General features: G+C 42.1%; 1 protein-coding gene and 1 long non-coding RNA gene across 4 annotated transcripts; one reads left to right on the top strand and one right to left on the bottom strand.

Annotated features, from left to right (window-relative positions):
- Positions 1 to 53445: 53445 nt before the first annotated feature.
- On the bottom strand, positions 53446 to 58546 carry LOC140199010 (uncharacterized). Of its 2 annotated transcripts, none has more exons than XR_011886311.1 (3): positions 58298 to 58546; positions 55371 to 55462; positions 53446 to 54681 (listed from the first exon to the last, which is right to left on the bottom strand). It is a non-coding gene; the product is annotated as an uncharacterized lncRNA (long non-coding RNA). The 2 variants fall into 2 exon arrangements; XR_011886310.1 differs by having other exon boundaries at positions 53446 to 54677.
- On the top strand, positions 58408 to 115607 carry LOC140199008 (immunoglobulin superfamily member 3-like). 2 transcript variants are annotated; one of them, XM_072260382.1, is made up of 9 exons: positions 58408 to 59146; positions 88702 to 89079; positions 93494 to 93901; positions 96339 to 96719; positions 98884 to 99288; positions 100844 to 101245; positions 103584 to 103994; positions 104679 to 105092; positions 111949 to 115607. In XM_072260382.1, the coding sequence occupies exons 1-9, from the start codon at positions 59077 to 59079 to the stop codon at positions 112164 to 112166; spliced, it is 3087 nt and encodes a 1028-aa protein (XP_072116483.1). In that variant the 5' UTR covers positions 58408 to 59076; the 3' UTR covers positions 112167 to 115607. The 2 variants fall into 2 exon arrangements, with proteins under 2 accessions (XP_072116483.1, XP_072116484.1); XM_072260383.1 differs by lacking the exon at positions 58408 to 59146 and adding an exon at positions 85389 to 85425.
- The last annotated feature ends 28572 nt before the right edge of the window (positions 115608 to 144179 follow it).

The raw sequence follows: 144179 nt of genomic DNA, 5'->3' as shown, positions 1-144179 counted from the left end.
GGTCTATAATTTCCTGGGCTATCTCTACTCCCTTTCTTGAATAATGGAACAACATCCGCAACCCTCCAATCCTCCGGAACCTCTCCCGTCCCCATTGATGATTCAAAGATCATCGCCAGAGGCTCAGCAATCTCCTCCCTCGCCTCCCACAGTAGCCTGGGATACATCTCATCTGGTCCCGGCGACTTATCCAACTTGATGCTTTCCAAAAGCTCTAGCACATCCTCTTTCTTAATATCTACATGCTCAAGCTTTTCAGTCTGCTGCATGTCATTACTACAATCACCAAGATCCTTTTCCATAGTGAATACTGAAGTAAAATATTCATTATTTACCTCTGCTATTTCCTCCAGTTCCATACACACTTTCCCACTGTCACACTTGATAGCTCCTATTCTTTCACGTCTTATCCTCTTGCTCTTCACATACTTGTAGAATGCCTTGGGGTTTTCCCTAATCCTGCCCGCCAAGGCCTTCTCATGGCCCCTTCTGGCTCTCCTATTTTCCTTTTTAAGCTCCTTCTTGTTAACCTTATAATCTTCTAGATCTCCAACATTATCTAGCTCTCTGAACCTTCTGTAAGCTTTTTTTTTCTTCTTGACTAGAATTATTACAGCCTTTGTACACCACGGTTCCTGTACCCTACCGTAACTTCCCTGTCTCATTGGAACATACCCATGCAGAACTCCACATAAATATCCCTTGAACATTTGCCACGTTTCTTCCATACTTTTCCCTGAGAACATCTGTTCCCAGTTTAAGCTTCCAGTTTCCTGCCTGATAGCCTCATAATTCCCCTTACTCCAATTGAAGGCTTCTCTAACTTGCCTGCTCCTATCTCTCTCCAATGCTATAGTAAAGGAGATAGAATTATGATCATTATCTCCAAAATGCTCTCCCACTGAGAGATCTGACACCTGACCAGGTTCATTTCCTAATACCAAATCAAGTATAGTCTCTCCTCTTGTAGGCTTATCTACATATTGTGTTAAGAAACCTTCCTGGACACACCTAACGAACTGCACCCCATCTAAACCCCTTGCGCTAGGGAGATGCCAATCAATATTTGGGAAATTAAAATCTCCCATCACGACAACCCTGTCATTATTAGACCTTTCCAGGATCTGTTTCCTTAGCTGCTCCTCAATAACCCTGTTACTGTTGGGTTGCACCCAGTAAATTTGTTGACCCCTTCCTGTTCCTAACCTCCGCCCACAGAGACTCCATAGACTAGGGGTTGCCAACCCGTCGATCCCGATTGACTGGTCGATCTTTGAGACTTTCTCAGTAGATCCCAAAGAAAAATCAAAAATAAATACACAAATACTGTTGTAATGTGAGCATTATAAAAGTAAGTAATACTAATTAGGATAATGGTAATATAGCAATATTTTCACTAAAAAGCTGTTTGTAAAGAGAGATTGCTTCCGGGTTGTGGGGGTTTAGTTCCGTTCTTTCTGCCCAGTATGTATGTGTGTAGTTCCCCCACCATGCACTGCGTTTTCAGTGTAGCCTGTGCTGCATCAAAGTGACCAATTAGATTAGGTAAGAGTACAGACTGTCGCAAACATCAGTATACGGCAGTGTCCCCAACATCCAGGCCGCGGAGCATCCAGGGGTGCAGCGGTAGTCGAGATGCACACAGCACATCTTTAAGAAAAAAAGCCGAAATAAACAAGCTAACTTATTAGGTGCAGCCCGACTCGTAAATGTCGACTCAGATCAGAGGCGACGCAATCAGCAATCGCTCGTGATATCCTGATAGCATAGTGGAGGCTCCACGAAAGAAGGCGAAAACATACAAATTCCATCCAGAATGGGAAGAGGAATTTCTGTTTACCTTGGTGAAAGATAAGTGTGTTTGTATGTTGTGCCACCAAACACAAGCACTGACTAAAAGAGAGAAACTGGAGCGGCACCGCAACACCAACCACCAGGAATTTAAAGACACCTACCCCGCAAAGAACGCAATTCATGCCTGGAAGGTTGAGCTGAAATTGGGGTTGAAGGCCCGGCAATCGTTTTCTACAAAACATGCTGCTCAAAATAAGGCAGCTATTGAAGCATCATTTCATGTAAGTCACTTTTTGGCTGAACACAAGAAGCCTTTTACGGATGGCGATTTATTCAAGGAAGCAATGGTCATTACCGCAGAGACTGTTGTTAATGACTTTAAAAACAAAAACGGCATCACAACCGCAATATGTATATACTGCTTGGCCCTGCAACAGTGACACGGAGGGTACAGTCACCATCAGAAGACGTGAATATCTTTCACTACAGTTCAATGAATCCCTGGATGTAATGCAAACAGCTCAGCTTGTTGTATTTGTCGGAATGGCTTTCCAGGATTCTACAACAAAGGAGGACTTCCTCACTCTTTTGCAATTAAAGGAAAGAACGAGAGGCGAGGATATTTACAATGGGTTAAAAAAAATGTCCGTGAAAATAACATCCCCATTCATAAACTGGTGGCAATTACTACTGATGGGACCCAGCAATGCGCAGTGTGTGTATTAGTCTTATAGCACTAAAGGTCAGTGCCTACTTCAGGTCAACTTATCTACGTGAAATTGCATTTTCACAGATGAAAATTATTAAATCTAAGTACAGGAGCTGACTTACTGATAGACACCTCACTCCCAAATAAGGGACAAAAGTAGCAGTCAAATCCTGGGACATTTGTGTTTACCCTGAGAAAGACTGCCATGACCATGAAGCTTTGTGCGAGCACATGTGTGCGCATGTGCGTACCTGCCGATTTTTTTACCCCACAAATCAGTTTTGGCTTAATTTTCATTATTTCTACTTTATATAGGCTGTGTATTTATCATATCATTCCTGCTTTTACTATATGTTAGAGTTATTTTAGGTTTTATGTGTTATTTGGTATGCTTTGGTAGGTTTTCTTTTGGGTCTGGGAACGCTCAAAATTTTTTTCCATATAAATTGCTTCTACGGCATAAAGCATTTCGGCATGAAAGGTTTCATAGGAATGCTCTACCTTAGCAGGGGGAATACGGGACAGTTGGCAACCCTACACTTCACAGACTGTCTCAGGCTGGCTGTAGTTATGAGCCAAATTTCAGGGAACTAGCAGAAAGTATTCAGCCCCAGTCATCACACTGAGTGCAACAGTCAATTTTTATTCATTTATTTTTCATGTTGAAATAAAATTAAATAATGAAACTTAGAATTAAAGGTGTGAAGTATTGTAATATTCTTAAAGAAAGACAGCTATGGCCTGTCTGATATGCTAGTTACAGTGTTTTCTTGTTTGAATTAATTTGAAAGTTTGACAGAAGTATTTTGTGTAATTCAAATACAATTCGCCCAAATAAAAGGCCTCAAATTGGAAGTATAACCTGAGCTGTTTTTTTCTCTAAACGATATAGTAGGTAGATCTTGCCTTTCATTAAGTCGAGGTAGGGGATCTTGGGCTTAGAAAGGTTGGTGACCACAACCGTAGACAATCACTCCATGACATCCACCTTTTCTGCAACTGTGACACTACCTCTGATCAACAGTGCCACACCCCCACCTCTTGCCTCCCTTCCTGTTTTTTCTGAAACATCTAAAACCTGGCACTTGAAGTAACCATTCCTGTCCCTGAGCCATCCAAGTCTCTGTAATGGCCACCACATCATAGCTCCAAGTACAGGTAAGATTTACAGAATGGAACTAGGAACAGAATACTAGATATGTAGAATAATTGGAGAGCTGGGGTTATCCTGTAGAGAGAAAATGTGATTGGGAATAAGTTATTACAACTTTGTGAGAGTAGAAATGTCAATAACCACAAGACAAAATTTAAGATGAATATCAAAAGAGCCAGAGGTGATCTGAAAATAAAAGTTGCTTGAAATTTTATGTCCTGGAACATCATGACAGAAAGAGAAGTGGGAACTTAGTTATTTTAAAGAGAAATTAAATAGAGAGAAAGTTTTCTGTGCAACAGGAAAAGAGCAGGTAAAAGGGAAATTAGATAGTTCTTTCAAACAGTCAGCATGGGCATAGTTGTGGACCGTGCTTGGTTGAACAGTGATTAATTGCCATCCAGATGACGTGGTTAACGTGTTCAAACCCATTACCCTAGGTGCAGCTCCTTTCTGTGAGTTCAGTGGGATGGGTCCACTGACCTTATGAAGTCAGTTCAGTTGGCAAATATATTGCTGAATCTCTGAATAAGAGTTCACCTTTGCACCTCCCTTGAATTTGGTAAGCGAACATAAATGGAATATCACATTGTAGCTGTGTGATTCAGTACCTATTGAAAGTAAAACACTTAAAGCAACAACTGACATTAAGAAGCATTTTAAGGATGAGAATTTGTAACAGATGAGAAAACTCATGACACACTCACATAAAACATCAGAAAGTAGTAATGTGTGAACTCATCACTATTTTGTTAGCCAACTTTGAAAGCACACAGTACATACAAAATGAGTTAATAAGTAAAATGAGGAAGGCAAACACAGATACAAATGAGAAAGCTGAAGAGCCAGTGCCCCTTGTGGTTGATTTTTGAGAATGTATTTCAGATAGTTTCAGCATCTCTTTAAACTTGTGTTCATCTGTCTGTCTTGAGTTCTGACATTAAGGAGTGGTGACTTTGAGTAGGATTGCATTAGTCAGCTGTCACTGTCTTCTGGATTACAGATTATCTACTGAGCCAATGCAAACTCCACAATGTGATACTGTATTTAAGTCTGCGTTCAATTACATACCTTCTGGTTTATAAATTAAGGCATTTCCTTTACCTCCACGCCCACCATAAAAAGTAAACTTGGTATTTTAATCTCTGGTAACATTTGAAATTGGTGTTACCAGAGGAATTTATCCTTATTATTCATTAGAACTGGCAGCAGGGCCAGTATTCATTGCCCATCCTAATCTCTCCTTTGAATTGCTGCATGCTATCTGTGTTAGTGCCTTTGGGCAGGGAGTTCTGGAGTTGAGCTGAAGCACCAGAGAATGAATGATAACATACATCCAGTTCAAGATGTTGGGCACTTTGCCAAGAAGTTTGCAGGTGAGGCTGCTCCCTTGTCCCTGCAGATTTTTATAATCTACTTGGTATAGCATGGGAATTTGGGAGGTGCTGCTGAAGAAACCTTAAGGTAGTGTACCTTGTTGGTAGTAAGCAATTGTGACACAACGTAGCTATGAGCATGTGAAGAAGGAATGAATGTTAAGTGCGGTAAATTGAATTCTGATTGGCAACATTGACTGATTGGAATTGGCACATCGTGATCAAAGGTTTCAAAGATACATTGAATGTCAGAGAAATGTATACAATATACATCCTGAAATGTTTTTTCTTCACAGCCATCCATGAAAACAGAAGAGTGCCCCTAAGAATGAATAATAGTTAAATGTTAGAAACCCAAAGCCCCCCCAGCTCCGCCCCACCCCACGTAAGCAGCAGCAAAGCAACGATCTCCCCTCTCCCACCAGCAAAAGAGCATTGGCACCCCCCCACTGAGCACTCAAGCATGCAGCAAAGCATCAATAAAGACACAGACTTGCAATGCCCCCAAGACTACTCGTTCACCTGGTACTCGACATACCACAGGCTCTCTCTCTCTCCCTGATAAGGTAAAAAAGGTGTCCCTGTTTCACAGTGAGAGGGGAGACAAAACAATCAACTCGCTGATTTATGACATTAAGATTCTGTTGCGTCACCTTTTCTGAGCTCAGTGCCCAACGAACACAGGTCTCTGGGCACACAGCCAGCAGCCAGCTTGCTGTTTTTGATCTTCCGTCTTCCATGACACAGCAATTCCTTGCAGAGGCACCGACCTCGAATCCGCCCACCTCCAGAGCCACAGAATCCCGGAACTCCGAAGGCAAGCTAATCATCTAGGCCGCGTCCTTGGTATATCGAATAACGACCAGACGTGAAACCCCAAGAGCGGGTCCCATTCCCACAAAGAACCGTAGTCAGCATGTAGCTCCAGGCCAGGAACTTCAAAAGAACCCTGAAAGGGAAAAATAGAGATATTAAAGATAGAAATAGAGCTGTTTTCAAAGATGGAAGCAAAGGAGTCGCCATTAGGCGCCATTGTCTCCTTAGCTCCACAAGTTACTTATTATCCCTTGTATATTTCCCTAATTTCAGTGTTTTACAGAGGCCTGCTAAAATGTCATGAAATATTTGTAATAAAACTTTGAGTACAAGGCTGGCTTTGCTCCTGACTTGAGATGCTCAGCTCAGCGGTGTGGGGTAAGCAGTAATTACATTGCATCTGGTTCTCCAGCTATCCCACAGTGCAATGCCACCTTGTTTTAATCTTGTTGCTGCAACTGGTATTTTCAGATCAATTAATTGTTTGATTTAAAACAAAAATTGTTACATGGTGGGATCAGCCAAAAAGTTGCCACGTTTCCTGGTGACTAAAGCAGACGGCCTTCTACTGGACATTTGTTAATCCTCTGAGCTGGCAGAAGGAAGGCAGCCAGATCTCTGTCCTTCCTGTGGCGACCATGATATAAAAGCAATTTGCCAAGTACCTCCAACAATCTGCCTTGCAAATAAAGCTCGATGACTCAGATGGAATAGGTCATATGGTTTTTTTGAATCTGCTCTGCCACCAATTGAAATTATGGCTGATTTCTAACTATATCCATTAACACAAAAATCCAACATACCAGATTAAAATTTAGAAGTCGACCTAAAGTTAGGCCCTTTGGCCCAATTTGTCTATGCCAGCCCTGGTGCCAGGCCGCACTAATCTTAGTTTCCTGTAAGTCTCTATTACTTTCCTATCCAAGTGTCTTGTAATTTTACCGCCTCTATTACTTCCACTGGCAGCTTGTATTCACCACCTTCCCTTTGAAAAGCTTGCCCTTCAGGTCGCCTTTAAATTTCTTCACTCTCACCTTAAGTCTACGTCCTCTAGTTCTGGACACCCCCACCCTTGGGGGAGAGGGCTTTAACCATTGACTCTATATCTACCTCTCCTAATCTTGTAAACCTCTAAGGTCACTCCTCAGCCTCCCACATTCCAGTGAGAATAAACACTGCCCTGCCAGTTCCTCCTTATGACTATGCCCTTCATTCTGGGGAGCACTCTGATGAATCTTTTCTGCACTCTTTCTTTTACTACCACATTCTTCCTGCAGTGTGGCAATCAGAACTACATGCAATTTTCCAAGTGCCTCCTGACCCTTGTACCGAGCAGCTGCAATATGACATCCCAACTCTTGTATTCACGCTCTCCTAAGGTCTCTGCCATTTAATAACTATATAACCATATAACAATTACAGCACGGAAACAGGCCATGTCAGCCCTTCTAGTCCGTGCTGAACTCCTACTCTCAGCTAGTCCCACCGACCTGCACTCAGTCCATAACCCTCCATTCCCTTTCTGTCCATATATCTATCCAATTTAACTTTAAACGACAACATCGAACCTGCCTCAACCACTTCTGCTGGAAGCTCGTTCCCCACAGCCACAACTCACTGAGTAAAGAAGTCCCCCCTCATGTTACCCCTAAACTCTTTAACTCTCAACTCATGTCCTCTTGTTTGAATCTCCCCCACTCTCAATGGAAAATGCCTATCCACGTCAACTCTATCAATCCCCCTCATAATTTTAAACACCTCTATCAAGTCCCCTCTCAACCTTCTACGCTCCAAGGCACATCTAATGTATGTGTCCTGTTAGTATTTGATGAAAAAAATGCAAATATCATGCTTGTCTGGATTAAATACCATCTGCCAATACTCTGCCCAACTTTCCAGCTGATCTATGTCCCGAAAGGATCATCTTTACCTTGTCACCAATTTTTGTAATCAGCAATAAAAATAGGGTTATTGTGATGAGAGATATTAACTTTCCTAATATTGACCGGCATCTCCTGAGAGCAAGGGGCTCAGGAGGGTTTCCTGACGCAATGTGTAGACAAGCCAACCAGAGGAGAGGCTGTACTTGATCTGGTACTGGGAAATGAACTTGGTCAGGTGACAGATCTCTCGGTGGGAGAGTGTTTTGGAGGTAGTGACCACAACTTTATCTCCTTCACCATAGCGCTGGAGAGGAATAGGAGCAGACAATTTGGAAAAATATTTAATTGGTGTAGGGGGAAATAAGATGCTATTAGGCAGGAACGGGAGCATAAATTGAGAGCAGATATTCTAAGGGAATTGCATGGCAGATATATAGCAAATGTTCAGGGAACATTCACGTGGCCTTCTGCATAGGTATGTCCCCTTGAGGTAGGGAAAGCATTGTAGGGTAAAAGAACCATGGTGTACAAAGGATGTGGAAGCTCGAGTTAAGAAGAAAGGAAAAGCTTACGAAAAGTTCAAGAAACTAGGTACTGATAGAGTTCTAGAAAATTACAAGGTTGCCAGGAAGGAGATGTAGAATGAAATTAGGAGAGCTAGAAGGTACCATGAGAAGGCCCTGGTGAGCAGGATTAAGGAAAACCCCAAGGTATTCTACAAGTATGTGATGAGCAAGAGGATGAGCCATGTGAGGATAGGACCAGTCAGGTGTGATGGTGGAAATGTGTGCAATGAGTCAGAGGAAGTAGTGGAGGTACTTATGAATACTTTGCTTCAATATTCACCAGGGAAAAGGACCTTGGCAATTGTGGGAATGACTTCACAAGATCACAAGACAAAGGAGCAGAAGTAGACCATTTGGCCCATCGAGTCTGCTCCGCAGCTCCCCCATGAGCTAAACTATTCACCCATCTAGTTCCAATTTCTGGCTTTTTCCCCATATCCCTTGATACCCTGACTAATTAGATACCTATCAATCTCCCTAAACACCCTCAATGATCGGGCCTCCACAGCCATATGTGGCAACGAATTCCACAAATCCACGACCCTCTGGCTAAAAAAATTTCTCCTTATCTCTGTTTTCACTGGGTACCCTCTAATTCTAAGACTATGGCCTCTTGTCCTGGACTCACCCACCAAGGGAAACAACCTTTCCACATCTACTCTGTCCAACCCTTTCAACATTCGAAACTTGCAGCAGACTGAAACACTTGAGCCTATAGACATTAAGAAAGAGGATGTGCTGGAGCTTTTGAAAAACATTAAGTTAGATAAGTCGCCAGCACCAGACAGGATGTACCCCAGGCTACTGTGGGAAGCGAGGAAGGCGATTGCTGAGCCTCTGGCGATGATCCTTGCATCATCAAGAGGGACGAGAGAAGTGCTGGAGGTTTGAAGGGTTGCAAATGTTGTTCCCTTGTTCAAGAATGGGAGTAGAGATAATCCAGGAAATTATAGATCAGTGAGTCTGACTTTAGTGGTGGGCAAGTTTTTGGAGACGATCCTGAGAGGCAGGATTTATGAGATTTGAAGAGACATCATCTGATTAGGGATACTCAGCATGGGTTTGTCAAGGGTAGGTCATGCCTTAGGAGCCTGATTGAATTCTTTGATGAAGGTATTACAGTATTACAGCTGAACAAAGGGAACTGTCAGTATTACAGTTGAACAAAGGGAACTATGGTGCTATGAGGGAGGAGCTGGCCAAAGTTCAATGGAACAATACCCTAGCAGGGATGACAGTGGAACAACAATGGCAGGTACTTCTGGGAATAATGCAGAAGGTGCAGGATCAGTTCGTTCCAAAGAGGAAGAAAGATCCTAAGGCGAGGCCGTGGCTGACAAGGGAAGTAAAGGACAGTATAAAAATAAAAGAGAAGTATAACATAGCAAAGATGAGTGGGAAGCCGGAGGATTGGAAAACTTTTAAAGAGCAACAGAAGATAACTAAAAAGGTAATACACGGAAAAAAAATGAGGTACGAAGGTAAACTAGCCAAAAATACAAAGGAGGATAGTAAGAGCTTCTTTAGGTATGTGAAAAGGAAAAAAATAGTTAAGACCAAAATTGGTCCCTTGAAGACAGAAAAGGGTGAATTTATTATGGGGAACAAGGAAATGGCATTCGAGTTGAACGTGTGCTTTGGATCTGTCTTCACTAGGGAAGACACAAACAATCTCCCAGATATAATAGTGGCCAAAGGACCTAGGGTAATGGATGAGTTGAAGGAAATATATATTAGGCAGGAAATAGTGTTGGATAGACTGTTGGGTCTGAAGATTGATAAGTCCCTGGGACCTGATGGTCTGCATCCCAGGGTACTTAAGAAGGTGGCTTTAGAAATCGTGGACGCATTGGTAATCATTTTCCAATGTTCTATAGATTCAGGATCAGTCCCTGTGGATTGGAGGGTGGCTAATGTTGTCCCACTTTTCAAGAAAGGAGGGAGAGAGAAAACAGGGAATAATAGACTGGTTAGCCTGACGTTGGTGGTGGGAAAGATGCTGGAGTCAATTATAAAAGATAAAATTACGACACATTTGGATGGCAGTAACAGGGTAGGTCCGAGTCAGCATGGATTTACGAAGGAAAATTGTGCTTGACTAATCTTCTGGAATTTTTTGAGGATGTAACTATGAAAATGGACAAGGGAGTGCCAGTGGATGTAGTGTACCTGGACTTTCAGAAAACCTTTGATAAAGTCCCGCATAGGAGATTAGTGGGCAAAATTAGGGCACATGGTATTGGGGCAGAGTACTGACATGGATTAAAAATTGGCTGGCAGACAGGAAACAAAGAGTAGCGATTAACGGGTCCCTTTTGGAATGGCAGGCGGTAACCAGTGGGGTACCGCAGGGTTCAGTGCTGGGACTGCAGCTGTTTACAATATATAGTAATGATTCAGATGAAGGGATTAAAAGTAACATTAGCAAATTTGCAGATGACGCAAAGCTGGGTGGCAGTGTGAAATGTGAGGAGGATGTTATGAGAATGCAAGGTGACTTGGACAGGCTGGGTGAGTGGGCGGATGCATGGCAGATGCAGTTTAATGTGGATAAATGTGAGGTTATCCACTTTGGTGGTAAAAACAGAAAGGCAGATTATTATCTAAATGGAGTCAAGTTAGGAAAAGGGGAAGTACAATGAAATCTAGGTGTTCTTGTACATCAGTAACTGAAAGCAAGCATGCAGGTACAGCAGGCAGTGAAGAAAGCTAATGGCGTGCTGGCCTTTATAACAAGGGGAATTGTGTATAGGAGCAAAGAGGTCCTTCTGCAGCTGTACAGAGCCCTGGTGAGACCACACCTGGAGTATTGTGAGCAGTTTTGGTTTCCAAATTTGAGGAAGGAATTCTTGCTATTGAGGGAGTGCAGCGTAGGTTCACAAGGTTAATTCCTGGGATGGCAGGACTGTCATATGTTGAGAGATTGGAGCGACTGGGCTTGTATACACTGGAATTTAGAAGGATGAGAGGGGATTTGATTGAAACATATAAGATTATTAAGGGATTGGACACGCTGGAGGCAGGAAGCATGTTCCCACTGATGGGTGAGTCCAGAACCAGAGACCACAGTTTAAGAATAAGGGGTAGGCCATTTAGAATGGAGTTGAGGAAAAACTTTTTCACCTAGAGAGTGGTGGATATGTGGAATGCTCTGCCCCAGAAGGCAGTGGAGGCCAAGTCTCTGGATGCTTTCAAGAAACAGATGGATAGAGCTCTTAAAGACAGCGAAATCAAAGGTTATGGGGATAAGGCAGGAATTGGATACTGATTGTGTATAATCAGCCATGATCACAGTGAATGGCAGTGCTGGCTTGAAGGACCGAAAGGCCTACTCCTGCACCTATTGTCTATTGTAGAACAGTGGATGTGGTGTATATGGATTTTAGAAAGGCATTCGATAAGGTTCCCCATGTAAGACTCATTCAGAAAGGAAGGAGACATGTGATCCAAGGAAACCTTGCTTTTTGGATCCAGAACTGGCTTGCCCACAGAAGGCAAAAGGTGTTTGTAGATGGTTTGCATTCTGTATGAAGGATGGTGACTAGTGGTGTTCCACAGGGATCTGTTCTGGAACTCCTCCTCTTTGTGGTTTTTTATACATGACCGGGATGAGGAAGTAGAAGGGTGGGTTAGTAAGTCTGCTGATGACACAAAGGTTGGGGGTCTTGTGGATTGTCTCAGGGGTTATCAGAGGTTACAGCAGAATATTGATAAGATGCAGGACCGAGCTGAGAAGTGGCAGATGGAGTTCAACCCAGAGAAGTGTGTGGTCGCTCATTTCGGTAGGTCAAATTTGAAGACAGAATATAGTATTCATGGTAAGTCTCTTAGCTGTGTGGAGGATCAGAGAGATCTTGGGGTCCATGTCCACAGCTGCTGTGTAGGTTGACAGCGTTGTTGAGAAGGCGTATGGTGTGTAGGCATTCATCAACCATGAGACTGAGTTCAAGAGTAATCTTACAGCTATATAAGACCTTGGGCAGATTGTACTTGGAGTACTGTGTTCAGCTCTGGTCACTTGTCTACAGGAAGGATATGGATACTATAGACAGAGTGCAGAAGAGATTCACAAGGATGTTGTCTGCATTGGAGAGTGTGCTTTATGAGAATAGGTTGAGTGAGCTTGGCCTTTTGTCCTTGGAGCAACATGGGATGAGAGGTGACCTGATAGAGGTGTATAAGATGATAAGAGCCATTGATCATATGGATTGCCAGAGGTTTTTTCCCAGGGCTGAAATGTCTAAGAAGAGGAGGCATATTTATAAGGTGCTTAGAAGTAGGTACAGAGGGATGTCAGGGGTTAAGCTTTTCACACAGAGAGTGATGCGTGCATGGAATGTACTGCTGGCAGCAGTGGTGGAAATGGATACAATAGGGTCTTTTAAGAGACTTTTAGATAATAGAGGGCTATGCAGTATGGTAATTCTAGGCAGCTTCTGGAGTAGGTTAAGTGCCAGTACAACATTGTGGGCTAAAGAGCCTGTACTGTGCTGTGGATTTCTATGTTCTATGTTCTAAGTTCAAACTAACTAGTTAATCCACCCACGATTCCGTCTGAGTCATTTTTATATTTTGATAAGAACAGCAATGGTCCCAGCACTGATCCCTGTGATACACCAGTCAGAAAAGAGGAACAATCCCTCATCCATTGCCCTTTGCCTCTATCACCAAGAGAATCCTGGATCTAATTGCCAACATCTATTACACCCCACATGTCCAAACCAAATGGACCAGCTAACATGTAGGGCTTTCCTAAAAGTCCTGTTAAAGTCCTTATAAACAAATCTCTGCTTTCATCAATATTCTTGTTACTTCATCTTTAAAGAACAAAGTTCAAACCTTTCCCCTGTTTCTTACCCTCATTTCTGGAAGGCCTGGACTTAATGTTTAGGACACACCCTTGGTTGTATACATTCCTATAGTGGAAATGGCTTCCTTCGCTCTCGTCATTCAGCTCCCTTTTACGTCTTGAATTTATCAATTAAATTAAATTGCCAAAAATAAAGCTTCTGGTATAATTCAAGACCAAATGGCAAATTTACCTCTGCAAAACAAATTCAATATAGAATTCAGTATACTGACATAATCTACAGCATCAAACAAAATTCAAACTTTATTCTTTAATTTGCCCAACTTTTCAGCTGAGAGTTTAATGTTGTCCTAAATCATTAATCCTTCGTTCTTTTGCCGAAATCACAAATGGTTTGTACAATTTTTCACTTCAGAGACTGTTCACAGTTGTGATTTCAATGAGTCAATCAAAGCTATTCCAAAACAAACAAAACTATATTCTTTAAAAGAAAAACCGATGTTATAAATGGTTTCATGATAAGAAGAGGAGGGGCTGTGATACATGTTAGAGATATAAATAAGATTTGATTTTCTTTATTCATTCATGCTGCTGGTGCCATGATTGTATACTACTGTGGGAACCTAGCAAAATATCCATATATGGCAGGAAATTGGTGTTTGAAATCAAGAGCAATGGAGCTTGGAATACTCCTGAAGCAAGTCTCCACAGTAAACCAAGCAACACACATCAAAGTTGCTGGTGAACACAGCAGGCCAGGCAGCATCTGTAGGAAGAGGTGCAGTCGACGTTTCAGGCCGAGACCCTTCGTCAGGACTAACTGAAGGAAGAGTGAACCAAGCCCATTTTGCTGACTACATGACTCATTTATGGTAACTGGTAGGAGTCACCTGCTTTCCTCTGGTAAATGAAAATCAAAACTGAAAATTACCACTCATTCCAGCAATATGTTTTGTTATTTACTTCGGCTTTCCTCTAGTATTATTTCTTCTCTAGTCTATAAATAATTGCAACCTTAAATGTTTTCCATGTTTTTTCAGGAGATTGTTGCCTTTGAAGGGGTGGGGGGGGTGGTGAGCCTCCTTTCCAGACCTGTGAAGTTTCCTGGCATAGAAGTTTAGTACGTTGACTCAGGAATGCAGAAGGACTGGTGATAAATTTCTGACTCAGAATGAAGGGGGAAGTACAGGTGATGATGCTGCTGTGAGTCCACTGGTCTCGGTCTTTTGGTGGTTCAGGGGTCACTGACGTAGGAACTGCTGTTAGATTAGTCTATGCAAGGATCTGCAGTAATTCCTGTAAATGGTGCACTCACTAAGCAAAAGCCAAAGAGCTTTACCTTTTTATTCTGACAGGCACATACAAGCTTTATTCTCTCAAAATTTCACTTTTGTGGGGCTCCCACTTACCAAGTAGTACACCTTTGCCAGTAAACAACCGGTCTCAATTCACACTTGCTGATACCATCAACATTGGCCTTCTCCAGTTTAGAATCTCAATCCATGGACCAGACCTATTTTCCCCATTTTTACTTTGAAACTAATGGCATTATAATCACTAGATGCAAAATGTTCCCCTGCACAAATTTTTGTCACCTGTCCTGTTTCATTCCCTTAAAGCAGATCAAGTATCACACACACTGTTGTTGGGACTTTTACATACTGATTAAAGAAACTTTCCAGAACACATTTGACAAAACTCTATCCCATCTGGTCTTTTACAGTATGGGAACCCCAGTCAATGTGTGGAAAGTTACAATCACCTGCTATAACAACCTTAAGTTACTAGCATCAGTCTGCGATCTCTCTACAAATTTGTTCTCCTAAATCTTGCAGTCAGTTGGGTGGTCTGTAATATAGTCCCATTAATGTGATCATACCTTTCTTATTCCTTGGTTCCCCCCATAACATCTCACTAGGCGAGGTCTCCAGTCTGTCCTAATTGAGCACTGCTGTGACATTTTCCCTAACTAGTAACTCCACCCTTCCTCCTTTAAACCCTCCTGCTCTGTTGTGCCTAAAACAATGGAACCCCAGAATATTGAGCTGCCAGTCCTGACCCTCCTACAACTGAGTCTCACTAATGGCTACAATGTCATAATTCCAGGTGTTGATCCATGCCCTGAGCTCATTCACCTTTCCCACGATACTTCTTGCATTGAAATATACATAGCTTAGGACACTAGTTGCACCATGCTCAACCTTTTGATTCCTGACCTTGACTTTGACTAAGGACTAATGTCTCCACAACCTCTCTGTTATCTGTTCTGGTACTCTGCTTCCCATCCCACTGCAACTCTATTTTAATTTTCTTTCTTCTGCTTTAAAGAGTGGAGTGATATTTGCAATTTTCCTGTCCTCTGGAAACATGCTAAAGCCTAGTGATTCTTGAAAGATCATTACTAATACCTCTGCAATCTCTTCAGCTGCCTCTTTCAGAACCCTGGGACGTAGTCCATCTAGTCCAGGTGACTTACCGACCTTCAGACCTTTCAGTTTCCTAAGCACAAACAAGAGAAAATCTGCAGATACTGGAAATCCAAGCAACACACACAAAATGCTGGAAGAACTCAGCAGGCCAACCAGCATCTTCGGAAAAAAATAGTCGGCGTTTCAGCCTAAACCCTTTGGCAGGACTGGAGAAAAAAAGAGACGAATAGATTTAAAAGGGGAGAGAGGAACACAAGTTCTTAGGTGAAACTGGGAGGGGGAGAGATGAAGTAAAAAGCTGGGAAGTTGATTGGTGAAAGGGATGCAGCGCTGGGGAAGGGAAGTCTGACAGGAGAGAACAGAAAGCCATGAAAGAAAGAAAAGGGGGGTGGAGCACCAGGAGGAGGTGATGGTCTGGCAAGGAGATAAGGTGAGAGAGGGAAAAGGGGATGGGGAATGGTGAAGGAGAGGAATGGGGAAGGGAGGCCAACACCGGAAGTTTGAGAAATCAATGTTCATGCCATCAGGTTGGAGGCTAAGCAGATAGAATAAAAGGTGTTGTTCCTCCAACCTGAGTGTGGCCTCATCCTAACAGTAGAGGGTGCCATGGATGGACATATCGGAATGGAAAGTGGAATTAAAATGGGTGGCCACTGGGAGACCCCACTTCTTCTGGCTGACAGAGCGTAGGTGCTCGGTGAAATGGTCCCCCAAGCACTTTCTCCTCAGTAATAGTAATTACGCTCGCTTTTGTCCCTTGACACTCTCAAATTTCTGGCATACTGCTAGTGCCTTCTACAGCGAAAATTGATGCAAAATACTTAATACGTTTATCTGCCGTTTCTTTGTCCCTCATTACTACCCCTCCACCGTCATTTTCTAGTGGTCCAATAACCACTCTCACCTCCCTTTTACTCTTTATATATCTGAAAGAAAGTTTCGGTATCCTGTTTTATATTATTGGCTAGCTTACCTTCATACTTCATCTTTTCTTTCCTTCTGGCTTTTTTAGTTACCTTCTGTTGGTTTTTAAAAGCTTTTTACCCTTGCATTTCTTAACTCTACCCACAAAGATTCTACATCTTCTTATCCTATGACTCCTCCTTCTCAGCATTTGATTTCATTTTTTTTAACCAAAAGAGCCACCCCATCCATTTTGTCCTTTCAATTCGATGTGCATCCTCAGATGCTGTCATCCAGGTAAGTGCACGGTTTCCATCGTGGGTCGCACTTTGTAAATGGCAATGAGGATCTACAGCTTCAGAAGGTGAATCGTTCGCCAGTGTCTGACAAAGTTTTATAACTCTCCAGTTAATGGAGATCCCAGGAAATAGTTTAAAGCGGGATCCGGTGCTGATTGTGCCTTTAAATGTCAAAGGTGTTAGACCCTCTTGCTTGAATGTATTTTATTTTATTTAAGAGATACAGAACAGTCAGTGGCGTTTCCAGCTCAATGAGCCTGCGCAGTCCATTTTCACCCATGTGAGCAACTAACCTACGAACTCGTACAATGTGGGAGGAGACTGGAGCTCCCAGAGTAAACTCATGAGGTCACGGGAGAAGGTACAAACTCCTTACAGACATTGGCAGAAATTGAACCCCAGTTGCAGGTACCATAATCCACGAGGTTAACCACTGCATTACTGCGTCGCATTAATCTAAACTTTCTTCATCAGCAAACTAGATAATTAGTCCATCTACATCTTTATGCAAGTAATTTATAGATATGAAAAAATAACAATTCCTGTCCTAGCAACACAACTCAAATTTGCTGGTGAACGCAGCAGGCCAGGCAGCATCTCGAGGAAGAGGTACAGTCGACATTTCAGACCGAGACCCTTTGTCCTGACGAAGGGTCTCGGCCCAAAATGTCGACTGTACCTCTTCCTAGAGATGCTGCCTGGCGTCCTGACGAAGGGTCTCGGCCCGAAACGTCGACTCTACCTCTTCCTAGAGATGCTGCCTGGCGTCCTGACGAAGGGTCTCGGCCCGAAACGTCGACTGTACCTCTTCCTAGAGATGCTGCCTGGCCTGCTGTGTTCACCAGCAAATTTGAGTTGTGTTGCTTGAATTTCCAGCATCTGCAGAATTCCTCGTGTTTGCGTTTTTAAATTCCTGTCCTATATGATTTGTTGGATTACCAGTCAGAAATTTATCTCTTGATTGCTACCCTGTATCACTAGATCCAGTTTACCGTGTCTGAATGTTGTCAGATCTCAGTACCTGCAGCTGTGAGTTATTACATTTGATGTGGAGTTTTGAGTGGAATTATCAGCAAACATCTTCACTGTTAACCATAATCTGATCCTCAGTGGTGACTTTGTTTTGTCAGTGAACAGATGAAGCCAGCGATTCTGATGGAGGAGTCTGCCATGTTGCCTATAAGATAAAATTTGAGACTATGCTGTGTGCTTGGGATAGCTCTCCCTGTTTAGATTCCAGTCACTTTAGAGAATGATTTAGCAATGTTAGCTGGGATGGAAGTGTTACCTAGATTGATGCCAGAAGGTCTTTCCATTTTTATTCCTTTTCTGCTTGACTAGAATGGTTTGCACCACTGACTAGAGGACAGTGAAGGGCCAACCACTTCCCTACAGGTCAGGGGTCAAATAAAAACTAGACCGGATAAGGATGGCAGATTTCTGCCTCAAGGGACTTTAATGGACTCATTGGGTTTTGGTAATTCTGTGATCATCTTAAAACTGATTATTTTTCAAATTCAGGATTTCTGGGAATTAATTTCTTGTGTTTGAGGTTCTTGGTCATTATTCCCCCAGCTATCCTTTGCTGCTGTTTGGAGTACATAATGAATGCAGCGGATAGAGGGGAACAGGTGGATGTCGTATACTTGGATTTTCAGAAGACGTTCGATAAGGTGCCGCACAAGAGGCTTATAAATAAGATATGGATGCGTGGAATCGGAGGAAGTGTATTGGCATGGATAGTGGATTGGTTAACCAATAGAAGGCAGAGAGTTGGTATAAATGGGTGTTTCTCCGGTTGGCAGTCAGTGGTGAGTGGGGTGCCGCAGGGGTTGGTACTGGGCCCACAGCTGTTTACCATTTACATTGAAGATTTGGAAGAGGGGACTGAATGTAGCGTAGCAAAATTTGCTGATGACACTAAGCTGAGTGGAAAAGCAAATTGTACAGGGGATGTGGAGAGTCTGCAGAGGGATATAGATAGGTTAAGTGAATGGGCCGAGGTCTGGCAGATGGAATACAACGTTAGTAAATGCAAGATCATCCACTTTGGAAGGAATAATAGAAGAGCAGATTATTATTTAAATGTTGAAAGATTGCAGCATGCTGTTGTGCAGAGGGACTTGGGAGTGCTTGTTCATGAATCGCAAAAAGTTGGCTTGCAGGTACAACAGGTTATTGAGAAGGCAAATGGAATGTTGGCCTTCATTGCTAGAGGGATTGAATTCAAGAGCAGGGAGGTCATGCTGCAACTATACAGGGTAATGGTGAGGCTGCACCTGGAGTACTGTGTGCAGTTCTGGTCTCCATACTTGAGGAAGGATATACTGGCTTTGGAGGCAGTGCAGAGGAGGTTCACCAGGTTGATCCCAGGGATGAAGGGGTTAACCTATGAGGAGAGATTGAATCACCTGGAACTATACTCTCTGGAGTTCAGAAGAATGAGAAGGGATCTTATAGAAATATACAAAAATATTGAAAGGGATAGATAAGAAAGAAGTAGGACAGTTTGTTTCCATTGGTAGGTGTGACTAGAACTAGGGGACATTTCCTCAAGATTCAGGGGAGAAGATTTAGGATGGAGATGAGGAGAAATTGTTTTTTCCCAGAGAGTGGTGAATCTGTGGAATTCTCTGCCCAGGGAATCAGTTGAGGCTTCTTCACTAAGGGGAAAAGGAAGGTAGATGGAGCTGAGTTTACAGACAGATCAGTCATGATCTTATTGAATGGCGGGGCAGGCTCGATGGGCTGGATGGCCTACTTCTGCTCCTATTTCTTATGTTCTTATGTTGATTGTCAGCACCTTCAATTGTGTTCTCTTTGTGAAGTTGCCAAATTAGTATTAAACACTGCCTCCATAATCAATCATAAAAGTATTAATATTAGGAACCAAAACACACCATTTTCAATCTGGTCTAGGGGTTTTCAAAAGGACCATCCTATGAGTGAGAATACAAAGCTTTTGTATAGTTTGTAAAGAATATTGGAACTTTGTTTCAAAATTATCATCAATGACGTATATCTCTACAATGGGGTTGTTCCTGCTTGCTCTGCTTTTCACATGCCCCTGTGAGTTTGCAGCTGCTGAGAACTGAGGTAGGGATGCACTGCTTTGCTTCACACATTTACACACGTTTCATTGGCGGTCTATTGGATATTTTTATTCCTTAACTTTTCTTAATTCTCTCTTGGTATCTTCACCACCTTGTAACATGTCATTCTGCAAGAAGAATATGACAGTTCAGATTACTGTTGTAATGAAATATCCACTGTACTTACAAAAGAGTGTGTTGAAATAAAATAACAACGATCATATCATTGTTCTGCCTGTGGGGTAAACGCGGGTACAAGGATTATTCTCTGTGAAGTTTTTCAGCAGAATGCTATGTTAGTGCAGTATCTAACCACCAGAGGGTGCTGCGGTTGAGCTAATCAGTTTCATCTCTGCTGAAACTACTTGGCCAGTTGACAATCATTCCTTTTGTTTCTTTGTCCCATGTTTATTTGTATAGTCAGTGTAGGTCCCTGCAAGTATTTCTTCATGTGAGTGCTAATAAGCCTCCAAACTTGCTCACCAGTGAGCAAGTCCCACGTGTCTTGGCTGACCTCCACAGTTTGCACTCAGCCGGTGCACTCACTCTCTGTGTAGCCCACTGACAGCATTTACACTGGCTGTTCTCAGATCCAACTGTAGCTTTTATTTCAGATTGAGCGTTGTCCTGGTCTTGCTGTGTATTTTCATCTGAGGAACTCCTGATGGAACACCATGGGTTGTTCACTGGAAGGATTGCCTCAGTTCAAGAAGGTGGTTCTCCACCAGCTTCTCAAGAGGAGTTAGGGATGGGAAATAAATGCTATGTTTCTTTTGCCAGCAACTCCCAGATCCTGAAAAATGAACTTTTAATAAAACATTCGAGGTGAATCTATGATAGTCGTCTGGCCCACAGGGCACCTAGCAGAGTACTGAAGGCCTGTGGGGACCGACTGGCTGGAATGTTTACAGGCATCTTCAAACTCTCCCTTTGGCAGTCTGAAGTACCTGTCTGCTTCAAACAGGCATCAATCAAACAGGTGCCCAAGAAGAACGTGCCTCAATGATCAATGACCACCATCCAGTAGCAATTACATCCACTGTGATGAAGTGTCCTGAGAGGTTTATCATGAGGCATATCAACAGCCACTTAAGAAGCAACCTAGCCCCCTGCTCCAATTTGCCTTTCATTCCAGCAGGTCAACAACAGATGCCATTTCATTGGCTCTTCACTCAGCCCTGGAATATTTGGTCAGTGAAGATGCATATGTCCATAAGACCATAAGATTAAGGAGCAGAAGCAGGCCATTCGGCCCATTGAGTCTGCTCCACCATTCAATCATGGGCTGATCCACTTCATCCAGTCATCCCCACTCCCTGCTTTCACCACATACACTTTGGTGCCCTGGCTAATCAAGAACCTATCTATCTGTGCCTTAAATATGCCTAATGACTTGGTCTCCACAGCCGCACGTGGCAGGATGCTCTTCATTGACTACACTATCATCCCTTCAACTCATCACTAAGCTCCAAGACCTGGGCCTCCCTTGGAACTGGATCCTTGATTTCATCACTTGCAGGCCCCAGTCAGTATGGACTGGCAACGTCTCCTCTACACTCACCATCAGTGCAGATGCACCACAAGGATGTGTGCTTAAACCTCCTGCTTTACACACTTTATACCTATGATGGTATGACCAGACACAGCTCTGTAGGAGTCATGTATCTGTTCTCTATCTGCTTTGTGTTCTGTGTTGCGTGTTTATTAAGTTTATTATGATAACTTGTCACATGAATGGGGGCGTGGTAAAAGCAAAAGGACTAGATTGCATATTCTTGCTTATTTTGGGCCAGTTTGTAGCTTGGGACCAGCAGATGTCATATCTTTTACTAACCACTGAGATAATGCTTAATATCGCTGAATAGTGCTTAACTTACACTTGGGTATGCTTAAGTTCCATTGCTCCAAGATTGCAAATTGTTTGCAAAAATGTTTGCAAATTGTCAATAAAGGATTTGACTTTTGGAGCAATCACTGGAGCTAGGGGCAAGATGTGTAGGTATAACAACCCCATAGTGATTGCAGGCTAGAAGCAATTGTTTTGTTTTGGTTTTGCTGCTACATCCTGTCAGCAAAAGTTTTTTGACAGTATACCAAATGAACATGCATTCGGACCTGTCCGTGCAAATAGGAGCACTGCAGCCCGGAGCTGCTTGTCGCAAGTACCGACCTTCAGTTAATTCACGCTGTGTGTTTGGACTTGAAACACAACTTTGAATGGTCAGCACTGCCATGTCCATTGGGTGGCTAAAAAAGCTGAAAACTGTATTGGACTGTTTGCCTGAAGGGTTCGATCACTTGGCTCTGTTGAAAAGCTGAAGAAGTGAATTGCATCTATTGTTGAAAGCTGAATTGAATTTGCTATTATTTTGTTTGGTTTGAGCACATGGAAAACAACATGAGTCAGGCTGGAAGCAGTGATCTTGAAGACAAGACCTAGAGATAAATTAAACAAATATGCGATGTTGGTGGAGGAAATGGAAAATATTTATAAAGTCGAAGAACAGGCTGTAAGGGTGATGGGTTAGAGGATGACATACCCACTGAAGGCAGTGTGTCTAATGTGCATGCAGCCTTTCTATTGCTAGCAAAATGATTTCTGTGTCTGATACTTCATCAGCAAACATTAGAATGGAGGCTGATTTAGCTGTGTTATTCACAAGACAACAAATACTGAGGGACAAGCATGCCTTGGAAGAGGAGGCGGAGTAGCTTCGAAGAAACTAGGAAGAAAATATGGAACAGCTTCAGAGAGACAAAGAACAGCTTTGAAGAGACCAGGAGGAACAGAAGGAGGAGCTTTGGAGAAACCAGGAACAGACAGGAGCAACTTAAGAGGAAGTTGGAGCAGCTTAACTTGCAGGGAGAAATTGCAGCCAAGATGACCACAGTTAAAGTGCTGTAGGTGCTAAACGTGCTCCAGCAGAGCAGTTCTCTGATCAGAGTTCCTGTGTTGACGTGGAACAGAGAAAATCCAGCATACTCGATGTCAAGGTGAATACATTTGAGGAACAAACGTCTGAGTCATAAGTTTGAAACCCAAAGGGTAGTTCAAGGTATTTACTCTCAGCCTGCACCAAGGAGGAACTCTGAACCTGTGCCATATCCAATAGCACAAGGTGCTTCAGAGGACATTTACGGTATGGTGACACACGTGTTTCACTTGATAAAGGTCTAAATGCTGTGCTAGAGGCATAAGGATGCGAAAGAAAATAACAAGCATAGTGATGCAACAACAACGCATCACATCATGCTGAGAACAAAGATTTAAATTTTCAATGGTGATCCATTGTAGTATCATTCATTTATGAGGGCTTTCAAGAATAGCATTGAAGGCTGGACTGATAATTATGGTGACTATCTCTATTTTCTCGAACAGTTCACTGGAGGCTACCTTAGATAGCTCGGCAAAAGTTGCCACCGAGCCAGCATGGGGGAAGGATATCTGAGGGCCAAAGCTTTGCCACAGGGACATTTTGGTGATGAGCAGCCTGCATGGAAAAGGCTCATTCTTGGCCACATATCAAATCAGAAGACATGGAAGCTCTTCAAGATTACATTCTTTTTTCTTAAAGGCTGTTGTAATGCCATGGAAGATGTGCAGGACATGCGTGAGTTGAACGTACCTGCTATTGAGGACTGACATAAAAAAAACTTGCCCAATGAACTTCGGAAAGTATGGAGATCAGCGGTGTATAAACTGCAAGAAAGGCACAACCGTAAGGTTACTTTCACTGACTTAGTTGATTTTATTGAAAGGCAATTGAAGATTTCTACACACCCAGTATTTGGAAAAAAAAATACAATGCTGCATCGCTGCAGGAAGTAAAGACGTGAACAAAACTGGATCATCAACTCATTCTCAAGCTAAAGGAAGCAGCTTTGCCATTACCATGGCTACTCTGGAAAGTGAAGCTGAAACTGGGCCCAGAGCTGATGAAAAGGGTGCAGATCCGAAACAAACCATGACTGAAGCAAACAGAGCAGCAAGTACCGCCCTCGTATCTAATGGTCACACGGGGGCGGGTGATCATGATTGTAAACTTACTGTAATTCCAGTTCAGATGTAGTCTAAGAAGAGTAACAAGTCAGTGATTACTTATGCTTTCCTAGAGCAAGGAAGTACAAGAGTGTTCTGCACAGTGAGCCTCAGGGGCAAGCTCAACCTGACAGTAAAAAAGAGCACACATTTTCTTATGCACCATGGGTCAGGAGAAGGCTGTGAGTAGCTATGGCATCTCAGGATTCAAAGTGACTGGCTTAAATAGTGAAAACCATTGTGAACTGCCTAACATCTGTAGGAACGTATGCCTGTCTACAAAGGGAGTATTCCGCATCTGAGAGATCTTCAGGAATGGTCTCTCCTGAAGCATATTCTTTTGATGGAAATTGTGCTGCTGATAGGAGTGAGTGTACCTTAGGCATTGGAACCATTGCAGTGATTTGTAGTGTTAACGATGGGCCTTATGCAATCAGAACAATGCTGGGTTGGACTTTTAATGGACCACTGAAAGGACACCGTGATGATGAAAGACACTATGCCTGGTCAGAGCAGACAGTTAATGGGACTTCAGTATTGCAGTTAAATGAGCTTTGACAGCAGCAATTCAAGACAGATGTTTCTGAATGCAGTCAAGAACGACAACCTGGTTTGGCAGAAGATCACAAACCAGGATAGAGTGTTTACCAAAAGAGAACATTTGGGTAAAAATTGAGATCTCATGTCTCCTGTGTCTTGGTAGCATGTAGTCGAATTTCTCCTTCTTCTTCTTCTTGGACCCTCAGCTCCCAGTGGAGCATAGGCCATTGATGACCTCCCGTCTCCAATGTCCAAAGTCGATGGTATGGTCGGAGTTCATCAATGTTTCTGTAATCCATTATATCCACTGTATTGGGGATTGGCCTGAACAGCTTCACCGGTTGGCTGGCCTTATCTGTTTCCACCTTTCATGACGGGACATAGGGTTAGACTTTGAGAGGCGTGTAGTTGTAATTATTTCAGTAAAATAATTAGGAGGCTGGGATGTAGGAACCATGTATCTGTTCTCTATCTGCTTTGTATTTTGTGTTGTGCATTTATTATGGTAACTAGCCACATGAGTTGGGCATCGTAAAAGTGAAAGGAATAATTTACATATTCCTGGAGCAGTTTGTAGCTAGGAGCTTATGTTGGAGCAGTTTTGTAGCTTGGGATTGGTGGATGTCATACCTTTTGCTGGCTGCTGAGATGCTTAATATTGGTGAATAGAACTTAGCTTGCACTTGGGTATACTTAAGTTTCATTGCTCCAAGATTGTATGTTTGCTAATTCTTGATAAAGGATCAAATAAAGGATTTGACTTCTGGAGCAATCATTGAAGCTGGGGCCACATCATACAAGTATAATAACTCCATAGTGGCCACAGGCTAGCAGCAATTGGTTTTGTTTTGCCGCTATGAGCTCTGCCATATTTAAGTTTGCTAATGACACCACTATTATTGGCTGTATCAAATGTAGTGACATTGGATATCTGGTTGTATTGTGCTACAACAACAATCTCTCACTCAACGTCAGTAAACCAAAGAGTTGATTATCGACTACAGGCGGAAGAAGCCAGAGGTCGATGAACCAGTCCTCATTTGGGGATCTGAGGTGTAGAGGGTCAGAAGCTTTAAATTCCTTGGTGTCATCAAGGCCTAGCATGGAAATGCTGGTGCCGAGGAACAGAAAAGGCTGCAGACAGTGGTGGATACAACCCAGTCCATCACAGGCAAAGCCCTCTCCACCACTGAGTACATTCACATGGAGCGCTACAACAAAGCAGCATCCATCACTATTGTCCTCCACCATGCCCTATTCTCAGTACAGGAGGTACAGAATCCTAATGTGCCGCAGACCAGCTTCAGGATCCCTACAGTCATAAGGCTTCTGAAGCAGTGTGGATAACTTCATTCACCACTACCCTGAAATGATTCTACAATATATAAAGACTCTCAAAGACAATTTACAGCTCATGTTCTCAATATTGGTTTTATTTGCACATTTTGTCTTCTTTTGCGCACTGGTGTTTGTCAGTCTTTCCCTGTTCGTGTATAGTTTTCATAAAATTCTAGTGTATGTTTCTTGCTATAAATGTGTGCAACAAAATAAATCTCAAGGTAGCAGATGGTAACATATACATAATTGGATAATAAATTTACTTTGAACATTGAAGTTTAAAGCAATATCAAACTTTCAGACAAAGCTGAAGCAGATGACTAGATTTTTTTCCTCTGGGTAGAGAGTTGGGCTGACATAAATGCATCTCTCCAAATACCCTTACTCTCTTTTGTGCAGGGCATCACTGTACCCACTAGAGAAATATCTTCTAGATTTTAATCAAGGCTTCTGCTTTCACTCTGTGAGCAAAGAAAAAAAAACAGGCCTGAATTAGATAGATGGAAGCATGGCTGCTAAATAGTTAATTACAAATGAATTATTTTAAGAGAAAGGGGTCAATACTCATCTCTGTGAGAATTTTCCCATGCAACATCCAATACATGAACCTGAACTTTGTGTGAAAATGCCTCTGTGTTCTTACCTACAATGCCAATTCCCCATTGCAGTGTGAGCAGGTCTTACTAATAAGACAATGACAATGTTTTTTTTTTTTGCTTAGTCTTGTGATTTTAATAAGCAAATAATACAGGGCTAGGTAGACTGTATAGATCATTCATACTGCAAAATACCAATAGAACAGATTCCAGCCACTGGCATTCTGCATTACTGCAATGGCAACAGAGGATTTAAGTGAGCTCAAAGTTTCCAAAACTAAATCCAGTTGGCTGTTTTCTGGTATACAAAACTAAAATAAACTTTATACAATACTGTTTTCATTAATTTAAAAACATTACTTCCGAGAAGTGTATTATCAAATTATTTGCAACTAAAGAGTCAGGGGTCTTCATAAGAATAACTGAAGGGTCAGGTAAAATGTGGATAGTGTACAACAGCAGCGAAGGGCCCCCAGTCATCTTGCACTCCATGCCACAGGACCCTGACACCAATTTGTCAGGGACCATGGGGTGAATACCTGCACATCACCCTCCCCACATTAAACAAAGTCACACACAGGCATTTTCCATTAAGGAAATCCACTTTAATATCCTGGAAATGTGAATCCAGGATTGGCTTCTACAGCCACCTGAGGATCCACCAATAGACAACCCCTTTGGAGAACATCGTGCTTAGTGTGAGTGATCACACTACCATTAATGGACAACTGTGTTAGAAATGTTTGTGTTTTTTTAAGTTATATGGTATGTTATAGCTTTCAAATAGAATGAACTCTAAAGGGCTTTGTTCAAGTATATGAGGGGCTAGTCATTGCATATTGCTTGCAATCCTTGCTGAAAGTGGATTGCCATTTCTTGGAAGAGAAATTTTTGTTTCATGCACATGCATTATACCAGAAGTCATCCTCAGGAGTATGCACAGTTTCAAAATTTACTTACGATGTGTAAACTTACATGGCAGGAACTCTTAAAAGCAAGTATTCCCAGTAGGAACCGGCACTTCGTGTAGCTGGGTGTGTTTTGAGAGGTCAAATCTGGAGGTGGTACCCCCTTCCCTGGTCAGCAATCAGGAATCAAGATGGGTTGGTGCACTCCTAAGATGAGCATCAGAGAAGTTTAACCTCACTAAAAGACAGATGGTGGTCATACCTTGATCATGAAGGTCCACTGTGAATATTCTTTGGCTTTTCATTGTTGAATTCCACAACACTGGTCTGTGTAAAGACAACTTATTAATTTACATTCACACCTGTCTTCATGCTCCCAATAGGATAATCTTCCATGGATGAAAGACTTCCACTCATTTTGTGGACTCTGAGATAGCTAGTGAAGCCAATATGGAAAGTGCAGATCCTTCCATAGATGGGGCAGGTAGTGGTTGATGGAAAAGGTGAGTGGATGGTTAAAAAGGCAGTCTGAGCCTCCCTGTGCTCCTGATGCATGACCTTGAGGTTCTCAATATATTGCTCATTCCCTGCTTTTGAGTAGTCATGGCCAGAGTCCATAGCAGTCAATGGGGGGGGCGGTGGGGCAGGGGGGATCGCATTTCTTCAAGAAGGCTATGAGGACATTTTCAAACCAAAAACAGGGGCAGGCCAGCCTAGATGACTTCAGTGTAATTAAAGCCTCAAAACTGGAGATATTGGTCTGGGAAAAGACTGGTTTGCTTTCCTTTCATGTGGATTTGGAGAACTCTGTGGAACTTCTATTTTTCCAGGGTCTTCAGTTGACTGCACTAGGTATGCAGATCTCTGAAGTACGGTGCTAGACCATGGGAATCAGTGTTGTCCGGTAGATGGTGATCTCAGTGTAAGGTTTGAGTTTATGACCTTCAAATGCCCTTCTCAATTGATCAAAGGTTGTGCTTTGCATTGAAAGCAAAGGAAGATTGTGGTAAACATCCACACAATTTCCCAGCCTATACCCACGTTTTGTTCTTGAAATAGTGATGTTAGTTGAGGTCAGTGACTGACAGGACTGTTAGAAGCCCAGTAGCCTCCATGTGTAGGCTTATTTTGTGCATATGGGTCAGATTCAGATTAGCTGCTGCTTGGAAATAATGATGTTTATTGATTTTTCAGATATGCAAATCAATTGTTTGAGTCTCAGCTGAATAATTGTAAATAAAAATCTTAGCAAGCTTAAAACACAGAAAGGCAGACATTCAGCCCATCCTGTGTATATAATGAAAGAGCTAGGCAGCCTATTTCCACCCACCAGCAGTTCAGTCATTAGTGCAGTACACCACAGCTCTTACAATGCAGATCAAAGGACTTCACGAAAATTGCAAGAATTTCTACCTGTACCACTCTTCCAGTACTCTGGGTTTTTGACCACTACGCAATGAAGGTGTACTATGATTCTTTTATATCTTTCTATCTTTTTCAGAATCTTGGTCATCTATAATCTCTTGATGTATCCAGACCTGAAAAACAAACCTTTGTCTTGTATATTTATTCCAATTGACTTTGTGGGTGGAGCTCTATACTTATTTTGTAATAAGATTATCTCTCATTCTTCTAAACTGAGTGGATTTTCATATAAGATCTCGGACCTGAAATGCTAACTGTATTTCTTTTTCCTCAGTTTCTGTTTGACCTGCTGATTGTTTCCAGTATTTTCCCTTTTATTTTCTATTTCTGGTACCGGCAGATATATTGTTTTCAGCCTTTTTGTGTTGAGAGTACCACCTTGAAGCGCAGTTCTTCCGTTCCCTGTGGCTCCAGTTACTGAGAGAGTGCTGTTGGGTGTTGTACCCAGTGAGGCACACTGATGTTCATCATCTTTGTCACTATCCCTCATCTCATCGTCTTGCTGAAGTGTCTTTTCCTGCCGCTCCCGCGCCAATTGTTGGGAATATGGGAAAAGGGAAACTGGAGCCTTTTATGCAACTCATTAGAGATGAAACACAGGTGATTGGTTTTGTAAGATGGAACCAAATTATCTTTGATACGGCAACATACATGGGAGTGAGTTCTTCTACTGTTGATCAGAAGGCATCATTGTGATCGCATGTAGCATCTGCTCCAGTGGTCTGGGTCAATTGCTCCTCAGCCTCTCAGAGACAAGATGGTCTCCTCTTGTCTAGTGATCTGCTCCACCCCAGATGGCCCCTTTTCAAGTGACTGGCCATTCCTCTCTGCCTTAGTCTGAAAGGAGGAGACGAAGGATGTTGAGTCATTATCCTGCCTATAAAGACTTGAGCTCAATGTGGGTAGTGTAAGGGGTAGGAAGTCAAGGGAAAGGTGTGGTGTAGAACAGATGGATGTGGAGATCAGGGATAGATTAATATTTTGTGTGACTAACAATCTGTCTGTGTCTCTAAGTAAACAAGAACAAAAAAACGTGTTTCTTGTGTAAAGCTCACCTTGACATATCCTGTAAGAACATGAAATTTCTCTTGGCATTGCTCCGTTGTATGATTATTCTCACTCCTGGGTGATAGATCAATCAAAGTTCAAAGCAAATTTATTGTCAGAGTACATATACAGTACGTCACCATAGACAAACCTGAGTCATTTTCCTACAGGCATACTCAGCAATTCTATAGAAGAGTAACTACAACCATATAACAATTACAGCACGGAAACAGGCCATCTCGGCCCTTCTAGTCCATGCTGAACTCTTACTCTCACCTAGTCCCACCGACCTGCACTCAGCCCATAACCCTCCATTCCTTTCTTGTCCATATAGCTATCCAATTTAACTTTAAAACGACAACATCGAACCTGCCTCAACCACTTTTGCTGGAAGCTCATTCCACATAGCTACCACTCTGAGTAAAGAAGTCCCCCCTCATGTTACTCCTAAACTTTTGCCCTTTAACTGTCAACTCATGTCCTCTTGTTTTAATCTCCCCAACTCTCAATGGAAAAAGCCTATCCACGTCAACTCTATCAATCCCCCTCATAATTTTAAATACCTCTATCAAGTTCCCCCCTCAGCCTTCTACGCTCCAAAGAATAAAGACCCAACTCGTTCAACCTTTCTCTGTAACTGAGGAGATGAAACCCAGGTAACATTCTAGTAAATCTTCTCTGTACTCTTTCAATTTTGTTGACATCTTTCCTATAACTCGGTGACCAGAACTGTACACAATACTCCAAATTTGACCTTACCAATGCCTTGTACAATTTCAACATTACATCCCAACTCCTTAGTGAATATTGAAGAAAAGAAACTGTTCAAAATCTCCCCCATTTCTTTTGGCTCCGCACGTAGCCATCCACCCTGATTCTCTAAGGGACCAATTTTATCCCTCACTATCCTTTTGCTATTAATATAACTGTAGAAACCCTTTGGATTTATTTTCACCTTACCTGCCAAAGCAACCTCATATCTTCTTTTAGGTTGTCTAATTTCTTTCTTAAGATTCTTTTTACATTCTTTATATTCCTCGAGCACCTCATTTACTCCATGCTGCCTGTATTTATTGTAGATATCTCTCTTTTTCCGAAACAAGTTTCCAATATCCCTTGAAAACCATGGCTCTCTCAAACTTTTAGCCTTTCCTTTCAACCTAACAGGAACATAAAGATCCTGTACCCTCAAAATTTCACCTTTAAAAGACCTCCATTTCCCTATTACAACCTTCCCATAAAACAAATCGTCCCAATCCACTCCTTCTAAATCCTTTCGCATCTCTTCAAAGTTAGCCTTTCTCCAATCAAAAATCTCAACCCTGGGTCCAGTCCTATCCTTCTCCACAATTATATTGAAACTAATGTCATTGTAATCACTGGACCTGAAGTGCTCCCCAACACATACCTCCGTCACCTGACCTATCTCATTCCCTAACAGGAAATCCAACACTGCCCCTTCTCTAGTTGGTACCTCTAAGTATTGCTGCAAAACACTAACTTCACACATTTGACAAACTCATTAGGTGGTCTATAATACACCCCTATAAGCATTACTACACCTTTCCCATTCCTCAATTCCACCCAAATAGCTTCCCTAGACGAGTCCTCTAATCTATCCTGCCAGAGCACCGCTGTAATATTTTCTCTGACAAGCAACACAACACCTCCCTCTCTTGCCCCTCCGATTCTATCATACCTGAAGCAATGAAATCCAGGAATATTTAGTTGCCAATCACACCCCTCCTGCAACCATGTTTCAATAATAGCTACAACATCATATTTCCAGGTATCAATCCATGCCCTAAGCTCATCCACCTTTCTTACAATGCTCCTAGCCTTAAAATAGATGCATTTAAGAAACTCTCCACCCCTTACTCTGTTTATCCCTAATGGTGCAAACAACTTTGTTATCTTTTTCTTCGCTCTCCCCTACATCTTCAGCCTGAGTGCTCCCGTTCTCTGTCCCCTGCCTATCCTCCCTCACACAATGTCTACTAGCTTTCTCTATTTGTGAACTAACCTCCTTTCTCCTAGTCTCTTCAATTTGATTCCCACCCCACAACCATTCTAGTTTAAAGTTTCCCCACTAGCCTTCGCAAATCTCTCCACCAGGATATTGGTCCCCCTAGGATTCAAGTGCAACCTGTCCTTTTTGTACAGGTCACACCTGCGCCAAAACAGGTCCCAATGATCCAAAAACTTCAATCCCTGCCCCCTGCTCCAATCCCTCAGCCACGCATTTATCCTCCACCTCATTCCATTCCTACTCTCACTGTCGCATGGCACAGGCAGTAATCCTGAGATTACTGCCGTAACAGGATCAATGACAGATCAGCTAGAGTGAAGACAATAAACTCTGCAAATGCAAATAAACAGCAATAAATAACAAGAACATGAGGTAACAAGATAAAAAGTCCTTAAAGTGAGATCATTGGTAATTAATGATGGGCAAGTGAGTATAGTTATTCCCTTTGTTCAGGAGCCTGATGGTTGTGGGGCAGTAACAGTTCTTGAACCTGGTGTGAGTCCTGAGGTGCTTGCATCTTCTATCTGATGGCAGCAGTGAGGAAAGAGCATGGCCTGGCTGGTGGTGATCTTTGATAATGGATGCAGCTTTCCTACGACAGCATTTCATGTCAGTGTGCTCAATGGTTAGAAGGGCTTTACCAGTGATGAACTGGGCCAAATCCACCACCTTTAGTAGGATTTTCCATATAAAGGCATTGGTGTTTCCATACCAGGCCATGCTGCAGCCAGTCAATACCACTCCACCACACATCTGTAATAGTTTGTCAAAGTCATGCCACATCTCTTGACCTTGCAGTGGGTCTCCTGGGCTCTACATTTTGCAGAGGATCACTCTCTATCTATTTACTCACCAATATTTTGATAACCCCTTGCTGAAAATCTCAGATCTTTTTCCTGCAGCCGTTCTCCCTCAATGATAGATGTTATGTGTATTAAGGACAGATACCCTTCAAGATTGTTCAATGTCATTTCCTGTACACAAGTGGAAGGAGAACAAACTAATTGTTATTCGGGGTCCAATGCAACCAAAAAAAAGACAAAAGATAAAGAACACAATAATGTTACAAAACACACACAATAAATATAAATACATAAGTTAGCTTATACACATAGATTGATGGTATGTCCATAAAGTGATGATAGATTGGGGCAGTCTTTCTTTGATTCTATTATGGTTATTATTCTATCATAGATTTATTGAGTATGTCTGCAAAACAAAATATATCTTGTACTTTGATAATAAACTTACTTTCAACTGTTGAACTTTGAACGTAAGGTGATGATGGGAAATGATAAGGTAGTTTATGAGTTTATGAGTCTGATGGTCTTGGCATGGATATTACATAGCCTCCTCCCGATAGGAGTGAGACAAACAGTCCATGAGCACTGTAGGTGGGATCCTTCATGACGTTACTGCTCCTTTCTGTATATATATCCTTGACAGTGAGTAGGCTGGTGCCAGTGATGCGTTGGGCAGTTTTGACTACCCGTTGGAGAGTCTTCCTGCCTGCTGCAGTGCAGTTTCTACACCAAGCAGTGATGCGGTTTGTTAGGGTGCTCTCTGCTGCACATCTGCAGAATGGCATGAATATGGATGTGCAAGGCACAGCTCTCTTCAGCCTCCTTCAGTGGTAGTGTGTAGCAAGTTGTGCACAGCTGGAATGTTTTGGGTGTGGTCCTGTTAGGAAGCACTCAATTCCTGCTTTCAGGCACATTTCCGTGTCATAACGTTTTGCTTTTAAGAAGATATTGCTCTATTTCGCAAACTTCTGCTCAGAAAACAAATGAACACCAGTACCATATACACCACATTCTTAGCGTACCAAAAATCCCATTTTTAAGCCAATTAATATAGTTGAGTCCATTCTATTTCATCATATAAAAAAAATACAATATAAAAACACGTAAAATATACTGTTTATATAAGTAAAAAAAATGATGAAAGGTCTCCCCCCCCAAAGCATCAGTGTTTTCCCCCTTTATAGATGCTGCCTGACCTGATGAATTGCTCCAGCAATTTTGTGTGTATTGCTCTAGATTTATAGCATCTGTAGAATCTCTTCTGTTTGATAAATATCAATTCCATACAATGTTTAACTCAAGATATTTTAGCCATTTCTTTGGTTGTATAATGTAGCACAATAAAAGAAATTATGTTGCCCTTGAGCTTATATTGTACAATGATTTTGTAAGGCATAGGCTTTTTTTAATCATTGCAAATAATGTATTAGCATTCAGAACTTTCACATTCATAACTGTAGGTTACAGGTGTTTGAAGTGACCTTGATACCAACATGTACTTCTAAAATCAATAGTATATCTAACGTTAGTTAATGTAGGCTGTAAGACTGCATGCTGGCAGTATAGTTAGAGAAGAGTTAAACAGAAATTCATTCATAATAATATTGCTTCATCCTTGGCAGTTGAAATAAAATATATGGAAATACAGCTCAATTGTAAAATTATCATAGGCAAAATAATTTGAGGTTTTATCACTTGTTCATTTCAAGGTACATCTATGTAATGCTTTGAATAAAATGCCTTTATAATGCTATTAACTGATTTTATTTGTATTTTGTATTAGTTCTTTACCTCAATTTTTGGGTGGAATACCTTATCAAACATCATGGCTGCAACTAGAAGATAAAAGACTTTGACAAATTTCTTCATTTATTATGTAATCTGTATGATCTGAATCAAGAATGAAACAAAACATTTACTGCTCAATACCGCATACATCAAATTGATCTGGAAACCAAAGTGTCTTTACAAACTGGAAATGACTTTAAAATACTCTCCCACGTGAACTTTGAGTTATGCAATTTTTATGGAACTTATCTCCACCAGTTCCATTTTCCTTATCTATTATACAAATGTGTGCAAGGGAATTAAGGTGGAGAAGGTTAGTGCAGGTAAGTGGAGCCGAGGCACATGATCAACCATGAATCTATTGAAGACTGTGGCAGACGAGGCATCAAATGGTCTAACTTATCCTATATCTTATGTTATTCTGCAATATTTTCTTTCTAAATAGACTTTCTACTTATATGTACTTTGAACTTTTATCTAGACTCAATTGGGATTGCTTATTTCCTCTGGTTTTCATTTGGCTCTGCTGTGAGGTAGCTAAGTCAAAATTAACCCTTTATGTCCCTGCTTTCATTTGCCTTGATAGTTATACTTCCTGTTTGTTTCATATTAAACTTTCTCACTTTGTTTTTACTTTTCCTTACATGGTGGCATAGTGGTAAGCACCACACTTTCCAGTACCGGTGACCCAGGTTCAATTCCCGCTGCTGCCTGTAAGGAGTTTGTTCATTCTCTCCGTGACCACGTGGGTTTCCTCTGGGTGCTCTGGTCTCCTCTCACAGTCCATAGATTTACTGGTTGGAAATTGTAGGTTGTCCCAAAATCAGGCTAGGGGTAAATCAAGAGATGCTGAGTGGTGTGGCTCGAAGGCCCTGTTCTGCACCTTATCTCAATAAATAAAAAATGTTGATGCCAATAGGAACAGAGTTCAATCTGCAAGTTAGGAGATCATGGTTTCATGCAGACTGCAATCTCAAAACTTATTTATTTACTGAGAGATAGTGCATGGTAACAGGCCCTTCCAGCCCAAGGAGCCCAGGCTGTCTCATTTCAACCACACCACCAATTAACGTAGTGACCTGCAAGTCTTTGGAACGTGGGAGGGAGCTGGTGCATCCAAAAAGAACCCACACGATCACGGGGAGAACGTACAGACTCCTGACAGATAGAGGCAGAATTGAAACTGGGTTGCTGGCAGTGTAATCAGAATCAGATCTTGGTTCCTTATGGTTGTCATAGCCATGGAAGATAGTGGGAAGAAACTCCCATTACCTATTAAATGCTCTCAATAGCATGCGTCTCAAATAGCCTCTGACAACCAAGTCCAGCTCCTGGCCTTCACATGTGGCTCAGCTACCAAGCATGGTGGAACTGTCTCTGCTGGCAAGAGAAAGGGCAAAGGTGGGTTACTGGTGCCTTAAAAACAGTTGCTGTGGGCAGATAGGGCTCATCAGCCATGGTTGGCAGCTCATCCAGGAAAAGAAAAACTCTGGCCTCACACCTCCACTGCCTTGTGGATATATCCACTCATGGGTAAGGCTTTGGGAGTAAACCCCAAGGTAAAATCCAGACTTTGAGTCCCTAAGGCAGTCTTATGTTGAGTTCAGTGCTGACTGGCAACCCTTGTTATGCCACTGGTACCAAACTGTATCAGTCTCTGTCATTCCTTTTGGATTCATCAGCTGCATAGAGAGGGCGAGGCTGTTGCACAGGCAACAGCTTGTTCGCCATATCATACTGCCCTGGCCTGCGTATTTCCATATCATACTGCCCTGGCCTGCGCATTCTCCATATCATACTGCGCTGGCCTGCGCATTCTCCATATCATACTGCGCTGGCCTGCGCATTCTCCATATCATACTGCGCTGGCCTGCGCATTCTCCATATCATACTGCCCCAGCCTGCGTATTACATAAACATCTAGGATGCAATATCTATGGTCAATTCCAAGCAATGGAGGACCTCGATCAGAATCAGAATGAGGTATAATATCACCGGAACATGTTGTGAAATTTGCTGTTTTGCAGCAGCAGCACATTGCAGTACATAGTAATAAAAACTATAAATTACATACGTATACACACACAGTATATATATATATGTGTGTGTGTGTGTATAGATGTGTACTTCCGTAAATTAAGCAAATAGTGCAGAAAGAGAGGGGAAAAAATATTGCAGAAGATTTTGTTGCACTCTAATGGCTGAGGAGAAGAAGCTGTTCCTGAAACATTGAATGTGTTTCTTCAGGCTCCTGTACCACCTCCCTGATGGTAGCAGTGAGAAGAGGGCATGTCTTGGGTGATGGGGGTGCTTAATGATGGATGCCATCTTTTTGAGGCATCAGCTTTTGAAGGTGTTCTGAAGCAGGCTAACTTTACAACTTCCTGCAGCTTTTTCTGATCCTTTGCAGTGGCCGCTCCTTACCAGACAGTGGTGCAACCAGTTAGAATGCTCTCCACGGCACGTCTGTAGAACTGTTCAAGTTTCTTTGTTGACATACCAAGTCTCCTCGAACTCCTTCTGAAAAGTAGCTGCAGTTATGCCTTCTTTGTAACCGTATCAGTGTGTTGGGCCCAGGACAGATCTTCAGAGCTGTTGACACCCAGGAGCTTAAAACTGCTCATCCTTTCCACGTCTGATCCCTCGATGAGGACTGGGGTGTGTTCCCTCGACTTCTCCTTCCCGAAGTCCACAATCAACTCCTTGATCTTACCGATTTAAGTGCAAGGTTGTTTTTGCAAAACCACTCAACTAGCTGATTTATTTTGCTTCTGAATGCCTCCTTGTCACCATCTGAACTTCTGCCAACAATAGTTATATCATCAGCAAATTTATAGATGCCAGACACAGTTATGGGTGTAGAAAGATTAAAGTAGTGGGCTAAGCATACATCCTTGAGGTCAGCACTGAGGAGATGTTATTTCTCATCTGCGCTGACTGTGGTCTCCAGAGGAGGAAGTAAAGGATAATTATAAACGCGAAAAAGTCTGCAGGTGCTGGAAACCCAAAGCAACACACAAACATGCTGAAGGAACTCAGCAGGTCAGGCACATGAAAATGAATAAATAGTTAACGTTTCAGGCCAAGATCCTTCTTCAGGATTGGAAAGAAAGGGGGAAGACTTCGGAATAAAAAGACAGGGTAAGGGGAAGGAACTCGCTAGAAGGTGAAGCCGGGTGGGTTGGAATGGCAAAGGGCTGGAGAAGAAGCAATGTGATAGGGGAGCAGAGTGGACCATAGGAGAAAGGGAAGTAGGAGGAGATCAAGGGGAAGGTGATAGGCAGATGAGGAGAGTTAAAAGGCCAGAGTGGGGAGTAAAAGAGGGGAGGGGGAGGGAAAAAATTACCAGAAGGAATTATTGATATTCATGCCATCAGTTTTGGAGGCTACTCAGATAGAATATGAAGTGTTGCTCCTTCACCCTGAGGGTAGCATCATCTTGGCAGAGGAGGCAATGGACTGACGTGTCAGAACAGGAATGGGAATTAAAATGTTTGGCCACCAAGAGGTTCCACTTTTGGCGATGGAGCGGAGGTGCTCAATGAAGCAATACCCAATTTACAATAGGCCATATCAGGAGCACCAGACACAATAGGTGACCCCACAGATTCACAGGTGAAGTGCTGCCTCACCTGAAAGTACTGTTTGGGGCTCTGAATGGAGGTGAGGGAGGTGGTAAATGAGCAGATGGAGCACTTTGGCCGCTTGGAGGGAGAAATGCCGAGAGAGCTATTAGTGGGGTGGGACGAATAGACAAGGGAATCAGAGGGATTGATTCCTGCAGGATATGGGGGGTTGGTAATAACATGTTAATGGTGGGATTCCTTTGGAATGACACAAGTTCCAGAGGATGATGTGTTGGATGTAGAGTCTGATCAGGTGGTAGGTAAAGACAAGAGGAATTCTATCACTGTGAGGCCAGCTGGAAGAGGGGTTGAGCACAGATGTTCAGGAAATGGAGATGCAGGTGAGGGCAGGATCAATGGTGGAGGAAGGGAAACCTCATTTTTTAAAGAAGGACATCTCAGGTGTCCTGGGAAACAAATCTGCATCCTTCGAACAGATGTGGTGGCGGCAAAGGAACTGAGAAAAGGGAATAGCATTTTTACAGGAGATGGGGTTAAGGAGGTGTAGTCAAAATAGCCGTGGGAATCAGTATATTTATAAAAGATGTCGATTGAGAGTTTGTCTCCAAAGATCCAGAAAGGAGAGGGAGGTGTCAGAAATGGACTAAGTGAATTTAAGGGCAAGGTGGAAGTTAAAGGCAAAGCTGATGAAATTGACAAGCTCAGCATGGGTGCATGAAGCAGCACCAATGCAGTCATCAATGCAACATAGGAAGAGTTGGGGAGTATTACCAGAGAAAGCTTTGAACATAGACTGTTCTTCATAGCCAACAAAGAGGGAGGCATAGCTGGGGCCTATGCAGGTGTCCATGGCTACCCCTCAAGTCTGGGGAAAGTGGGAGGAGCCTAAGGAAAAGTTGTTGAGGGTGAGGACCAGTTCTGCCAGACAGAGGGTGGTTGTGGAAGGAAATAAGTTGGTTCTTTTGTTAAGAAAGCAGAGAGCTTTGATGTGTTCCCATGGGGAATAGTAGGTACTGAACATCCATGGTGAAAATAAAGCAGTCGGTGTGGGAATTGAAAGTTCCTGATGAGATTCAGAGCATGAGAAATGCCATGGTTGTAGGTAGGAAGGGACTGAATGGAGAGCGATAAAATGGTATTCAGGTATGAGGGCACAAGTTCAGTGGAGCAGGAGCAGACAGAGACAATAGGCTAATTTGGACAGTCAGGCTTCTAGATCTTTGGTAGAGGGTAGAAATGAACAGTGCTGGGTGATTGGTGGCAGTGGATGGGAGTTCTCCATGTCAGAGACAGATTTCTAATGGTCCAGAGTGGGGTCCTCTTCAAGGGGTAGGTATGAGGAGGTGTCTGAGAGTTGCTGCCTGGCCTCAGCAAGGTAGAGGTCAGTGTGCCAGACTACAACAGCATCTCCTTTGTCTGTGGGTTTGAAAGCAAGGTTGGGATTTGTGCATAGAGAGAGGAAGGCAGTGTGTTCAGAGGGGTAACATTCAAAGGAGAGAGGAGTGCTGAAATTGAAAGAGAGTTGATGCTTTGCCAGCAGTTCGAGATGAAGAGATCCAGAGCAGGCAGAGAACCAGAGCGGGGTGTCCAAGAAGAGGAGGAAGGTTGGAGGCAGGGGAAGGGGTCAAGGATTCAGTTGCACAGGGAAATACAGAAGCCCAGGTTTTGGAGCGTTTTGATTAGAACTGAGTTGTAATCAATAAACAGCAGCCTGATGTAGGTATTACTATTGTCCAGGTGAGCCAAGGCCAGGTGGAGACCCAGGGAGATTGCATCTGCTGTAGACCTATTGTGACGATAGGCAGATTGCAGTGGATCCGATACTTGCTTAGGTGGGAGTTGATTCTAGCCATGGCCAACCCCTCAAAGCACTTCATCACAGTAGATGTGAGTGCAACTGGACGATAGTCATTGAGGCAGCTCACCCTGCTCTTCTTGGATACTGGTATAATAGTCATAGTCATACTTTATTAATCCTGGGGGAAATTGGTTTTCATTACAGTTGCTCCATAAATAATAGAACCATAAATAGTTAAATAGTAGTATGTAAATTATGCCAGTAAATTATGAAATAAGTCCAGGACCAGCCTATTGGCTCAGGGTGTCTGACCCTCCAAGGGAGGAGTTGTAAAGTTTGATGGCCACAGGCAGGAATGACTTCCTATGACACTGTGCTGCAACTCGGTGGAATGAGTCTCTGGCTGAATGTACTCCTGTGCCCACCCAGTACAATATGTAGTGGATGGGAGACATTGACCAAGATGGCATGCAACTTAGACAGCATCCTCTTTTCAGACACCACTGTGAGAGAGTCCAGTTCCATCCCCACAACATCACTGGCCTTACGAATGAGTTTGTTGATCCTGTTGGTGTCTGCTACCCTCAGCCTGCTTCCCCAGCACACAACAGCAAACATGATAGCACTGACTACCAGACTCTTAGAACATCCTCAGCATCGTCTGGCAGATGTTAAAGGACCTCAGTCTCCTCAGGAAATAGAGACGGCTCTGACTCTTCTTGTAGACAGCCTCAGTGTTCTTTGACCAGTCCAGTTTATTGTCAATTCATATCCCCAGGTACTTGTAATCCTCCACCATGTCCACACTGACCCCCTGGCTGGAAACGGGGGTCACCGGTACCTTAGCTCTCCTCAGGTCTACCACCAACTTCTTAGTCTTTTTCATATTAAGCTGCAGATAATTCTGCTCACACCATGTGACACAAGTTTCCCACCGTAGCCTTGTACTCAACCTCATCTCCCTTGCTGATTCATCCAACTATGGCAGAGTCATCAGAAAACTTCTGAAGATGACAAGACTCTGTGCAGTAGTTGAAGTCAGAGGTGTAAATGGTGAAGAGAAAGGGAGACAAGACAGTCCCCTGTGGAGCCCCAGTGCTGCTGACCACTCTGTCGGACACACAGTGTTGCAAGCACACGTACTGTGGTCTGCCAGTCAGGTAATCAAGGATCCATGATACCGGGGAAGCATCTACGTGCATCGCTGTCAGCTTCTCCCCCAGCAGAGCAGGGCGGATGGTGTTGAACGCACTGGAGAAGTCAAAAAACATGACCCTCACAGTGCTTGCTGGCTTGTCCAGGTGGGCGTAGACACAGTCAGCAGGTAGACGATGGCATCCTCAACTCCTAGTCGGGGCTGGTAGGCGAACTAGAGGGGATCTAAGTGTGGCCTGACCATAGGCTGGAGCAGCTCCAGAACAAGTCTCTCCAGGGTCTTCATGATGTGGGAGGTCAATGCCACTAGTCTGTAGTCATTGAGGCCGCTGGGGCGCAGCGTCTTCTGCACAGGGATGAGACAGGACATCTTCCACAGTACAGGAACCCTCCGGAGCCTCCGGCTCAGGTTGAATACATGACTGTCACCCTTTTGAAGCAGGTGGGAAATTCTGATTGAAGGGACTTGCCCAAACCATCGACTGTACTCTAACACAGATGCTGCCTGGCCTGCTGAGTTCCTCCAGCATTTTCTTAATAATTTTAGAATGTTTAGTCCATTGATAGATTATCTGCTTTATCTCCCTCACAACCCGTGTCCCATCTGCATTCAAATGAGAAATCAGTGGCAATTCAGCAACAAAATAGTCCTACAAGTAGCAATTTGTATCAGTTCATTGGATTGAAAGGTTCTCCTTCATTCCTGTATCTCCAATGCTGACTGAGGCAAAATCCGTCCTCCAATTGTCAAATGCAAAGTCACACTTCCAATTGCAACATTATGACTTTCCAAAGGACACTCTTTCTATCCCTTGGTATAGCTCATTGTTGCTGTTGCTATATTATATGTCTGTCCCACCAATACATATTGCAAGAGGAACCCATTACTTACAGGCAGTATAGACAATGAATAATTCTCATAAGTACTGAAACCACAAGCCACAAGCTCCTGTTTTGTCATCTCTTCTGGACAAGCCCAGTGGTTTTCCCCTTATGTCATCTTGATAAGTCTATCCCTTTCCTGCTACCATTCATAACAATCGCATGTGCTTGTGGGTTACTTAAGAATATCCAAGTCTTTACCCACATTGTAACACTCACAACACGCTGGAGGAACTCAGCAGGTCGGGCAGCATCCGTGGAAACGATGAGTCGACATTTCGGGCCGGAACCCTTCGTCAGGACGGTAGGGGGAAGGGGGAAGGGGCAGAGGCCCTATAAAGAAGGTGGGGGGAGGGTGGGAAGGAGAAGGCTGGTAGGCTCCAGGTGAAAAACCAGTAAGAGGAAAGATAAAGGGGTGGCGGAAGGGAGGCAGGGTGGTGATAGGCAGGAAACGTGAAGAAAGAATAGGGGAAAACACAACAGGTAGTAGAAGGAGGCAGGACCATGAGGGAGGTGGTAGGCAGCTGGGGGAGGGAGCAGAGTGACATAGGGATAGGGGAAGGGAGGGGGAGGGAATTACCAGAAGTTGGAGAATTCTATGTTCATATCAAGTGGCTGGAGACTATGTAGGCGGTATATGAGGTTTTGCTCCTCCATCCTGAGTTTAGCCTCATCATGGCAGTAGAGGAGGCCATGTATGGACATATCTGAATGGGAGTAGGAAGCAGAGTTGAAGTGGGTGGCTACTGGGAGATCCTGTCTCTTTTGGCAGACGGAATGGAGGTGCTCGACGAAGTGGTCCCCCAATCTGCGTCGGGTTTCACCGATGTAGAGGAGGCTGCACCGGGAGCACCGGATGCAATAGATGACCCCAACAGACTCAGAAGTGAAGTGTTGCCTCACTTGGAAGTACTGTTTGGGGCCCTGAATGGTGGCAAGAGAGGTGGTGTAGGGACAGGTGTAGCACTTGCGCTTACAGGGATAAGTGCCGGGTGGGAGATCCGTGGGGAGGGACGTGTGGACCAGGGAGTCGCGGAGGGACCAATCCCTGTGGAAGGCGGAGAGGGGTGGAGAGGGAAAGATGTGTTTAGTTGTGGGGTCCTGTTGAAGGTGGCAGAAGTTGCAGAGTTCCGCCTTCTCCTTCCCACCCTCCCCCCACCTTCTTTATAGGGCCTCTGCCCCTTCCCCCTACCGTCCTGACGAAGGGTTCCGGCCCGAAACGTCGACTCATCATTTCCACGGATGCTGTCCGACCTGCTGAGGTCCTCCAGCGTGTTGTGAGTGTTGCTTTGACCCCAGCATCTGCAGATTATTTTGTGCTTATCCACATCGTGAAGTCTTTTCAAAAAGTAAGTTAAAGTATTTCCATGTCGGGGAATATGGGATACAACACCGACATAGAACCTTCCTTTACCATCATCATCACTACCCAATTCTCTGTTGGTTAGTGTAAGACTTCTAATATGACACAAGGGCACTTTTCCACAACTCCTTGTTTTCGTTGCTCTTCTGATATCCAATTTGGCACTCGATGTGCATCACATTGTAATAAATTTGTACCAGCCATGGCAAGCAACCAACTAGCATATGTAGCACAGACATCAAAGTTGCTGGTGAACGCAGCAGGCCAGGCAGCATCTGTAGGAAGAGGTGCAGTCGACGTTTCAGGCCGAGACCCTCCTGACAAAGGGTCTCGGCCTGAAACGTCGACTGCACCTCTTCCTACAGATGCTGCCTGGCCTGCTGCATTCACCAGCAACTTTGATGTGTGTTGCTTGAATTTCCAGCATCTGCAGAATTCCTGTTGTTTATGTAGCACAGATCTCAGTTTATGCATTCCCTTAGATATGAGATCTATGTGGTCAATTATCAAGTTCATAGTATCCTGAAGGGGCTTTAGAAATGTAACTGAATCCAGAATTACCTGTGATGCACTGCGACCAATCTTGAGTAGTCTGTATCTGATTGGGATAATTTTCTCCAGTAATATCCTGCATTTTCTGCTGAAGGGACTACATCTGGTTTCCCAACTCTCTTATATCTGAGGTATTGACCAACGCAAACCTTGATGCATACTTCCACTAATTCCATTAGTCATCTTTTCTTTCTATTTTTGACCGACTTAAACTCATTTCTCCCAGGAAAATGAGTAAATGACTGTCTCATTGTCAACAAGCACCATTATTCCAGTTAGATTAAAAATTACCTGCACTTGCTGGTACCCAGGTGCCAAATTGACAGGTTTCCCTGTATCTTCTATTACTGGTCCAACCCTTTTGTGTTACACTCCGTCTCACTATATTTAGACTCCAATGTAATTCCAGCTACCTTCCACTGGTCTGGAATGTTGGCGAGCTCCTTTATTTACATTTTCTTTTAATTCTATATCTTCCTTCTGCTCCTCAATTAAATCCATAACTTTAACCTATTGCTCCTTCTACCTTCCCACCTCCCCAATCTGCAGTTGCCAATCCTGCCCTCATAAAGCACCTTGCTTCACTAATTCAGCCTTTTTATTCCCCTCAGAGCATAATTTACATTGTGCTTTCACCTTCATGGCTCCAAATTCTTTCCCCTTTGCTTCTTCAAACATATACTGCAACAGATCAGCAGATGGGAAGGACTATTTCTTATCAGCTGAAACAAACCTTTTGCTTCCCACAGATGTAGAAGTTCTTTCAGACTCTTACAAATTACATATTATCAGAGTGTATGACAGACCTGAGCAGAAGTCATTCTTGTTTGCTTACCACATACCACAGCTACCACTTCTGCTGCCTGTGTACTCATGGTGTTGGGTAACTTTGAGGCTATACTATGCCTTTCCTGGCCATCTTCATCCTCTACACATACCATGTACTGTGCCTAGTTCTCCTCTCACCCACCTGTACTGATGAGGAGCCATCTACAAAAATTTTAAAACAGTTTTTCCTTTGTGTTTTCCCTTTGTTTTTGCTTGCGTATTGCTTTCTAATCTCCTTCCACCTCCCCCTTATTATTTTGATACAAATGGTCCCTTGGGATCATTTGCTATCATATCCTGACACCCATGCAGTTCACCAGTACAATAAAGATTATCTACAAGGAAGGTAGAAACTTTGATACCCTTTATAGCAACATCTTATCCCTGCAGTGCACCCAAGACATTTTAATTTCAAAATCCATGTCACAATGGGGTGCCGGGAACAGACCCAAATGACAGACACTGAAGTACAAGGAACAGGACTTGACTAGTGTAGGGACATGACAGGATTCAGACCTGGGGCGGGGACAAGAATGCACACTCAGGCTAGGGAAAGCAGGACCAGGACTAGAAACCATGGACTAGGAGGCAAAGCTTCGACTCTGAGCCTGAGCCTGAGACTGGACATGGACCCAGAACCTGGATCTTGCCTGAGACTGGACATGGACCCAGAACCTGGATCTTGCCTCAGGCTCAGACTCCAGAACCAGACAAAGACATGAAATGGCTTGAGGCTCGAGGCTCGGGTTCTTGGAGCTTGGCCGCGGGATCGTCGAGGCTCGGGTTCTTGGAGCTTGGCCGCGGGATCGTCGAGGCTCGGGTTCTTGGAGCTTGGCCGCGGGATCGTCGAGGCTCGGGTTCTTGGAGCTTGGCCGCGGGATCGTCGAGGCTCGGGTTCTTGGAGCTTGGCCGCGGGATCGTCGAGGCTCGGGTTCTTGGAGCTTGGCCGCGGGATCGTCGAGGCTCGGGTTCTTGGAGCTTGGCCGCGGGATCGTCGAGGCTCGGGTTCTTGGAGCTTGGCCGCGGGATCGTCGAGGCTCGGGTTCTTGGAGCTTGGCCGCGGGATCGTCGAGGCTCGGGTTCTTGGAGCTTGGCCGCGGGATCGTCGAGGCTCGGGTTCTTGGAGCTTGGCCGCGGGATCGTCGAGGCTCGGGTTCTTGGAGCTTGGCCGCGGGATCGTCGAGGCTCGGGTTCTTGGAGCTTGGCCGCGGGATCGTCGAGGCTCGGGTTCTTGGAGCTTGGCCGCGGGATCGTCGAGGCTCGGGTTCTTGGAGCTTGGCCGCGGGATCGTCGAGGCTCGGGTTCTTGGAGCTTGGCCGCGGGATCGTCGAGGCTCGGGTTCTTGGAGCTTGGCCGCGGGATCGTCGAGGCTCGGGTTCTTGGAGCTTGGCCGCGGGATCGTCGAGGCTCGGGTTCTTGGAGCTTGGCCGCGGGATCGTCGAGGCTCGGGTTCTTGGAGCTTGGCCGCGGGATCGTCGAGGCTCGGGTTCTTGGAGCTTGGCCGCGGGATCGTCGAGGCTCGGGTTCTTGGAGCTTGGCCGCGGGATCGTCGAGGCTCGGGTTCTTGGAGCTTGGCCGCGGGATCGTCGAGGCTCGGGTTCTTGGAGCTTGGCCGCGGGATCGTCGAGGCTCGGGTTCTTGGAGCTTGGCCGCGGGATCGTCGAGGCTCGGGTTCTTGGAGCTTGGCCGCGGGATCGTCGAGGCTTGGGGTCTTCATCTTGAAATACAGAGGCTGATAACTCAGAGACTGAAGCTGAGAGACAGATTAGGAAATGAACATCAACATAGAGCCAGGACTTATCCTTCGACAAGCCAGGACTCATCTTTAACACAACACAAACATGAGACAGGACAGAACATAGATATAGAGCCAGGACTTATCCTACGACAAGCCAGGACTCAACTTCATCTCTATACCAAGGTGGGACAGGTCTCTCCATCAGGTAACAGCAGGACAATTGGACTTACTCAACAGAGGCAAAGAGAAGACAGGTCCCCCCACAGGGCAAGGGCAAAATGGCCTGGCTCACCCCACAGAGACAAGGACAAGACAAGGCAGATCCCCCCGCAGGGCAACGGCAAAACAGCCTGGCTTACCCCACGGAGGCAAGGACAAGACAAGGATCCCCCTACAGGGCAACAGCAAAACAGCCTGGCTTACCCCACAGAGGCAAGGACAAAGAGAGACAAACACCAAAGAACAACAGACAGTGCCATCTCTGCTCCAGGGAAGCTCTGAGTCTCAGTTTGGCCAGAAACCTCAGCTGGCTATGGAAACAGCCAGATCCCTACCTAGCTTGAAGTGGCTGGTAGCCACTCAGCTGGCCCAGGAAACAGCCAAATCCATACCACAAAGACCACTCCAACAAGTGGCAACAAGGCTCCATGAAGCAGTGGTCCTCCAACCAGGCCTGGAGATCACAAATGGTTTCACTAGCCTTCCATCAGCAGGTTGCTCCAAGGGGGACTGACAAGACAAACCAGCAGCCCACACTCAATCCCAAGGCTACTTATATTGCAAGTCCAAAGATGGGAATCAGGTGCCTATGATTAATTCAAACAAGGGACAGCTGGAAGACCCAGAGTCCTGAGTCCACGGACCGGACCATGAACCGGAATGCGGACTTCACGGACCGGACCATGACAATCCAGTAGTAGTTGAAATATTGAAATGTTGTTTGGACCAGTCCAATATTTAAATTAAACTTACATCTGCACTTTACATAACAAAACATTGTTTGCTTCAAACCTATTTTTCCAAGGGATATCAAACTCAAAATCAATACGTCAAAAGTCTGGAGCAACATATTTTGTATTCTATAAAAAGAAGCAGTTTTTTTAGTAAAAGCAACTTATAGAATTGCTCCCCAAATATTCAAATCTTCTCAAAATGTTAAAGTCAAATGCAAAATTTAACTGTCTACCAACATGTAATTTCCATGAGTGCCCATTTCCCTTTGAAATGTGGGCATGTCATATCTGGAATAGAGATGAACAAATTTCATTCCCAACCCAGATTACACGAGGCCAGTGTGGAGTCTGTGTTCTCCTCAAACCAATTCCACAGAAAACAAAGAAACACAAACAAAACAAAACTCAAAACTCCATGCTTGCTCTGTTTTTCCTTCAAAATCTTCTGCAAGTAAATGCAAAACTTAGAACAGTTAATTGCCACCATGAAAAACTTTTATAAATTTTGCAAAGAACCAAGGTCTGTCTGTCTGTCTGTCTGTCTGTCTCTCTCTCTCTCTCTCACTCTCTCACTCACACACACTTTCAAGTGAACTCACACGTGGCCACATTTTACACAATTAAAACACACAAGCTATTTACACTTTAAACCATTCCAGAAAATCTCTTGTTCCTGAAGTTTAAAACATTTTCAAAATATTCAGTAACAATCCAATAACATTGAGGAAATGCATTACTCTAAGACTTTAAAACAAATAAATGTTGAAAGTTATTCATCATGCACAACTAAATGACATTTAACAAGTTTAAAGCATGAAATCCCCACATTAACCAAAATTCTAACATATTCTGACCCTTTTGAAACTCCATCTCTGATTTTGGTAGGATTTAAATTTAATGAACTGTCCACTGCACATTTCTTGGTTTCATGACCCATATGAGCACATCTGAAACAGCAGACCTGAGCGCCAACTGCCCTGACAACAGCTTCTCTGACTGGGCGAAGGCACATTCCAGCGCAGTGTTACTTCCCTTCTACAATCTCTCTGCTGCCTTCTGTCCTGACCCACTTTTTCCTACCCAATATCCCGTGTAATTTCTTGAAAGGGAAACATTTTATCTGCCTCTGGAGAATTCCTAAAGGTAAAACCCAGCTCCTGCACTTCCTTCTCCCATGCTCTAAACATTTTCCTAAGTATGTGTTGGGTCACTGAGATCAAACAGTTTCAACATTTTTTTAGATTTGTCGGTGCTATGAGACACTAATGTTCTTAACCATCTATTTGTGGGTTGTGGCTCTAAATGAGTGTGATCTAATATTGTTCCATACAACCCTTGGAACACCATCCACAGATGGGACGCAAATGCACCGGTGTGTTCTCCTTTCTTCTGGTAACATTTACGTAACTCATCTTTTGGGTCCTCACTGTTGTTACCCATAATTGTCAGTATCGCATTCTTTAACTACTCATTTGTTTCCCCCAGCATATTGCTTCTGGAAAAGCACAGCGTATGTTCGCATGCAAGCTCATTATACTCAATGTTTTTTGTTCAGCACCTTTTAGTCCATATATTGCTTTCTGGTAACTAATTCCTTGGAACGGTTTCCAAGGACATTCCCGGGCATATACTGTATGTCCCAATACTCTTAGCCATATCTCTAACTCACTGAACTTCGAACGGTGTAGTGTATGTTATATTCTGGTTTTAATTTCCTGCCCTGGCTCTTCCCTCTCTGATAGTAACTAGGGGAGACAGGCTCTTTTTGATTGCCCTGGGATAGAGGCTCTTTATGGCAAGATCTGGTCACCTTATTTGCTAAATCATGCCAATCAATATCTGTATATTAATGCTCCTTCCCTCTTTCAGATCCAAAAGCACATATTACTCCTTTCTCTGAAGCAACTTGGTCCTGCAACTTTGTATGATCACTAATCTTATTTCTCTTTTCGGAAACTGATTTCTGTATCACATTTATAGCTGCTTTTAAACCACCGCACTGTTTCTTTAACTCCTCCACCTGCCTCTTAGGTAAATTAGTTTCTTCTTCCCTTTTACTCATTTATTTAACCAATTTCTTGCACTTTGGCTGAAATTGGTTCATATGCACCAAATCTATACTTCTCTGTCCCTGCAAAGCAATAACTTTTCCTTTGAGTGTTTCTACCTCCTTCTCTAATCTCTCCTGCTCTACCCTAGTGTCTCGCTGATATTGGGGCATTTCCTGTTGTAATCTATCTCAATTGGCATCAGCTTTTTGCCAATATCCTTTGAAATCCTCAGTGAGGCAGGCCACTGTTACTGGCTTCAGTAGCTGCTTAAATTCCTTGTCTGACAATTTTCCTTTGGCAATTTTAAAAAGTGCTTTGCTGCCTTCACTGTTGGTGTGTCCAGCATACACCCCATATTGTGTCCATTTCCCCAACATGTACTTCCGGAGGAATTCCCTCAGATCAATCCAAGTCCTCTGGACTTGCAGAATTCCCTGAATTCCTCATCCTGCGTTTGTACTAACAAACTACCCAGCCCCTGTTTCTCACTCACGTGGTCTGACTCGAGCCTTCTGTTGATGGAGAGATTTGAACTTGAGTCCACCCAGAGTTGTCAATACTGTTACAAGTATCACTCCTTGAAATAATGATCAGAGAGGCACAGGGAGATCTGTATTTACCAATAAGTACATTTATTGTCTAAACTAACAAGTATGTGAATTCATACACTAAATATCTTGTGTGCACACCAACTAAGTTTTCCTGTCCTTCCACGAACAGTCAAAGAACAGAACAAGATATCACCAGTTAAAACGGAATTTCTGCTGCTGTCCACTTGTTTCTCCTAGTCCCGTTTTAAACTTCCATGTGTCCACGGAGCACCTCACATCTGCGATGGTTGTTCTCCTACACAGCTACCTCTGCCAGCAAAGTTGAAGAGGCTGCTTTTATATTCATTTCTTATCAATTCAAATATTGCATTCCAGTGCTGTTGGCTGTAGATCATGCGTCTGAATTTTAACAGCTTTTTATTAGCTCTGCTCTAGGCCAGCATCCATTTATTGCCTTCTTCCCAGCAAGTGACAAGTGGAAATTTATGGATCTTTGTTCTCAGCTTTAATCACACAGACCAACATTGACAAACCTGCATGTTATATCCAACCAAAGAACACCTCACAAATAACTTCTTATTTTGAAATTATCCTTAGTTTAGCAGATACCTGAGGCATCATTGTGTCTACTTTAAAACACAGATCAAGCCAAGCAATTTCATCACACAAAATGGAGGACGTAAAACAGTTCCACAAAATGGCAGCCTCCATCTCCAAGCACATAGCAGGAACAAAGACAATTGGTCTGTCTTCTTCCACTGTCCTTGATTCATTCGGATTCACCAATTTGCAGACTGCAATTCTTTCTGGCTAACATAATGGTCTGCAAATTCTGCCAGAGCCAGAGCTGGCATGCATCCAATTCCATCTCTAACCTCAATCAGAATTGATTTTTGGATCTTAAAATAGCCTTCCATAGCTTGTACCTGGACTTCTTGTATAGTTCTGCATCACTGAACTTGAATGCCACAGATCTAGCCCTCAGCAGACTATGAATCTTCTGGCTCATCCAAGGCTTTTGGTTTGGGTATGTCTGGTATGTTCTCAAAGGCACACGCTCATCTATACAGGTATTGATGAAGTCGTTGACTACTATGGTGTATTTATTCAGATTTGAAAATAAATCCCTGAATATTGTCCAGTCCACCAACTCAAAGCAGTCCGATAAGCACTCCTCCACCTCCCTTGACCATACCTTTGTCACCCTCACCACTGTGCTGCGGTCCTTAGTCTTTGCCTATATGCTGGGAGTAGGGATTCAGCAGGTGATCAAACTTTGCAAAGTCAGGGCATGGGATGGCATGGTAAGTCTTCTTGATGGTGGTATAACAGTGGTCGTGTGTTGACTCCTCATTGGTGGTAGTTGTTCAGAGACTTCTTCGAGCTGGACTAGTTCAAATCCCCCACAATGAAGGCGTAAGGGTGCACTGTTTTGTGCCTGCTTCTCCAGTGCCAGCCCAACTTTGGCTGAGGTGGACTGTACACTGCTACCAGGATGATGGTGGAAACTCCCTCAGCAGATAGATAGTATAACATTTGACTGCTAGATGTTCTAGGTCAGATGAGCAGAATTGAGACAGAACTGCTATGTCTGTGCACTACAATGAGTTAATCATGAAGTATACTCCACTTCCTCTACACTTATAATTCTAAGCTGACCTGTATTTTGCAGAGAATGGTGAAACCATTGGGTTGCAGTGCTGTATCAAAATGTGGGGGAATAGCCAAGTTTCCATGAAGCAAAGTACACAGCAGTCCCTAATATCCCTCTTGTACAGCAATCTTGTTCTGAGGGCTTCAGTTTTACATTCCTGAGACTGTACATTTGCCAGTAGGATAGTTGGGAGTGAGGGTCTAAGGCATCTGCATTTCAATCGTACCAGTAGACAAGTGTGCTGTACCCACTTTGGTTTCCTTAAAGAGAAGCTACATTCACAACCCAAATCTGATTTTGAGTATTGATAGATTTTTTTAAACATCTTAAAATGAAGTACATGCTATGACTGTGGATTTCAGCTTAGTAGTCCTAAACAGGAATATCTGATTATTCCTATTTGTGTTGGGCACGTGGCCAAGTGGTTAGGGCATTCGTCTAATGACCTGAAGGTCAATATTCAAGCCTCAGCTGAGGCAGCGTGTTTGTGTCCTTGAGCAAGGCTCTTAACCACACATTGCTCTAGTGTCTGTGCGAGGAGTGGCGCCCCACACAGACTTCCAGTCTGCACCTTGTAAGTCATGAAAATGCCCAACGCAGGCCTCCCATGGTCTGAGTCAATGTTCCTTCCCTCTCCCCATTGGAGCTGCACACAAAGTCACTACTTATCAGCACCATCTTACCATAATAGCATTATTGTAACTGCTACACTACTGTCATGCTTCTGCAGATTGTATTCTGATAATTTTCTGATCAATTGCACAAGCTGTATTGGATTTTTCCATTATTGAGACGAAAATCCAAAGTAAGCATTGAATGCAACGTACTAGATTGAGAAGAAGTGCAAATGAGTTGCTGTTTCATCAGGAAAGACTGTTTGGGTTTCTGGATAATGGGAAGGGAAAAAGGTACAAGGGTAAGTACTTCATCTCCTGTGGTTGCACAAGAAAGTGTTGCAAGAAAGGGAGTGGTTGGTGAGGAAGGATAAGTTGACCAGGCAGTCTCCTCTCCTTATCGAATTCAGATGTGTATGGTTATGGAACCTTGTTGAAAGTGGTGGAAATTATGATGGATGATCCACTAAATGCGGGGGCTGGTGGGTGGAAAGCAAGTATCAGGGAACTCCAATCTTTAACTTGGCTGTGGATAGAGGGGATAACATGCCAGACATGGTAGAGGAGAAACCGTGGTTAAGGATCAAAGAAAGCACCCTGGAGACATTTTCGCACTCATCGTTTCCCCACTTTCTTTGTAACTTAACATTAATTTGTTTTCTGACTTCCCCAGTTCTGAAAAGGGGCTTCAGTCTGAAACTTTAGCTCAGTTTTATGTTCCACAGATGTTGCCTGATCTGCTGTGTTCTTCCAGCATTTATTGTTTTCATTTCAGATTTCCGATATTTGGTGGTAAAGCCGCTACCTCAGAGCTTGAGATCCAGGGGGTCAGTGTGGACATGGTGGAGGATTACAAATACCTGGGGATATGAATTGATAATAAACTGGACTGGTCAAAGAACACTGAGGCTGTCTACAAGAAGGGTCAGAGCCATCTCTATTTGCTGAGGAGACTGAGGTCCTTTAACATCTGCCGGACGATGCTGAGGATGTTCTACGAGTCTGTGGTGGTCAGTGCTATCATGTTTGCTGTTGTGTGCTGGGGCAGCAGGCTGAGGGTAGCAGACACCAACGGAATCAACAAACTCATTCGTAAGGTCAGTGATGTTGTGGGGATGGAACTGGACTCTCTCACAGTGGTGTCTGAAAAGGGGATGCTGTCCAAGTTGCATGCCATCTTGGTCAATGTCTCCCATGTACTGCATAATGTACTGGTTGGGCACAGGAGTACATTCAGCCAGAGACTCATTCCACCGAGATGCAACACAGAGCGTCATAGGAAGTCATTCCTGCCTGTGGTCATCAAACTTTACAACTCCTCCCTTGGAGGGTCAGACACCCTGAGCCAATAGGCTGGTCCTGGACTTATTTCCTGGCATAATTTACATATTACTATTTAACTATTTATGGTTTTATTACTATTTAATTATTTATGGTGCAACTGTAACGAAAACCAATTTCCCCGGGATCAATAAAGTATGACTATCCAAGTTCAATCCTGACCTTAGGTGCTGTATGTGTGAAGTTTACACGGTCTCCATGTGACTTCACTTGGTTCCACTAGTCATCACAGTTTCCTCACACATATCAAAGCCATGCTTGCTGATACATTTACTGGTCATGGCAAATTGGCCCTAGTTATAGCTGAGTGATAGAATCTGAGGCGGAGTTGATGAAAATGTGTGGAGAAGAAAAATTTGGAATTCATGTAGGATTAGGGTAAATGGGTGGTTAATAGTTAGCACAGGCTTGGTGGATGAAGGCCTTTTATTATGCAGCATTTCTACATGACCATCAGAAGGCTCACCTCAAGATCCACCATCTCACATGGAGAAAAGAAACATACTATACCAAACAAATGTGGAGACTGCCCCAAACACTATGTAGCACAGAAGGGGAGAAAACTATCCACGAGACTACATGAACATCAGCTAGCCGTAAAAAATCCCAATCTTCTCTCACTCATCTCAGTACATAAAGATGAAGAAGGACACAAGTTCATCTGGAGCTTCAGAAATTCTGGCAGAAGCACAAAACAAGAAATCAAGAGAGTTCTTAGAACTTTGGTTCTCAACAGAAGACTCCATTAACAAGCGTATTGAACTGGACACAATTTACAAACCTATGCGTCTGTGGGATTGGGGCCAAGGGGTGAGCTGCCGACGCCTTAGAAACCAAAGCTCACAATGACCAATAGCCAGGGATACGGGCTAGTTAAGATTACCCAGCTATCTGGTTGGCTGGAACCCAGCGGTGCCAGTGCAAAAGCCAACCAATCAGAGCAATGAGTCAGACCAACATAAGCGCGAGCACTCCGCAGAAACAATACTCAGTTGTGCACTAACGATGTCACCTTGACTCGTGATGAAACGATTGTGACCCAACCTCCTGGCTTGGCGAACAAAACTACATACAAGCAGCCAATCCGAGATATTAATCTTCTCTTGCATTTCAAATTCAGGAAGCCTCTCCATAAACTCCTATCTGAATTGAAACATGATCAAGTGGTGGGAATTGAAAGTAGACACGACATCCATCGCACTGTATTTCCATCCATGTTTATACCAAACTCTTGTCCGACTTTAATTTCTGCCGACATGGGAAAATCCTGCCTTAAACAAAAGAGAACCAAATGTGAAGATTAATTACTAGCCAAAACTCTCCAGCACACAATTTTCTAACACATACGATGCAGATATAAAGTCAAGATTCAAGATTGTTTAATGTCATTTCCAGTATTCAAGTACAAAGGAGAATGAAATAATTGTCAAAAAACAGGAATTCTGCAGATGCTGGAAATTCAAGCAACACACATCAAAGTTGCTGGTGAACGCAGCAGGCCAAGCAGCATCTGTAGGAAGAGGTGCAGTCGACGTTTCAGGCCGAGACCCTTCGTCCTGACGAAGGGTCTCGGCCTGAAACGTCGACTGCACCTCTTCCTACAGATGCTGCTTGGCCTGAAATAATTGTCACTCCAGATCTGATGCTGCACAAAAAAATAAGAAAAAGAGCACAATAATAAAAAACACCCCAAATAAATACATCAATCAAGCTTATATACATACTTTAGATTGATTATATATACATAAAGTGACAGTAGCACTGTATGTAAGGTGAATGGCAGAAAATGATTAAGTAATGCTGGTGGACTAAGTTAGTAGGCCTTTGTAATCATGCCTTTATAATTTTCTAAGGTTGCCAAGCAATGACAGCTAAACTATGTAAAGATTGCAATCAAGGGAGGAAGCATATTCAATTTTTCAATCCCACTTCCTTGTTTTACCGATATTTGGGTTTTCACCTTTTGCATTCTTTCATCATTTGTTCTGGTTGTTCTGGCCCTTCACCCTAATCACCACTGGGTTTTCCTGTGGAATCTCTCTTTCTGATTTACTAGAAGGAAAAGGAGAAACAGACCATGATCAAGCAGGTCATGCAACACACTAGATGCTGTTGTGTCAGGGAATACCTTTGAACCACCTTTGTGTCGTGAACCAGCTCAAAACATGCAGTGACAGACAGCCCCTCATCAAGTCTTTTTCTTTCCCTCCCAGGAGTCCGGCAGCTTGTCAGAGATGCCCTTCTAAACCACGCTGAGGCTGTGACTTGCGTGCAATGCATATTTCAAAATACTGTGGTGGGCCACTGATAATCAGGGGAAGGCTTTCGTCCTGTAGTTCTGAAATACTCTCAACAGGAAGTGAAAGATGCACTTCCAGCACACAAATTTCTGAAGCTGCAGTAACACCTGCAGGAAAGGTGGCTGACTGTACCTACAGCTTAGACTGTTGTTTTTAAAAAATAAATTCTGGGCACAATTCAGAGCTTGACAAAAAAGTGCAACATCCCATATTGTGCTAGAAAAGCTGTTCTTGCATGTACTGACTGTGACAGCAGAACAGCTGCATGACAGTGAGGGCGAGGAGAGTCAGGTGCCTGACCTTTTGTAGTTTTTTTTTTGATAATCCACAGAGCTAATATCTTCAATACCCTCCTTGCGTCTGAGCTTTGTCTTACAAACAAAAGGAAATACTGATGAACAGGAGTTATCTGCACACGAGCCCGGCAGGCATTTAGTTTGGTTTCAACCACTGAAAGTAGATGATAGATACATTTTAAAGTCTTCATTGCCTTACTCAAAATGTACCCCATTAAAATCATATCAAACACAGGCAAAGGTACCAGAAAGGAATGGGGGAAGAGAACCAAGGTACTGTTTGCTCAAGCCAGGAGTGGGGATTGGGACAGTAACATAATGCAAAGGTACAGCTGCTGTTTCCATTGTTTGTGGCAATAGGTTTTTTATCATAAAGTTACATTTCAATCACAAGTTACTGTGGTCAGGAAGAAGGTGAACTGATCATTTTTGGGATTGTTAGCCAAATGGTCATGAGTTTTGCATATAGCTTAGCTTGCAGAAGGAGATTCCAGAGTCAGCTGTTCCATTATGTTTGCTGTAATCTTCCAACCATGTGTAAAAACATTTCACTACAGATTAGGGAAGTCTGGTTTATTATCATTTACATTAAAAAATCCCTTATCAGAACTCTTGCATAACTTGTGATAATCATATTACTGGCCTACTTTAAATGTAGAGGACAGAGAAAGACTTTAGTCCTACACTGTACAGAACAATAATCTATTTTGCCTTAAATGGGTAAATGTTGAGATAAAAATACTGCAAGCACTCATCAGCGGTGACAGTAACAGCAGAGTGGTGCTTCATGCGGTGCAACTAACTCATAACTTCAGCATCCTGATTGGATTCTGACCTCCGGTTCTCTCCGTGTGGAGTCTGCCTGCACATCCGACACAGGGAGTTTCTGGGATCCTCCCATATCAAGGACTTACGGCTGGGTAGGTTCATTGATTCCTGTAAATAATGCTCATGTACAACGGGCAGTGGGGGAGTTGGGGGTGGCTGGGATGTTAACTGATGCATGAGGGAGTGAGTTACAATCAGGTATGTGAGGGAATGAGGCTGCTCTGAGTGTCAGCAAGTACTCAACAAGTCAGATTGCCTTGTAAATCACACAGAAAGTATGGAATGAAAAGAGCTAATGTTTCAGGCTGAAATAAAAATCTTTCGTCAGAACTGCAAAAAGAAATTAGTCTAATTTTGGAGACGGTAGATTGGGTGAAATAAATGGAAGTCAGTACTTGTGTTTGGATAAGCTGTTGAAGATGTAATTTGTCGGACGGTTTAAATTTCAAAGTTCTGAAGTCATTAATTTCAGCCTCTCCCACAACCCTTGCAAGTTTGTATCTGTCCCTGATAATTGTGTGAATGTAAATTAGACGTAGATTGAATAATGTTTTAGAGCTAATTGTTGCCTCCATTTCCATTTCACATCTAAGGAAATTGATTTCCTCCCCCGTAACTTCAATGCATCTCTGGAAATCTCCCATTCCAATACTGAGACCTCCATACACAGCTCTTTGAACACTGCTCTATTCCAGGCATCCAGCCTTCTCTCTGGCTCATCACTCTCTTGATCCTTGACTTTCATTTCCACCTACATTGCCCTTTCAGCTCTCTTCTGCATCCTCCAGCCCAACAAAGTCCCTCCTGAGTTTTGTATTCCTTCGTAGCTTTTTATACATTTTTCATTCCCAAATACATTCTTCCTTCCTGTCGGGTAAGAGCTCTAATCCCCAAGTTCTGCTTTTCCCTTCCTAGACCACCCTCCTAAGACCCTTCCAACATCTCGCTTTTAGTTTTGGGATTTGCTTTATCTGATCATGTCCCTGTCAAGGACTGCGACCTTTTTCCATGTTCAAAACTTATTTATTACTTTTCTGCATTAGTAACATGAATACAGGTACTTTCCAATTGAACATTATTTTTGACAGTACTGTGCACCTATCGCTAGGATGCCGGAAGACCTTTGTACAGTACTGTAGTAATTTTATGTATTGCACTGTACTGCTGAGGGTGATGATAAGACTGATTCTGAGTTGGGTCTCTATTATAGACTGTGAGTCGGAAGGGGGCAGGGAGAGGGGAATCCTGTTTGGGAAAAGGGGAAGGGAGTGAGGGAGAAGGAGCAGAAGCACTAGAGAGACATTCTGTAATGATCAATAACCAATTGTTGACATTGTCTGCACTGGCTCTACCCAGCGCCCCCGGCATTTCTTCTCTGCTACCTGTCCACACCCTTCCCACGGCGCTCCACCCCCGCCATTCCCAACCTCCTTTGCTCCCGCCAGGTTTACAAACTTGCTCACCGTTCCATGTTGACAAATACAGTATTGTGCAAAAATCTTCCGCCTCCCAGGCTATATGCGCCTAAGACTTTCGCACAGTACTGCACATGGGCTGCAGGGGGGGGGGGGGGGAATCGTCTGTATTTCTGTTTCCATCGCCTCAAAACGCCTGTTCCTTCCCCGACACAAGCGCAGTGTTCACTCCGCCCCTCCGATCATTCACTGTTCACTTCCTCTTCTCCAGCAAACTGTACATCCCTCCATCTCACGTACACCGTTTGTGCACTCTCACGCCTCTTACACACACACTCACACAAGCATTACCCTCCCTCCCCCCACCACACACGTTACTCAATCTCCCACCGGAGGTGATTGCTCACATTAGTACTGACTTACACTCCCCGCCGTAAACCTATCAAACCAGACAGCCAACCCTATGTTATCAAATATCTAGATCCTTTGACATCTGCCCATTAGAACCACGGCCACCGTGATCACCGTGATAGTGACCTCCCCCGCCTTCAGAAGCGCTTAAGTTTTAAGGAGGACAAGTGTGACCACACAATTCACACCTCAAGGATGGTCCCCTTATTTATTTAGTACCTGATTTCTTGGGCACAACATATTTGGAGGAACTAATGAGTTCCTCGGTGAATTTCAGTACTGCGGGTCCTCGGTGGTTTTAAAATGTTTACATGGAACTACCGCTCATACTCGTGGTTAACAGACTTTGCCAGTTGTTTCTGAAACTTCCTTTGCAGCTGAGTGCGGGTCAGACAGCCGCCTGAGTTCGGAGTGCGATGGAGCAGCCCCGACTGACATTTGTGAAGATTGGAGCATTCCTTTTGTTTTATTTGATTCTCCGATTTGGTGAGTAGTGAGCTCTCTAGTTGTAACTTATTTGCCGTGTGGATTTGGTGATCCTGTTTTCCATATGGCCAAATGTCACACCGAGATTCAGCTTTGCCTGAAAATGACGACGCTGAAAGCCGCACCTTTTTGGAAGTGTTCAATTAACGATTCTAAATCAGAGAGCAGTTGCAAAAAAAAAGTAAAATCTTCTTATCATGGTAATTGTTAACATTCAGAGAAAGACGGGCTTGGATTTGCATAATGCCTTTCATGTTTCGGTATTTACACTGCATGAACTACTTCAAGGCACAATTGTACTTTATGTAATGTTTCAGCAAAAATAATTGAGATATAAATATAGGCCTCGTCACTTTTGGAAATGTTCTGTGATGCAGTACCTTGTGCTCTTTCACACGTTTCTGAGAAAGTAGAATTGCAGTTAACACTGCAGTGCCAGTCTTTAATTATGTGCTGTAGCATGGGCACTCTTCCCTCGGAGTTACACTGGCAGCAGTCGTTTGAATTATCCCACTTCATTCAAACGAGCTTCCCAGAACAAAATATGTGATAGGTGACAGTGACCATGTATCCCAGGCGCTATGTTATTAAACATTTGCTATTGCAAATAAAACCTGAAAATTGTGGAAACAATTTAGCAAGTGTGACAACAACAACCGACAGAGAAACATGGTAAAAGACCCAGCAGTTAGTCAGAATTTCTTTAGAAATGCAGTTCTAAATCTTGTTCTGAATTTCACACTAGTGCTCTGAAAAATTAGTGTGGCTCTCTCAGGCTTGCCAATCTGATCCAAAATTCACAATGTTATTGTGGTTGTGTAGACTTGGATAAATTTTAGTCTTCCTTTAACCTGGCAAAACAATATTTTCCCTACAGTGATCAGTATGTCTGTTAATTCACAACAGCTACTCTAATCACTGCAACAGATCATTTTGAATGAAATGGTTTTGAAAATGTTTGTTATCTACATCCATGACATCTAGGTATGCAGTCAAAGATCTAACAGTAATTATTTATGGATTAGGTCTCATGAATTTAAATCATTTAATTAGAAATAGAAGTTATTTGGCTCCTCATTCTGGCTCCTCTATTCAGTAACATTACGGCTAACCTTTTACTTAAGTGCCTCCTCGCTGCACTAATCCATCGATTCTCTTAATGTCCAAAAATCTATTGATCTTTGGTTTTGAATAGACTTTTGACTGAGCCGCCACAGGCTCAGAGGATTGAAATGATTCACTACCCTAGTGAAGGGTTTTTTTTTCCCTCTCAGTCCTGAATGGCGGGGCCTATATTTTGTGACAGTGACTCCTGGTTGTAGACAACAGACCCAAGGAAAACATTATCCCTGTATGTCATCTGACAACCCCTGAATATACTTTTTAACAAGATTGTCTCCCATTATTTTAAACTCAAGAGCCTATAGGCCCAGTCTGCAAAATTGCATCTAACAGAGCATCCCTCCTGATCTGATTGAAATCAGCAGATCAGGCAGCACCTGAGGGATGGTCAACATTTTTGGGTGAAGACCCTCCAGCAGGACTCTGCTCTAGTTTCCAACATTTGTAGTCTCTTGTGCTTTGTCCCATTCTGCTGAAACATTGTTGTACTTGCTCTATCGTTATTGTATTTTTCCTTTGGGTAGAACAGACTATTTCATAATATTCAGCGACATTATATTGCAGTATGATGTCTTCATCTTTGTGTTCTTATGATAAAGACTGCTTCCTTGTGGAATTTTCTTCTCCGATTGAATGCTTACATCTATTTACCTCCATGTAGCATCTGCTTCTCGATGGCATTTCAAGCTGTGAATTTAAGCAATGCATTATAGCAGATGTAATCTCAGTGCAGGTTCTTGGTCAGCAAGTTTTGTCATTGGCCCAGTATTTTGTAGTCGTTCTCATGGCATTGCTATTGAACCTAACCTTCAGCTAACTTCCCATTGGAGCAGAGTAAATCCATGGAATAAAAAGACATTGATCCTTGATTGCCAGTGCTCCAACTTTGAGTTGACTGTATTTCTTCCTATAGATGCTGCCTGGCCTGCTGTGTTCCACCAGCATTTTGCGTGTGTTGCTTGAGTCACAGTGTGCACGCTCTGCTTGGATATTCAAGTCTTGTTTACTAAGCCTGAGAAATCTCTTTAATATCTGAAAAATCTTGATGCTGTACCAACCTACCCCAAAGTACAGCTCTGTCCTCCAACAGTAAAGATTTGCAACAAATCCTGGAAAGTGTGGAAAATGCACACTTTATCTTGAGAGACAGCTCTCAACAAAAGCACACATTAATGATGAAATTTGCTGATAATGCTGCGTTGCTTCTGGTGTGTCAACACAGCGTCTGGCTATCTGAGGAAGACAATGTTTGAAGATCAGGACCTTTAACCCTAAACAAGTTTCATGGTCTATCAGGCAGTAATGACTATTGCCCTCCTCAATCCTTTTTTGACATGGACCACATAGAGTGGGTGCATCAAAACACAGGAGTGGGGGGGGGGGGCGGGTGATATTAGTAATGATGCCTGTGTAAAATCCTCCAGTGGTAGGGTAAGCAAACAAATATCAACATCCTTATAACTGTGATTAAAGTACCCCAATTAGTTCTGATTACTACACAATAGCATTTGTATAGTCAATTTGTGAAAGAGGTGTTCTACTCTGAGCTCTATCAGCAGAACGCTAGGTGGTCAGAGGAAAAGACGCGAGATGGTTCTAGGGATTTATCACAATCAGAATCAGGTTTAATATCATTCGCATAAGTTGTGAAATTTGTTGTTTTGCGGCAGCGGTACTTTGCAATACATAATAATGAAAGCTATAAATTACAGTAAGTATATATATATAATTAAATTAAATAAGTAGTGCAGAAAAAGAGGGAAAATACTGAGGTAGTAATCATGGGTTCATTGTCCATTCAGAAGTCTGATGGTGAAGGGGAAGATGCTGTTCCTGAAATGTTGAATTTGCATCTTCAGGCTCTTGTACCTTCTCTTTCATGGTAGCAATGAGAAGAGGTTATGTCCAGGGTGATGGAGGTCTTTAAAGATGGATGCCGCTTTTTTGAGTCATTGCCTTTTGAAGGTGTCCTTCAAAATGTTTTCAAGGTCATCCATCTTTAAGTCTGCAAAGGCATTAAGAACATCTTGTCTATTTATGAAAATCTGCACTATGTTCTCACCTATCCCTTCACCGAATTCTCCAACTATTTCCTTTGTGAATACAGTTGAAAAATATTGATTCAGGATCTCACCTATATCTTCTGTCCTCGTGTACAGATTGCCCCTGTTTTCTCTAATGGGCCCAATGACTTCACTGGTCATTCTTTTCCCAGTAATATTATTTTAATATTTTTTTCCTTCCAGTGCACCTGGCAATTCAACTAAAACATAGTGGTAGCAATATTTGTTTAGTAAATGGTATCTGCAAAGTTACTTCTGTCAATGCATATTTTATTATATAAAAATATACAGTATATTGTCTCTGATAAAGGTTTTCATTAGGGAACCAAACCTTACTACCGTTATCCTTTCAGCAATGAAATATAATTGTGCTTCCTTAGCTAAATGTGTTATAGTGAAATCCTACTAAATAGAAAAGACTCTACCCTGTCAAGACCCTGCGGTGTCTCATGTGTGATGGCTACTCCATATTAAATTTATTTCCCATAAATGCAGTGAAATGAAATAATAATCAAACCTGAGGGCTGTCTAAATTGATTTTAAGAGTACTAATTTCCTTCATTTGTTTTACCAAAGCAAATTCTTTCACATTTTTCTGCATTGTGTTCCATCTGTATAGCACTCACATCGACAGTGATGAAATGCTTTAAGAGGTTGGTCATGACTAGACTGAACTCCTGCCTCAGCAAGGACCTGGACCCACTGCAATTTGACTATCACCACAATTGGTCAACGGCAGGCACAATCTCAATGGCTCTTCACAGGGCCTTAGACGATCTGGACAATACAAACACCTATGTCAGGATGCTGTTCATCGACTATAGCTTGGCTTTTAACACCATAGTTCCCACAATTCTGATTGATAAGTTACAGAACCTGGACCTCTGTACCTCCCTCTGCAATTGGATCCTCAACTTCCTAACCGGGAGACCACAATCTATGCGGATTGGCGATAATATGTCCTCCTCACTGACGATCAACATTGGGGCACCTCAGGACTGTGTACTTAGCCCACTGCTCTACTGTCTGTATACCCATGACTGTGTGGCTAGGCATAACTCAAATACCATCTGTAAACTTGCTAATGATACAACCATTGCTGGTAGAATCTCAGATGGAGACAAGAGGGCGTACAGGAGTGAGATATACCAACTAGTGGAATCGTATTGCAGCAATAACCTTGCACTCAATGTCAGTAAGACGAAAGAGCTGATTGTGGACTTCAGGAAGGGTAAGATGAAGGAACACACACTAATCCTCAATAAGGAATCAGAAGTGGAGAGAGTGAGCAGCTCCAATTTCCTGGGTGTCAAGATCTCTGAGGATATAACCTGTTCCCAAAATATCAATGCAGTGATAAAGAAGGCAAGACAGTGACTATACTTCGTTAGGAGTTTGAAGAGATTTGGTATGTCAACAAAAACACCCAAAAGCTTCTATAGATGTACAGTGGAGAGTATTCTGACAGGCTACATCCTGTCTGGTATGGATGGGGTGGGGGCGGGGTGGAATGGGGCGCTACTGCACAGGACCGAAAGAAGCTGCAGAGAGTCATAAATTTAGTGGGCTACGTCCTTGGTACGAGCTCACAAAGTACCCAGGATATCTTCAAGGAACGGTGTCTCAGAAAGGCAGCGTCCATTATTAAGGACCCCCAGCACCCTGGGCATGCCCTATTCTCACTGTTACCATCAGGTAGGAGACACAGAAGCCTGAAGGTACACACTCAGCGATTCAGGAATAGCTTCTTCCCCTCTGTCATCCAATTCCTAAATGGACATTGAACCTGTGAACACTACCTCACTTTTTAAATATATATTATTTTGGTTTTTGCACAATTTTTAATCTATTCAATATACATATACTTTTATTTATTTATTTTTCTTCTGTATTATGTATTGTATTGAACTGCTGCTGCTAAGTTAACAAATTTTGTGACACATGCTGGTGATAATAAACCTGATTCTGATTCTGTTATCTAGTCACCCATTCACATAGCCTGTCAAGATCCTTCAGATCCACATTGATTTTTGTCAGTAAATCTGCATGCATTACACTAAAAAGAATCATTGAAGTTATTGATATAGATTGTGACCAACTGGGACTTCAGTTATACTGACCAATCTTCAGACTGTGCTAGTTCATTAATACTAATCTAATGTACTTTCATTTTGTTAAATAATCTCTTGAGTGATATCCTTTGGAAGGCTTTCTGAAAGTCTAAGCTATTCCATTAAATGCAACCTCAGATTATTTGTTAACTGATTGTTGAAAATTATTTACCTTTTCGTGATTTACATTAACGCTGCCTGATCGTACTTTTACCTTCAAAGAGTTGTTACAAGAATCACCTCTTGTAATAATAATCTGATGCACAGACCAAGTAACTTTTATTGTCTCAAATAAAATGCACCTGAGTTCACACACTAACTACCTGTGTGCACCCCACTGGAATCCTTGACCCCCTAATAACAGTCAATGAAGAGAAAAGATATTACCCAGGAAAGGAGTCTATGTTGACCAGGCGTTCCTCATGGTCCCGATCTCCATGTGTCCATGCAGTCCTCCTTATCCATGATGGTTGGTCTTTGGTTGCTGGAGAGTTATCGGCTCTTTGCATTCAGAGCTCCTGACCCTTAGAGTGTTCCTCATCAGTTGAACTGGTGGATCTCCTTCCCATTGGCTCAAGGTCACCTCACCTACCTGGGACACCTTCTTACTGTTTCTAGTCCAACATTGTCTCATGATTCTGCCCCTGCCCTACCTCCCTCACTGCCACCGCCCCCCCACCCCAGCCTTGTGTGTTCCAGCTCTGACTGGTTTAAACCGGTTAAACAAGGCAGCCCAGACAGAGTCTAACAAGATTACAGATTGCTTCTTTGGTAGGTCTGGTATTTTACATAATATATAGCTACTCATCTGAGAATGGTCTCTGGTTTAGCAGGTCATTACCTGCTGCTCCTTGTGTCCACATTCAGTTGCTCTGATTGGTTTATCCCAGAGCAAGAATCAGTTCAGAATCCACAAAATGGAAGGAAACAAAGGCAATTACTTTGTTTGCTTCTCCTGCCCTTGATTCATCAAATCCACCAATTTGTAGACTGCAGTTCCTTCTGGCCAACATCTCCCTCCTCTTGATCCAAGGATATTTATCCTAGGATCATTATCCTCCTCTCATTCAGTTGACTGCCTGTAGGACTGCCATGGAACCCTTACATTCTATAAATAAAACTAACATTTACTCACCAAATTCACGTACTTTATACTGACAGTCGTCTCTGCTGTTTCATAAAAATATCATCCTCTATTTTTTTCATTGTTTCAGGCTTCCACCTTTTCAGTTGGTGTACATTAAGCATTACAAGTATCAGGTTATATAAAATTAGTATTACAGCAGCATGTGATACTATTCTCACCCACGGATGTAATTGAACATTTGTTCCCCAGTTCCAAAGCTTACTCCAAAAGCCTGGGTCACTCAATATTTCATAATAACAGCTGGTGTTTTAATTTCTTTAATGTGGTTAGTCCATTGATGGATTATCTCCCTTGCCTCTTCCACAACACATGTCCAGTCTGCAGTTAAGTGAGGAATTGGTGGCAACTCTGTAACAATGTTGTCTCACAGATATTCATCTGTATCAGTGTGTTGGATCTTGAAATTCTCCGTCATTACTGTGTCTCCTGCTGTCTGAGGCAAAGTTGGTCCTCCGAAGGCCAGATCTAACATCACATTCCCTATGGCGACATTGTGACTTTCCAAAGGGCATGTTTCCATCCCTTGGTATAACCTGCGACTGCTGTTACTATATAATATGTCTGTCCCAACAATACATATTGTAAGATTGATTATTCACAAGCAAAATAGACAATGAACAATTTTCATAAGTACTGAAACCACAATTTGTAAGCTTCTGCTTTGTCATTTCTTCTGGACAAGACCAATGGTCCTCCCCCTTGATGGCATCTTATTAAATCTATCCCTTTCCCAGTACCATTCATAACAATAGCATGTGTTGGTGGGTTACTTAAGGATATCCATGATTTCTCATGGTATTTACCAATGGTGTGAACCCTTTTTAAAGGGTAGGTTGAATTATTTTCATGTCAGGGAATGTGGAATACCGCTCTGACATAAAACCTTCCTTTACCTTTATCACAGGTACCCAGTACCCTGTTGATTTTTGTAAGGCTTCTAAAATGACACAATGGTGCCCTTTCTCCAATCCATTCTTTTAGCTGCTCATCTGATACCCAATTTGGTACTTCATGTGCATGAAGTTGTAATAAATCGGTGCCAGTCATGGTAAGCAACCAACTAGCATATGTACCACAGATCTCAGTTTTATGCCTTTCATTAGACATGAAGTCAATAATCAGATTTGTTGTGTCTTGAAGGGGCTTCAGAAATTTAACTGCATCCAGAGTTACCAAGGATGCATCTCGACCAATCTGATCAGTTTGTACCTGATCTTGATAATGTTTTCCAGTAATATCCAGTGCTTTTTGCTGGAGGGGCTGTATCTGTTTTTAAAAAATTCTACTATACCTAGGGTGTTGGCCATTGCTACCCCTGAGGCATAACCTGCTCCCACTTATTCCAATATTCCTCTTTTCCTTCTATTTTTGGCTGGCTTAAAATCACTCCCTGTTTAGTTGTCTCTGAAGAAGGTGAGTAAATAATTGTTTTGTTGTAGGTGCCATTCAGGGCACCGTCATTTCAGTTAGATAAAAAAATTACCTGCACATGCTGCTACCCCTGTACAGTATGGTGTTCTGATTTTGATTTCCTCCCCGACTCCCCCCGTCCCATCTCTGATAGTAACTAGGGGCGCCATTCATGCAGACAATAGTACCGGCTCCTGTTGGGAGTGTGTCGGTGAGAGTTCCTCGGGAAATGGTGCTTCGTGACCGTACCTAGTAGCTTCATCTGATATATCATGGCTATCAATACCTTCCTCTCCTCGTTCAGATCAAAAGCACACACTGTTTCTCACTGTGCAGCAAATTGGTCCTGTAGATTTTGTATCTGCTTTTAAACACCGCATGATCGAGAGTGTTACTCTTTCTTTCCTGTGCTGATTTCCGAATCACATTCAAAGCCGTCTTTAAATCACCACACTGTTTCCTTAATCCTTCCACTTCATCGTTCAGCTGCTTCCACTTGTTTCCATTTTTTCTTTCTTCATCGTTCAGCTGCTTCCACTTTTTCTTTAAGTAATTTCTCGCACTTCAACTGAAATTGGTTTATATGAATCAAGTCCATATCTCTCCAACCCTGTAAATCAGTAACTATTTCTCTGAAGGTTTCTACCTTCTTTTGGAGCCTTTTATGTTCTCTTTCTAACCTCCTTATGTTCTCTTTTTCTGTTCGTTTTCTAACCTCTCTCCCTCGGCTTCTGCTTTTTGCTGTTATTCTACGATTTCCTGTTGTAACCTATCTCACCAAGCCCCAGCTTCTGCTTTATGCCGACATTCGTTTTCCGTTTCTCATCTGTGCCATTCTGCTTTACCACTCTGTCCTAATAGTCATAGTCATACTTTATTAATCCCAGGGGAAATTGGTTTTCGTTACAGTTGCTTCATAAATAATAAATAGTAAAAGAACCATAAATAGTTACATAGGAATATGTAAGTTATGCCAGTAAATTATGAAATAAGTCCAGGGCCAGCCTATTGGCTCAGGGTGTCTGACCCTCCAAGGGAGGGGTTGTAAAGTTTGATGGCCACAGGCAGGAATGACTTCCTATGACGCTCTGTGCTGCATCTCGGTGGAATGAGTCTCTGGCTGAATGTACTCCTGTGCCCAACCAGTGCATTATGCAGTGGATGGGAGACATTGACCAAGATGGCATGCAACTTGGACAGCATCCTCTTTTCAGACACCACTGTGAGAGAGTCCAGTTCCATCCCCACAACATCACTAGCCTTACGAATGAGTTTGTTGATTCTGTTGGTGTCTGCTACCCTCAGCCTGCTGCCCCAGCACACAACAGCAAACATAATAGCTCTGGCCACCACAGACTCGTAGAACATCCTCAGCATCGTCCGGCAGATGTTAAAGGACCTCAGTCTCCTCAGGAAATAGAGACGGCTCTGGCCCTTCTTGTAGACAGCCTCAGTGTTCTTTGACCAGTCCAGTTTATTGTCAATTCGTATCCCCAGGTATTTGTAATCCTCCATCATGTTCACACTGACCCCCTGGCTGGAAACAGGGGTCACCGGTACCTTAGCTCTCCTCAGGTCTACCACCAGCTCCTTAGTTTTTTTCACATTAAGCTGCAGATAATTCTGCTCACACCATGTGACAAAGTTTCCTACCGTAGCCCTGTACTAAGCCTCATCTCCCTTGCTGATGCATCCAACTATGACAGAGTCATCAGAAAACTTCTGAAGATGACAAGACTCTGTGCAGTAGTTGAAGTCCGAGGTGTAAATGGTGAAGAGAAAAGGAGAGAAGATAGTCCCCTGTGGGGCCCCAGTGCTGCTGATCACTCTGTCGGACACACAGTGTTGCAAGCACACGTACTGTGGTCTGCCAGTCAGGTAATCAAGAATCCATGACACCAGGGAAGCATCTTCCTGCATCGCTGTCAGCTTCTCCCCCAGCAGAGCAGGGAGGATGGTGTTGAACGCACTGGAGAAGTCAAAAAACATGACGCTCACAGTGCTCGCTGGCTTGTCCAGGTGGGTGTAGACACAGTTCAGCAGGAAGACGTAGACACAGTTCAGCAGGAAGACGATGGCATCCTCAACTCCTAGTCGGGGCTGGTAGGCGAACTGGAGGGGATCTAAGTGTGGCCTGACCATAGGCCGGAGCAGCTCCAGAACAAGTCTCTCCAGGGTCTTCATGATGTGGGAGGTCAATGCCACTGGTCTGTAGTCATTGAGGCCGCTGAATCCTATCATATCTTCAATTAAACAGCCAACTGCTACAATCACAAACAAGAGAAAATCTGCAGATGCTGGAAATCCAAGCAATTCACAAAATGTGTTGGTGGAACTCAGCAGGCCAGGTAACATCTTTGGAAAGGAGTACAGTTGACATTTAGGGCTGAGACCCTTCATCAAGACTAAAGAAATAAAAGATGAGGAGTCAGAGTTAGAAGGTGGGGGGAGGGGAGGAAGAAACACAAAGTGATGGGTGAAACTGGGAAGGGGAGGAAGGAGAGAAGGAGTGAACAGATAGGAAGTCGACTGGTGAAAGAGATAAAGTGCTGGAGGAGGGGGAATCTGATAGGAGAGGACAGAAGGCCATGGAAGCAAGAACAGGGGGAGGAGCACCAGAGGGAGGTGATGGACAGATAAGGAGATAAAGTGAGAGAGGGAAATAGGAATTGGGAATGGCGGAAAAGGTGTAGAGGCAATTACCAGAAGTTCGAGAAATCGACATTCATGCCATCAGGTTGGAGAAGATGTACTCCTTCTTCAAAGAAAAGGGGTTCTCTTCCTCCACTATCAACACTGCCATCAACTGCATCGCTTCCATTTTGTCAACATCTGCCTTTGCCCCATCCTCTCACCACCTCACCAGGGATAGGCTTCCTCTTGTCCTCGCCTACCACAACACTAGCCTCTGCATCCAGCACATAATTCTCCAGAACTTATGTCATTGCCAATGGGATCCCACCACCAAACTCATCCTTCCCTCCCTCCCCCTTCTCCGCACTTTCTGCTTTCCGCAGGGATCGCTTCCTACACAACTCCTTTGTCCATTTGTCCCTCTCCACCAATCTCCCTCCTGGCACGTATCCTTGCAAGCAGAACAAGTGCTACACCTGTCCGTGCACCTCTTCCCTCCCTACAATTCAGGGCCCCAAATAGTCTTTCCGGTTGAGGCGACACTTCACCTATGAGTCTATTTGGGTCATCTACTGTATCTGGTGCTCATGGTGTGGCCTCCTGTATATCAGTAAGACCCGATGTAGATTGGGAGACTGCATCTGCCAGAAAAAGCAGGATATCCCAGTGGCAACCCATTTTAATTCCACTTCCCATTCCCATTCCAACATGGCCTCCTCTACTGCCGCAATGAGGCCACACTCTGGTTGGAGGAACGACACCTCATATTCTATCTGGGTAGTCTCCAACCTGATGGCATGAGCATCGTTTCCTCAAACTTCCAGTAATGCACCCCCTTCACCATTCCTCATTCCCTCTCTCACTTTATCTTTTACCCGCCCATCTCCTCCCTCTGGTGCTCCTTCCCTTTCCCTTTCTTCCATGGCCTTCTGTCCTCTCCTATCAGATTTCCCCTTCTCCAGCCCTGTAACTCTTTCACCAATCAACTTCCCAGCTCTTCACTTCACCCCTCCCCCCCACCTTCTTACACTGACTCCTCATCTTTTTTCTCCAGTTCTGATGAAGGGTCTCAGCCCAGAAGGTTGACTGTACTCTTTGGCCTGCTGAGTTCCTCCTGCATTCTGTATGTGTGGCAGCAAACTGCCACTGGTGTTTGTAATAGTTTAAACTTCCAGCCTGATTACTTCCCTTGGGCAAATTTACAAGGGGCATCTCCAGCAGTTTTCCATTCACAGCCAGGGTGACCAACAAACTCCTCATATTGTGGCTGGTTCCCCAACATGTATTTCTGGAGGTATCTCCTTCAATCAAAACATCCCAAGTCCTTCGGATTTACAGAATTTCCTGAATTCCTCATCCTGGGTTAGTTCCCACTAACTACCCAGCTCCAGATCTCTCCGTACCTCACCACGTGGACCAACTCGAGTTTCCCGCTGAACAAAGAGATTTATCCTTGAGTCCCCAGCAGGGACGCCAATATTCTGTTACACAAATCACCCCTTGTAGTAATAATCAGTGAGGCACAAAAAATCTGTATTTACCACCAAATAATTTTTATTGTCACAACTAAAAAGCGCATGGGTTCACAAACTGACTACTTGCGTACACGACCACTAGAATCCCTGACCCTCCAATAGCAGTCAATGAAGATAGAAGGTATTACCCAGGAAATGAGTACACTGGCCAGGCGTTCCTTATAGTCCCGATCTCCATGTGTCCAATGTGTCCTCCTTATCTGCAAAGGTTGGTCTCTGGTTGCTGGAGGGTTGTCGCTGCTATGTATTTGGAGCTCCTGACTCCTAGAGTGTTCCTCATCTGTTGAACTGGAGGATCTCCATCCCATTGGCTCAAGGTCACCTCACCTGCCTGAGTCACCTTTCTGGTTCTAGTCCAGGGCAATAACCAACATTGTTTCATGGTTCTGCCCCACCTCCAACCTGGTGCATGTGTCTTTCAACTCTGACTGATCCAAACCAGTTAAACTAGGTGACCCAGATAGATTATAATGAGATTACAGATTGCCTCTTTAGCAGGTCTGGCATTTTACAAAAAAATAGATACTTGTCTGAGAGTGGTCTCCAGTTTAGCAGGTTACCTGATGCTCCTTGTGTCACATTCAGTTGCTCTGATTGGTTTATCCCAGAGGAAGAATCAGTTCAGAATCCACAAAATGGGGGGAAAAAAAGACAATTGGTTTGTCTGCTTCCCCTGTCCTTGGGTAATTGAATCCACTAATTTGTAGACTAGTTCCTGCTGGCCAACAGAGCCCTGCCATAATAACAGGCTATTCAGTTTACTATAGAGTCATGACTTACTAGTCTGTAGTTCTCGTTCCTCTCTCCCACCATTCCTAAATAGCCAGGTTACATTTCTTTCCTTTAAGTCTGTAGGAACTATTTCAGAATCAATCACATTTTGGAAGATAACAACCAGTTTGACTTTAAAGGTGCCACTTCAATTCCTTGGGATTATAGGTCATCTGTTGTTGCTGATGAACTGGACACTGACAACTTGCACAGGTTCCTCAATCACACTGTATTTACTTGTGCACAAGGAGAACAGTACTTCCCCTGTTACCACACTGCTCTGAAGTTTGAACAAAAGAATACAATTTTTAAACAGAAATGTATTAGTTATTTACAAATATTTATCCAATAGAAATTTTGTGCAATTCTTAAGTACCAATCATAATACATATTTTAGGTGTTAGTAACTAATTAAATCCACATATTACAGGCCAATAATACTAGAATTAATAATATAATTGTGCAATAGTAAGTGCTAGAATCCTTTATTTGCGTCTTCATCTGTCTTGGTTTGCTTAGTGATCTGGGTTCCCAGGCTTGAACAGAAAGGCTGTGTAAGAGGTCGGCTTTCAAGGGCCATATTCAGCCTGGGTACTGTCTCAGTTATCTTATCATCTTGACTTGTTGCCTTCAGAGAAAGCCTGTACAAAGTGCCTGTGCTCTGTTAGGTCTCATGCTCTTAACTCTTACTTTGCTGCAATTTCCACAATCATGCTTAACTAGGACTGCATATCCCACTAACCAGCCAGGTAGCTGCTTGCTTGATAGGCAAGCAATAGGAGTGCTATGATAATCGCAGTAGGAACCAAAATTGATTAAAGGTTCTGACATAAAAATGGAGGGCTACGTAGGAGGATAAGTTAGATTGATCTTAGAACAGGTTAAAAGGTCGGCACAACAGCTGGCTGAAGGGTCTGTACTGTGCTGTAATGTTCTGTGTTCTGTAACATGAATACTGTACAGAGAATCCATGGAGAGCAATTTCAAGGTTATGATATAATTTTGAAGTACAGACAATAGCCATCGTTCTAATAAGTTTTCTGCTTCAGGACAACTAAATTAGTATCATGACATTAGTAAAACTATGATTGGTTGGTGTTACCAAAGCAATGGTTGAAAGTAATTTCAATTATGTTATCTATGGATTTGTTGAATATATTGGACAAACAGTAACTAGTGTGTTTGTATCGGTGGTATAGTTCGTTATGGTAAATGTCAAGCTAAAAACAAGTCCATGACAGCATAACACAAGAAAATGGATCAGAAGTTCAGTGGGGTCCATGACCATCTCCTTCACTTTTTTTTAAAGTATTGAAGGCAGGTCTACATCTCTTACACTTTCTTGACAACTTGGCATTGCAAAGATTCATGGTATGCAACCAAGAATGGATGTTATTAAAACTTGCATTAGGGTAGAGGAAGGCATGCAGTCACAAAATAAGTCCTCAGCGAGTTTCAGGATCCTGACCGCTCTACTGTGGAGCCAGATCAAAGGTTGGGGTTTCTCTGCAGAATAAGTAAGGATCACTTCTATTGTTCACAGTGAGGTGTTATAAGCTCAAGGGCAGGGGCTTTGGAGTAGATTGGAGGCATGTCAGATGTCTGAGTCATCGCCTGATGTCAGAAACAGCATTGTGGTTGAAAAAGAGGTAGGCAGCATTAATTGTTCATCTTTCTTGCAACTGTCTTAAACCACAAACTATTTTGTTACTGCTGATAGAGATGTTCCATTAATCTAACTATATTTAATAATTATAAGATGATACAGTTGTGTCAATGATAAGATAGAAACTTTTACAGCCATTCTTTTCTTTTAAGGTTCAAAGTACATTTATTATCGAAGTATGTATACTATGTACAACCTTGAGATTCATTTCCTTACACGCAGCCACAAAAGAAAGAAACTCATTAAACTCCCAACATGCAGAGAAAAGAAATCATACAAACAACGAAGTAAGCAAATAACATTCAGAACTGAAATTCATGAAAGTGAATCCACAGCTGTGAAGACAGTCGTCACTGCAGCCGGTCCAGGAGCCTGTTAGTTGCAGGCCCCAGCCGCAGTTCAGTGCAGGGACGAGTACACCTCAGAGAGCAGTGAGCTGAATGACAGCCTATCCCTCTCCTCCGGCCTGATACCCTGACCTACTCAATCTGGCCTGGCACTTAAATTGGCCTTACCTCACCTCATTCCTCACTCTTGGCCTGGGCCCTGCTGCTTCAATACGCTGTTGGGCCTGGGCCCCACTGCCTCAATTCGACCCATACCACTCCTTTCCAATCTGGACGGTGCTTAATTTGTCTAAACAGCAGATCTCTCCTCGCTCTCAGGCCCAGACCTGGGCTACACCACCTCAGCTCTGCTTCATAAGGACAACAATCATGCCAGTGTCCAGTAAGAGTAGACCTTAACAACTGTAGCACTTGCAGTACATCCTTGGTGATGAAGAGCTTTGAGAGGTTGGTCATGGCTAGAATCAGTTCCTTCCTATTCAAGGACCTGGGCCCACTGCAATGTGCTTATTGCCACAATAGGTCTACAGCGGATACAATCTCATTTGCTCTTCACATGGCCTTGGATCATCTGGACAATATTAATACTTGCATCAGGCTGCTGTTTATTGACTACAGCTCAGCATTTAACCAGTCATTCCTACAAAGCTCCAAAACCTGCAGCTCTCAACCTCACTCTGCAAATGGATCCTCAGTTTCCTCACCGGAAGACCACAGTCTGGGCAGATCGGAAATAACAAATTTACCTTGCTAATAATCACACTGGTGCACCTCAAGGATGTGTGCTTGGCCCACTGTTCCACTCTCTCTACACCTATAACTGTCTGGCTAGGCACAGCTCAAATACCATCTATAAATTTGCCAGTGACACAACTATTGCTGGCAGAATTTAAGATGGTGAAGAGAAGGCATACAGGAGCATGTTAGATCAGCTGGATGAGTGTTTTTGCAGAACAACCCTGCACTCAGTGTCAGTGAGACCAAAGAATTGATTGTGGACTTCAGAAAGGGTAAGACGAGGGAACACACACCACTCCTCATCAACGGATCAGAAGTGGAAAGACTGAGAAAGATCAAGTTCTTGGGTGTCAGCATCTCTGAGGATCTCTCCTAGGCCCAACATATAGATGCAGTTACAAAGAAGGCACAGCATTAGCTATGTTTCTATAGTTTTTGGAGATTTGATATATCACTAATGACAACTGCAAATTTCTACATTTGTACTGTGGAGAGCATTCTAACTGGCAGCATCACCATCTGGTATGGGGGCGGGGTGGGAGGCACTACACAAGATTGAAATGAGCTGCAGAAAGCTGTGAACTCAATCAGCTCACCACAGCCACTAGCCTCCCTAGCACCCAGGACATCTTCAAGGAGCAATGCCACAAAAAGGCAGCATCTGTCATTAAGGACCCCCATCAGCTAGGACATGCTCTCTTCTCACTGCAACAATCAGGGAGGAGGTACAGGAGCCTGAAGGCACACGATCAATGTTTCAGGAATACCTTCTTCCCTTCTGCCATCAGATTTCTGAATTGAACCCGTGAACACTACACCACTACTTTTTTTCTCTAATTAATTTAACTTTTAAATACATTTATACACTGTAATTTTCAGTGTCTATTATTATGCATTGTGATGTACTATTGCCATATCACAACAAATTTCACAACATACGCCTGTGATATTAAACCTGGTTCTGATTCTCTGCCTCACCTTGGTTCTGTCACATTGAATCACCTCCAAGTCCACTCCAGCAATGGCCAAACGTTGGTTCGTTCTCTGCTCTCAGGCCTGGGTGCTGCTGCCTTCCTTCGGCCTGTACTTGCCACACCACAATTGTCCTGCACCTCTGAGACTTTAGTTCACACCGCGAGAAGGCCAAGTCATACGGGTGGTTGAAAGGCTCAACTCTGAAATGAAAATTACAGCCTATTGATTGCATTGATTGTATCTCAGAAAAAGTGTTGCAACGTTGTGCTCATCCTGATGACCACCTTCACATGAGGCTGTATTAGGCGATGTGTGGACCAAGGTCACTATGTGTAAAGGTCCCACCTGTCGCCTTTTTGCTGTTACCACACAATGTCCCAGTCTGAGGATATTGCTCCAATATCTGTTCTTTTGAAGAGTACTTTCAAATAAAACACCTTTGACCGCAAGTCCAACATGCAGTGGTCAGCATGGAATGCACTGCAGATATTATGGGACAGGAACACTACGGATATGGTAGAGCAATGCAGAACCAAGTGATTAACACAAAACATTATCAAAACTATCTAATGGAAGACCAACAAATTTATGAAAGTGCCAAGAGAAACCAGAAACAATCCAACACGTTACAGGATCCTGTAGTAGTTTAACTCAATCTGATGACTTACACAGGCACAATCAAGTGGCAAGCATCATTCACTAAAATGTTGCTTTAAAACACAAATTCATAAGAGACACCACACCATACAAGCCTGATCCAGATTTAGAGTCGGAGTCCAAAAATTATATTACAACTTATCCATTATTACAGATAGGACAATCCATAATAACCATCCAGATATAATATTTCAGGATAAACAAGAACTACATAATAGATAGAGCCGTTCCAAACAGACATAACATACAGAAATCAAAAAGTGAAAAACACCAGAAATATGCTGAATTAATCGAGAAAATTGAAAGACTATGGAACATGAACAAGATATACAGTACATTGTTGCAATAGTGATATCATTAACAAGGTATACATTGTCGCATAGTAATAGCATTAAGCAATTAGGCCTACATGGTAATATTTTTGTAAATAAACATTGCTATGTAGTATTGTGGCTTTCTGGAGATGTATATAAATCTCCAGAAAGCCACAATACTAAATACCACTAGAATAATCCGACACTTCCTAACAATTGAGAAATGGGTGTGCTTGGCTATGCCTGTGGCTCAGATTTTTCCAGCTTGGGCCGAGGAAAAAAAATAAAAGGTAATAATAATAAATAAGTATGGAGAACATGAGATGAAGTGTCCTTGAACTGAGTCCATAGATTGTGGGAACAGTTCAGTGATGGGGCGAGTGAAGTTATCCCCTCTGGTTTAAGAGCTTGATGGTTGAGGGGTAATAACTCGTCTGCAACCCAGTGCTGTGAGTCCTGAGGCAACTCTACCGTCCTGCTGGCAGCAGTGAGAAGACAGCATGGCCTGAATGGTGTGGGTCCTTGATGATGGATGTTGCTTTCCTGCAATAGCACTCCATGAAGATGTGCTCAGTAGTGGGGAGGGCTTTAACCAGGATGAACTGGGTTGTGTCCACTACTTTTAGTAGGATTTTCTGTTCAGGAGCATTGATGTTCCCATACCAGGCCATGATGCAACCAGTAAATGTACTCTCCATCACATATCTGTAGGGCTTGTCAAAGGTTTAGATGACATGCTGAGTCTTTGCTAACTCCTAAGACAGTAGAATTGCTGCCCTACTAGACCCAGGACAGACCCTCAGAAAGGATAAAATCCTTGAAGTTGCTAATTCCTTCCACCTCTGATCTTTCGATGAGGACTCACTCTTGGACCTCCAGTTTCCTGTTCCTGAAGCCAATAACTATCTCATTGGTCTTGATGACATTGAGTGAGAGGTTTTTGCTGTGGCACCTCTCAGCCAGATTTTCAATCTGCTTCCTATATGCTGGTTCGTCACCACCTTTTGATTCAGCCAATGGCAGCGCTATCGTCAACAAACTTAAATATGGCTTTGGAGCTGTGCTTAGCTTCACAGTCATTGCTATAATGTATGAAGAGCAAAGGGGTTAACACACAACCTTGTGATGTTGCCAGTCTGAACAGACTGGGTCTGCAAGTGAGAGTCCTGGGGATCCAGTTATACAACCAAGCATTGAGATCTTGAAGCTTATTGATTGGTTTTGAGGGGATGTTAGTATTGAATGCTGAGCAATAGTCAATGAAGAGCATCCTGATGTATGCATCTTCGCTGTCTAGATGTTCCAGGTTTGAGTGAAGAGCCAAAGACATGGTAGGCGTCTTGTTCTGTTGCTCCAGTAGGCAAATTAGAGGAGGTTCAAGTCACTTCTCCGGTGACAGTTGGTGTGTTTCATCACCAATCTCTCGAAGCACTTCATCACTGTGGATGTAAGTGCTACTGGATGATAGTCACTGAGGCAGCTTACCACATTCTTCTTAGGCACCCGTATAACCGAGGCCTCTTTTAAACAGCTACGTACCTCAGACTGATAATGTGAGTGGTTAAAGATCTCAGTGAACACTTCAGCCAGTTGATCAATACAGGCCTTAGTACTTGGCCAGGTACCCTGTCTGGGCCGGATACTTTCCGTAGGTTCACCCTCCTGAAGGATGCTCTCAGGTCAGCTTCAGAGACTGAAATCACAAGGTCATCGGGGGCTGTGGGAGTTTGCGAAAGTGACTCTGTGTTTTGACAGTCAAAGTGAACATAGAAGGCACTGAGCTCATCTGGGAGTGAAGCCCTGTTGTCGTTATCACCTATGTCACTTGGTTTCACTTTGTAGAAGGTGATAGCATTGTGCCCTACCGCAAATGTCAAGCATTCTTCAATGATTCAGGTTTGGTCAGGAATTGCCACTTCGCATGTGAGATGGCTTTCCGGTAAGTTACCTGGTCCTCTTGTATTTTGGTTGGTCACCAGGCCTGAATGCCACTGATGCATTTTTGGGGTGTGACTGGAGTCTCGCTGGGGCAGGACGTTTGCAGCATGTCTGGGCTGGAGTTGTTGGAGTGAACTTGGAGGGCTGGGGGGAATGAATGGACAAGGGGGTCGTGTAGGGAGTGATCCCAGTGAAAAGCCGGGGGGGGGGGGAAGATGTGCTTGGTGGCAGGATCCCGTTGGAGGTGGCAGAAGTTACGGAGAATTATATGTTGGACCCAGAGGCGCCCCCATCCCTTCCTACTGATCTCCCTCCCGGCACATATCCTTGTAAGTGGAACAAGTGCTCCTTATGCCCTTACACTTCCTTCCTCACCACTATTAAGGGCCCCAGACAGTCCTTCCAGGTGAGGCGACACTTCACCTGTGAGTCGACTGGGGAGATATACTGCGTCCGGTGCTCACAGTGCGGCCTTCTATATATTGGTGAGACCCGACGCAGACTGGGAGACCGTTTTGTTGAACTCCTGTGCTCTGTCCGCCAGAGAAAGCAGGATCTCCCTGTGGCCACACTTTTTTTTCCACAGCCCATTCCCATTCTGATATGTCTACCCACGGCCTCCTCTACTGTCAAGATGAGGCCACACTCAGGTTGGAGGAACAACACCTTATATTCCATCTGGGTAGCCTCCAACCTGGTGGCATGAACACTGACTTCTCTAACTTCCGTTAATGTCCCTCCTCCCCTTTTTAGCCCATCCCTTATTTATTTATTTATTTCCCTTTTTTTTCTCTCTCTCTCTTTCTCTCTCTGTCCCTCTCACAATAACTCCTTGCCTGCTCTCCATCTTCCTCTGGGTTCCCCTTCCCCTTTCTTTCTCCCTAGGCCTCCCATCCCATGATCCTCTGCCTTCTCCAGCCTTGTATCCCTTTTACCAATCAACTTTCCAGCTTTTCACTTTATCCCTCCCCCTCCTGTCTTCTCCTATCATTTCGGATCTCCCCCTCTCCCACCCTCTATCAAATCTCTTACTATCTCTTCCTTCAGTTAGTCCTGACAAAGGGTCTCAGCCCGTAACGTCGACTGTGCTTCTTCCTATAAATGTTGTCTGGCCTGCTGCGTTCCACCAACATTTTGTGTGTGTTGCTTGAATTTCCAGCATCTGCAGATTTCCTCATGTTTGCACTTTCTCATTGGCCCTGTCCCACTTGACACTCCTGAGGTAAAAGTTGAAGTGTCCCACACAGAGGGTGGATGTCCACACACTGCATGTTATCGAGTAAGCAATAGTCCAACCTGCATTGCTGAAGGTTCCTGTATTTGCATTCCAAATGCAAGCATGGAATTTACATTCGACAAATGCAAACAGGGATGTCAGTGATCATTACAAAATTCTTCGGAGCCTGACAGCAGACTGCTGCCAGTTTTCTCAGGGCTTAACAGCTAAATCAATGCCATTTAAAGAGACTGCAGGGAGCCAGCTCACTATGATGTTTATTAAAACCATTTTATTGAAGAACTGGGATTAGCAGGCTTTGAAATAAATTGGTGAGCCATTGGCAACCAACAATACTGCCCTAGGCTCAGCTAGACAATCTTCCCCCCACCCTCCCAAGGACTAGGAAGATGCCGCTGGGACCTGACAGACACAGACACCTACAGTTTGCAGGTGGTGAGCAGAGGAGCAAGATGCACCAGTTTCATGGTCTATTCATTTGGCACAGGGAGAGTGCCATCAAACCAGTACCAGTCCCACTTACCAATCACAACAGTCTCTGCACTCCCATCCACACAACCCTCCATGTATCTCTATCATCTCCTTCACATATTTTCCCAATGTTCCATAGCACATTCGACTTAGGGAGGGAACGTCAACTCAGACCATGAGGCCTGCATCGGGCACTTTCATGCCTTACAAGGTGCAGATTGAAAGTCTGTGTAGGGCGCCATTCCTCGCACAGACACTAGAGCAATGTGTGGTTAAGTGCCTTGCTCAAGGACACAAACATGCTGCCGCAGCTGAGGCTCGAACTAGCGACCTTCAGATCACTAGATGAACGCCTTAACCACTTGGCCACGTCATTTGTGGACCACGGCTTATGGTCATTTGTATTCAGTGCAAAAATCGATTCACCAGCCATCCTCAATGGCAATTGACAATTTGAAATTGAAGATTCTTTGCTGTTCTTCCCAAACAAGAGAAAATAATTAATCCTTATTCACACCATCAGAATTCCTCATGATTTTTTTTTATTATTCTCATCTTTCTACCATGTTTCCTGTAAAATTCAACCTGTGGCAGAATTCTCAAGCATGTTTTCTCTTGCAAACTTCTCTTCGGAGACAATAACATTCGAAAGACCCCAAAAAGAAACTAAGACAACTTTAATACTGTATTAAAATTTAGATGGAGCAGTTCCATAAAACTTTTTTTTATGCCAAAGTACAAATGTCAGGAAGGAATAGATCACTCACATTGAAAAGTTAAAAATTACTGGCACAATTTATAAAATTTCCATCTCAGCAAGAAGTGCTGAATGTCATATGCAATATTTCTACTAATTGTGGAAGCATTAAACTGTGCTAATCAATGTAACAGAAAGTTGCACTTACTGTATATATGTTTAATACCTAAAATGTTCCATGGTACTTTAAGAAGAAATGAAATTAGATAAAAATTTAAACAAATTCAGTTAACAATAATCCCTATGGCAGCTCTGTTTTACATTAAGAAATTTTTTTGATGCACAAGGCTACTTTTAAAAATATTTGAAGGGATAATGCCAAAGCTCCATTGAATGATCACTTTCTACAAAATTTAGAATTAGAACAACTCTATAGTTCCACACCATAGTTACTTTGATGTCAATGTACTCTGTGAAAGCTGCTTTCCAACTGTTGTAGGCTTTCCTCAACATGAAAGAGTTTGATTTATGAATTTTTGCTCAAATGCCATTCATTCTTTGAGAAGTGAGCCTTTGATTTACAGATCTATCTTTCACTATAGCAAATAATGCACCATTCTCTGCCCATGGCAATACTCTGTACCAAAATATCCCTTATGTGTTCTGTTCAGCCTTATTGATTTACAGAATTCCACTTCAGGGAACATTTTCCAGGAATGCACCGTTTAACTTGAGAAATGGCCGTACCCCATGCTATTTTGCCAGTACTTCTAGTTTGATAGTTAAGACACCTCACCTTCTGGTGCTGTGTTGCCACAGCTGAAAGCAGAGCTTGTAATAAGAGTTATGAGTGCTTATCGAGCATAAAATGATAATGTATGGATACTAACCCATCAGCCTATCGTGTTGTACTAACTCTTTCGGAGATTCTCAGTTAAGCTACATTTTCTAAATATGGTTTCATAGTTTCTGATTTCTAGAATTAAATCCATACCCTTTGGTTTTGAACACTCTGCCACTGGGAGCTATTAAGGCCTATCAAAGCTTTGAACATCAAAATTAAATTTTCCTGTAACTGGTCTCTGGTCTGTTAAGAATGCCAAAACTGCTATATGCATTTTCTAAGACTTGCCAGCCATCCTGCATTAAATATTCAGTCTTAGTGGGGGACCAGCCAAATATTTTTATAAATGCTTAACATAACTTCCTTGATTTTATATTCTGTACCAAAACTTAATGGGTGACTGGGTGGGGATGCATCTTTACCAAAGGAGGTGTAAGATTCTCCTTCCCTCCACCAGCCTGCAGCTTACCTTTGAACAAGGTGTAGCACCTGCTTAAGCCCCTCGTTCAGGATCAAGAGAAGCTTTGGAAGCAGCAGGGGATGTTTGTATGAGCAGCTGGTCATATCACGTCGTGGTTATGTGACCACTGATGCCAGGCACATTGTTTCTAAAGAGTATTGATAATGGTCGACATCGCCCATCTTGTAAAGACACCGCCCAGAAGAAGGCAATGGCAAGCCAGTTCTGTAGAAAAATTTGCCAAGAACAATCATGGTCAAGACAGCATGTAGAAAACAAATATTTAAAGAGCAAATGAGTTTTATGTCTTTGTAATTACCTCCTTCTTTTCGCCTACCATCTTCACAGTTTTGTGTGTAACATTCCAGAAGTCTCTGTTCCTGTGCCCCATTTGAAATTGTAAGGTTTGATCTACATACAGTGGCCGCTTTATTATGTACCTCCTGTACCTAATAAAGTGGCCATTGAGTGTATGTTTATTGTCTTCTGCTGCACCTCATGGCTCAATGTGTTGTACATTCAGAGATGGTCTTCTGCACACCACTGTTGTAGTTATCTGAGTTACTGTCTACTTCCTGTCAGTTTCTACCAGTCTGGCCATTCTCCTCTGACCTCTCTCATTAACAAGTCATTTTCACCCACAGAACTGCCAATCATTGGATGTTTTTAGATTTTCTGCACCATTGTCTGTAAACTCTAGAGAATGTTATGTGTGAAAATCTCAGGAGATCAGCATTTTCTGAGATACTCCAAACCTCCCTGTCTGGTGCCAATAATCATTTTACAGTAAAAGTCTCTAGATCACATTTCGTCCCCATTATGATGTTTGGTTTGAACAACAACTGAATCTTTTGACCAGGTCTACATGCTTTTGCATTGAGTTGCTGCCACATGATTGGCTGATCAGATATTTGCATTAATGAGCAGGTGTACAGGTGTACCTAATAAAGTGACACTGAGGGTATATTGCTTCTCCTTATTCTTCCTATCAAAATTGATCATGTCACATACTGTACTTCTGTATTAAACTTAATCTATAATTTCTCCTATGTTTCCATGAAATAATTTGCTATCCAACTCACTGTTGAGGAGATCTGCAGACATTGAAATTATGCTCAGGACTATGCCATTAGGTTATCAAAAGGATGTTTTAGTTGTTTGAATCTGTGTTAATGGTCAATCAGTCAGGCTGAATATTTAGAATAGGAGATTATTCTAATTGGGAGGGAGCTGGGCAAATGTCAGTGAAGACAACTTGATCCTTCAAAGATTAATGGAAAAAATATGACATATCAGTGTGGATAAACTCCCTCTACTCGTTGAACTAGTACCTGAGAAGGATTCCGGCATTTGGGTGGTGGTGCCCTTCAGTTTCCAGGTGATGCTTGATTTTATTGTTTATTCAGAAAGGATCACATTAACCAGGAAGGCAGCAAGTGGGACATTGGGGTGAAAGGTCATGGATGAGGAGCAGACTGTGGTGAATGAGATTGGCTAACAAGTGTATCAGGTACGTATGTCTTGGTGTGGGGTCGTAGTTCATGTCATTAAAATTTAAAATCCCTTCTCCCTCCTGCCTCCTGTGTCATTTTAGTGTACAACTCTTTGAAATCAAGGTGGGAAAGCAAATTGTGAGGAGAGCACAGAAGGGTACACAAAGGGATATAGGCAGGTTAAGTGGGAGGGACAAATCTAGTAAATGAGGTATAATAGTGGGGAATTTGAAGGTTATCCACGTTGGTAGAAACTATTGAGAAGCATTGTTCACTCACTGCAGCTGCACATTAGGTCTAGCTCACCTTGTACAGAAAGTTAGCAGATTACAACAATTAGGAAGGATAGGGTTACATTGGTTTTTGTTACAAGCAGAATGGAATATAAGTTTAGGGAAATCTTACTGCTACTGAGCAGCAGATTGACGAGACCACATCTCACCATTTGTTCTGTTCTCTTCGGTTAAACAGAATTTAAAGGCTGTACAGAGAAAGAGCTGTTGTACACAGAAAGGTTGAGCAGTATGGGTGTGTACTTGTCAGTTTAGAAGAATGATAGCTAATAATGAAACGTACACGATTCTGAAAGGTGCTGATGCGACAGGTACTGATTGGATGCTCCTATCATTGGTGTATTGGGAGCTCCGTTTCAAAATGAAGAGTCACCACTTAAGACAGACAAGGAGGATTTTATTTTTCTCCAAGGCTTGTGGGTCTTTGGAAACCCTTCCCTGAGAGCTGAGGTGGCAGAGTTGCTGAAATGTACTTCAAGACTGAGACTGGCAGATCTTTGAACACAGGGGAGCCAAAGATTATTAGGAACTGGCAGGAAGGTATTGCTGAAATCAGGATCTTAACAGCTATGATAGTATTAATTGGCAAAGCAGGCTAAAGGAACATATGGTTGACACATGTTCTTGTTTCTTATAGAGGTAATATTTAAGATTGCTATTCCATAATGTATAGAGTAAATTTACCAGAAAGCAGAAGAGAGAGCTCAGAGGAATGAACATCCCCCTGTAGCAAATGAACCTTATCAATCAAACATCCCAGGACTGAACTCAGAAAAAGGTGAGCAGCTGGCTCAATGAGTTCATAATGATGAGGCTCATAATAACTTAGAGTGCCAGTGGGCTCTAGACTCCAATCTGTATAACGACTGGGTTTCTAACACTGTTCATTTATTAAATATCAAAGGAGTTTATATAAATTATCCTCCTCACTCTTCATCAAATGCATTTGATACACAGCAATTCAGTTAAAATTGATAGCCTAAGATACTCCTGAAAAATTTCTGTGTTATTCAAATTGCCAGATTGGTTTTGAAAATCTTGAGATTGGCTTGGGTTCTTTCTTTTAAACATAGAGTTTTATTGCTGGTGCTTTTAGTTGTACCATTCTCCCTTCATTACACAAGGACGAAAGATGTTTATCTTCTATTGACAGTTCAGAGGAGAATGGGTGGTGAGGTCCCCTTTGAGGGTCAGCGCAGGGCACCAACCAGAATGTGCCCAAGGTTAGATGGTGGAACATCTGACCTCCCACCACCACGGGACGTGGTACTGAGGCCAGTGGTGGAGCTCTGTCATTCCAGCTGGGGCAGGGATAGGCTTTGTTTCTGGCTTCTATCTTCATGTTAGACTTGGCTGGTATGTTAACATTGACACCATTTATGTGCTTGATAAAATGTATGTAGTTTTTTTTCATTCTTTATTTAATAAACACTGTTGATTTTATATCAGCTAGATTCACTTTAATATACACATTTTAGTTTGAAAATTTTATATGCTTATTAAATTACTTAATTCTATACAATTATCTCTTGATGAGAAACAATTGAATGACAGCAATGACTGACAGAATTCAGCCTCCCAATGTGGCCTCCTCTATATCAGACCTGACATAAATTAGGGGACCGCTTTGCTGAGCACCTTTGCTCCATCCACATCAAGGAAGATTTCCCAGTGGCCAACCATCTTAATTCCAATCCCCTTTCCCATTCCAGCGTGCTGGCCCATGGCTTCATCTACTGCCACAGTGAGACCAATCTCAAGTTAGAAGAGCAACACCTTATATTCCATCTGAATAGCGTCCAATCTGATGGCATGGACACTGATTTTGCTGACTTCTGGTAGTTTCCCCCCAGCACCTCCCATTCCCCACTCTGGCTCCCCCTTACCTCTTTTCTAATTCTCATCTGCTTATCACCTCCCGCTGGTGCCTCTTCTCTGTCTCTTTCTCCCATGGTCCACTCTCCTCGCCTATTAGATTCCTTCTTCAGCCCTTTACCTTCTCTACCTCTCACCTCCCAGCTTCTCATTTCATTCCCCTCCCCCCATCCACCTGACTTCACCTATCACCACTTACCTGGTATTCCTCCCCCCTCGCCCTCCACCTTTTTATTTTGGCTTTGACCCCTTCCTTTCCAGTCCTGATGAAAGGGTCTCAGCCAAAAACACCAACTGTTTATTCCTTTCCGTGGATGATACCTGACCTGCTGAGTTCTTCCAGCCTTTTGTGTCTGTTGCTCTGGATTTCCAGTATCTGCAGAATCTCTTGTGTTAATGATTGACAGAACTTTGCTTCAATTTCTGCTAAATGTAGTTGGTGCAGTTACTCATTAAGCTGACAGTTGCTGGAGTGGGAAGTGGTTTCTAAGTGTACCACTCAAAAGACAGATCAGATGCTAAACCTCAGCTGCAAGACTTCTGCAACCTTGCCTCCACCTGAGATCAGCAGACCATTGAGGAAAGTGCAATGCTTTTTCCCCAAACCTATCAATGTCAATTTAATTCTAAATAATTCAACTTGAATTTCACTTAATAAATGCTATCATTTACCTGCATACGATGCTTCTGTGTGCGTGATGTTTATCCAGTAAATCTGTTTCAAGGAAGGAAAAATCAGGGCTATGTATGAATAAAAGTACATTTGACATTTTGCTACCATACTTTAAACGATACTGATTATTGCCAAGTTTTAATTAGTCTATCCCTGAATGTTGTGATATAATTTTCCATCAATTTCTTTATAAATTTTTGACCTCAGCAATATAACCATTTAAGACTTTTCTATCACTTCAGCCAATGAGTGTCAGCTTCTTGACAGCCACTTCCTCTCCTAAGGTTAATCAATGTGTCAGTCAGTCTGCTCTTGTGGCAGGAAATTCCAGTTTCAGCACGTTTTACACATAATAGGTCAATCAGTTGCCTCACCCCGATCTACTCAGTAAGAGTCCTTAGTAAACCCTGAATCAGCCAGCTGGCAAGTTTAGCCACAAACACAAGATGTCCTCCATATCATATCTGCAGTTTCCAACAACTGGTTGACAAAATTCCCTTCTGTGATTTTTTTTGTACATCAGTTAAAACACTTCACAAAATGCTGGAGGAACTCAACAGGCCAGTAGCATCTATAGGAAAGAGTAAACAGCTAATGTTTCAGGCTAGGCCAATTTTTAACAGCCATTGGTCAATTTTCCAATACACAAATTGAAAGATTTTGTTATCACAGCATATGATGAAATCATACGGGTGCATAGTGTAGCACAAAAGAGGTCTATTCACTTCATCAATCTGAGCAGGACTTTTGAAAAGAATCCCAAGTACTTTTGTTTCCCTTATCATTCTTATATCACCATAATTCTTAATCTATAATGTACTTGTGCAATTCCCTTTCAACAAGTACTATTGACTCATTATTCACTACCTTGTGCAGTTGATTGTAAAACCTAATCACTTGTAACGCAAGACATTTTTCCTCATGTAGTCAGTATTTCTTTTACCTGTATCCCTGTTACCACCCCTTCAATTTCTCTGTATTTTCATTATGTAAGACTTGTCCCATATTTCTCCAGTGTCTGAAACAAACTCAATTTCTCCAGTCTACTCAAATAGCAAAATTATTTGTCACCATATTCTAATGCTTGCTTAAACATAGCTGTTATGAAATAAGAATTTTTCAGTCCAGTTTAAGTTAATCTTTGCAACACACATGAGAGTTGCTGGTGAACGCAGCAGGCCAGGCAGCATCTCTAGGAAGAGGTACAGTCGAAATTTCAGGCCAAGACCCTTCGTCCTGACGAAGGGTCTCGGTCTGAAACGTCTGTCCTGACGAGGGGTCTCGGCCTGAAACGTCGACTGCACCTCTTCCTAGAGATGCTGCCTGGCCTGCTGCATTCACCAGCAACTTTGATGTGTGTTGCTTGAATTTCCAGCATCTGCAGAATTCCTGTTGTTTAAGTTAATCTTTGTTCGGTGCTCAACAATACCACTGCACAGGTGAATATTTAGTGATCAGCAATAAAATAAATTGTGCACTTACGAGAGTCTACAGATGCTGGAAATCTGGATCAAAACAGGGAAGGTGGAGGAACTCCAAACAACACACACAAAACGCTGAGGAACGCAACAGGCCAAGCAGCATCAATGGGCCGAGACGTCGACTGTGCTTTTTCCCATGGATGCTGCCTGGCCTGCTGAGTTCCTCCAGCATTTTGTGTTGCTTGGATTTCCAGCATCTGCAGATTCTCTCTTGCAGGTGGAAGAACTTGGTGTGTCAGGCAACGCCTATGGGGGGGAAATGGACAGTTGACATTTTGGGTTGAGACCCTTCATCAGGACTGGAAGCAGATAGCCAATATAAAAAGGAAGAAGGAAGGGCTGGAGCAAGAGCTGGTTGGTTGGGGGAGGGGAGTGGGGGGAGGCAATACACAAGTGAGGGGCTGGGGGTCAGAGAGGTTATTCCTGATTGTTTGGACTTGAGTTCATTTAATTGTTTCAGAACTTATTCAAAGTAACAATTATATCAAACTGTATCGGATAATTCATTCTCTTGCTTATTAGAATAAAATTCTACTTTGAAAGATTTTGTCAAATTTTGAGAAGAAATGAGCTGAGTTACCTCTCGTTTATTTCTTGGTACAGATCTGTGCACTGCTCAAAGGCTGGTGAAATTACAGGAAGGACCCCTAATTCGAGCTGAAGGACGTCACATAACGATTCAGTGCACTGTGAGCGGAACGCAGCAGTCTCAAGAGCAGAACTTTGAGTGGTCTATCACCCTTCCAAATAAACCTAAATTTCAAATCCAAATTATCAGCACTCAAGATTCCGACTACACTTATGCCTTGTACAAAGACAGAGTGGCGGCTAAGGAGATCTACATAGAGAGAATCGGAAGTGACTCTGCGCAGTTACACATAACTAATCTGCAGAAAACTGATGAAGGACAGTACGAGTGTTACACTCCCAACACCGACAGTATATACTGGGGAACCTATAGTGCATTCGTGAATTTGACAGGTGAGTTCTACTTTCTCTCCAGCTGTACTATAAATAACCATCCCATTCAGCAAGACATTTGCCGCTAATTAACTATACATCAATGTATAACTGAAATAAAAGAAATCCAAATTTTAGCACATCATAACAAATCCTATTTTAATGCAAATAATATGGGGTTATAAACATTGTTTTAAACACCAACTGCAATACACTCCATGAAATGTTCTCATGTACAGAATTTAAAAAAGCATGAAGCCCAATATTTCATAATGAAATTAAATGGTAAATGCTGAAGAACACTCAGCAGGTCAGGCATCATCTGTGAATGTGCTTATAATCTGTAAATCAGAACTTTTAAATCAGAGCTTCATAACAAGGCACAATTTACTATTATAAAAACTGTCAGCATGTTAAAGTGCAACACTGGGTAATCTATTAAATGTTTTAAATCCCACTAAGCAAGAAGCAATACATCATGTAAAATGCAGGTCAGTTGCTAATAAGGAAGTATGATTTATTTATGAGTTCTGCGGAAATGTAGGAAAAAACAAGCACATTCACTGATCACTAAATCAAATAAGTAAACATCTCAAGCAAAATAAGAATAGGATTAACCTTCATTGTTGATTGCAACTCTCCTTGTCCCAGTGAGTGATGGTAAACGCCTCAGTAGGATTAAACCCCAGGGATAATAGACTAGAAAGACCATTGCATGAGGCAACATCTACCTGCGCCTCACCATCAAACCTGCAGATAAGGGGGGTGCTGTAGTGGTCCGGCAGACTGACCTACCCCTATTCTGCTGAGGCCGGGCAACAACTGTCAGACAGCTACTTTTACTCACCCCTCGAACAGGACCCCACTAAGGAGCACCAGGCCATTGTCTCCCACACCATCACTGACCTCATTAACTCTGGTGATCTCCCATCCATTGCCACAAACCTCATAGTTCCCTCACCCCGCATCTCCGGTTTCAACCTCCTACTCAAGATGCACAAACCTGCCTGCTTGTTTCTGCCCCACCAAACTTATATCTGCGTACCTTGTCTCTGTTTTATACCCACTGGTTCAGTCCCTTCCTAGCTACAACCATGACATTTCACATGATCTTGATCTTTTCAATGATTTCAAGTCCTTTGTCCCTGGTCATCTTACATTCAATATGAATGACAAGATCCTATACACCTCCATTCCCCCATCAGGAAGGCCTCAAAGTTCTCTGTTCCTTTCTGGACATCAGACCTTCTCCAGCCCTTTAGCTCTTTCACCATTTGACTTCCCAGCTCTTTACTTCACCTGTCCCCTCTCCCAGTTTCACCTATCGCCTACTACCTTTTATTTCTTCCTCCCTTCCCCCGATCTTCTAACTCTGATTCCCCATCTTTTTTTCTCCAGTCCTGATGAAGTGTCTCGGCCCAAAACGTCGACTGTACTCTTTTCCATAGATGCTGCCTGGCCTGCTGAGTTCCTCCAGCACTTTGTGTGTGTTGCTCTGGATTTCCAGCATCTGCAGATTTTCTCTTGCTTGTGATCTACAAGCACCATTCACTTTTATTTTGTAAGTCTGAAAAATGATCAGTAATAAGGTTAGGCATGCTCTGCATTTTGGAACACTGAGTGTGGTCCTCCATGTACTGACTAAACGTTTCATGCTGACTTGGGGCCACATCAATAACGTCAATCGTCGATGACACTTCTGTAATACTTCAGCACAAATATGCACTTCATGAAGAGGCAGTTCATCATTTTTATTTTCTTTTTTCTGGATTCTGGGTGTTGTTGACAAGTTAGGAACTTATTTCCAATCCCAATTGCCCATAAGAAAATTTTGATCCTGAACCATTTCATTTCTCCTGCTGAAAGTGCTCCTACAATCCTGTTAGGGAGGAAATTAGACCCAGAAACGCTGATGGACTAGTGATATAGTTCCAAGTCCAGAGACTGGTTGAGACATACTGCACCATGGACCTTCCTCAGGGAATCAAGAAGCCAAGTATCTGGAATTTTCAAGGACAGAATCAAAATCAGGTTTAATATCACTGGTATGTGTCATGAAATTTGTTGTTTTGCAGCAGCAGTACAGTGCAATACATAAAAATAAAAACTATAAATTCAAATAAGAAATATATTTAAAAATTAAATAAGTAATTTCAAAAAAGGAGGGAAAAATAGAGTGAGGTAGTGTACATGGGTCATTCAGAAATCTGATGGTGGCGTGGAAGAAACTGTTCCTGAATCACTGAGTGTGTGCCCTCATGCTTCTGTACTTCCTCCTTGACAGCAACAATGAGAAGAGGGCATGTCCTGGGTGATGGGGATCTTTTATGATAGATGTTTACTTATTTCCCATATCCAAGGTCCATATTCCATCTTATTAATCCATCTCCCAGGTCAGGATCTTGTATGCCATTCCTAGCACCCTACTGAAATCAATGCACAAGCATTCACTGGTGTCCTCTCCAAGCATTCCTTTTTAAACTGTGACTCCTAATTAACATTGACCCTCCTCATTTATTCTACCACGTGATTCAATTCATAATTCTCCCCTTTGAATTTTATTTGCTATTTCACCAGTTTGCCCTTATCCTCATCTTTGAACAAATGTTTTGTGTTATTGATATGGAGTATAACTGCAAAATTCTACATTTTATTTACATTCATTATACCCCAGGCCAGGTCATTATAGATACCAACAAAACAATGGTTCCAACTCTGAATGCTGGGAGATCCATTACCTACGTCCCTCCATTCTGAAAAGTAACATTTGACTTTTACTTTCTGTTTTTTTTACAGCTGACTCAATTTCATATCCATGTAGCTGCTTCCCTTTCAATCTTATCTGTGGGACTTTAATAAATTTTTTTAGAAACTCCACTTACACAAGGATAGCCACACTATCCGTACCACACTTCTGTCCAAAGATTTGAAGTCAAGTGCTATCTTCTGTTAAGAATCCATTCTGGATTTTATTTTTAACCCAATTGCTTCCAACATCTCGAAGTTTATCTACTACCAACGTTAGGCTGGTCAGCTTCTAATGTATTGATTCTTTAATTTTTAAGGACAGAGTAATAGTGCTTGCAATTCACCAGTTCTTTGGCATCAGTCTCCTATTTTAGAAATGCTATATTTTCTACATCAGGGGTTCCCAGCCTGGGGCCCATGAACCCCCTCGGTTAATATTAGGGGTCCATTGCATTAAAAAAGGTTGGGAAATCCTGATCTATATTCTTGTTGGTAGATCTTCTGCAATCTTCTTCCTTCTCTTCTATTTTCTAACTGGCTAGGAGACTTACTGACTGCTGCTCGCCTACCGCCCTAACCCTCCTACATATTCTGTCTGGTAGTCTACATCTAAATGGCATGAAAGTTGAAGTTGCCAAATTCTGATAAACATTCCTCCCCCTCCCCCCACATCCATTATCTCTCTTCTCCAGATCTACCCAGTTCTTCTTACACCCACCCCAGTCTCCAAATTATCCTGTTACTTTCCTTTCTATCACCAACTCCATCTCACAGGGTCCCCTTCCCCTCACTATTCCTATATCAACACCGCACCTACCGAGTTTGACTCCCTGCTCCACTTTCCTTTCTCACTAGATTCTGTCACCTGAAGCCCTTTGCCGCTTCTAGTTAACTCTTCCCAACCTCAGGCATTATTTCTACTCTTTCCTCCTCCATCTGCCTATCACCCTTCCTCAACTGAATCCATCTATCACTTGCCAGCTCGCGCTCCACCCCTTCATACTGTCTGTCTCCCCTCTAACTCTCAGTCCAGATGAAGAGCCTTGACTTAAGACATCAGCTGCCTATTCTCCGTCCCCACCCACAAACACCCAGAAGCTGCCTGACTTGCTCAGTTCCTCCAGCATTTTCTTTGTTGCTGAGGTCTCTTAGTTTCCTTGTTCCCAGGTTGGAGTGGAAGTTGTCTGAAATTGCCACACCAAATGCTGTGTGCTTGAATTTAATGGGAATTGTAAGAAATTGTTTGCAGTTAAGAGCATTATCAGAAACCTGAGAAGGCTGTCATAGGTTTCCTGAAACATTCATTCGTAGTTCAGTGGACCTGCTGAGGAAAGCTCCAGGTCAAGCAAATTGGTGTCAGCTGGTTTCTTTTCCTGAATGGCATTAGTGGAAAATTTAGCTCAACAGCATTGGTGTACTATTCAACCAGAGCACACACTTTCCCATCATCTCCCATCATCTCCCATCGTCTCCCATCATCTTCCCCCTCACACACATTCTGAATCCTCAGAATTCCAGGGGTAGGATTCATGTCCAATTTAGGAATTTACAGAATGGAAAAACTGGCTGGTTTATCAATGTCTCTAAGTGAGAGAGAGAAGATCATGGAACTGCTGAATTATTGTATGTGAACTTTGTCTACTCGGTGTGGAGTCTGCAAACCATGCTAAAACATGTATTTTTATAGTTATTCCAGACACGCTCAGTGCAACATTGGTACCTCAAGTCATAAATAAAGTAGAAGGTGATCCTTTGGAACTGGTCTGTGAAGTATCTAAAGAAACAACGTACCACACACATGTGTCCGTCTCATGGTACCTACAGAAAGATGGTCAGAATATCAGAGTTATCTCTCTGACAAGAGATTTCGTCCTAAGTGCTGGAGAATTATATAAGCAAAGATGGGCACAGGGAGATGTGCGACTGGACAAGGTTGGGGCCACTTCGTACAGGCTCACTATCCACAAGCTGCAGATGTCCGAGCAGGGGCAGTTTTACTGCCGCAGTATAGAGTGGATCCAAGACCCAGACAAGACCTGGCAGGCACTGACTGAAAAACAAACCAAAAATAGCACAGTGAATGTTAAAAGCATGGGTAAGGATCATTTCCTTTTACAACTACAGTTTTGTAAAGTGCTAGATAAACCTGTGTGGTTAAACTCTTTGCAGCACATAATGATGTTCCAATATGATCTCAGCATGGTAAAATCATACTGTGAAAGATTTTATGACTACCAAGTCTCAGTTCATTTTCAGTTATTAACTCAAAATTCATCACTGGAAGAAAATTTTGACACCAGGATGAAAATCTGTGAGAAGTTCAAGCTCAGGCCATATAAGGAAAGCAATTATATTTCTCATAAATCTCGGAATAGGGTTATTAGTAGATTCTGGTGAGATACCGGCACTACTGATCCCTCTAATGGGGGCCGCACTCACTTACAGGGCAAGAAGTCAGGTTTGGCTGCGGAATATAAAACCCAGAGTATCTTCAAGCTACACCAGCTTAAATTGCATCTGGGGGTTGGTGCAACATTTATAAGCCCTGTTTGAGCTTCCTAACCTTCCTGCACCAAGAATATGGATCTACCCCATATACCATCACCTCTGAACCCACCTCCCCCCAACTACTATCTCCTAATTTCTCTCATTCCTTCTTATTTGTTTTATTTCTTCCAAGACTCTCCACTAGATGTTTCTCCCTTTTAGTTCTTTTTCAGAGAGTATGTTCATCTCAGGATCAATTCCTATTGAATTTGTAGCTACCCAAGAGGAAACTGACCTTACTTTGTTGTTTCCTACCTACCCACAAAAGCTAGATTCTGGAAATAAAAGGACAACCCTCTGGCTGTTCGACAATGATATTTGAACAGAGCTAAAGGCATCAGGGATCAATTATGTGCAGCCTTACATACTGATTCACAATGGTAGTCCATCATGAAGTGGTTAGCAACTCAAGAAACACACTCATAGAGTCTCTGTTTTTCAGATCAGATCCTTGTATCATATTCAGTATGATATGATGCTTCACCAATCCTTGGATATCTTTGAGGATTTACAGAAGAGTGTCTTGGTGCATGGTTTTACTAACCTCATTAGTACCTGATTATTTATACTGATACCTGCCCTGCAGTTCTTACACCAAATCGCCATCAGCTTTTTCCAAAAAATTTTTCTTTTTCAAATAACATGAATCAGAAATTTGTGTTATTTGAAAACATGAATTGGTCACCTGGACAGGCAGCAACATTTATCAGTTCAGTCAAAGCTTTCTGCTTTGATTTTTTGCTAAATTACAACAAAGCAGGTCATAAACAAGAATGTATATATGTTAGTTGTATTGGATGTCATTCTGGAGACCAGTATAAGCAGCCATGAGCAGTTACGTTAAAGACCTTGTTGACATCATTAACTATATTTTTATATTTATTAAACTACATTCTAAACATTTCCTATTGTTCCCTGCTTGTGGCTGAATTGCTCCTTTGGGTAGCAACCAGCGACCAGCTTGCAGTGACTCTGACTAATAATGGGAGTGGCTGAAGATCATAAGGAACAACAATGCATCAGACAGGTTAATTATAGAGGAAGTGGTCTTGGATGTAGATTATCTGTTGAAGTTAGAGACTCTGACCTTTGATGAAACACAAGTATTATATTAATGGAGTGTGATTCACTGCTATTAAACCTCAGCAGACTTCAGCTGCTGCTGTGATCAGTTTCATCTTCAATGGTACTTTCTGGTTTAACCAGAAGGAGTACACTGAATTTTTAAAGTGCTATAACATTTAAGCTCCAGGCTACACCTTTCAAAAGTAAGCTTTATATACGCACTTATTAACTCAGATTGGATAGCTGCCAATATTGAGCTGCTGATGGTCTTTACATTTTGATGGGAGAGATGACAGAAGATTGCAATGTTTAAAATTTGCATCCATTCCTTCTTTGCCTTTTTGATCCCTAAGTCTGTCTCCAAGTTCTGTTCTCCCCCTCTATGATTAAAATATGCTGCTTATAATACCTCACTATTTCTAGTCAAACAACGATGAGTATTGGATTAATTTGAATTTATCTGTGGACTAGAAGTGACTGAAATGCAACAGAACTTATTTATGAAGAGGCACCTGTATGAGCTAATAAGAGTCCCTGTGGACCCCAGTAAAGTTTTATATACCTTAATAGTCTCCATCATTCCTTCTAAAACTAATCCAGAATGCTTCAAGGAGTGCTGGTAAATGGGATTATTATTGGCAGTGTTTGATAGCTGGCATGGACATGATGGGCCAAAGAGCCTGTTTCTGACCCTTTTGCACATCATGGGCTACAAATAGTCCCGTTCTTTCTGGTCCATGGAACACCATAAACCATGACTCTGAATGCTTATGTTGGTTACATTTGGTCCCATTTTCACCATACTCAAATTTGGCAGTGAAATGTTGGTCTTCCATCAAACTAAAGTTATGGCAAATTTACTCACTTTGCTTTTGGCCACATTCAATATACTAACCCGCATTCATTTAATTTCCTTGCAGGTAAAGAGTTTCTTGTTCTAATTAAAGCAGCCAATGTCAATATTAATGTAGGAGGCTCACTGGAAATAGCCTGTACAGTTGAAGCTCAGAATACTGCACAGCGTTTCTTCTCAGTGACCTGGTTCTTGAACAATAATGAGATGGTTCGTATTGGACCAAATGCAGTTCTGTCTTTTCATGGAGAATATGGAACGAGAGAAAATTCTGGAATGGTGGCTGTCAGAAAGAAAACTGAAGGGGAATACGTTCTGAAACTTTATCAGGTTCAAGTGGATGACAGTGGGAAATATCACTGCCTCGTGGAGGAGAGTGAGGCAGCCGCGTCAGGAGCGTTCTCTTCCAAGAAGTCCAAAGAGATTGAAATCACTGTTCAACGGCCAGGTATGAAGCATGGAAATTAACATCGTTTTTCTTATTTTTGTAGTGATTAGGATACAGTATAAGAAAAAACACATCTTGATCCTAATAAGATCTCCAGTCAATGACCATATAGAAGCAATGGATTATGCATCCACCTTGCCCAATGAGGCAAAAAGAAAAATTGCTCGATGTTCTTGGGTTCTCACAGCTGATGATTTGATAAGGTTAGAGTTAAGGGTCTACTGAAAAAGCCTTAAAATTGGACTTAATTCACTCAAAGCTCAGTTGGGAGTATTTGATAGCATTTCAAGATTACTTAATGTATGTGCCATGACACAAGCGTAAAGGAGAATGAAGTGATTTGATGCAGCACAAAAAACACAGTAAGAGAAAGCAAACAGTAACAAAAACATAATTAATGTACATTAATAGCTTATATATAGATTAATTGTATGTCCATAAAGTGACATAGGAACAGCAGTGTTTGCACATAGGGGGACTCTGACAGGAAATGATGAAATAGTGGTGGTGGGAGTGTGGAGGGGTGGGTTAGTGAGTGGAGATATTGATCAGCCTTGCTGCATGGGAAAGTAATTGTTTTTCTGTCTGGTGCGTGGATGCTACATAGCCATCTCCCTGATGGGAGTCGGACGAACAGTCCATAAGCAGGGTGCATGGAATCCTTCATGATGTAACACACATCAAAGTTGCTGGTGAACGCAGCAGGCCAGGCAGCATCTCTAGGAAGAGGTACAGTCGAAGTTTCAGGCCGAGACCCTTTGTCAGGACTAACTGTTAGTTGTTAGCTGTTAGTCCTGACGAAGGGTCTCGGCCTGAAACGTCGACTGTACCTCTTCCTAGAGATGCTGCCTGGCCTGCTGCATTCACCGGCAACTTTGATGTGTGTTGCTTGAATTTCCAGCATCTGCAGAATTCCTGTTGTTTGCATCCCTCATGATGTTCCTGACATCCTTCTGTATATATGTCCTTGATGGTGGGTAGGCTGGTGACGCTGGTGCATTGGGCAGTTTTAATTACTCGATGTAGGGCCCTCCTGTCAGCTGCAGTACGGTTTCCATGCCGTATTATGATGCAACATGCTAGGATGCTCTCTACTGTGCATCTGTAGAAGGCCATGAGTATTGATGTGCACAGTTGAGCTCTCTTCAGCCTCCTCAGAAAGCAGAGGCAGTTGATGGGCTTTCTTGATTGTTTTCTGGGACCATGAAAGGTTGGTGGACATGTATAAGATGATTTTTTACTTTCTCTCACTTTGAGAAGTACAAACCACTAAAGATAAATTGCTGCTGCTCTCCTTTAATAAACCAGCGGCATGTCACAACAGGGGTTGTGACAATTATTACGCAGATGTACAGGGGTCCAACAGGGAGAGACCAACATCTATTCAGTGCTACCTGGCTTTAATGCAGACTGTGGAAATAAAGTTACACTTTTGGCAATCTTTAGAATTTCTACAAAGTTGAAATATACAGTATAACAACATCTTGTGTTCTTTGGTAGATGGTAAAATGTTTATTCAATTCAATTCAATTCAAAAAAAAACTTTATTGTCATTCTGCCCGTACATCAGCTCTGCAGGGCAGAATGAGACAGCGTTTCCCAGGAGCAGTGCAATCATAACATAACAAACGCAACACTAAATAATAAACATAACAATAAATAGTAAAACAGAACAGCCACATGTCAGTTAAAATCAAGTTATAAGTGTCCAGTGCAAGTTAAAAGTGTCCAAAGCAGAGTCAGGTGGAGCAGCTATTTAGCAGTCTAACTGCCTGTGGGAGGAAGCTGTTTAGTAGCCTTGTGGTTTTAGTTTTGATGCTCCAGTAATGTTTGCCTGATGGCAGAAGAACAAACAGTTCATGGAGAGGGTGTGATAATTCATCAATGGGAGAGATACCTGATGCCTTCTTTACTGTTGTTCTTAATCCTCCTTCACCTATTTATTGAACTGTTATTCAATACCTGAGTAACAGTAAAAGAGACACAAATGTATGTATTTTATTATAAATTGGATGTTGGTGATATATCAGTGATAAAGTAAGTAATATTTTGATCTTTATGTTATCTAACATTTTCAATAAAATCTTGGGATTTGTTTTACTCTATCGAGTATTCATTGTCTGAAGTACTGCAAACATTAGCATCATCCTCTGTTCTTTCACAGAAGCCAATCTTAATGTGGCGATCACCAGTAATACCACTGAAATTTTGGAGGGTGCCTTTCTTCAGTTTGCCTGCAATATTCATTCAGAAGCAGCAGGCCATGGCCAGCTCTCTATTGTTTGGCAGTTCAGAAACAAACAGAACATAAAGAGTGACATAATCGAAATGAACAGGAATGGTGTTCAAGTTGCTGCAGAACCCTATCGTGAGCACCTCATTCATGGTGACGTCAGGATGGCAAGAGTGGGATCGGGTGTTTTCACTTTGGGAATTTATAATGCACGCACTTCAGATGAAGGACTGTATTCTTGCAAAGTTACGGAGTGGGAAGTAAAGTCCAACCAAAACTGGCGTTTAATTGGAGAGTACGAAAGCAGTGATAAGGCAGTGGCTATTAAATCTCTTGGTAAGCAATTCCGTATCTCATATCTATGATAGTTGATTATAACAAAATGAATTGCTGGGCTTTCAGCTGGGCCTAGAATGCTTTTTTTAATTGGGTAAAATTTGTATGTGGCTGAGGCAGACGGTGCTACACTGAAAAATAAGAATTTCACTAGCTTTGGGAAATCAGGTTAAGTAATTGATATTGTTGGTAGAAAATGAATAATACATTTTTTAACACAGAAAAAATCTTTATTAGGCTTTATGTGCATTTTAACAGGTAATTACTCAGTTAAGGAAGTGAAAGTTTGTTGGGGTGAAATTGCAGAATTCATTGATTAAAGTTTCTGCATCCCCATGCGCTCATTCAGCTATGGTTAAAATGGGAGATTCACTTTGTGATGTATCTTGTCCTGTGTTACAGAAATTATTGATTTATTTAGAAAAGATGTTAAATTAAACCACTAGCAGGAAAAATAACATCAAAATCAGAAACCTATTTCAAACATCTAATTTACAATGGGTTTGATCTTGTGTGGCAAGTACCAGGAAGTGTAAAATTTTGAAGAAAATTAGTGCAAACACTGCAAACTGTTGTCACTGATTGTATGTCGACACAAGGAGTGAGTAGATTGGCAAATCTCAGCACTTGTTCTGCAGAATCCAACCTGTACATCTACACCAGGTTGGACCTGACACGGAGATCCCTCTGATTTCAATGAGAACAGCAGCGAGGGATGAAGAAAAGGGTATTATTTTCTTAAATTGTTTGAGGTATTTTAAATCTTTTTAAATGCTTTTATGTTTTCAGTAAATCATATTTTAATAGCTTTAAAAATAAACTCTTGATTACTGTTTTATTTGGAATGCAATTTTTTTGCTGCTTTAATGGTTGGTTAAGCCATAAGTTTAGATCAACAACCAGGCCGTCAAAGCTTCTCATCCCTCCCCCTCTCCTCCTTCTAATAGCTATCTTCTCCCTTTGCTTTTAGTCCTGATCCAGGGTTTCAATGTGAAACATCAACAATGCATTCCACGCAAACCCCCTCCCCCCACTGGTGCTCCACCCACTGAATACGCTAGGTGGATTGTTTGTTGCTGCAGTCAAAATCGCTTCAGTGTTTTTGTTGGAAGGGCTTGTTCTCAAAACTTCAGTCACGGCATAAGGGTCTCGGCCCGAAACATCGGCTGTACCTCTTCCTATAGATCTGCCTGGCCTGCTGCGTTCACCAGCAACTTTGATGTGTGTTGCTTGAATTTCCAGCATCTGCAGAATTCCTCATGTAGTCATGGCATTTGTTGAGTTACCAGCATTGGCTGAGCACCAGGGTCATCGTCATATTTTCTTGGCAGATTGACTTTTCAAAATCTGCACGAGGTAGTGGGGCCTCTCTTCACTGGTCAGGTAGGGTGGCTTGCTGCTTCAGTAAGTTCTGAACCAAGGAAACCAATGTCATGGTATCTTAAACAGTTATTGTCCACTTTGGAAGCACCTGCTTTACTTTGGACCAGTTCAGTTTAGGATCCACTAAGTGTTTTCAACATCTCCAATAATTTATCTTTTTTAATGTTTACAGGTAGCATCTTTAAAGTTACTGCTGTGACCCGCACACCAACTGCAACATATTATGGTACATTTGAACTCCAGTGTATAATTCGGCCTTTAAGCCTCAGTCATCTGCCAACAACCATATCCTGGAAATTCCAACCTACTAATTCGAATGACAGCTTCCACCTTGTTACTTTCAACCGTGACACTGCGATTACGTGGGGAGAGGAGGGAGTGAATTTCAAAGGGAAAATGATAGTAACAAAAACAGCATCCAATTCTGTCCGGCTGCGTGTCTCTAGAGCCAGCGAGCTGGAAGCTGGGAAGTTTTTATGTAATGCAGAATTATGGCAAAGGCCCCATGCAGATCAATGGGTCATGAAAGCTAGTGCAACGTCAAATATCCTGCAAGTGATAGTTAGACCCCCAGGTAAGGTAATGGTTGTTTTCAGTCTTTACGTTGTTCATAGTCTAGCTTACTATTTATTGCAAGTAACAGAAATAGAATTTGAAAATTATACTGTATAATGATACTGCACAATGTGAGCCCCCATCACCCCTGCTGGTGCACTGATTGCTGACAGCTGCTCGCCAGAGTGCTCTATTCTGGGCCAGAATTTCAAGTTGTGCCCAGTGGTAGCCCATCTTCAAAGATCCTTCCATTTCCAGGGATGAGGTCTTTAGAGCTTCTGTTGGTGTTTATGTAGTTCTGGGTTTTTATGGGATGGGGTTGCTCTTCCCACGTCCAACCCTCCTCCTTTGGCAGTCGGGCTTGGGACCATCCATGGCAGAGTTGCACGATGTGAGCATGATTGATAATTCTAGATCAGTGCAATAGATGACAAGACTCTCTGTGATCTGCATTAAGGTCCAGTTTGCCAGATTTTTTCTTTCTTTTCAAATCTTTTTATTGTATATATATAGGAAAAATAACATGAGTACATCGAAGTAACAACACTTACAATGCCTCAAAAAAAAACCATCATCTTAAAGATTGAAAACAAAATTTTGTGATAACAACAAAAACCTACTAAGCAGGAACGTGAAAAAAAAAGAGAACCCATTAGCTGTACAACCCCGGAGCCATGCGTCATACAAAAAGCTTCTAAAAATAAACATAAAACCGCCAGCAAGAAAAGAAAATACACTAAAAGAGTTTACAATTAGATCATGGAAAAATTATATCAATTAACTCAAATGATAATAACGAGCAAATGAGCCCCATCTTTTCTCAAAATCAAATAAAGGTTCAAAGGTTCGACTTCTAATTTTCTCCAAACTAAGACATAGCATCACTTGAGAGAACCATTGTGACAAAGTGGGAGCTGATGTATCCTTCCACTTCAACAAAATGGCCCTCCTAGCTATCAATGTAACAAATGCAATAACATGTTGGTCAGACACAGAAATACCATGAATATTTTGAGGAATTATTCCAAAAAGCACAGTTAATTTATTAGGTTGTAAATTAATTTTAAGTGCTTTAGAAATTGTTGAGAAAACCGATTTCCAGAACTGTTCCAATATAGAACAAGACCAAAACATATGTGTCAGTGTAGCTATCTCAGTTTTATATCTATCACAATGACTATCAACATTAGGAAAAATTTTAGAAAGTCTCTCCTTTGTCAAATGATAACAATGTACAATCTTAAATTGAATCAATGAATGGCTAGCACAAATTGAAGAAGAGTTAACCAACTTCAATATCCGCATCCAATCCTCCGTCATAGAAGTCAAATTAAGTTCCTTTTCCAATCCTGTTTAATCTTAGACAAAGGACGCTTATCCCATTGTAATAATAAATTATAAATTCTTCCAATAGACCCCTTAATCAAAGGATTCATACTCATAATAGTATCTAACAGGTCAGCCTCCAATATGTAAGGGAAATTATTTAAATATTTTTGTAAAAAATGTCTAACTTGAAGGTATTGCAAAAAGTGTGAATATGAAAGAGAATATTTATCAGTTAATTGTTCAAAGGACATCAATCTATCTTGTTTAAACAAATCCAAAAAAGAATTAATACCTTTATTTTTCCAAAGTAGAAAAATTGGATCACTCAAAGAAGGCTTAAAAAAGTAATTTCAGTAAATTAAACTACAAAGTTTAAATTTTGTAAGATTAAAAGAATTGCGGAACTGGAGCCAAGTTTGTAAGGAGTTCTTAATCACAGGATATAAGTTTAAATTAAGAACTTTACCTAATTGCATAGGTAAAGGAGCCCCCAATAACAAAGTTAAATAAAACTGTTTTACAACTTTTAGTTCCAGATCTACCCAAATTGGCCGATCGGTCTTATCAACCCAGTATAACCAAAAAGACATATATCGCAGATTAACAGCCCAATAATACATTCTAAAATTAGGCAAAACAAGACCTCCATCCTTTTTCAATTTTTGTAAATGACGCTTACTAATTCTTGGTCTTTTATTATTCCAAATAAAAGATAAAATAATAGAATTTTTTCATATTTGGTTCTTTCTTTATAATCTAATGATTTCAACTGCAATGATTGGAATGGTCCCTATCATTGAATCGTCAGCGAAACAGAATAACTAGCTTCCTGTCTCCTCTGTTATTACCGATTGTGATTAGTCTTTGTCCTAGGTTTATACCCTGATAAGTTGAAAACTTATTATTGCTCTTCTCTGTTTTGCAACTGGAACAATATGAATTTATTTTATTGTGATTTGCCATGAGCTAAAATGGTGCAAAGAAATATAAAGAAATTTATATTGATATAATATTTTCTATTTTTGTAGTAAGCCTCTTGCAACTGGAGAAGCAAGTTGCAAGGATACAAAAGAGGATTAGTAACATCATTGAGATCGATTGTAGAATTTTTGCTCAAACACAGAATGATTCTCAGTTCTCCGTTACCTGGTTCTTCAGTAAGTCACAGGGAGAAAAAGGGGAAGCTCTTCTGAACATTAATCGCAATAATATCATTCAGTACTATGGTGAGTTGCGTACAAATGATCAAAAGAGGATGAAGTTCCGGATTGAGAAGCCTTCAAATGATCTTTACAAATTAATTATAGAGAAAGCTGATGTAACCGATGAAGGGAATTACTATTGCAGTGTCACAGAATGGCTTTTGGACCCCAATTATGTTTGGTATCAAGTGGGGGAGGCTGCTTCAGCATTAACGTATGTTCAAGTACATACACCAGGTAAGCAAGTTTTTAGTAAATTTCTCTTGACTTAAACTGATGTCTCTGATTTTAAGACTATGCATGGTTTCTTTCCCTCTAACTAGGAGAAAATTGTACTCCTGACCTCAGAAGAGAAAAATATAAGCATAAATTCAAGAGGAATGATCCTTTATCTTTAGTGATTCTCATGGTTAATGCTTGACTGGTCTGGAAAGTACTGTACTAGATTTCTAACTTAAAGCTAGAGATATCATAGCAGTGTTCTTTTAAGCTGACTTTCTAAGATAAATCCTAGTATTCAGAAAATTTCCCTTTTATGCCGAAGTTAATTATTTTCCTAATTGGATGAGTTACCAATTGAAGTGTTGTCAGTAGATGCCATAGCAATGTTTAAGAGGCATTTAGACAGGCATAGGAATGTGCAGGGAATGGAATGGTATGAATCATGTGTAGGCAGATGGGGTTAGTTTAATTTGGCATCATGTTCAGCATAGACATCGTGGGCTGAATGGCCTGTTCTTGTGCTGTACTATTCTATTGTCTATGTAAGGATTTTCAAAGCTGTTCTTGTAGTTGAACCCTGAAGATAATTGTGTTTTAACTTATTTATATTCTCTTTAAATTTAACCCCAACATGCAGTGTAGTTTCTACTACTGCAAGTCAAGCTTCACTGATTTTTTTGTCTTTTGTTGGTTTTGCAGATGCAAATCTACAGGTTTCCGATGGTAACAAAACTGTGTCGATCACTGACAATGTTGTTCTTGAACTGGAATGCAATATTATCAATCAGACACAGGCCCATTCACAGTTTTCAGTTGCATGGTACTTCCAAAATGAGAATGATTTCAAGGCCCCACTGGAGAAGCTCCTGCAAACTGATCGCAATAACATCCTTCAGTACCACAGCAGCTTCCAGACAAATCTTCAGAAGTTAAAATTCCAAAGTGCAAAAGTTTCCAACAATAACTACAAGCTGATCATATGGTATCCCGCAGCCAGTGACAGTGGCGTTTACTTCTGCAAAGTGGACGAATGGATCCTGAGTCCCCAGAATGAATGGGTTTGCCAAGGAAGTCGTCAGTCTGGAATAACAACCCTTCGCATCCTCACATCAGGTAACAAGTGCAGCTATTTCAACAGATCCAATATTTTTTCCTCCTTCATTATTCTCCCTCTTTTTTGGGTCTGCCTGTGGAGAAATCTCACAACATCTAAAACAGAGTTCCATCTCAATTGTTTTCACACTTTCCCAGTTATAATGAAGGATCTTTGACTTGGAAAAGTTAACTGCTTCTCTTTCCACAGATGATGTCTGACTACCTAATGTTTCCAACATTTTGTATTTTAGTTTGGATTTCCAGCATTTGCAAATGTTTGCTTTGGATCTATCTTCATCTACTTTTGACATCCGAGTTAAAAGAAATTTAGTTCTTTCTGTAAATGCAATCAAGTTCTAAAGAAGTATTTAATTGGTGATAAAGTACTTTGGCAAATTGTAAAGCTGCTGAGAGCTTTGCAGATGCACCTCTTTGTTTCTTTTCATTGTCCTCGCTATTGCATCAGGATCATCGAACACCATTGTTTTTCTCTCTTATTCAATCTCATCTTTCATAAGCTTTTGAATTTTAGTTGAACATGGAATTAATGAAGGTATGCTTTGAATGAGCAAAATCTTTCTTAGAATAATTTTAGTTTCTTAGATTCAAAATCCTTGTATATATTTGAAAAACAGATGTTCCCTTTAGCATTCGAAAGCACAGAAATAGGCCATTTGACACAGCTAGTCAATTTTGGGGATTTATTTTCCAATTGGACTTGTATATAGAGCACGAAATGTAATCTAAGTTTCAATATGCGTTTAGCATAACTTCTCTATTTATGTCTCCCCAGAAGTAAATAAATATATAAACTTAGTTCACTTTTTGACAGAGATTATGATTTGAGTATTTGTATTGCAAAATCTGTTCATTCCTCCTGGTCAATTCCACAAATAATCAGTAGTCCCCTTTCAGTAGGAAATGAAAATGAGTCGTATATGGATGGCAGAGCAATGGAGGGCTATGGTACAGGTACAGGTCGATGGGACTAGGCAGATTAAATGGGTCGGCATGGACTAGATGGGCCAAAGGGACTGTTTCTGTGCTGTATTTTTCTATGACTCTATGTGTAGAAATTCACTTGTGCCAATTATATGCCTACTTTGCAAGATGGTTTATATCCTGCTACACTCCTTACCTGGGACTTAAGCTCAATAGCGTTGTGTCATCACTGAACTTAACAATTATATTTATGACTCCAAAGTCAAAACACTCACTGTCTTGTCTTCCTCTACCTTTTACCCTTTATCTATTTGCTTCATATCCCCCTAATGCCACATGCACTACTTTTTTAGTTTCAATGTAGAACCATTTCAGAAGCTATTGGAGATCTAGATAATACACGACTGTGGCAGCCTCCTCTTCGTTTACATTTTCAATGAATCCATTGAGGTAGAGTCTAATTCTCTGCTGTGAAATTAGCACTGATGGGTGAATCCTGGGCTGGATGTCCTGCTCACTTAAGGAAGGTGAAGCATCTTCCGTAGTCTCTGCTTTCCAGGTTTAGTGATTGCCACAGGTCCACTGTTTAGGTTGCCATGCAGGAGGTTACTGGTGTACAGCCCCTCCTAAACTACTGTGTCCATAGCAACGCTTTCACCTGGTGTCCCTGTTCTTACTGAGTTTGCCATGTCATGGCGTGACAGAGTGTCCAGCGGTATAACTGGCTGGGCTCATCAGCCTTGGTTGGCAGCCAGCCTAGGAGAAGGACAACTCTTGATTCCGAATCCAGGTAGATGGGACTTGTTAGCCTTGCCAGGCAGTCTGTCTAGGAGAAGGAAAACTCCAATACTCAACCTACAGCCTTGTGGTTGCCAAAGTCATCGCAGCTGGCTGTGCCATTGTGGAATGTCCCCCAGCCGAAGGAGCGGAATCGGTCTACGCGCACCAATCCTCACTATAAACCTACGCAGCACATGCAAGAAGAAAAGTCCTGCAGTGACAGAGTTTTCCCTCCTGATCCTGTAAGCAAAGAACCAGCTATCATCATCATTCTTTCACCTCAATGTTCTTCCAAAGGAATTCCATGACTTTGCCTATCACTGAAATTAAGCTAATAGGACTATTGTTCCCTGGACCTTCTCTACTTCCGTTTTCAAATATCACATTAGTCGAGCTAGTGTTTAGGCCCTCTTTTTTAAACTAATGGTTATACTTGTGTAATTATGCTGTGGTAACTGTTCCCTGGATTCCTTTTACACAGTAGAGTAATCCGTTCAGATTATGGCTTTGATTCTCTTTATTTGACTAATTTATTTAATGTTTCTCTTTTTATTTTAAATGTAGTTATGTAATTTTAATCTTGTGTGTTGATGTCATTTTTGGCTGATCATCTTCCCTGATAAACACCAAAGGAAGGGTCTCATTGGTATTGCAACTTTATTTATTGATGTTGGAGAATCTTCTACTGTTAGAATTTTTATCTGTTGACAATTTAATCCTTGCTGTTGTTTTGTCATCCTAATTGATTTTTTAAAAATTCTCTCCTGATGTTTTGTCATGCCCTTCCCTGCTGCTCATGTATATAATTTGACTCTTTCCATCTGCTAATTTATTTCCTCTTGCATCTTTATTCATCAGTGGTGCTTCATTGAAATATAGTTTCTTCTCGTGTTTTTTCAAGTAGTGTATATTTTCCTGGACTAATTTAAATACTCCCCATTGTTGTGCTATCTCATTCTTTGCTAATAATATTTTACATGTTTACGACCTGGTTCTATTCTTATCCCCTCAGCCTTGTGTATTCTCCAGTCTTTATCTTGCCTATGTCCTCCATAATTATCTTAAAGGGCTTACAATGACACTATTGCTTAAATCACAAACAAGAGAAAATCTGCAGATCCTGGAAATCTGAGTTGAGGAATAGATTTTAAAAGGTGGGGGTAGGGGAGGGAGAAACACCAGGTGACAGGTGAAACCTGAAGGGGGAGGGATGACCTCTTCCTCCCCCATCCCCCCCCCCACCTTTTTAAAACTACTCCTCCACTTTTTCTCTCAAGTCCTGCTGAAGAGTTTCGGCCCGAAACGTCGACCGTACTTTTTTCCATAGGTGCTGCCTGGGCTGCTGGGTTCCTCTGGCATTTTGTGTGTGTTGCTATTGCTGAAATGTTCACTTACTTTCACTTCTGTTTTCTCCTCATTCTCTGTGGCGTGATCCAATAGTGAATCATCCAGAATTCTTACATTAAAAAAGCAAAAAAAAACTGATAATATTCACCAAGACAAGGAACGTCTGTGTAGAAATGAAAATAGAATCAATATTCCAGTCAAGACCTTTCATCACACCAGGACAGAGTTAGAGAACAAGGCTTTACGATGCAGACAGAGGGAGGGGAGGAATGCATGTTAAGGAAGGCCTGTGATAGCAAAGATGTTTAAGTTGCTAATGGGGTGATTGCGCAAGTTGAAAGAGTTGTTGGTCTTCTGGTGAAAAGGAGCCCTATAATTATTGTAGGAACTTGATTTCCCCTAGCTCTTTGGCCAGTGCTTCTAACAATTAATTTCAGGTAGTTGAAATCTCTTGCAATTATTCTAGTTTTCTTTTTATTCATCACTTCTAATTTATTTACAGACTGGGAATACATCAAATACTAATTAACTTTTATTAGTGGTATAGCTATGTTCAAGATTGGTTAATGTAATTTCCTGTACATGTGTAAAGGAGAATGAAATAATTGTTATTTTGGACCCTACGTGGCACAAAAAAACCACAAAAGATGAGGAACACAATAATAATTAAAAATACAGTAAATATAGGTACAAAAGGTAGATTGTACGCTTAGATTATATGCCTATAAAGTGATGCTAGACTGTAGAAAAAGTGACTGACAGGAAATGATAATGTGATGGTGGAGTTAGTGGGTGCAAGTGTTGATCAGTCTTACTGCTTTGAGAAAGTAACTGTTCTTGAACCTGGTGGTCCTGGTGTGGGTGTTACTTAGACTCCTCCCTGATGGGAATGGGACAAAGAACAGGGTGAGTGGGATCCTTCACGATGTCACTGGCCCTTTTCTGGCACCTTTCTGCATACATGTCCTTGATTGCGAGTATACTGGTGCCAGTGATGCTTTGGGCGCTTTTGACTGGCTGTTGTAGAGCCTTCCAGTCCGTTGTAGTGCAGGCACCGTACCAAATAGTGAGGCAGCTTGTCAGCGTGCTCTTACTGTGCATCTGTCGTATGGCGTGAGTATAGATGGACACAGTCCAGCTCTCTTCAGCCTGTTCAGAAAGTAGAGGAACTGGTGAGCTTTCATGTCCTGGGACAATGAGAGGTTACGTGAGATGTGAACTCTCAGAAGTTGGAAACTGCTTGCTGTTTCCACTGCTGTGTCACCGATGTAAAGGGTGTTGTGATGGGATGCGAGTTCTCCTGAAGCTGATGACTAACTCCTTAGTCTTGCTGACATTAAGGAAGAGGCTATTTGTCTGGCACCAGGCCTTGAGCTCTTCACCCTCTGCTCTAGGCCGTCTCATTGTTGTTGGTGGTGAGCCTCAGCACTGACGTGTCATCGGTGAACTTGGCGGTGTGATTGCTCAGGCGTTCGGCTGTGCAGTGATATGTAAGTAGAATGTACAGCAATGAGCTCAGCACACGGCCCTGGGGACATCTGTGTTGAGCATGATGGGAAGGGAGGAGCGACTGTACATCCTGACTATGTGAGGTCTGTTCATTAGGAAGTCCAAAACTCAGTTGCACAGTGGTGTATTTAGACCGAGAAGTAGGAGTTTGTTCTCCAAGGTCTGTAGGACAATAGTGTAGAATGCTGAACTGAAATTCAGGAAAGCATTCTTACATAAGTGTCCTCATTTACTAAGTGTGTCAGGGCCAGGTGTATGACAGATGTTGGTGCCAATATCAGTTACTATGTACCAATATTGAAGTACTGTCGACATTGATACTGCCTCGGGGCTCCAGACAAATGAAACAAGACCAAATCTAGTGTTCTCACTGGCTTTTGACATGTAATGTAATTACTTCTTACATAATTCCCTTTGAAATGCACATAATCATTCAGAGAGCTCTTTATTCTAGCTTATGCTTCATTATTCAGTAGTTTCCTTTTGCTTTAAACATCTCACTGACCCTGCTCTATTTAGTACGATAGAATGGGATCATTAGCATTAAAAATGTGGTCATTTGTTGGGATAGCAGTATTTGAAGGGTATTTCTATTGTACGCTACAGCTAAATGGAAAGGTGTGGAGCTTTGCTATTTGCCTTTAGATGATCTCTGGGCAATGGAACTACTTCACTTTGCAACTTGATTTTGGCAATATGGTTAGTTAGATGAACTGGAATCTTTCGTCCTGATGAGTCAGTGCTGTTGTGGTGTTCTGCCACTTTGAGTCTTCCAAAGAACTGTACCCAACTGTCCTCACAGTTTTACCCCTTGGGAAGGAGCAGGCTTACCTATGGGTGGGGCAAGATCCACATTAAAGGAATTTGCACACTTGAAGGTGATGGGGTTTGTAGAACAAATGTAAACTGCTTCTCTGGTAGCTGCTTAGGGAAATCTGGCTTACTTGTCATATTAAGTCCTTGAAGTAAAACAGCTAAGTTCATCTGACTTGTTACTCTGAGAGACATTCTTCTTATCTGATCCCACCATAGCTTTGCGTCTGTGCAACACATTAGGCCACTTACTCTTGAGAATTATCTGGACATTATGGCACCACTGATTCACCGCTGTCACTTAGGTGACTTTTTTTTAAATTCTGGATGTTACCGGCAAGATCAATATTTCTTGTCCTGCCCGAACCTCCATTGAGAAGTTGGTGCAGTCCTTCTGGTGAAGTACTCCCATGTGTTGTCGTGTAAGCCAAAGTTATCAGAGCTATCGAATCCACCTTGCACTTGGAAATGTCTTTTCTTTACCCGCTGTCTCCATGCAAAGCAATTCCAGAAGGCCTGGGAATGGGACTAGTGGGTTTGTGGACACAAAGACCAGATGTGAAGGCACAGTTCAGCATTAGAATGAAGGTGAGGGTGGGTAATAGGTGATCTCCTGGCATCATTCAGCACAGTTGAGGCCTGTGAGGGCTCAGCATTTGATTGCATTGACTATCAGAGTCACACACACACACACACACACACACACACACACACACACACACACACACACACACACACACACACACACCCACAGTGTTGTCTCAAAACAAAACCTCCAAGAAATGCAGTCAGCTTCTTTGAACCACTGCAGTGCTTGTGTGACTTTCCTCTCTTCAATCAGTAAATTCAAAGATTATATTGAATGTCTGGATTTACCAGAACCTTACCAGTTTGATATACCTATTACTTTGATATATTCTGCTCCAATTATATTTCAGTGGTGTTATTAAATTATTAATTGCTGCTCTCAATTCTTTGTCCATTTATTTATTGCTGAAACAATTGTCAAATACTACCTGGCACTTTTTACATATTTAGAATTTACTACACAGTAATGATTTGCATGAGTGTATCTACAGATGGCCTAGTCAATTTGTACTGAGCCAGGATTTCACTGGAAGTGGAAGTGGAAGTCTACTCTATCTCTCAATCCTCAAGCTACTTTTGACTCTGACATCTCTGCCCCAAAATTAGCAAGCTGTAAGAACGCGGCTAGTGGAGTGGTTCTTGTGTGCATAAACTCATGCAGAGCCTTTTCTATTATCCACCACGTCTTCAGACTGGTGCCAAATTGGTGTGGGGCTGTACTGTTAAAACACTCAAGTGGTACAATATCCAAATACTGGATGACTAATTCTGATCCTGAGTAGAAAATGTGTCTTATAAAAATACATATTCAGGAACTAAAAGGGAAGTATTTTAAGTTATATGGTTTATTGTTGCAAAGAATGTAATTTCTAATTTTGTGCTCCTTTATTTCTAGGTCCTACTCTTCACTCAAAGGCCTGTGCCTCACCGCCATTCTTCTACTTCCTATTTGTCTACCCATTTATAATCTTCGTGGCTCTTATAATTCTTGCCGCATATTTTTACTGGAATCCAAGGAAGCCAAAGAAAACTCCTCAGCAAAATAGTCTATGGACACCAATTGAAACAATCATTAGAGAGCCAAAAAATGAAGTAGATGCAAGTGTAATATAATGTATAGAATTATTTTAATACCATGCCATTTTTGCTGGAGAAATCATGTCACAAATAGCAGCAAAATAATGTGTGCTAGTGAAAAGTTCACACAAGTGCCAAACCAAAAGAAACATTAAAACAAACAAGAAATCTGAAACTATCCAGTTTGCTTATTAGTTATGCTTATTTTTAAATTGGCATTAGCACCTTTTGCCATATGAGAGATGTAAAAACACAATTTTACTGATTGTCAGAATAGACTTGAAAGGTCAGCTTCCCGCATGATTCTTGGACTCCTATTGTCTAATTGAATTTATTTTATTATTGCCAGTCTTAAATATTCTTCTACTTGCGTATTTCCCTTCCTAAATTTAAAGTGTATGCCACATTTTTGCAAATATTTTTTTCAGTCCTTCTCATGTTTTGAAATTCTTGTCCCCATTGCCCCAAATCTAGAGCAAGAGGCAATAAAACTTCTCTAGATAATCAGAGTACTGGGTTGGGTGAGCAATTGAAAAACATTATGTCATAATTGGACTTGTTCAGCTTATGTCCAACTCATGAATTATATTTCTTAATATAATTTCTAAATATAGAGAATAACTTGGTGGATGATACACTGAATGTTCAAAGGCAAAGGTCAGATCTCACCAAGTGTACTATGGCTAATGTTATTCTTGATATATAAAACACAGTAAGCAATACAGAAAAAGAGACCTATAGGATATGGTAGATCGAATCCAGGCAAAAGCCCAACAGGAATAGCCCATGTGCTCCCTGGAACCTACTCCCACAATTCCATAAGACCCTGGCTAATCCTGTAGCTTGAACATCCTAGACCTCTCAGTTTTCCAATCCCTTTATTCCCTTCATGTTCAAGGGAAGCAAAAGAAAGAAATTCCAATTGATAGATGACAAATTTAGACTCTAGTGCACAGAGTCCTGGAGGCACTGTGTCATCAGTATTCAAAATGAACCCTTGTGTAATTTGATACAAGTTAAAACTTGGAGTGGGGGGGATCTATATGGGGAAAATACAATTTGTATTTCGTTAATGACTTTGTGATGGCAGGCTGAGAGATACTTTAAGTGGAGTGGATGAAGAACTTAATGGGTCAAACAAAGATCTTGGATTATATTGAATATTTTTGTAGTTACATAGGTTTATTACTGTTTAATATTTTTGTATTTTTATAGAGAAATGTCATTTTTACTTTTAAGATATTTGTGGCTTTTTTTTTTAGCCCATTGCTTTAAACATGAAAGAGTGATAAATATGGAAAAGGGTAATATAGCAGATTTAAGTAAGTGCAAATTGTATCTTGGGCAATTCCCATTGCAGAATGATGCTCTGCCTGCCCATTGGTTGAGCCCAAAGGAAAAGTGTTAAGCACAAAGAAATCATCAAAGGGATTTGAAAAAGATAACATTTCCCGCTCTTATTATAGGGAATTTCTTAGTGTTTGTGCCAATCTTCTCAGCACTAGAAGATATCAGGGTTGTTGGTGCAGGTATGCAACCTGTCAAATATTATGTTTAGAAGTAAACAAGCATTTGGTTATAGTTTATCTCAGGAGCAACAAGACTATAGCATTCTCCACAGACGCAAGTAAAAAGCTGAAAACATTCAACCGGTCAGGCAGCATCCATAGGGAGAGGAACAGAGTCACAACATTTTGTGTCACGAGATCTTCATCAGAACTGGAAATGTGGAAGGAGTGAGCATGTGAGAAGTTGCAGAGATGGGGGAAGGGTGCAGAGCAAACACAGAAAATATCTATGAGCAAGCTCATCAAAGTAGTAATAAGTTTTTAAGAAAGATAATTAGAGAGAAGGAAAAATCAAATTCATACACAAGTACAACCACATCTGTGGAATAGGGGAAAATTGCTAATTACCTGCACAGAATTCCCTGCCCATTGCCAGCTAAAGACAAAATTAATGATGCAGAATTGTTTTATAAAACTCTCCATAATATCCATTACATTTGGCTAAAGAAATGCAAGAAAGTGTATCAAGGAGATCAATGGACATCATTGTTCAGGTGACCCATTCTGCTTGTTGACATGGAATATAGCCAGGCACCACTGCCCGGACAGGGTCCCGATTGGCAGTCAAATTGTTTCTGGAAGATATCTACGTCAAAAAGTAAAATAAGAATGGCACTATCAGTGAAATTTACAATCATCCAAACTTTTTACATCTACCTCTTTCAAAGCACGCAGTAGAATCAGTTGCAGTCTTTACTAGTTAGTTACTGGAAAGCTCAAAAGCAGGAACATAGTTAGAAGAGTTGTAGTTTCCCTTAGTTCAATACTTGATGGCTTGTTTCCTACATGGTATCAACGACACACCTGAAGTCTAAGGGGGTGTGGGGTGGTGGAGGAAGAGGACTGCGAATTAGTTTGCCAATTCTGTCTGTGGTCCAAACAGACTCTGTGCAGTCACAGAGGGGGTGGCAGCCAAGAGCTTTATGATAGTTGGTAAATCAGAGCCACCTGACTAGGGTGAAGCAAATGCATGGTACATTTCAGCAGTACATGTGACACATAAGCTCCATCTTTTTATGAATGACCCATTGAGCTGTCCTTGAGGGGACATGTCTGGGAAACTAATCTAGTTTTTTTGGTGGGAGCTTTGGATGGGTGGGGTGAAAAATTGGTGGATGGTTGAGTGGGTGATGCTTGGAGAATGCGTTTCCGTCCCAGCACTAATGTGTTGTAGCAGGATTTCCGGCCGACCCTAGCACTTAAATGAAGGCCGTGTCTTGAAATAACTCAGGCAGCAAAATTAGATTTAGCACTCACTTCTCAGCAAAAGGCTTCGAACTAGAAGTTTCCGTGTAGCACAACCATTTGTTTTATTTTTTTATTTTTTATATGATTGTCAAATTTGCCTGGGTCCTGTGATTAAGCATGATATAGTTCCAGTGTTCTTGGTCCCCCACGTCTGTCTATAAATTGCATTGTCACAGAAGCTTCCAGCAACCCAAAGGATATTTCTTTTCACTTCCAACAGTCAGGAAAAACGTAGGCCAATTTTGTCCACACTCTTGAACTGCACCAATGTACATATTGAATATCCAAATGTGGACTTTGACTATGCTATTAAATAGAAATTTGTGCTAGATGTCCTTGTACTAACCCTGGTGTGTTCCCACCTCGCACCACCACCTTTGAAGGTGCTGCTTTAATACACCTCTTTTTGACCAGAATGTTCTGGACTATAATTTTAGAATGTACAAGAAAGATAAATTGCTGCCACGGGAGAATATTAAATGAACTCCAGACATTGTGACCAGCATCTGATTTTATATGTCTGCAATACTTGATATATATGGGCTTCTGTGACTTTCAAAGAAAAACAATTTATTTTATGTTGCTTTTAATTTAAAATTTATAATTATGTCTTATGTTTTCAAGGATATACTGCTGTAAATTTTAAACTTACAAAAATAAAGTCAGGAAATAAAATAAATTTGATTCTGTCACTTATTTTAGAGAGAATGGCATAATTTTAACTGATGGAAGGTAAGTGAGTGATGAAATGTGGGAATGAACATAAAATATGTGCACTTATGGTATAATGCGTTGCACAAAGGAAATAACTCAAAACAAACATCCAAATTCAAGCAGAATATCTGAGCTCTACATCTAATCTGCATTGTTATGTTAAAGAGGTCTTTGTGTTACAGCAGAGTTAGGCAATGGAATGCAATAGCAAATAACACTTTATGATGGTCCTTTGATGCTTTTGTAATATTAACACCCTAAAACATAGGAGCAGAATTAAGCCATTTAGCTCACAATCTACCCCACCATGGCTGATTTTTTTCTTTATCCCCCTATTTACAATGCAGATAGATGGAAGCCGGGGTAGGTCACCTATCACATACCGGAAAAGCAGGGGATCTGCAATAGGTTTTAAACCTGAAAAGCCCAGTTCTACATTCAGGCTCAAGATTGTGGTGCTTCATTCAATATATCTATTTTTTAAACTGAGAGGTGGAAATAACCAACAAAGGAACAAAGAATGTTTAACATCAGCGCTGACCTCTTTCCACCCACTGAGAGGCCATTATCGCTATTGGAGATTATTAATGCAACATAATTTAGGCGCCTTGTGGTATTTAGTTCTGACTAAAACTGTCCATTTGCAGAGGAGTTGGTGAATACAATCTACGTTTGCTTTTTTAACTTCCCATTTACAGAGAGGAGATCACACAATTTCTTCACAAGGCAATGCTAAAAAAGGGGTTGTGAAACTCTGCAGATGCATTTGTGGTTCTTTGCCTTGTGTGGTGTTGAGGAAGAGCTCCCAGTAGTATGCAGCAATCTATAGTATTTTCTGTCTGTGTAAGATTAACTGATGACATAAAACAGGATGGGAAAAACATATCTTAAGATTGAGATGGCAGGCCACACACAGATTAACTTCAAAAACAGATGAACAAGTCAAGTAGTCCACTGCCCCAGAAATCCAGCAAGTGTGCCCTTCTTAAAGCATTTATTCACAGCTTTGTTTTTTTTTTGGCCTTTTCTGAGTCAAGGAGGTTGATAGCTGAGATGATTTAAATGCCTTTTGATATGGTTTGGCTGCACGAGCATGTGGGTGTCTTTGGGACAGAGGAAATGATGGAGTTTCACCAATCTGAACCTCACTGACCACCACTGTCTGAGGTGCCTGGGTTTCATAAGTGAGAATGTTTATTGAGCTTTGCAGTCACTTGTGAAGCCTCATTCATTGCCTGTAGCTGTCCTGTTCACCACGGTGCATATCATTTTTGCTGTAGGCACTTTGGAGGCCGGAACAATATATCATAAGACCATAAGACAAAGGAGCAGAAGTCGGCCATTCCGCCCATCGTCTGCTCCACCATTTTATCATGAGCTGATCCATTCTCCCATTTAGTCCCACTCCCCCACCTTCTCACCATAACCTTTGATGCCCTGGCTATCAATCTCTGCCTTAAATACACCCAGTGACTTGGCCTCCACTGCCGCCCGTGGCAACAAATTCCATAGATTCACCACCCTCTGATGAAAATTTTTTTTTCGCATTTCTGTTCTGAATGGGCGCCCTTCAATCCTTAAGTCATGCCCTCTCGTACTAGACTCCCCCATCATGGGAAACAACTTTGCCACATCCACTCTGTCCATGCCTTTCAACATTCGAAATGTTTCTATGAGTCCTCCCCTCATTCTTCTAAACTCCAAGGAATACAGTCCAAGGGCGGACAAACGTTCCTCATATGTTAACCCTCTCATTCCCGAAATCATTCTAGTGAATCTTCTCTGAACCCTCTCCAACGTCAGCACATCCTTTCTTAAATAAGGAGACCAAAACTGCCCACAGTACTCCAAGTGAGGCCTCACCAGTGCCTTATAGAGCCTCAACGTCACATCCCTGCTCCTATACTCTATTCCTCTAGAAATGAATGCCAACATTGCATTCGCCTTCTTCACTACCGACTCAACCTGGAGGGTAACCTTAAAGGTATCCTGTATGAGGACTCCCAAGTCCCGTTGCATCTCAGAACTTTGAATTCTTTCCCCATTTAAATAATAGTCTGCCCGTTTATTTCTTCTGCCAAGGTGCATAACCATACACTTTCCAACATTGTATTTCATTTGCCACTCCTTTGCCCATTCTTCCAATCTATCCAAGTCTCTCTGCAGACTCCCTGTTTCCTCAGCACTACCGGCCCCTCCACCTATCTTCGTATCGTCAGCAAACTTAGCCACAAAGCCATCTATTCCATAATCCAAATCATTGATGTACAAGTAAGGTATCAGTAAGGTATCCAGTGCAATGGGATAATCAGAGAAGCCAACTGGGATGTCACTGCCAGTAAAGACACCTCCATCTCCTTTCCAATGGGTAAAGTGAGCATGGCAGCCAAGCACTAAGTTTTGCCTGAGGTTATAGTGACAGCATCCATTTGGTTTGGATTGGCCTAACTTTCAATCAATATCAATCACTTCTCATTTTCTCACTTCTAGTTTGTAGCATTGGGCAGTACACCAAATACAATTCTGTTAATTAAACATGATTATTACAAACACAAGAAATTCTGCAGATGCTAGAACTCCAAAGCAACCCACGCAAAGTGCTGTAGGAACTCAGCAGGACAGGCAGCATCTATGGAAATGAACAGGCAGTCAAAAACCCTTCTTCAGGACTGGAAAGGAAGGGGGAAGATGCCAGATGAAAAAAGGGGCAGGAGGGTAGCTAGAAGGAGCAGGGGAAGCCAGGTGGGTGGGAAAGGTAAAGGACTGGAGGGAAAGGAATCTGATAAGAAAAGAGAGTGGACTGCAGGAGAAAGTAAAGGAGGAGGGTCACCAAGGAGAGGTGATAGAGAGGTGAGAAGGGGTAAGAGGCCAGAGAAGGGAATAGAAGAGGATGGGAAGGGGGTGCAAAATTTGATTATTTAAAAATGATTATTATATCCTGCATTCTTTATTGTGCTGCCTTTGCTTCAATCAGAATACCAAGCTCATGAGTGCCAAGTTCAAAGCAAATTTATTATCAAAGTACAGATATCACCATATACAATCCCAATATTATTTTTGTGGGCATTCACAGTAAATACAAAGAAACACAATAGAATCAATGAAAAACTGCATACAATAAAAACTGACAAGCAACTAACGTGCAAAAGACAGCAAATGGTGCAAATTCAATAAATAAATAAAGCTGAGAACATGAGTTGTAGGATCATTAAAAGTGAGTCCATAGGTTGGGGAATCAGTTGAGTGTTGGCATGTGAAGTTACCCACTCTGGTTCAAGAGTGGGTTGAGGGGTAATAACTGTTCCTGAACCTGGTGGTATGGGACCTATGGCTCCTGTACCTCCTCCTTGATGGCAGCAGTGAGAAGAGAGCATGGCCTGGATGATGGGGATCCTTGATGATGGATGCTGCTTTCCTGCATTGACATTCCTTGTGGACGTGCTCAATGGTGGGAAGGGCTTTACCTATGATGTCAGGTTAACCTTTGGGTGTCAAAGTGTAGATAATCAGCCTTGATAGGAACTTGAACACAGCTGCCATGTTTTTTTTTTGGCAGAGCCATTACCATCAGTAACATCAGTTAATGAACAAGAGATGTGCTCAAGTGACTCTTCCATTACCTGAACCATTGCTGGGGATTTTTGCAGGAATCCAGGTTAGAGATTGTCTGTTACAAGTACCTAAACTTTGGAATAATGAGGGGCTAATCCCCATTGCCAATAAGGCACCAAGAAATGAAGCAGGAGGATTTCTGTATCCCTAGCTTGTAGTGCTTTCAGAGAACAGCTGGAAGCATCCTACTAGCAACACCCCATAATCACTCCCACAACCTCTTCAACATCCTCACCTCCACCAAACAACTGCTTTCTGTCACCAGAAATGTAAGCAGCAATACTATAATCAACACAAAAATTAATGCATCAGGCAACTGAATTTCACCTGCTAGCTTTTATTTATCCCTTCACAGAATGCGGACGTTGTTAGTAAAACAGCATGAATTGTCCATCTGTAACGGCTCTTTGGATAGACTGGGTTTATTTGGCCATTTCAAAAGACAGCTATGTGACAAGAGCTGATAAAGAGGCAAACCAAGTAACTGTCAACCTGGATGAGAGTTCAAAATGGGGACCTATTCCCAGGCAGGTTCAGTTGGAAGTGTTTCTTTGGAACCAGAGATGAAGGTAAGCTACTATGGGCTGACTGGAAGTGTCCATGAGAATATAGCTGATGCTATATTTACAGTACTGCCAACACCGTTAAGGAATTTTAGGTCACTTTCGGTCCTGTTCACGGCCAATAATGTTGTTAGAGGATGGGGGCAAGGTAAAAGGCCATACAGAAGCAAGGAATGATCCTATTAGTAGAAATTGAGCCAGATATTGACTGCCTTAATTATGTCCCTTTGGATGATCAAAATCTCATTTAATGAAGTCATAGAAATGCTGCAACTCAGTGTCATTGGAGTTTGTGAAAGGTTATATGTTTGAAACTGTAGTAAATAAGACAAGACAAGTCATTCTAAGACCTTGGTTGTGGAAGTCATGCACCCATGAAATTTCATTCCCTAATGAAAGGGAAATAATGATAATTTAAAAAAATATAGAAGTGTGGTTTACATAGCTGAGCTGGCTGAGAAATGCAGAGTTTACTTTAATCAGCACAAAAGCAGTAGAGATTGAACAAAAAAAAGTCCAAATTAAAGTTACTTACTTACTGCCTGTTATGCCACTGACATTTAGGGCAGCAATAAAGGTCCACCATTTTTGTCTGTCAACTTCTCAGATGTAAAAGGATTCTTCATTGCTGTTTCCATAACAACTTTGTTTTACCAGTCAGAGCTGTTAGCCCTGAGCTGAACCCCTGAACCTGGAGGACTGGTGGATCACTCCTAGTCTGGCCTCTACCCTTTGACCAGTTTGATGGGTGATTTGACCAAGAGCTAAAGCATAAAGCCCTGACTCCAGACAAAATAGTTCTCTGGGTTATTGAGACACACTAGCCTCCAGACCATGAAAAGGCTGTGGTCCTCTTGGAGGTCCAAGGTTAAGGACAAGACATTAATATGAAAATTGACCTAGGCATTCTGAAAAAGGATACATGTGACAAAAAGTTTAGTAGAATGCCATTAACAAAAAACTCCTGAAATGTGAGTCTCTAAGAACATAGGGACAAATAGAATACATGGTCCTCCATAATGAATAAAAATCAAGATTCCAATGAGTGATTGTATGATCAAACCTAACTCAAGGGAGAAATGATTGAGGATCTAGCAGATAAGACCAGAGGTCACAAAAAAGCATCAGAGTACAACTGAAGACTTCATCTAAACCGGTACAGCATAAAGTATTTGAACTTCAGAGTAAATATGATTTGGTAACCATGACCAGGATATGGCTGCAAAATAAGGTCAGATTGAGATCAGAATATTGAAGAGTGGGAAGACCTGGATGCCAGTAAAAGATGGAGGAGTGGCTCTACTGATCCAATTTTACTTAGGAGATAGGAGACAGAGTAGGACTAGATACATAATTTCCTGACTGGAAATCTGTAACAAACAGTGTACTACAGGTATTTTTATTGGGACATTTGTTATATGTAATAGATACAAGTGAAATTGAGAATGTAGCATGTTTGCTTATTAAATTTTCAGGTGACAAAAATTGGTGGAGTCATAGATAGTGAACTGGAACGTTGGGCAGAGCAGTGGAGATGGAACTCAATCCAGACAAGTGTGTGGTAAGGGGAGATCCCTAATGAATACTTCAGTATTCAGTGAGAGGGACCTTGATAAATGTGAGGCTAGCGTAGAACAGGCTAATGCACTGGAATATGGTGAGGTTAAGAAAAAGTCAGTGTTGGAACCTTTGAGGAATCATTAGAATTGATAATTCACTGGGGCAGATGGGATACACCCAGGTCACCATGAAAAGCGAAGAAAGAGATTGCAACACTGTTGGTGACGATCTTTGTGTCCTCACTGGCCAAAGGAGAAGTACCACAGGATGGCAGATGTTATTCCTTTGTTCAAGAAAGGTGATAGGGATAAAGTTGAGTCTTATATTAGGGGAGGGTAAGCTATTGAAGAGGATTCTTAGTGACAGGATTTACGAGCATTTGGAGAAGCACAGTCTGATTAGGGATAGTCAACATGACTCTAAGGGGCAGGTCTTGCTTTATGAGCCTGATTGAATTATTGAGGAAGTGACAAATCACATTTGTGAATATAGTGCAGTGTCTATTGTTTATATGGATTTTAGCAAAGCGTTTGACAAGGTTCTCCAATAGTTCTCATTCTGAAAGCCAGGGAACGTGACAGCATAGATTTGGAAATGGATTGCTTACAGAAGACAAAGGGTGGTAGCAGATAAAGTGAATTCTGCGTGGAAGTCCATCAGTGACGTGGTATTTTGAAGTGTGTTGGCCTTTGCTAGTCAGGGGAATGAGTTAAGGAGCCACTTGTTAATGTTACAGCTCTATAAAGTTCTGTTGGACCACACTTGGAGTATAGCATTCAGTTCTGGTCACCTCATTTTGAAAGCTTTAGAGAGAGTGCAGAGGAGATTTACCAGGATGTTGTCTAAATTAGAGAATATATCTTGGTTGAGTGAGCTTTGAGCTTTTCTCTTTGAAATGTAGGATGAAAGTCAACCAGATAGAGGTGTATATGATGATAAGAGGCTTTTTCCCAGGGTGGTAATCACAAATATGAGAGGACATACTTTTAAGGTGATTGGAAAGAAGTATAGGGGTATGGCAGATGTTGTTTTCTCACCAAGACAGCGGTAAGTGCATGGAATGTACTTCCGGGAGCAGTGGTAGAAACAAATACATTTGTGACATTTAAGAAGTTCTTGGATAGGCATATGGATGAAAGAAAAATTGAGCGTTCTGTAAGAGGGAAGGAATGTTAGTTTGATCTTGGAATAGCTTAAAAGGTTGGTACAGCATCATCAGCTGAGGGGCCAGTACTGTTCAATGTTCTCATTCACTTCAGGAAGTCAAATTTGGTTGAACAAATGGAGTAAACGGCAAAGACCATGGGAGTATTTCATATAGAGAGATTTGAATGCAAGTCCACAGCTCCCTAAAAGTGACAACATAAGAGAATAGGATAAAGAAATTGCCATTTGCTATGTTTGCCTTAATAGGCACAGGCATTGACTACAAAATTGGGGAAATAGTGTTGCAGCTATGGGAACATTGTTGAGACTGCACATAAAGTATTAGGTACAGTTCTACTTGCCATAATGTAGGAAGGACATGCCTGTAATAGCATTAGAAAGAGTGCAGAGGAGATTCACTGGGATGTTTCCTGGAATGGAATACTGTACTTTAAAAGACAGATGGATTGGCTGGACTTAATCCCACTGGAACGTAGGAAACTGAAGTTTGCAGAGGCTTACAAATTACGATAGGCATGATAGATGGGTAGGATAGGATAGATAGTTAAAATCTTTTACTCAGAGGAGCTGACGCTCAGAGCTGAAGAGCACAGGTGCAGATGAAAAGGGAAAAAAGTTAAAGGCCTTCTGAAGGGCAAAGTTTTCATAAAGAAAGGGCGAATATCTGGAAAGGGCTGCCAGACGTGATAGTGGAGGCATTTACTATTACAATATTTAAAAGGCACTGGGTAGGTACTTGATAAGAGAGGAGCAGATGGGTGTGGGTCTGATGTTGGAAAATGAGATAAGGCATGGATAAGATGGGCCAAAGAGGCTTGTTTTTGTGTTATCCCATTCTGCGATTCTTTGTTTCTATCAATTAACATAGAACATAGAAATCGACAGCACATTACAGGCCCTTTGGCCCACAATGTTGTGCCGACCGTGTAACCTACTCTAGAAACTGCCTAGAATTTCCCTACTGCATAGCCCTCAATTTTTTAAGCTTCATGTACCTATCTAATAGTCTCTTAAAAGACCTTATTGTATCCGACTCCATCACCATTGCTGGCAGTGCATTCAATGCACCCACCACTGTGAAAATGTTAACCATGACATGCTCCCTGTAACTACTTCCAAGCACCTTAAAACTATGCCTCCTCCTGTTAGCCATTTCAGCCTTGGGTAAGAGCCTCTGGCTATCCACATAGTCAATGCCTCTCATCTTCTATACACCTCTATCAGGTCACCTCTCATCCTCCATCGCTCCAAGGAAAAAAGGCCAAGTTCACTCAACCTGTTCTCATGAGCCACACTCTCCAACCCAGGCAAAATCATTGTAAATCTCCTCTGCACTCTATAGTATCCACATCTTTCCTGTAGTGAGGTTCCAGAACTGAACACAGTACTCCAAGTGGGGTCTGACCAAGGTCTTATATAGGTGTAACATTACCTCACAGCTCTTGAACTCAATCCCACAATTAATGAAGGTCAACCTGCGCAGCAGCTTTAAGCGTCCTATAGACACCAACCCCCAAGATCTCTCTGATCCTCCACACTGCCAAGAGTCTTAACATTATTATATTCTGTCTTCAAATTTGACCTACCAAAATGAACCACTTCACACTTATCTGGGTTGAACGTCATTTGCCACCTCTCAGCCCAGTTCTGCATCCTATCGATATCCTGCTGTAAACTCTGACAACCCTCGACTATCCACAACACTCCATGCTTTTGTGTTATCAGCAGATTTACTAACCCACCGTTCTACTTCCTCATCCAGGTCATTTATAAAAATCACAAAGAGGAAGGGTCTTAGAACAGATCCCTGCAGAACACCACTGGTAACTGACCCCAATGCAGAAAACAAACCATCTACAACCACCTTTTGCCTTCTGTGGGCAAGCCAATTTTGGATCTATAAAGCAAGTTCTCCTTGGATCCCATGCCTCCTTATTTTCTGAAAGAGCCTTGCATGGGGAACCTTATCAAATGCCATACTGAAATCTATACACACTATATCCACTGCTCTACCTTCATCAATGTGTTTTGTTACATCAAAGAATTTAATTAGGCTTGTAAGGTAGGACACGCACTTGACAAAGCCATGGTGACTATCCCTAATCAGATTATATCTCTCCAAATGCTCATCCTGCCTCTCAGGATCCTCAACAACTTGCCCGCTACTAAAGTAAGACACACTGGTCTATAATTTCCTGGGTTATCTCTACTCCCTTTCTTGAACAAAGGAACAACAATTGCAACCCTCTAATCCTCTGGTATTTCTCCCATCCCTACTGATGATGCAAAGATCATTGTCAGAGGCTCAGTAATGTCCTCCCTTGCTTCCTACAGTAGCCTAGGGTATATCTAGTCTGGACCCGGTGACTTACCTAACATAATGCTTTTCTAAAGCTCCAGCACATCTTATTTCTTAATGTCTATATGCTCAAGCATTTCAGTCCACTGTAAGTCATCCCTACAATTGCCAAGGTCCTTTTCCCTGGTTAATATTGAAGCAAAGTATTCATAAATACCTCCACTACCTCCTCAGACTCCATGCACACATTTCCACTATCAGACCTGACTGGTCCCATCCTCACATGGCTCATCCTCTTGCTCTTCACATCCTTATAGAATGCCTTGGGGTTTTCCTTAATCCTGCTCACCAAGGCTTTCTCATGGCCCCTTCTACCTCTCCTAATTTCATTCTTAAGCTCCTTCCTGGCAACCTTGTAATTTTCTAGAGCTCTAACAATACCTAGTTTCTTGAACCTTTCATAAGTTTTTCTTCTTAACTTGATTTTCTACATCCTTTGTACAACATGGTTCCTTTACCCTACCCTCTTTTTCCTGCTTTAATAGAACATACCTTTGCAAAATGTCATGTAAATATTCTCTGAATCAGTCTCCTGAGATACAAAAGTGAGTTTACAGGAGAGGAGGGAGGGTGGGTCTTACAGTGTACAGGTCAGATACCCACATGGCTAACTAAAAAAAAATCAAAATATCAAACTAAAAAACAGCACATACAATAGTTGAAGTGTCTAGTCCAGCGACTGAGAAGAGAATCAAAGGCAATCAAACTGGATCAAATGTTAACTAATTGAGCACTGGCCCTATAAAAACTGAGTCCTGGAAATTAATAATGGGAAATAATGATTTGACAGTTAAATCAAATACTTACTTATTTTTATTTGTCTTCACCATAGAAGGAATGAGTAACACCTCAGAAATGGATGTGTCAGGAATCAGAAGGGAGGGAGGAACTCAGAAAGATTACAATTGCCACAGAAGAGGTGTTGGACAAATCATTGGATGGGAGAGTTGTGGGGTTGTTGGCTCTCTGGAATGCAATGGACTTCATCCTATGATCTTTCAGAAAGTGGTTTGTGAGATAAATGATGTTTTTACTTTAATTTTTCATAATCTCCTGATCTGCTGTATTTTTTGGTTGATTAAAATATAACTTCTTCATTCAAAAAGGAAGACTGAAAGCAGGAAAATGCAGGTCAGTTTGCCTAACAACTGTTAAAGGGAAATAAAGAAGTTATTATCAAATAGGTTAGAACAAGAACGTAGGAACATTTAAGGTAATTGTCCAAATGGGTTTTATGAAAAGGAAATCATGTTTGAGCACTCTTTTGGAGTTCTGTAAGTATGGAACATGTCTGGTGGATAAAAGTGAACCTGTGGATGTGCTGTAGTTACTATTCCAGAAAGCATTTGACAAGGTGCCATATCAGGGAAGAGAAGTCCATGATATAGGAAGTAACATATTAGTGTGTTGAGAAGATTGACTATTTAACAGAAAACTGCAGGCATAAATGTGTCTTTTTTCTGATGTAACACTGATCTATTGGGATCGGTGGCAGGCCGTAGTATTTTCCTCGGAATCTAGAACTAGGTGCCTTGATTAAGACCCACTGAAGTTCTTCTTTTTCTCTCTCAGTAGTCAAAAGTTTTTGTACTTTCATCCTTGAAGGATGGTGGAAGCAGAGTTTTTGAATATTTTTAAGACAGAGATTGGTAGATACTTGATTTTTAAAAAAGAGGGTGCGTTACTTAGGTCACAGCCTGATTGAATGGTGGATTGTGCTTAAGGGGACAAGTGCTGTATTCTTTCTCCTAGTTCATATTTTTGTACAAATGCAAGACCTGAGGATAGATTGTAAAAACGTAGCTTACCTTGAATATGTCATAACCATATTTAAAGAAGATTCTGTAACGCTACAAAGGCATGTTTAAGAATTCACATGCAGGCCATAAAGGGGATTAAGCTAATATATGTATTTAACAAAATGCCAATCTAGTCCACTGCAAACCCAGACTGATTTTGTACATAGTTAAAATAAAAGAAGCACTGCACAAATTGGAATGAGAAGCTAATGGTGAAAGCATAACAAAGCAACATGGTGCTGCCCAAGGCAGTAAAGACCAAATGGTTTTGCAGAGATTTTATATTGATCCTTAATAGAATGGATAAACAGTTTCCTCCACCTGCTTCTCAGTACTTATATGACCACCAGACTAGATTTATCTCACCCCTATGGCCAGTTTTATGCCATGGAACAATACCATTAAACAAGGGTTCAGAAGACTGTATCAGCATAATATTGAATTTAAAGAAAACAAATACACTTTTGAGCAGAAGGAATTAGCTTACTTAGCTCTTCTAATAGGTGAATGTGGGCAATTAAGGAGGATGTGTGACTGCATCAAACTGTGTGTTGAACCCAAGTACTTGAACCTACCTAGGTGCCAAGGTTCTATCTGTTCCCAGTGTTGCAAAGGATAGGTCTGGCCTCATTGCTACACAACATCCCAGTCAACTGGACATTGCCACACTACCCGTCCTTCATCGAAAAGTTCTTCTGGAACAGCACCTTTGACCACAATTCCATCAGGCAGTCGTCACTATGGAAAAGCCTGCAGACCTTGCAGGAGAAGAACTTGATGGGAACAGTGGGGTGGTTCATTGTGCAGACTGTCCAGACCATCTTGCAGAACATTAGTGAGGTGTGCCTCATTGACAGAACTTACCAATAGGCACAAAGACCTTGCTTGGCTGGCAGTGAGAGAGGCGCTCCCAATCAGATCCTTCCTGCATGCCCAGGCCATCATTGCCAAAGCACGCTGCCCACAGGCTGACTATAATGGGGACAAAACAGCTGCTCACCCCTTTGCAGACTGGGTTTGTGAAGAGGGTGCGAAGAAAGATGCAAGGGTCTGTGTCACGTTCATCCCCAGCAGCTACTTGACAAAGGCGCCGCCGATCTATGGGCCGCTCCCAGGGACACACACAGACATGGACATCAAGTGTTGCCTGCAGATCATAAACACAGTGAAAGATGCCCTTTGGTCTGACCTAGACCCGCAGACCAGCTGAGCAAAGCACTAAAGCTTGGTGCAGCCACCACAAGGGCTCAGTGAGGAAGGACCATAGTGTAGGGTTCTTCTACTAAAGGTGAGGGAGGGGCTGGGTTGCATAAGGAAGCCCCTCAATTTATTGTAGTAGTGGTAACACTCCCTTTGGTTTTAAGGTATGTAATAGAAGAGTACTAAATGCATTGACTGTGAATGTAACAATGAAAGGCCATTCCACAGTTTACTCTTGCAAATAACTTTCATTATGAATAAAGTTCATTTTGATTTTCAAGTAGAGCAGAAGTGCTAGTATGTCGACGTGCAATGTCAGAACTGTCCAGCAGAGGGCTTTGTGGAGATTTGGAGTCGTCCCTTCAAGCATGCAAGTGCTGGGCCACTAACTACAGGAGCATCCTCATAGATCCAGACTGAGAACTGATGCAGCTGTTCCCATTGCCATTCATGTAGACACCACATGACTATGCTGGAGTGGAAGCTCAGATTGCAGTCTACATTACAGACATAGGGGTGTTGGCATGCTCCACCAGATTACACGAACTCCTGTGCCATCAACTGCCCAAGCGTTCCTGGGGAGTACAAACTTTCCATCGGGAAGAGCAGATTAAAGATTTTCTTCTGTGCTGTAAATTTACATTATTCCATGAATCTCTTGTCTTCTGTCATGGTGATAACTTTCTTGATCCAGCTACTGCAACTTTATACTTTATTGTCGCCAAACAATTGGTACTAGAACGTACAATCATCACAAGAATATTTGATTCTGCGCTTCACACTCCCTGGATTACAAATATTAAATATTAAAGATATTAAAAATAGTTAAAATTAGTAAATATTAAAACATTAAATTATAAATCATAAATAGAAAATAGAAAAATGGGAAGTAAGGTAGTGCAAAAAAACCGAGAGGCAGGTCCGGATATTTGGAGGGTGCGGCCCAGATCCGGGTCAGGATCTGCCTACTTGCACAATTCTGAGCTTACCTGAGCAATGGAGCACCACAGACCTTTCTTTTCACTACCATGGACCTATCTTCCATTGTGTCTTTCTAGTTATTGCACTAAATTCCTGCCTTTCCATACTTTTTTTCACTGCACAATATAATTTATATTTGCTGTGTTGTCTGTACCTATGTGCCAGAGATACTACTGCAAACAAGGTTTTTCATTGTGTCCATACTTCACCTTACCTGTGCAAATATGAATAAACACAACGTGACTTGATCATTGACCTTAATGTTAGCTGTCAGTCAGCCAGTCCAAAGTGCTGCCGTTCATACTGAGTGTTGCAGTCTGAAACAGGGCCTTCTTGAACCAGAACTGCTTGAGGAGTGGCATGAAAGTCTCATCAGAATGGTAGACTTGCAAAATTAAAGGGAATGCGAGCAGGGATGATTAATAGACAGAAAACAATTACTAAAGGAAAGCAAATGTTTTTTAAAATATCCATTCAGGGCTCCAAACAGTGATGCAGCAGCACTTCACCTGTGAATCTGCTGGGGTCTTCTGTTTATCCAGTGCTCCCAATGCAGCCTCACCAACACTGGTGAGACCACTCGTAAATTGTGGGACCACTTTGTCGCGCACCTCCAGTCCATCTGCCAAATGCAGAACTTCCCGGTGGCCCAACAATTTAATTCCAATTCCCATTCCGACACGTCAGCCCATGGCTTTCTCTTGTGCTACGATGAGGCCACCCTCAGCGTGGAGAAACACCTTGTATTCCACCTGGTAAGCCTCCAACTGGTTGGCATAAATATCAATTTCTCCTTCTGGTAAAAAAATTTCTTCCTCTCCCTCCCCTCTTCTTCTGTTTCCCCACTCTGTCCTTTTACCTCTTCTCACCTGCCTATCACCTTCCCCAGTGCCCCTCCTCCTTCCCTTTCTCCTATGGTCCACTCTCCTGTCCTATCAGATTCCTTCTTCTCCAGACCTTTACCTTTTCCACCCACCTGGCTTCACCTATCACCTTCCAGCTATCCTCCTTCCCTTTCCCTACCGTTTCTAATTCTGGTGTCTTTCCCCTTCCTTTCCAGGTGCACTGAGCTGCAGCTCCTCAGAGAACGCATTAAAGAACTGGAGCTGCAGCTCGATGACCTTCGACTCATGGGAGAATGAGGAGATGATTGATAGATAGATGCTATGGGGAGGTAGTCACGCCAAGGTTGGAGGAGGCAGTTAACGGGGTGACTGTCAGCAGAAGGAAGGGAAATGGGCAGGCAGTGTGAGAGTATACCTGTGGCCAGTCCCATCAATGATTATTATACAACTTTAGATATAATTGAGGGGGACAACCTACCAGGGGAGAGCCACTGTGACCGGGTCTCTGGCAGTGAATCCGGTGTCGTGGCCCGGAAGAGCAGAGAGGTGAAGAGAACTGCAGTGTTGACTGTAGATTCCCTAGTCAGAGAAACAGAGACAAGGCTCTGTCGATGTGATAGAGACACATGGATGGTATGTTGCCTCCCTGGTGCCAGGATCAGGGATGTCTTGGATCAGGTCCGTGGCATTCTCAATGGTGAGGGTGAGCAGCCAGACGTATTGGTGCATATTGGCAAAGGTGAGGAGGTACTGAAGAGAGATTTTAGGGAGCTAGATAGAAAGCTGAGCAAGGATTGCTACCTGTGCCATGTGCCAGTGAGGGTAGGAATGGGATGATCTGGCAGGTGAATGCATGGCTGAGGAACTGGTGCAGGGGCAGGGGTTGAGGTTTATGGATGATTGGGATCTCTTCCGTGGAAGGAACAACCTGTACAAAAGGGGCAAATTACACCTGAACCACAGGCGGCCCAACATCCTTACAGGCAGGTTGGGTAGAGTTGTCTGGGAGGGGGTGGGAACTGGAGTGATAAGTGCTGAAGATGAGGTAGTTGATTTACAAACAGAGGCAACGTGTAGTGAGGGGAGGCTGATGACAGGGCAAAATTGCAGTCAACGGGATGAGTTGCAATGCAGGTAAAATTGAAAAGGGTGAATACAGGACTGAATGTGTTATATTTGAATGCACACAGTATATATAATAAGGCAGATGAACTTGTCACACAGTTACAGTTTGGCGGGCATGATGTTGTAGGCATCACTGAATCATGGCTGAAAGAAGATTATAGCTGGGAGCTTAATGTCCAAGGATGCACATTGTATCGAAAGGACAGGCAGGAAGACAGAGGGGTTGATGTGGCTCTATAAGTAAAAAATCAAATCAAATCATTTGAAAGAGGTGACATCGGAAGGTGTTGAATCATTGTGGGTAGAGCTAAGGAATTGCAAGGGAAAAAGACCATGATGGGAGCTGTATACAGACCCAAACTGTAGTAAAGATGTGGTCTACAATTTACGATGCATGCCAAAAGGACAATGTTACAATAGTCAATGGTGACTTCAATATGCAGGTAGAATGAGGAAGTAAGGTTGGTGCAAGACAGGAAATTTCTAGAATGACTTTTTAGAGCAGCTCATAGTTGAGCCCACTAGAGTATCAGCTATTCTGGAATGAGTGGGAATTGATTAGAGAGCTTAAGATAAAAAGAAAACACTTGGGGGCAAGTGATCATAATATGATTGAATTCACCCTGAAATTTGAGGAGGAGAAATTAAAGTCAGATGTATTAGTATTGCAGTGGAGTAAAGGAAATTACAAAGGCATGAGAGAGGAGTTGGCCAGGATTGATTGGAAAAGAACACTGACAGGGATGATGACAGAGCAGCAATGGCTGGAATATCAGGAAGCAATCCGAAGGCACAAGATGTATGCATCCTAAAGAGGAAGACATATTCTAAAGGTAAGGTGAAACAACCATGGCTAACAAGAAAAGTCAAAGCCAACATAAAAGCCAGAGAAGGCATATAATAGAGCAAAAAAAAATGGGAAATTAGAGGTTTGGCAAGCTCTTAAAAACTAACAGAAGGCAACTAAAGAAGTCATGAAGAAAGTAAAGATGGAATACAAAAGTAAGCTAGCCAATAATATTAAAAAGGATACCAAAAGTTTCTTCAGATACATAAAGTGTAAAAGAGACATGAGATTGGCCATCAGACTGCTGGAGAGGTGGTAATGGAGGACAAACTGAATAAGTCTTTTGCATCAGTATCAGAAATAGTAGGGGACAGAGGGTCCAGTGAGATGGAGGAACTGAGCGAAATACATGTTAGTAGGGAAGTGGTGTTAGGTAAATTGAAGGGATTGAAGGCAGATAAATCCCCAGGGCCAGATGGTCTGCATCCCAGAGTGCTTAAGGAAGTAGCCCAAGAAATAGTGGATGCATTAGTGATAATTTTTCAAAACTCGTTAGATTCTGGACTAGTTCCTGAGGATTGGAGGGTGGCTAATGTAACTCCACTTTTTAAAAAAGGAGGGAGAGAGAAACCGGGGAATTATAGACCGGTTAGCCTAACGTCGGTAGTGGGGAAACTGCTGGAGTCAGTTATCAAGGATGTGATAACAGCACATTTGGAAAGCGGTGAAATGATCGGACAAAGTCAGCATAGATTTGTGAAAGGAAAATCATGTCTGACGAATCTCATAGAATTTTTTGAGGATGTAACTAGTAGAGTGGATAGGGGAGAACCAGTGGATGTGGTATATTTGGATTTTCAAAAGGCTTTTGACAAGGTCCCACACAGGAGATTAGTGTGCAAACTTAAAGCACACGGTATTGGGGGTAAGGTATTGGTGTGGGTGGAGAGCTGGTTAGCAGACAGGAAGCAAAGAGTGGGAATAAACGGGACCTTTTCAGAATGGCAGGCGGTGACTAGTGGGGTACCGCAAGGCTCAGTGCTGGGACCCCAGTTGTTTACAATATATATTAATGACTTGGATGAGGGAATTAAATGCAGCATCTCCAAGTTTGCGGATGACACGAAGCTGGGTGGCAGTGTTAGCTGTGAGGAGGATGCTAAGAGGATGCAGGGTGACTTGGATAGGTTGGGTGAGTGGGCAAATTCATGGCAGATGCAATTTAATGTGGATAAATGTGAAGTTATCCACTTTGGTGGCAAAAATAAGAAAACAGATTATTATCTGAATGGTGGCCGATTAGGAAAAGGGGAGGTGCAACGAGACCTGGGTGTCATTATACACCAGTCATTGAAAGTAGGCATGCAGGTACAGCAGGCGGTGAAAAAGGCGAATGGTATGCTGGCATTTATAGCAAGAGGATTCGAGTACAGGAGCAGGGAGGTACTACTGCAGTTGTACAAGGCCTTGGTGAGACCACACCTGGAGTATTGTGTGCAGTTTTGGTCCCCTAATCTGAGGAAAGACATCCTTGCCATAGAGGGAGTACAAAGAAGGTTCACCAGATTGATTCCTGGGATGGCAGGACTTTCATATGAAGAAAGACTGGATGAACTGGGCTTGTACTCGTTGGAATTTAGAAGATTGAGGGGGGATTTGATTGAAACGTATAAGATCCTAAAGGGATTGGACAGGCTAGATGCAGGAAGATTGTTCCTGATGTTGGGGAAGTCCAGAACGAGGGGCCACAGTTTGAGGATAGAGGGGAAGCCTTTTAGGACCGAGATTAGGAAAAACTTCTTCACACAGAGAGTGGTGAATCTGTGGAATTCTCTGCCACAGGAAACAGTTGAGGCCAGTTCATTGGCTATATTTAAGAGGGAGTTAGATATGGCCCTTGTGGCTACGGGGGTCAGGGGGTATGGAAGGAAGGCTGGGGCAGGGTTCTGAGTTGGATGATCAGCCATGATCATAATAAATGGCGGTACAGGCTCGAAGGGCTGAATGGCCTACTCCTGCACCTATTTTCTATGTTTCACTGTGGAAGACACCAGCAGTCTGGAGAAAGTTCCAGTGTTAGGGGTCATGAGGTGTGTGAAGTTATCATTACTTTCCACATCCCACACAGAGTGCAAAACACTGCCCCAGAGCCATCCTCACTAAACTATTGTGCCCTAGCAGATGAGGAATGAACAGAGAAGAACAGAAAGAGAGAAACTTACCAAATACTTTATCTCACCCAAGCCTGATGAGATCAAGCCACTCTAAACACCAGCACACTCACAAGAATGGCCGTTCCACTTGCAACTGTGCTATTTTTATTGCCCTTTTTAATAAACTCTTCTTGCTGATTGGTCACTCCTCAACTCAGAAAAACTGCCTTGAAGCTCTGTCTTTAATATTTCAATCACCTTCCTGATTGAAAGGTAACTCCTTTCACGCACTCCCTGACGTTGATATCCAACTTAGAGAAACCTGCCACAAAGCTCTGCTTATTAAATCTTGAACGCAGACCGGACTGAAAGGTAGCTCTTTTTATGCCCTGCCTCCTGCTGATCGGTCACTCCTCAACTCAGAGGAACTTCCATGAAGCTCTGCCTTTAAAATCTTGATCACCATCCTGATGGAATGCTAGCTATTTTTATGCACTCCCTGATGTCAAGGTCCAACTCTTCCTTTCATGAAATGGCTCCGCCTGCTGCCTTTACAAGGGAGAATGTGTGAGCAGCTCTGGTCAAATAGGACCATCCATGAACTCTATATGTGCATGGTAAACCAGGACCAGTCACATATAACTCCTGTTCCAGAGAGGACAATGGCCAGCAAGTGACAGTCCATGCATGCCTACTCTGACTTTAACAATTGCTGGCAAACACTTCCTCCGTTGACTCCTCTGCACAAGACTTCAAGTGAGCACATTCACACCAGAACATACTGCAGACTGTGCTGTTGCTTATAGAGATGAACCCAGAGGAATAGTCAGTGGAAGACCTATAACAGATGTGGACTACTGCTTGTAGCCTTCTCTCCTCCTCCGTCTCACTTGTTCTGCTGTTACATCCTCTCCTCATTCACCATATTATCTCCACGTGGAGAGGAATGCCTATTAAAGCACTGATTTCTGGGAAGAGTTGTAAAAATTACAGACAGTTTCCATCTGCACCTGCAGACTCTACAAACTCAGAAGAACTTGTTCAGAGTATGGATATATTCTCATATATTATCAAAATACATATATGTTGCCATATACTACCTTGAGATTCATTTTTTTGCAGGAATTTGAATCTTGGTGTCTCAAACACTATTGCAATCAATCTGAAACAAGCTAGCATGTAATTGATATGCCTTTAACAATGAAAATTAGGTTATGTGGCATCTGCTCCATTGAACATGTAGTGCTGAGTGGTAAACCATCACCCAGTGCCCAGTGACATTAGAGTTTGTCTACTTCAGCAAGTGAGGATCTCAGATGCACCAGTGCCCTTAGAAAAGTGGCATTTAGCACATTCCTATTGTAAGCGTTCAAAGGCATTGATCACATGTCTTCACAGACACAAGAGAGTCAAGTATTGTCCAAACAATGAACTTCCTGCTGCTGGATTTTGCACTTCATGCACCTTAGGAATTTGCAGCAGTACATAACGAAGTGAAGAGAGATTATTTTACAGGCATTTTGTAAAGCAGTGAGATGAAATCCAGAGAAAGATAAAACTGTACCATTATAAATTGCATGAAATCAAAGTATAAGCAAATCACAGAAATTATAACAAATATAAGATGAGTTATAGATCCCAGAAAGCGGTCTGATGTTGGTGTGAAAGACTTCTAAGGTTTTGACTATTAACAAAGGAAGACAAGCTATCGAAGGATTGGACTTACTGCAGGAAAATAGGATTCAAAGATTCAAAGTTCGTTTCCTCTTTGTTAACTTTTTTAATGATGTTTGCAATATAAGAATTAATTTGACCTTTATACGTGCTTTAAAAGTATCCCATATAATAAGACTAGACATCTCTTCCAACGTATTTTCTTCAAAAAAAAGAGTAATTTGATTCTCCATAAATTTGAAAAAGTCCTCCGGATAACAGAGTTAAATTAAATCGCCAAAATCTACTCATAGGGATAGGACCAGGGAGATTTAAAGATAGAAGTACAGGAGAGTGGTCAGAAATAGCAATCTCTTTATATTCAATGGATCGAACCAATGGAGTCATTTGACTGTAAATAAAAAAATAATCAATCCTGGTATAAGAATGATGGACATGATAGAAAGAAGAATACTCCCTGTCCATCGGATGAAGAAAACGCCAAGCATCAACTACACGACATTTAGTTAGAAAGGATTGGATAAACGAAGCTGATTTATTAAGTGTGGCTGGTTTGACAGACGAGCAATCTAATACTGGACCTAACCAGCAGTTAAAATCTCCTCCCATCACAACAGAGTAAGTACACAAATCTGGCAAAAATGAAAATAGACGTTCAAAAAATCCTGGATCGTCTACATTGGGGGCATATACATTAGCAAAAAAGACATAAGCAGAGCCTGTTTCTCAAAGTGGATATGTCAAAAGTACTGATGGGTATGAGTTTAACATAAGAGAGGGACTGTTTACAGGAGATTTGCGAGGCAAGTTTAGTAGATAGACAGTGATGGGTGCCCGCAACATGCTGCCAGGGGAAGTGGTGGAATTAGATACAATAGCAACCTTTAAGAGACTTTTAGACAGCAGTCAGGGAGCTAGACAATGTACAGGCAACTTGGATTAGTTTGGATTTATATGGTTGCTGCTTACATCATGGGCTGAAAGGCCAGCTCTGGGGCTGTACAACATTCTGGAATAGAGAATACCAAATTACAAAGAAGGCACGACAGCAGCTATTTTTCATTATCTTGAGGAGACCTGGTGTGTCATCAAAGACTCTCGCAAATTTCTACAGATGTCCCATGGAGAGCATTCTAACTGGTTGCATCACCATCTGGATCAGAAAATGCTGCAGGAAGTTGTAAACTCAGCCAGCTCCATCATGAGCATGAGTCTGCCCAGCATCAAAACACCTTCAAAAGGAGATGCCTCAAAATGGAGGCATCCATCATTAATGACACCCATCATTCAGGGTATGCCCTCTTCTTATTGCTACCATCAAGGAAGAGGTACAGGCATCTGAAGAGACATGCTCAACATTTCAGGAACAGCTTCTTCCCCTCTGCCATCAGCCACTTTCTGAGAGAAGGGTTTCTCCTCATCTCAGTCCAACGCAACCTTCTCCTTATTCTTAAACTCATGCAAGCCCAATCCTGGATCTTCAGTCTGGGACATAAACTTTCCACATCTGGCCTGTTAAGTCCTTTAAGAATTTTGTAAGCTACAATGAGATTTCTTCTCATTCTTTTAAAATCTAAAGCATACAGCTCCACTCTACTCAGGTTCTCCCTGTAATCTGTCTTGTGAATTTACCCAGCACTATTCTGATGGTAATTACCCTTTCTCTGATAAAGTAACCAAATCTGTAGATGATACTCGAGGTATAGTTCCACCATGCATCCTAAAACTTCCCTACTTCTGTAATCAAACCCTCTCATAATAAAGACTAACAATGTCTTTATTTCAGATACTGTATATATCACCATTTGCCACCCTAATTGCTTACTGCACCTGCAGGCTGACCTTCGGTGACTTGTGTAGAAGTGTACCTATATTCCTTTGAAAATCAACACAACCCAGTTTCTTAACAATTAACTAATAATTTGCTTTTCTGTTAACAGAAGTGGATAAACTCACACTTTTCCACATTGTTTTCTTGTTAAGGTTCTGTGGAAAATTTGAATGGGAGTTAACTGTAGAAGGATTTATACACTAAACTGTACAATCAAGGGTCTGGTCAGGCAGCTCCCCACCAAAATGAGAGGACACAGACTTGTTACTGCAAGTATAGCCTGGGAAATCCATTGACAATCCATGTGTAAATGAATTTACAAGTGATTGGATCAAAACATTAGGGGAGTGTCATTTAATGCCGCTACATCCAAGCATTCTTTTAGTCCTTTCATGCAGCTCATAAGATAATTGCACTTTGGGGAAGAACTTTTAGCCCCCGGAGCTTAGTTATTCAAGTAATGCAAACCCACTATTTACCCCTGAGAGAAAACTAACATGGTTCCAAGCAGCATTCAGCTAGCAAAACATTCCATCCATTATTTTTATTCTGGCCATTGCTTCTTGTTCTTATAACAGATTTTCCATTAAACCCTTTAACTGGCTCTCACCCTTTCTAGAATGGAGTTTCCAAGATTGCATCCAATTTTTCATTTGTAATCAGAACCATTGTCTTATACAAGTTCAATGTAATTTATTTGTTCCAAAATAAAATCCCTAATTTATAATATTCAGGACCTATTCGACCTCTCTCATCTATGCAATTGTACGTCTGCTCTAAATATTTGTGTTTCTCTATTATTTACATTATATTTCCTTCCATTGTTGCATTTTCTCTCCAAATACATTAATATTGATTCATTGAATCCACTACATATGTCCCCTGTCCCATTGTTCGAACCTGCCTATGCCTTTTCCGTCCTTTCCACATTCTTCCTCCAATTTCCTCACTCTTTTATTTAGTGCCACCAGGAAGCTACAAGATTCCCTAAAGCCAATTCATTGATGTAATTAATAAATAAAAGATTCCCCTAAAGTCTATCTTCTAGGGCACAATACAAACTATATCTACTTACACAAAATGCTGGAAGAACTCAATAGGTCAGGCATCATCCACGGAAATGAATGAACAGTTGTCGTCTAGGGCCAAGACCCTTCTTTAGGACTGAAAAGGAAGGGGAAAGACACCAGAATAAAAAGGTGGGGGAAAGGGAAGGAGGATAGCTAGAAGGTGATAGGGGAAGCCAGGTGGGTGAAAAAGGTAAAGGTCTGGAGAAGAAGGAACCTGATAGGATAGGAAAGTAGACCATACGAGAAAGGGAAGGAGGAAGGGCACTGGGGAAGGTGAGAAGAGGTAAAAGACCATAAGACCGTAAGACCATAAGGCAAAGGAGCAGAAGTAGGCCATTCGGCCCATCGAGTCTGCTCCGCCATTTTATCATGAGCTGATCCATTTTATCCTATTTAGTCCCACTCCCCCGCCTTCTCACCATAACCTTTGATGCCCTGGCTACTCAGATACCTATCAATCTCTGCCTTAAAGACACCCAATGACTTGGCCTCCACTGCTGCCCGTGGCAACAAATTCCACAGATTCACCACCCTCTGACTAAAAAAATTTTTTCGCATTTCTGTTCTGAAAGGGCGCCCTTCAATCCTGAAGTCATGCCCTCTCGTACTAGACTCCCCCATCATGGGAAACAACTTTGCCACATCCACTCTGTCCATGCCTTTTAACATCGAAGTGTTTCTATGAGGTCTCCCCTCATTCTTCTAAACTCCAAGGAATACAGTCCAAGAGTGGACAAACGTTCCTCATATGTTAACCCTCTCATTCCCAGAATCATTCTAGTGAATCTTCTCTGTACCCTCTCCAACGCCAGCACATCCTTTCTTAAATAAGGAGACCAAAACTGCCCACAGTACTCCAAGTGAGGTCTCACCAGCGCCTTATAGAGCCTCAACATCACATCCCTGCTCCTATACTCTATTCCTCTAGAAATGAATGCCAACATTGCATTCGCCTTCTTCACTACCGATTCAACCTGGAGGTTAACTTTAAGGGAATCCTGTACGAGGACTCCCAAGTCCCGTTGCATCTCAGAACTTTGAATTCTTTCCCCATTTAAATAATAGTCTGCCCGTTTATTTTTTCTGCCAAAGTGCATAACCATACACTTTCCAACATTGTATTTCATTTGCCACTTCTCTGCCCATTCTTCCAATCTATCCAAGTCTCTCTGCAGACTCTCCGTTTCCTCAGCACTACCGGCCCCTCCGCCTATCTTCATATCGTCAGCAAACTTAGCCACAAAGCCATCTATTCCATAATCCAAATCGTTGATGTACAATGTAAAAAGAAGCGGCCCCAACACTGATCCCTGTGGAAAACCACTGGTAACTGGCAGCCAACCAGAATAGGATCCCTTTATTCCCACTCTCTGTTTCCTGCCAATCAGCCAACGCTCTATCCACGTATGTAACTTTCCTGTAATTCCATGGGCTCTTATTTTGTTAAGCAGCCTCATGTGTGGCACCTTGTCAAAGGTCTTCTGAAAATCCAAATATACAACATCCACTGCATTCCCCTTGTCTAGCCTACTGGTAATTTCCTCAAAAAATTGTAATAGGTTTGTCAGGCAGGATTTTCCTTTAAGGAATCCATGCTGAGTTCTGCCTATCTTGTCATATGCCTCCAGGTACTCTGTAACCTCATCCTTGACAATCGACTCCAACAACTTCCCAACCGCCGACGTCAAGCTAACAGGTCTATAATTTCCTTTTTGCTTCCTTGCCCCCTTCTTAAATAGCGGAGTGACATTTGCAATCTTCCAGTCCTCCGGAACCATGCCAGAATCTATCGACTTTTGAAAGATCATCGCTAATGCCTCCGCAATCTCCACAGCTACTTCCATTTTTTCCTATTTAAAGGGCAGAGTGGGGAATAGAAGAAGAGGGGAGGGGGGGAAAGGAATTATTTTTTTACCAGAAGATGAAATTGACATTCATGCCAACCAGTTGGAGGCTAACAAGGCAGAATGTAAGGTGTTGCTCCTCCACCCTGAGGGTGGCCTCATCGTGGCTCTAGAGGAGGCCATGGGCAGATGTGTCAGAATGGGAATCGGAATAAGAATTAAAATGTTGGGCCACCAGGAAGTTCTGCAATTGGGGAATGGACAAGTTCAGGGCAATACCAATCTGAAAGCCAGGATGTTAAAATACCAATCAGAGAGCCAGGATGTTGCTGTGAATTATTTCTTCATGATTGATATTGCAAAATTATGCACAGCATGTGAATAGATTTCAATCTGTACAATAGGTGCCTGAAGCTTCCTGCAAGGAGCACGAGGTCTCAAAATCATCCCTTTAAAGTTTGGTCAAATCTGAGGTGGGAGTTTTCTTGATCACCGTTTTCCCTCCTTTTCCAATGCCAATCTTCAGTTCCTTCAATACTCACCAACCTTTTAAGGAGACTAATGTCAGAATTCCCTCATTCACTTTGGAGCCTGACATGGGCTTTTAATCATGTAATCATGTAATCTAATGTAAAATAGGTGAGGTCTGTACTTATCTAGGTGATTGTTTCAGATGTTGATGAGGAAATGTAGAGGAGTGAGATAGATTGGCTAGTTGAGTGGTGTTGCAGCAGCAGCCTGGCACTCAATGTCAGTAAGAGCAAGGAACTGATTGTGGACTACAAGAAGAGGAAGTCGGGCGAACAAACTCCAGTCCTCATGAAGAGATCAGAAATGAAAGGGTGAGCAGTTTCAAGTTCCTGGTGTCAACACCTCTGAAGATCTATCCTGGGCCCAACATATCGATGCAATTATGAAGAAAGCCCGACAGCAGCTATATTTCATCAAGAGTTGGAGCAGATCTGGTATGTCACCGAAATCTGGTGAGCATTCTCACTGGGAGCATCACCACTTGGCACAGGATCAGAAAAACTGCGGAGGGGTGTGAACTCATCCTGCTCCATCATGGGCACTAGTCTCCATAACATCAGAATCTGAATCAGGGTCAATCTCACTGCCACGTGTTGTGAAATTTATGATTCTGCACAAGCAGTACAGTGCAATATATAATAAATTTAAAAATCTATGAATTACAATAATATATATATATTATTAAATTAAATACATAGCACAAAAAAAGAGCAAAAAAGAAAAAAATAGTGAGGAAGTGTATGTGGGTTCATTGTCCATTCAGAAATCTGATTGTGGAGGGGAAGGTGTTCATAAAGCATTGAAAACATCTTCAAAAGGCGATACCTCAAAAAAAGCAGCATCTATCATTAAGGACCCCATCACCAGGACATGCCCTGATCTTATTACTATCATCAGAGAGGAGGTACAGGAGCCCGAAGACACGCACTCAGCGTTTAAGGAACAGCTTCTTTCCTCTGCCATCGGATTTCTGAACAGACAGTGAAGCAGCCCATGAACACTATCTCACTAAATTTGCTCGCATTTTACACTACCTATTTAATTTATTTAGTATATATTTCTTATAAATTTATAGATTTTTTTAATCAATATTGCACTGCAATGCTGCTACAAAACAAAAAATTGTGCGACATATTTCAGTGATATTAAACCCAGTTCCGATTCCCCTTTCATACTAAAAAACAGAGGAAATAACTTTTAGCAGGCTGAATATTTTTATTGTTTTTGGGGCTAATTTTAATTCTACACTTCTGACAAAAAGGATGATAGTTTGCACTATAAACCTGCCCTTCTGTGACAAGCATCCAAGGCACTGAACTTTAACGAAACCACAGTGACTATTAGGCATTCTTCTTTTATCTGATATTGCCAGCTACGGATACAATTCGACAACTCTCTTAGTGCAGCTTAAACCACATTCACAATTCATACCATTTTGTGGCTGCCACAGTAATAGTCTGATAAAAACAGGGGAAGAGCATGTGTGTTTATTCTTATACTTATTTTCTTGAGACCCACTTTGAAAATAGCTCCTTTACCAAACATTTTGTTAATTTTTCTTTATTGCCTTCATGGGCCACTTGCTCCATTTTGATAATGCTTTTGTTAGATGTCGTGGAGCAGTTTCTTGCTTATCAGGTGCTGCAAAAACCCAAGCTGAAGTCCACAAAGGGTGTGAAATGAAATCACAGTTATAACACAGAGAAAGACAGCAGTCAGATCAGAAGCACCAAGGTCTCACAGTCGGGAAGTGTAGATATAGAATAATTATGTGAAATGCCAATGAAATATGGAGTGAATACTGAAATCTAAGTTAAATATGCCAGGCACACTGATCAGCCAAAATTTATTGTTGAGTTCAGAATGCTGTAATCTGCCATGTCAGGTGGTGAGGTTATGTAGAGTATTAGGCTATTGTCCAAAAATTGGAGAGATCAGATTGGGATGGGACGGTTAATTTAAGAGTCCGGCAACTGGAAGCTAAGCATTAGGCATTTAATTTTCTTCTCTTTTATCCACCTTTACTGCATTTTATATCTTGTTTCAGCTTTGATTTTTCTCAATTCTGATGGAAACTCCTCTCTCTTTGGATACCATCCACATTCAGTGGCCACTTTATTAGGTACATCTGTACACCTGCTCGTTAATGCAAATATCTATCAGCCAACAACGTGGCAGCAACCCAATGCATAATAGCAGGCAGATGTGGTCAGAAGGTTCAGTTATTGTTCAAACCAAACATCAGAATGGGGAAGAAATGTGATCTATGTGACTTTGAACATGGAATGATTATTGATGCCAAACAGGGTAGTTTGAGTATCTCAGAAACTACTGATAAAGTCACAGAGTCATAGAAAAGTACAGCACAGAAATAGGCCCTTCAGCCCATCTAGTCCATGCCAAAATCATTTAAACTGCCTACTCCCTTCGACCTGCACCAGGACCATCGCCCTCCATATCCCTACTATCCATGTACCTATCCAAACTTCACTTAAATGTTGAAATCGATCTTGCCTGCACCACTTGTGCTAGCAGCTGGTTCCATGCTCTCACAACCCCCTGAGTGAAGGGGTTTCCCATTTTGTTTCCCTGAAACTTTTCACCTTTCACCCTTAACCCATGACCTCTGGTTGTAGTCTCACCCAACCTCAGTGGAAAAAGCTTGCTTCCATTTACCTTCTATACATCTCATAATTTTGTATGCCTTTATCATATCTCCTCTCAATCTTCTATGTTCTAAGGAACAAAGTCCTAACCTATTCATTTTATCCCTATAGCTCAGGTCCTCCAAACCCGGCAACATTCTTGTAGATTTTCTCTGTATTCTTTCAACCTTATTTACATCTTTCCTGTAGTTATGTGACCAAAACAGCACACAATACTCCAAATTAGGCCTCACAAACATCTTATACTACTCCTGGGATGTTCACACATTATAATCTCAAGGGTTTACAGAGAATGGTGCGAAAAACAAAAAAGAAACGGCAATTGAGTGGCAGTTCTGTCGACAAAAATACCTTGATTTTGAGAGAGGTCGGAGGAGAATGGCCAGATAGGTTCAAGCTGATAGAAAGGTAACTCAGTTAGTCACACAATACAACAGTGGTGTGCAGATGAGCATTTCTGAATGCACATTTTGAACTTGGAAATGAATGGGCTATAGCAGCAGAAGACCATGAACATACATTCTGTGGTTTTAAAAAAGCGCCTAATAAAATGGGCACTGAGTGTAAATTCTGAGTTCTTTCACCATTTCTCGGTTGTATTTCAGACCGCCAATATTTGTACATTTTTGCTCATGGGCATTTTGCTTATGGGTCTTCCCTTGGGACTTGGACAAATGGCCCTAATCGTGAAATACAATTTTTCTCATTTTCTTTTCTTGCTTCAACATCTGCAAGGTCTGCCTTTCTAACTT

The sequence above is a fragment of the Mobula birostris genome, chromosome 6 (assembly GCF_030028105.1).
Source record: "Mobula birostris isolate sMobBir1 chromosome 6, sMobBir1.hap1, whole genome shotgun sequence".
Lineage (NCBI taxonomy): Eukaryota > Metazoa > Chordata > Chondrichthyes > Myliobatiformes > Myliobatidae > Mobula > Mobula birostris.
This window is presented reverse-complemented; position numbering and strand designations above follow the sequence as displayed.

What these genes read in the sequence shown, in the direction of transcription:
- LOC140199008 (XM_072260382.1), top strand. Translation starts at nt 59,077, where the DNA reads ATGGAGCAGCCCCGACTGACATTTGTGAAGATTGGAGCATTCCTTTTG. An exon ending in AATCACTGTTCAACGGCCAG is followed by an intron (nt 96,720 to 98,883) that starts GTATGAAGCATG and finishes GTTCTTTCACAG; the next exon opens with AAGCCAATCTTAATGTGGCG. An exon ending in CCTTCGCATCCTCACATCAG is followed by an intron (nt 105,093 to 111,948) that starts GTAACAAGTGCA and finishes CTTTATTTCTAG; the next exon opens with GTCCTACTCTTCACTCAAAG.